This window comes from Rhynchophorus ferrugineus, unplaced genomic scaffold (genome assembly GCF_030347505.1).
Source record: "Rhynchophorus ferrugineus isolate W39M unplaced genomic scaffold, kcgeb_rfMv2 rfM5, whole genome shotgun sequence".
Classification (NCBI taxonomy): Eukaryota; Metazoa; Arthropoda; class Insecta; order Coleoptera; family Curculionidae; genus Rhynchophorus; species Rhynchophorus ferrugineus.
The window spans coordinates 12,005,411-12,138,606 of NW_027472584.1; the positions used below are offsets into that span (position 1 = coordinate 12,005,411).

General features: G+C 30.2%; 1 protein-coding gene and 2 non-coding genes across 5 annotated transcripts; all 3 read left to right on the forward strand.

The window, feature by feature from the left end:
• The first annotated feature begins 803 nt into the window (after positions 1–803).
• Positions 804–97,119, forward strand: LOC143196906 (protein rolling stone). Of its 3 annotated transcripts, none has more exons than XM_076404858.1 (5): positions 804–950; positions 74,455–74,575; positions 90,438–90,768; positions 94,375–94,558; positions 96,659–97,119. In XM_076404858.1, exons 2-5 carry the CDS (start codon positions 74,489–74,491, stop codon positions 96,891–96,893), a joined length of 837 nt encoding a protein of 278 aa, XP_076260973.1. In that variant the 5' UTR covers positions 804–950; positions 74,455–74,488; the 3' UTR covers positions 96,894–97,119. The 3 variants fall into 3 exon arrangements, with proteins under 3 accessions (XP_076260973.1, XP_076260971.1, XP_076260972.1); XM_076404856.1 differs by lacking the exon at positions 804–950 and adding an exon at positions 25,023–25,163; XM_076404857.1 differs by lacking the exon at positions 804–950 and adding an exon at positions 67,647–67,784.
• A 15,318-nt stretch (positions 97,120–112,437) lies between these two features.
• Positions 112,438–112,510, forward strand: TRNAR-UCU (transfer RNA arginine (anticodon UCU)). Its single transcript has one exon. It is a non-coding gene; the product is annotated as a tRNA-Arg (tRNA).
• An 11,095-nt stretch (positions 112,511–123,605) lies between these two features.
• On the forward strand, positions 123,606–123,678 carry TRNAR-UCU (transfer RNA arginine (anticodon UCU)). The gene has a single exon. It is a non-coding gene; the product is annotated as a tRNA-Arg (tRNA).
• The last annotated feature ends 9,518 nt before the right edge of the window (positions 123,679–133,196 follow it).

Consider the following 133,196-nt stretch of genomic DNA (forward strand, 5'->3'; position numbering starts at 1 on the left):
GGCCTGTTCAGATATGGATATATATTTTTAATCTAAATTGTTAATAATTGTGGTTGTTCATAGACAAGAGTGTAAAAACCGACAAGGATAATTGCCTCAGTTACCCATCACACAAGCTGGGCAAGACCGCAAGTTTTCTGGTTTCGAACTTGGTCAATGGGCAGTTTCTTTGATTTAATGGTAAGAAGCGTTGTTCAAAACGCACATTAAGCAGTAAATCCAGTTATTAAAACATCCAAGGTATAGGTGAGACTGAAATCCATGTATGTACATACAAAAGCCTAGTTATTAAGCACCGAGTTATTTTAATATATTGATTTTTAAATAATAATGGTACTGTGGCGACATCTGTGCTTCAGTCTAAGAGATATTATTAGGTATTAAATGAAACCTGTTTTTTTATTTGACTATGTGAATATTAGGCGAACTATAAAAGATGTCGCTGGTGGCTATTTCTAGTTTTAGTTTTTTTTCTACTAGGTATAATAAAATGAGAATAATCTTATATAGAGAATTATGTTGCAAGAAAATTGCATATATATATATATATATATATATATATATATATATATATATATATATATATATATATATATATATATATATATATATATATATATATATATATATATATATATTAACAATCCCTTGAATTAAAAAAAAATAGTAGAAGTTAGTCATAAATTTCTTGGGAATAAAAATTTCACGGCAACAACTTTCTTTTAGTTGTTATGCAATATTACTATTTGTCTTTCGTCCTTCTAACACTAGAATAAATTTTGCTTCATCATATACTGTATTTTACCAGTTTTAAAGAAAGAATGGTTGGCAAAACTCATTATTATTTTGTGATTAATGTGTATAAATGAGAATGTGTATAACGTGTAGAAGCGGTTTTAGGTACTTTAACAGTTGAAAAATCAAATAAAAAGGTTTAAAGGCCATCTGAGGTATGTTTAAAGAAATATTTATTTAGAAAAAATTTGGTTACCACATTATAGGCGCTTCTTTAATGTGGTAAGTAACAACAGTCACTTTAGTGGACAAAATGCTGTTGACAAACTAATAAAATTATTTGTCTAAAGGCGGCTAACTTAGAGTAAATAAATATTAACATAACGGTGGTAAACATTTTTAGTTTAAACCTAACTAGGGTTTCTTGTTATTCTTTTTTTTTTTCTTACAAGATGTGATTTATTTGAATAGATTTTTAACAGAGTGCCGTGGTTTTAGTTATTTCGTGTTTAAAAATATCAATGCGTCTCATGAGTTATGTGGTATAGGGTGTACATATAAGTTTTGATGGTTTTGTCACAGATTTTGCGAAATATGGACAGTTCTCATGTTGGAAAATAGAAAACTTTTGTAATATAAACAAGTATTTGTATGCAATTATTCACTCAAACTTATCAATATCAAGTCATACAGTGATTTCTTCAAATTAAAAAAGTAAAATAAATGTTCCTTGCAAATGACATTTATTTACTGATACAAAATCACTAGTTGAGGTTATGTTTTTGACAGATATCCAATCGTACGGTATAATATTTTGAATCAGACAATATTACAATAACTATCTGGTTGCCTTTTTTCCCGTTGATTATAAAATACTTATAAAAATTTACTTATATTAAATAATATATAAATTAATTTTCAATTTGAATACATTTTGAATAAATGCATGACGTTTTATATTCATAAATTTTCTAAATAACAGATGTTTTTTTTTTCAACAATGCCATATTTGTTTTTTATTATGACATATGTTTTTTTAATAATTTATTTAATATGGCGTAAAATAAAAAATTAAAGCGTAATAGTTACTATGGAAAATAAATTGTTTTTATGTTGTATTTAAAATGTCTTGGCTTAATGAGATTACATAATTTCCGTGTATCAGTAATAAGTATGTCTCTTTTTACTTCGAATTTGCAGCATTTAACACTTTTAATGATTTTAATAATTTTCTTTATACAGCAGCAATAAAGCCAAATTAGTATTTTGAACATCTGGTAATCAGAGAAGCGGATATTCAAATCAAATTATAGTTCCTTTATAAAATTTCCTTGAATCACTTTTATTTGTTATGGTTCAAAGGGTTTTAACAAGTCATTCTTAAACGCGATACGTAATATTTTATAATGAAAGACTGCACTGCAATTTCTGCTATGAGCGATTATGTTTATATCATATTGTTATTCTGTGTTAATAGAAATAGTTTTTAATTATATAAAGTTTTAAATCACTTACATTTTTATGGCACAACAACAGAACTGTGGGTTGATATATTACAGTATCAGCAAGTTACGTGCCCAATTATAATATTTTTATGTCCTTTTAGCTATCTTATCGTCCTGTATTTACTCTCTAATTAATTAAGGATAGCAATTTGTTGTTATACCTGTTTTTATGTTAGAGATTTGTTAATATCGTATGTGTGTCAATCAATTTTTTAGATTACTTATATTTCCTATTTCTATTTCCATTCCCATTTATATTAATGCAATTCAAGTTTATTTTCATTAAATTTACTCATACACACTTTGTGTAATTTCTCTGAAGATTTTTTTTATAAAGCAGAGTTAATTTACTTTTGTAACCCTGATACTGATTATTCTAATTACGCATGCATCCATATAAGCTCTAATATTTGTTTGTCTTGAATTAAACAATCCAACTAACCACTTCTAATAAATATTCTCTGGCCCTTGATGTGGTGCATTAGAAACATAAGTAGTTTGCTTTTATGTAGATTTCCTCTTTAGTGGAGAAAACCACATAAATAAAATAATAATATCCAGAAAATTTTAATGGAGGAAATTTCAGAATATACTGCAGTTAATTTTACATTTTGGCATACATATTTAAATACCTATACTAAAAGTCTTTATAATATTAAATGGAACATATTCAAAAATAAAAGTTAAAAATAAAATGTGGAAAATTGAATAGTCGTATTAGCAAAACTGAAACTTAACCAACTTCTCTAAAAAAATTATTTGTCAGTACTTGCTTAAAGATTGATCTGTGCAGATCAACTTATGAGTACTTTCACAATGTCTATTCATTATGCTTTGACTGTGAAGTATATCCTGCTTTAGAGGATATTTTTACAAAAACTAATCTTGACTGTTTATGTATAATTTTGTTCTTAAATATTAACAACATTATCATTTATGATGGCTTTTGTTTTAAATAATTGTTTAAATTAGTTTTGCTTCCTGTAATATTTAGTAGGTGTTTGCTGGTTTTTGATCAGCGATTTCTATTGGTAAAAAATGCGAATATCAATGTAAACAACTGTTAAATAATATAAACTAACAGTTAAATTTGATGGTTTTGACATTTCTCTACATAAAATAATAAATTGACTATTATTGAGTTATTCAGTATATACGGATGCTATTAATTAAACGCTCAAAATTGAATTTTTGACATTCAATATGTTGGTTGCTTGATTTGAAGAAGTACGAGTATATATGCTGAATCCCTGCCAACACGTTTAGAAACTTGTAGCTTGCTTTATAAACTTTATGCTACTTAATATCCCAATTGTCGGTTTTTGTTTCAACGACTTATTGCAAGGTATATTGGACAAACACTTTATACAGCTTAGCACTTTATTATTACCACTTGAATGAGCTAAAAAAGCCATTCGAAGTATTTAAATACCGCGGGTTTATTGCTTGTCAGGCAAAAACCAAACAGTTTCTGTGCATATTGTAACTGGTGTTGAAAAGTGGGTCAGTTACGACAATTCAAAGAGCTGAAAATCATGTGCTAGTCTAGCAGGACCATCCACATCTTCACCGAAGTGGTATATTTATAACAACAAAACCTTGCCGCCCTTATAATGAGATTAGCATGATGGCATGTGTGCAAGGTGTATTATGATCTGCTAAAACCGAATGAAACTGTTATTGCATGATATTTACCGACGTCAGTCGACTAAAATGAACTTCGTATTGTTGCAAAAAGACCAGCAATAGCGACTAGCAGAAGTAATGTCATTCTCTTGTATGATAACATTCGCTCACACGTTGCTCTGGATACACAGTGTATCCGTCAAGGGTTCTGACGGATACACTGTTGCAGTTCTGTACCTAGCGTACTCACCAGATATAGCACCCCCTTCTTCTACAGAATTGCTCAAGTGTGAAAATGGATGGGCTGCAAAACGAACACCTTTCCTTCGACATAGTATTACCATGTTGACAGAAATAATATTTTTTAATTACGATATACTGTACCAGTTTTGAGAAAAAGTGAGAAAATTATTAGAATACAAACAAGAAGATCAAAATTCTTTTGTAAAATGCATGCAATATCCGAATCTTAATTAACCTCTTATATTAAAATTTTCTTTGTAGTTCTCTTACATTTCTTGAACGATTATAAATATCCAGTTTTTTCCAAAAAAATTGTATATTGAACAGCTGTTCGAAATTAAGAAAAATACTCAGTTTAAACATTTATCATTCATTTGTGTTAAACAAGCAAAACATATTTTTGAATGGTTTTAATATGTGTAAGATAATTATTCGATTAGGAAGCCAATCAAACGGCTTTTTCCTTTCTTTCGTAGCATTTCCTTTAATCTTGTCTGAATTATATTTTACTTTTCTTATTCTTATCTTTCCTCTAACTAATAAATGGACATTTTATGTACATAATTTAGTTTTGTGCACGTAATAATATGCAGAAGATATAATTAAAATGATTTGAATATTCAAATGAATTTAGACAGTTTTAAACATAAGGACTAATAGAAATTGAATAACTAATAGAATCTGTATTTTGTATAATATTTAATTGCATACATGCCATCTAATAATACAAGATACCAAAGGCGTTGATTAAAAAATTGCAATATGCTTGTTTTTCCAGCTTACATAGACACTGGTCATTCTCAGTGGAAAGTGTTTATAACTTAATATTTTTAGCACGTATAAAGATATTTATATTAAAATATAAATTGTCTATATATGTATACTTTACAGTATTTTATTTTGATTTTCTTCGATCCTTTTTCTCTTTTGATTCTCAAGGGAAAATATTTTAACTAAAAACTATATTTTTTATCAGGAATATTATATTATAGAATATATTGATTCATCAGAAACATTTCTCCTTCTTTTTATTACTTGTTTCTATTATATATCTAACTTTACAGTTACGAAGATATACAACATAATTAGTATATAGAATTAGTTTATATCTCTATATAACGTCAAAATTTTTGCAACTATGACAATACTTTTTAAAATCACAATGTTTTACAATTTATAGATACAAAATAAACAAAAGATAGAACACAACATCCTTAAAAATAATTCCTTATAAGATGACCTTTGACAATAAGTCCTTATTTAGTTTATTTAGAATTTAATTAATTAGTATATTTCTAATTAATAGAAATGTTGAATAGTTAATACAGTTAAATACAAAAGTATAAGTGAGATGTAGGTCATGAAGCGAATTACTCTCTCGAAAGATAACAATATGTTAAAATAAAGAAGAAAATGGCAGACACGCCGAAAGGCTGTATATAACAGCAAATATAATAGAAACCGTACCTATCTTGATGGCGGACTCTATTAGAAATTGAGCAAATCAATGGAGGCAATAATAAAGTCTAGTTGGAATTTTTGGGTGCAAATATAAGGTTCAAAGTCATTAAACCAACGTAATATAATCCAACTGCCAATGCCATGCCATTATCACTTCGAAACCAACGAAAAACTGCACGTTGGCCTCTAAATCAAACTAATTCACCAATCAATATTTCGCCGTACAACATGAGAGAGGGTTACTACACCGAGGAAGCCATACTATTACTGTATAATGTGTAGGAAATCAGATGGTTGAAGCCAACCAAATTACACGAACTTGTATTAAGTGCATATAAATGTTACTATTAACTTTAGCTTAAGTTGTTCTAATTTTATTTTATATATATATTTTTTAAAGTCTCCTTTTACCAGCTATGGGTTTATCTGGACTAGGCCTAAAGTTTAACGTGGTCTCCGAACCACGGTCCTGACCATTAAGCCTACGACTACTAAGAAGACATCCGGTCTTACCTAGCCTGGTTACTGGCGTGATTGGGATCATTTTCCTTGTCAGATTTTACATTCTTGCCTAGAACATTCACAAATTTTAAACAATCACAAAATAATTTTATAACCATGCCCCAGCAGGATTCGAACCCGCGGCTATCGCAACAGTAGGAGGACCGTACCATCGCCTTTACCACGGCGCCACCAAGCCGGCAATTTATTATTTTATATGTACATTTTATCTCTGTTCCCGTCCCCTTTATATCAACAGCGTACTATTATATAGTCGCGAAATGACGACCCGCCAAAGCGAGAAACAAAATTAAAAGTTATCTATACACAACTATAGTGATTACAAAATATTAACTCTAATTGGGATCATTTTCCTTGTCGGATTTTACACTCTTGCCTAGAAGATTGACAAATTTTAAACAATCACACAATAATTTTACAACCATGCCCCAACAGGATTCGAACCCGCGGCTATCGCAACAGTAGGAGGACCGTCCCATCGCCTTTACCACTGTGTCACCCGGCTTAATTTAACTTAAATTTAAAAAATAGTATATAATTAAATTCAAACAATATATTGAAAATTAATATTTAATTATCAATATACAAGAATCAGAACAAACTAAAGAGGAAAAGTGGATTCCTATATAAAGATTTTTGTTTTGTTTTGAATAGAATACTTTGGTATATGACAACTTAACAGTGCAAGAAGGAACCAACATATTTGCTTATATGAGTTATTTTTATAATTTTTATATGGATATTTTAGATTTATCTTCCAGGGATTGAAAAAGTCGAGATGATTATTCTTATTTTTAAAAATGTCAGCCATCATAATTTTCATCGATAAAAATCCTATCTAACTCTCACTGCTTCATAAGTGCATTTGCTAATATAATATAATAGACATTTCTATTTCGATGGGTGTATTAGCTGTGTTGACGGATATGATTGAGGCTATATTAATTAATACTAAACTAGGTCCACTTAAAAAGGAACTGCCGAAACCATAATTTAAATCAATATCAGTGATCAAGACTTTAAGCGATAATTGAAATTATCATAACATGTTAGAATTTTAATATCAATCGAAACGCCATTTATATTTATTAAAACAAATAGAATTTCATTTGGAGATAATACCCATGCATTATATCTGTGGGAACATTCAGATGTATTTAAAAAAAACATTCCTTTTAAATCAATTCATATTCGTAAATGGTCTTATCATTTAGTACAATTATTATGCAAAGCTGAGAGAAGAAAACATAGAGCGAACATCAGAGCCGTAAGTAGATAATGCAGCAGATACTAATGATAGTTAATATTTTGTAATCACTATAGTTGGGTATAGTTAATTTTTATTTTTTTTCTCGTTTTGGCGGATCGTCATTTCGCGACTATAGAATAGTACGGTGTTGATATAAAGGGGACGGAGACAGACATAAAGTGTTTATATAAGATAATAAATTGCCGGCTTGGTGGCGCAGTGGTAAAGACGATAGGACGGTACTCCTACTGTTGCGATAGCCGCGGGTTCGTGTCCTGCTGTAGCATGGTCGTAAATGTATGTTTGTGATTGTTTAAAATTTGTGATTGTCTTAGGCAAGAGTATAAAATCCGACAAGGAAAATGATCCCAGTTACGCCAGTAATAATCAGTCTGGGTAAGACCGGATGTCTTCTGGGATGATTTCTAAAGTTGGTTACTCGCCAGTCGGTAGGCTTAATGCTTAAGGACCGTGGTTCGGAGCCCACGTTAAAACTGTAGGTCCAGTTCAGATAAACCCATAGTTGGTAAAAGGAGAAATATAATTAATACTTTTAAAATATATTAAAAAAGAATTAATAAATAAAGAAAATTAATAACACAAGCAGGTAGGCTAAAATTATGAATAAGTGTATACACAATTTAAAAATAAACACATCAGCACACCCATACCGAAGTGGCAATGGTTATTTGGTCAGTAAACTTAACATAGGCTAGGTTCTATGGAGAAAATCGATTTCTCGTAGAAATCCGAGGAGTCTGTCTACATTTCCTCCAGTTAAGCATTTCTAAGATTTTGCAGCCCATACTTAGTTCTAATCTGGCTGAATCGTGGACAGTGGGCTCGAAGTCATCAAGTGACCGTACAAGAAAGGACAGTGGCGCCCAATCTCAGTCGATTCAAAGCTACGGCATGGTGACGAAGGGAAGGAAAACAAAGACAGGAGAAAAAATAAGCTTTAACCTCAAAGAGCCTGTTGTGGTTGGCCTCCTGGGCCCAACGACGTGGCACCTCGTTATTTGTGAAACAAGAAACAATTGGCATAAGGTCAGTATGGACACAAACATTCGTGATGGGGAGGGGAGATGAGGCTGCCGATTTAGCAGCACTATCCGCGCGCTCATTTCTCGATACCAACGTGAGAAGGGATCCACAGTAAACTTGTTCTGATCCCATTCAGATAGAGGGTATTGATAATTGACATGGAGTCGTTGATCAGGGGATGGTTCAACTTCTGCTCCAGGAAACAATCGAAAGCATTTCGGGAGTTGGTCAGGATTAGCCACTCTGTAAAGAATTGTATTATGATGTAGGATAAAGCTTTGAGTTTCGCGAAGAGTTCAGCGGTCAATATTGAACCCTATTCAGGGAGCTTGAAACGGAATGTCCCGTTGTTCACCACAAATGCTCTACCAAGCCTGCTGCGAGATTTGGAGCCATCTTTTCTATTATTTTTTAAAATAAATATTTCGGTATTTTGAATGTAGAAATATAGTTATGAACTTTTTTGACAAATAATCCTCAATTTATAAAGAAGACAATCATCAATCTATATGGATTATGTCAATATTTACCAATCCAACAATGTAATTGTTTGATATTTAGCATCTCTACGGTTAATCGTGGCCTGGTATCATCTTCAAATTTTTACAGTGAAACCGGTCGAGATTTTTGGCTTAATTTACAAGAAAGATTCAGTTTTCAATAATATTTATAAATATTTTGTCGTAATAAATGCTGTCAATCAATTTTTGTTTAGTTTGTTAACACGTGGCGTTATTAATTTATGCCGAATCGCATTCATTATAATCACTTCCTTTAGCTTTATTTTTTAATTTTTTATTAGCTACTCTTATGTACTCTCGGATCATATTTTAATTTAAAAACACATTTATCAAATCAAAATATTTTCCACCATTTTCTACAACCTTTTTCCAACATTTCCCGCAACATGGCGATATCGTGTAGCAACTAAGCCATGCTGCATAGATCTGAACAAGTGGTAATCGGAAGGCGCTATGTGAACACGCAAGATGCGGCAGTATTTTGTAACTCATAAGTTTTTGCGCTTGAAATTGTGGTAGATCTTATTTTTATCGCCAATCGCAACACGCTATGGAAAATTCTTCTTTTTTTGCTTGGTAAGCAATGAAACCAAGGTATTAAAAGAGTTAGAAATAGAATTGTTAGTCAGTTTGTATGATCATTCCGTCATTGTCCTTTCCAGCGCATGTAAACTTCTGAAAACTTATGATTCCTCAAGCGCTAAGCTATCTGAATGTTCATTGAAAGTTTGGGATGGATTGTAACCTAGGGATGCAGAAAAAATATCGACATATCGATATATTGATATTTTCTGAAAAATATATAGATATTTTTGCCCAAGCATAAATTTGTAAGAGCATATTTTTTACATCTTTTTCAACTATTTTTAATTATTCTTCTGCTATTGAATTGCGAGCAAATTATTTTAAACTATTGAAGATTTATTGTATTTCTTATTACATTGGCACGGAGTTAGATCCAAACGATTCCAAATGGTCGATACGATTTTATCAACAAACTGGTAATGCAAAAAAATCTGAACAATTACCATTTTACAACATGACAGTACACGAGAGTAGTAAAAGGATGGTGTATATATTAACGTAAAATTACGCACATCGGATAATGTCTGAATCAACAGGAGAGAGAAAAAATGAAAAAATATACTAAAGAAGATATGAAAATGACCGAGTAGTTACTTCGAGGTAGAAGAAGAAAGAGATGATTCAGTTTTAGGTCCAATAGTGTATGATTATCAAATAGATCTTGCATAATATGCATTCTTGTCATAAAAATATCTATGTCTGTATGTATGAAGAAAGGTTTTCTAATTATTATGACGTAATTATTAATAATTAATAACACTAGAATATTTATTGCATTTGTACATTGTTTAAATATAGTGACTTGAAAGTAATTTAATTCATATAACAAGTCATATAACGTCTAGACACAAGACTTATTCGCTTTTTATTTTACACTATTTTATTTTAAAATATTATAGTATTCAATTTTTTTATTAGTTAATTATCATATAAATTAAATCATGAATAATTAGAAATTATAATAAAAAAGCACCAATCATAAGCATGTATTATTATATAACATAAAATATATTTTTTCAAGTAACAAACTATCAATCCTTCAATAATAAATCTTCATCTATAATTCTTAATGATTTACCATGTTTTGTCTGCGTTTTTATAACCTATATTCTAAAACACTGTATCTTTACACATGATTAGGTTACTATATGTGACTTTTTTTTTAAATATATTTTAGACGTATGTAGAGAAAGTTTATATATTGAACCTAATTTAAAATATATGATATAGATTTAGAAAGGACCATGGTAATTTTCTATCAGCTTCAGGCGATTTGCAAATGTTACCAGGGGTATTCGTGAAGTGTAGAAGTTTTAACAGAAATATGTCGTTGTTTTAACAATTCATTATTTAGTTAATAATATAGCTTTAGTTTCAAACTCATTTCAACGTAATGATTTAAATAGTGGGAACAGTTTGACTGTTTTGGTACCGATAGTGTTGTTATTTGTAAAAAAGTAGAATAAGTTATTTATAAGAAAAGTGTGTTTATAAACAACTATTTATATTATATGGCAATTTAAATAGTTTTAATTAATTGAAATATCGCGCATTTAAAATTTCATTTAAAAATATATTGATTTTTTGCTTAATTGGTCATTCTGAAGCAATTTTTATTTACTGGACTAAGCTTAAAAAGATATTTTGTTACTTTTTATTCCATTATATTTTTTGTTACCTTTGTATAGTTTTTCCTATTAATCTAATAGCAGTAATGATTGATTTAGCAAGCGATGTTGGTACTGAACGTTATTTTCACAAAATGAGAAAGAATCGCAGAAAAGTATTTCAGCTAATAATATAATGTTACGTTGATATAGTTTATTTATAAGTAATCATTTATTCCATATAATTATAAATAGTTTCTATATATATATATATATATATATATATATATATATATATATATATATATATATATATATATATATATATATATATTATAGATAGTTTTAATTAAGCTATTTTAATAATACACATGTCTTTTTAATTAATAAAAAAACTTTTCAAAAATAATCTTACAATCAAAAATATTATTTTCTTTTATAAAACACCTTGTACAAAAAGAGACTTGGCAACTTGCAAAATCCTCCTGGCAACTAACTGCTTATTTTGTATTAAGAATCATATTATTAATCACTGGCCTACACATCATTCAAAATAGGAAAACTGTTTTAAAATGAGTATATGAGATTTACGTTTAAGATTCTTAATGAACTCTTAAGTATATAATATTTTTTATCGTTTTAAATCATTAGGGCTTTAAGAAATGTATACCATTTCAGTTATCACTTTAATATTCTTTAATTAGTATTAATGAAATATTTTCTCTGTGTTAACTACTATCTAAAGTAATCTAAAAAAATGTATAATTTAATATATATTTGCAGATCGCTATAGATTAAATTTTAATTACAATTATGACAATCGATATATATATTCGTTTTTTATATTTTTCATTTAAATATGTTAGAGGTGTTGCAATATGAAATAACCTTTTAGATTTGTGAATTAATTTTGTCACTGTTAGATAGTAACAGGTCAATTGAAAAGTCCCTGGCCTTCCATAGTAAAACACAGGTTTTTGCCAAAATTAGTTTTTATTATTCAACATAATTCCCTTCAAGGGCGATACATTGATTATAGCGAACTTTTCGATATCATTTTAGTAGTACGATTTATCCTTTGATTCAAAATAGGCTTCAGTTTCGAGCGAGCCTCGTTTTCAGAGAGCGTTCTTTTGAGATCTGAGAATAGAAAATAGTCGCTGGGAGCCAGATCTGAAGAATACGGTGGATGAGGAAGCAATTCGAAGCCCAATTCATAGATTTTTGCCATCGTTTTCACTGACTTGTGACACGGTGCATTGTCTTGGTGAAGGAGCAATTCCTTTTTCTTCAAATGCGGCCGTTTTTAAGCGATTTCGTCCTTCAAACGGGCCAATAATGCTATGTAATAGTCGCTGTTGAAGGTTCTTCCCTTTTCAAGGTAGTCAATGAAAATTATTCCATGCGGATCCCAAAATACAGACGCCATAAACTTGCCAGCCTACTGTTGCGTTTTCCCACGCTTTGGAGCGTGTTTATCGTGTGTATTCCACTCGTATGACTGTCGATTGGACTTCGGAGTGAAATGATGGAGCCATGTTTCATCCATGGTCACATATCGATGCAACAACTCGGATTATTACGCTTGATCATCTTCAAACACTGCTCCGCATCATCAACTCGTCGTTGTTTTTCGTCAAAAGTGAGCTCGCGCGGCACCCACTTTGCACAGAGCTTTCTCATACCCAAATATTCGTGAATGATATGATGTACACGTTAAGTTGATATCTTTAGAGTGTCTGCTATTTCATTCGATTTAAATTTACGGTCATTCAAAATCATTTTGTGGATTTTTTAATGTTTCCGTCGGTAACAATCTCTTTTGGGCATCCACTGCGTTCACCGTCTTCGGTGCTCATTTCACCACGTCTAAACTTAGCATACCAATCCTTGATGGTTGATTTTCCTGGGGCAGTGTTCGAAAACTCGACATCAAGCCAAGTTTCTGCTTCAATTGTATTTTTTTCTTTAAAACGCAATATTTTATCAACACGCGAAATTCCTTTTTATATATTTTTTTCACAATAACAAAAGTTGCTTCACTCAAAATGCTATAATTCACAAACTAATGATCCAACAGCTGTCAAATTTATACACGCATCTTTTGAGGGTTAGAGCTAACTAAAAAATATATGGATTCAATTCTAGTGGCGCCATCTATGTGTCAGGCTGGGAACTTTCCAATTGACCTATTAGATATTAGATGCTGTGTGTAGTGTTTCTTTTGATATCAATACTATGGGCAAAGTAGATCGTCATGGTTAATGGAAAACGTTTAAAAATGAAGCAGCTGCTCTGCAGATTCACGATACAGCTACAATATAAGGTTCTAAAGCAAGCAATTTGGATTCTATACCCAAGAAATGATGAAGAATTGTTCCAGTGTCAAAAAGAAAACCACGTCATGACTTGAGTGAAACACGTATGAATTACGATAACAAATATCAATACCTTCAGAGGTGAAAGATAAAAATAAGAGGTTACGCCTGATTATGCATCAACAACGTTGATTACATCTGACTTATCTGGCTAGTCTCAAGCCTTTGAGGCATAAGTGTTTTGATCACTGAGTGTTATTATGAATTATTTCGAAACCCTGAAAAAATGAATTTTCGAAAAAATGAATTTATGGTGAGAGAAATTGAGAATTGCAATTGGAACAAAAACCGTTTTAAGGCGTGTTTTTTTTATAGAAGTGGGACTTTAAGTTGGCAATATTGTTTTTGATGAAAGCCATTTTGACAGCCTTCAGGTGACTTATGATTTTTTAAGTTATATTAGTAAAAAATATGTTGCTGTTCATTCATCAAGGCAATTAATTCAATTGACAATAGAATATAGTCGAACCACATACAATAAATGATTACATGCATCTACAGTGATGATATTGGTACCGTACAGTACATGATAAAGGAAGGGCCAAATGAGTTAATTCGTCATCCTGCAAGAGAATTACATCTGTGTGCTGATCTTGATTTGCAGCTATACAAAGTCCAAATGGTGCGATAATTAAAAGCCTATGGACAAGTAGATTCAGTGAATGTACCCGAAGTGAGATTGCTGTTCATCTCGATTTTCGTAAGAATATGTTGTTTAGTGATGAAGCCAATAACCAAAACTATCTCATTAATGGTATCTATGTCGAAATATCAATATGCAATTAATTGTGTTGTCGATCAATTAATGTCATTAGACATGAGCAGTAAAAGTTTTATTTCGTTTTTTGCAGTTCTTAATACAGTACACCTTGCCAAATGTTGCATTAATTAAAAGCCTTTGGACAAGTAGATTCAGTGTATGTATCCGAACTGAGATTGTTGTTGTTTAGTGCGCTTTAAAGGCTGGTGGAATCATGCCCGCCTGAACGTTATAGCCAATGATGACTACTACAGAGTCACTTCCTCGTTATGGAAAACCGTGCTTTGAATAGATGTCATCACATGTCATATAGCTCGAGTCACAATCTTCTTTATGAAGAAAGAATTTGGCTAACGCATTATTTAATTTTTCTTCCTGAAAAAATAGCATTCGCAGTGTCGTTATCAATTGAAGTGGGATACCAAATTTTGAAAATTGGACCTCTCGGTGGAACTAACTTTGAATCAAACATACCAGAAATCCTATTCAAATGGTAATAGATTACTTTTAAAACAAAGCTAGAAATAGTAAAATATAAGTAACACAGGTAGTATTCTTTTTCTAAGAAAATTAAAATTATTTAATCAAGTTAATTAAGTACAATTTTTTATAGTATTATCTAATTTATCGATTGGTTATTATATATGCCAATGTTTAAAAGCATAGATGTTTGCTTACTTGTTTGGTAGTAAACAAAATGAATGACCTACACATAATTTAAAAAAAAGTCAGTTTTTAAATAACTATAGGTGATTTACATTGAAGTTTTCTTAATCAAATTCTAAACAAATATTTTTCTTTCTTTGTAGCTGTGAGTTATTGTCCGACATAAAATATGCGTAGGTGTGGGATAATATTCGTTTCAAATAATATAAATTAAATTTGAAATATATATTGTCATGTAAAAAATTCCAACCAAATAAATTTATTAAACTTTATTTTATTTAAATTTATGAGGAAATATTGAAGCCTATAGGAATATTCTTTGTGATTTAAGATTTTAGCTCTATGTGACTTGCTTGAAACATTGGAAACAATTACATATTCTATAAATAAGATTATTTTTGTTGGTTAAATTTTGTAAATTTTAGTATTGGTTGGTTAAATTATTGACTTTAAATTGCATTAATTTATAGAATTAACATAAATTGTATAGTAAAATATCATATAGTAAAATTATCAATTAATGTAATTATTCTTGAATAGTCATATACTATATTATTTATATTTGTATTTATATTATTAATAATTTCAAATTATGTAGAGTTATTCTATTAGGTATAAATTACTTTATATAGAGTTATGTTCGTTATAATTGCAACATAATTAAACAGCTAAAGCATTGTGGTATTTGTTGGATTGGAAATTTATTTAAATAATATGGGAAACATATGGCTTTGGTGAGAGATTAGAGCTGTACTTTAAGCACGAGTTTGATCTAGGGACTAAGTTGAGATAAAAATATTAAATTATTTTAGAATATTTAGTGTCCATATAAATGTGATGGATGAAGAATATATGTAATGGTCAGTTGTTTATATTAATATCAGACTTATGAAAAGCCGGCTTGGTGGCGCAGTGGTAAAGGCAATGGGACGGTCCTCCTACTGTTGCGATAGCGAATCCTGCTGGGGCATGGTCGCAAATTTATGTTTGTAATTGTTTAATATATGTGAATGTTCTAGGCAACAGTGTAAAATCCGACAAGGAAAATGATCCCAGTCACGCCAGTAACCAGGCTGGGTAAGACCGGATGTCTTCTGGGATGATTTCTAAAGTTTGTCACTCGCCAGTCGGTACGCTTAATGCTGAGGACCGTGGTTCGGAGCCCACGTTAAAGTTTAGACCCAATCCATATAAACCCATAGTTGGTAAACGGAGACTTTAAAATATATATAAAAAAAGACTTATGAAAATGTTAAAAATAGTTCGAATATTACCAGAATAGGATTATTCAATTCTTGCTCATTGCATTCTTGAATGTGTACTTTAGGCTTTCTAATTTATTACGTACAATTTTACCGAAGATTAAACAACAGAGTGTGTTAGCTTTAAAAGTGTCGAATTCCAAACCAATATAATTTGTGGAAAGTTCCTTGTTTGGTTTTAAAAAGGCTACACGACTTTTTCTATAGGTTCTTCAAATATTGGTAATATTGATAAAAACGTTTGTTGATTATTTATTTACAAAATTATTTAGATTTTATTTAATATATAAATAATAAATTATTTTTATTTATTTATTTAATAAAATTTGTATTAGCCGGCTTGGTTGGCGCAGTGGTAACAGCAACAGGACGGTCTTCATACCGTTGCGGGATCGAATCCTGGTGGGCTATGGTCGTAAATGTAAGCCTGTGATTGTTTAATATTTGTGATTGTCCTAGGCAAGAGTGCAAAATCCGACAAGGAAACTGATCCCAGTCACGCCAGTAACTAAACTGGGTAAGACCGGATGTCTTCTAGGGTGTCACTCGCCAATTGGTAGGCTTAATGGCGAGAATCGTGGTTCAGAGCCCACGTTAAACTGTAGGTCCAGTCCAGATAAACCCTCGCTGGTAAAAAATAGACTTAACATAACTCTTATATATTATATTTCATATAACTGATATATTATCTTTAATTAAGAATATTTAAGAATGATTGAGTATTATATGAGGTGGTGAGTCTTTTGTACTTTTGTCAGTATTATTTTTGTCTTATCATTTGACATCAACAGTAAGAGATCCACTTGGTTTTTTACACTTCTTAGTAGACTACACCTTACTTATCCACCATATGCACGACATGACTTCATGATCATTAATGAACTAACCGACGACTTTTTATGCTTGGGATTGTCATAGTATCTACATTTCATTTCCATAAACAATATTTCATCGAAAAATCTTCTTTTTTATCTGGCAAGCAATGAAATAACGCTGTTGAAACGGTTTAAAATAACATTTTCGGTCAATTTTCGTTGTTGCCTGGAAACAGTTGATTCATCAAAAGTTAAGCTATCTGTAAGTTTTGGGAGTTTTAGATGAGTTTTCGTCCAACAAGTCTTGCAATTTATTGCATCTCAACTCTTGTGGTCCTGGACTGTTCTTTGTTATTTATATCAAAATTACCACTTTCAAATCACAGAATCGAAAATCAATAATTGGGATATGAAAGAGTAGTAGCACCACAAGTTTGTAAAAGTGTGGGAAGAGCTAAAATAACCTGTGTCCTCTTCTAGTCTTAACCAAGAGTTGTATTACTTCAATAACCTGACATGAGAATGGAACCCTGTAGTATCTTGGTGCATCTACAGTACTTCTCAGGGCCTTGTTCTGGAAAACTTATATTGCATTTACATTACTTTTCGCGGAACATCCATATAATTGAATTTCGTATGTCCATATAACTTTGAGTACTTGCTTGTATAATAGTAATTTATTATGTACTGGTAGTTATGATTTTGTTCCAATTAATCAATACATCTTCTTATATTTGAACAGTTGTTTTTTTTTCTTTCTGCATGTTCCTTCCAGCGAAGTTTTGCATCAAGATTCATAAATTTTTCAAGAGATACTTTGCGTTCTTGATGTAAGAAAGGATTGTATTATTTACTGTTATTGGTGTATGTGCGGTCTAACTATAGGTGAACTACACATGCACAGATTTACTTTCGTTAATTTTTGTTTTCTAGGTTTGTTACTTTTGTTACTAGTTGTCACTTGACTGTCGTAATTTTCGCTATTATTTCGGACAGCAAAAATTCCGTTATCATCAGGAAATGTAGCCATCGTGATATTTTTCATTTGTGGTATATCACATGCGTAGAGTAGGTAGAAAATTGTCCACAATACACTTTTTTTGTGGTATACCTGCTTTAGCCTCTTTTATTATAGAGTTGGAAGGTTTTAGTAGTTCAGAGTGTTGCGTTGGTAACATTTTCTGTAGCTTATAAACAAGGCCGTCATATCATACCTTACCGAAGGCTTGTGCTAGAGCTAAGTTTTATATATTTATCCTTTTTTTCTTAATGATCGACCCAATTGCATCAATTGTACATTGTTTGAGTTCATTAAACGCAGAAATTGATAAAGGTCTACTGTTATGGTTTTAACATATTTAATGATTAAATTTCTTACCACTTTTAGAATCACTATTTTTTATATTAAGCAGTATTTTATTTATTGAATGAATGAATATGAGATTTAATATGTAAAAGTCATCAAATCAATAATTGTCAAATCAATAATAATCAAATAATATTGCCATATGTGATTGTTCAAATGTTTTACTTCTTTTTAATGACAATTAATATATCTCTTCGGTCTATACTCTTTTGTGCCAAAAATTACAGGGTATTTGCATAATTTTAAATAATTTTTTCCTAGTTTGTTGGAACTCGTTTTACGGGTCATTGAAACCTAACCATTATAAATCTATAACCTTGAAATCGACATTATTTAGCTTCTTAGTAACTAATAAATAATAAAAACAAATTATTTGAAACGCCTTGTATATTATCCGTGGGTTGAATGGTAATACGGTATCCATGCGGTAATTGACCAGTTCGAAAAGTTCGGAGTTCAACCTTAACCAATGTCAATTAACGAGAGCTCAGTTGTATGAGACAGGATATGTTACCACGGCCACAAAATTCTACTGGTTGCTAAGCCTCTCATAAGAATAGAAGAATTGCTTCTTGTATAGGAAGTTCCGCAAATTTCGTCTGATGTATTCGGAGACCGGTACCATTCTTTATCGAAATTATTCGAAAACGAAATTAATCAAACCGTATCTTACGTCTAATTAAGTTTTTTTCTTAATACATTGTTAAGTGTAATAGATAAGATAAACAATAGTAATTACCAATCGTATATGTTTACAGAACAAGTACAGTCGATTTTTCTTCGTGATTATATTACTAAATATAATTACAATATGTATATGACTATATGGGTTTTTTTTTGTTGATAATATCGTTCAAAAACCATCTATAAGTATTTTACAGTTACTGTTGCTTTTGTTGATACATTTTTCATCATCTATATACCGAAGTAAAATACTCTAATTATTATAGCTGAGATTTATCACTAATATACAGGGGATGGTCAAGATAATATGGACATTTGACATATACACAATATTTATTCATTAATAAAGTATTGAGCCACCATTTGCTTTAAAACAGTTGCAACTCTTCGCGGAATAGACTCATAGAGAGTTGTCCCAATTTTATTTTAAATATCCCAATTGCTTTAATGATGTTGTCTTCACTATATGCTCTAAAACTTCCAATAACGGTGCAATTATGTTGAGATCTGGAGATTGTACTGGCCAGGGAATATATTCTGAGGCTTCTCAAACCAAAACTGGACCATTTTGGCTATGATTATGGACGTTTTATCATCTTGGAATATGGCAGTATTTGGCAACAATATGCTGAGCATAGGAAGAACAATCACTAGATTACAAGGTTTGCTGTGTAAGTCAATACTTAGGCCCATTTGGACCTATGGCATTGAACTGTGGGGTACTACTATCAAATCTAACATAGATATCCTTCAGAGATTCCAAAATAAAGTATTGCGAGTCATCGTCGATGCCCTATATTATGTGTTCAACAAACTGATTCAGCGCGATATCCTCATAGAACCCATAACGAGTGTGATTCGGAGTATCAGTGCGAAGTACTGTGAAAGACTATTAGTTAAATCGCCAAACAGTTAAACGTGCGCGATGACGGTGAAGTCCGTGGGCTCAAACGCAAACTGCCATACGAACTGATTAATAGACACATAGAGCGAGATTTAATAATCTCTAGAATAAGCCAGAATAGTTTGTAGAATAAGTTAGGGTAGACTTTAAAATAAGTTAGAACAGTATCTAGAATAAGATTTAGATTATAAGTTGTATAGTAGATCACTTACTGAAGTGATCTTCTACATGTTAGGATGGTTACATTATATAACTGAAATCATATAATAATACTTATTGCCCACGGGCAGCTTGTTGACGTTCTAGGAGATTAATTAAAAAAAACATTTTCACCCTAAACATTAAAAAACACATGACTCATCCTAATACATTAAATCTTGCCATCGGTGGACAACTCGCCGCCAAATTTTTTATGAAGAAGGAAAATTCAAGTTTCCAAATTGGTGGCAAAAGTGTGTAGAGTACGGAGGTGACTATATTGAAATATGTTTAGTTTGTTAATCTCATTGATTAATAAATTAATTTAACAAAATTACTGTTTATATTTGATTTCTCCTCGTACATTAAACATATCGAACTGATGAAAAACAATATTAATTTATGTTAATCAAAGATACATGTACTCTTTCCTAAATGCTTAAACATTGATTTATGATCGATGTTTAGTTCCGTAGCGATTCTGAGAGATGGAATATGTCATTCTACCTTGATATTGTTAAGAATTTCATTGATTTTTTTCGAAGATTAATCGACTAGAATTATGTTCATCTTTAACATCGAAATTTACGAAATAAAACGAGCAAACCAAGGAACACCTTACAATGTTCGATTAGCTTGCACTGTATTTTTCTCTTTTCGGAACTAAAAGAGTTAAATATAAGAAAAATGACCTTCTGGAATCTTCATTTTTAATCGTAGTAATATTTGTACTGTAAAACTTTGTTGGTAAAATATAAATAAATGATGGCAACCTTATATTTAAATGGTTCTGTGGACTGTTACCTTTTAAACACGCTGTAGTTTCACTTCATTAAAATATGCAAATTTAAAGCCATCTGTTAGGAAAAATCTAATTACCTTTTCCCAAAACTTTTATATAGACTAGAAAAACTATCAGAATTTCATCTTGTGGATTACTATGGATGCGTATGTATAGTAACTTATTTTCATAATGTTAACATTACCATGATATTACCATTGTGTTCATGTCATGGAATAAATTGCTGTTTTTACCCTTACTAGGGCATGTATTAATTGTTTATTTAACATAAAAAAATAATAGTGATGATGAAAGGATTCTCATATTTTAAATCATAAAATATATTGCATCATTTTTAAATGTGCTTGTTGAAAACGAATAATGTCAGTGAAAAACTGGCTGGGAAAGGCCGGATATCTTCTGGGATAATTTCTAAAGTTGGTCACTCGCCACTCGGTAGGCTTAATACTGAAGGACCCACGTTAAACTTTTAGGCCCAGTCAGATAAACCCAGAGTTGGTAAAAGGGGACTTTAAAATATATATATATAAAATATCTTTTAAGAAATTTAGAATCAGCTATAATATCTTAAGTAAGTTTTTTGCCATAACGAGTGATTATTATAAGTAAGTATTTAAACAGGTTTGTTTGTTTTATTTGATATATCACACAGATCGCACGTATCTGTTTATTATATTGTTTTATTATTGATAATATCCAAGCTTGAATCATTCTTTGTTATAAGTGCATATATTTAGTTGCTGAATGGCAAATATTAATATATAACTCTTGTTCTGTACTTGGCGGAAAATTATATGCCATTAACGTCCATAAATTATATATATATACATATATATATATATATATATATATATATATATATATATATATATATATATATATATATTTTTTTTTTTTTTTAATCTCGATTAATTAAATCGACTATTTATTGGGTGCAGAAAATTTTAAAAAGTTTTTCAGAAGATCGAGGATCTTGGATATGTTGTCCATTGTTTTCCATTACTTTTTACGGCACAAATATACTGTGACTATGAAGATTATAAAGAAGATTTTAATGAAAATCGTTAAAATGTAATTAATTGTTCAGGTATATTCAGGTCACACAATCTTCATTGTAAATTAGTGTTTTATATTAACTACCCATTATCCAAAATTGTAAATTATTTTTATATATCTATTTTCAAGTCTGAACATACTTATATAGATTATTTATTAAGTATATAACATCAATTTTACACAATTTTCATTAAATTTACTTTATCTAACACACTTAATCTTGAAAATATTACCCGATTACCTTCTCTCAGTTCCATTGTACTATCTCTCAGATAATATAATAAAGCTGGTACAAGAGGAACTTGCAGGCCTCGAGTCCAAAGTTTAAAACTATTTATCCATTAAGCGTTCCACAGCTACCATCTGGCGAATTTCCAGCAGTTCATCACCAACTCTTTTCTTCTCCTCTTTTGACATCGATGTACTGGGTTCTCCGAGATCTATTTATGACTTTTTACGGTTAGGATTTTTGTAAAAATATACTTATCATTAATTTTCCATTACAGAACCAGAAATGCTGTAGACATAACAATATTTAATTGAATTAGTAATCAGACAAATCAAAATATTAAAGAATATAAACTTCGAGTTGCTTCCAAAAGCGTGTAAGAGAATTAAGACCGGAAGCAGATAAAGATTACTCGCTATGGAAAGCAACTCGGAGATTTAACAAAATAAGCAAATTGCTACCGCGGAATTACTGTGGACTGCTGCAATCATATCGATTCGAAAGAAAATTCAGAGTCTCGCATGAAGAGGCATTCTCAACACTTAAAACTATTTCGGCTGAAGTTTCACAGGATAGTGTCTTGGGACCACTACTATAACTGCTCTATACTACTGATATCCCAACAACAATAGAAACAGTACTTGGAATATTTGCCGAGGACACAGTTATCTTGGCAAACGATTTAATATCTCTATCTAAGACTGTAGAAAAAGTACAAGTATTGGTCAAAAAGATCTACAAATAGACTAGAGGCTGGAGAATGCAGCTTAATAGCTCCAAATATTTTTGCGTTGCGGCGAAATGACAAATGCCTAATTATATCATTTGACGGATGCCCGATTCCTCAAGCAGAATCAGCCAAATGCCTCGGAATATATCTCAATGGTAAGTTAAACTGAAAACATCATGTTAGACAAAAAGCAGAGCAGATTAGACTCAAAGTCAAGGAAATGTACTGATTAGTCGGAAAATAGTCTCAACTTGATCTAAAATCAAAGCAATTGGTTTATCAGTCAAACATAAAGCCAATTTGGATCTATGGGGTGCAAATATGGGGTTGAACTAAAATGCTTATGGCTACGTAACCACGATGAGAGCTGCATGGTGACCTCGATATCAAATGATCCAATCGAAGCACTAAGCATATCTAATGTAAGATGTAATTAATAAAAAAATCATCAAAAGGTACATATTTATGAGGTATAGCCTAATTTATGATCAGTCAACAACAACAAGAACACCAGAGATTGTAATTTCACATCTTTAAAATTATTTGTGCAGCCCAGTAAATACTTAACCATTTAGATAGAAATCGTCACGTTGGAAGCTTTATATCAAGAATTACACATTTTAGAAAACACAATTTTTCAATACTAAAAATTAATTCCAGTGATTTAGAAACATTCTTTCTATTACCATCTGAATTATTTACCATCGTAAATTCTGCTACTGGGATGATGAATAATTTTGAGAAACTATATAATATTTTAAAACATTTACTATTTCTTAAACATATATTGTTTCCTTACTCGTTCATCGCGTCAAAATGTTCTCCGATAGCCTATGACGTCAGTATAGAGTTAGTAAACAATGAATGCTGGGCGAGAATGCATCAAAACCATTTATTTTAAAAGTGAATTATTAATTCTAAGTCTATAAGTGGCATGTAGTCTTATACAAGCGCAGAGAAAGCAATCAAACGATCAAAAACCGAGAGATTGTCAAAGTTCGTATAGAAAAATTGACATCTGCATCTTAGTGAAAAAGTATCGATAGACCTATAAAATCAATAACCAAATATCGATCTTTATCTATAATATTCTTTTCCGAATATCGAAAACATATTTTTTCTCGATATTTTTTCTCAATAGACCAACATATTTTCCATACCAAGGACCCATTTTGGGGAAATTAAATTTACAACATTCAAAAGAAAACAACAATATATTCGATGTTTTTTCACTTTTAACATCTCTACAGAACACTGACGTCAGTCGCTCTGATTGGTGTTCAAATTTTAATGGTGATTGTAATGACAATATATTTTATCAAATTAATTATGAAATATATGAAATTAACCCATTAAGCCTATTTCATTAAATAAATACAATATTTTTTTGATTGTTAGTTACTGTTATTGTATAAATGTTCTGTGACCTTATGTAATTTACACAGATTGTCGTCTCGGTATGTGTTCAAAAACAATATTTCTGTTTTGCCGGCCTGGAGGCGCAGTGGTAAAGGCGATGGGACGGTCCTCCTACTGACGCGATAGCCGCGGGTTAGAATCCTGCTGGGGCATGGTCGTAAATTTATATTTGTGAATGTTCTAAGCAAGAGTGTAAAATCCGACAAGGAAAATGATCCTAGTCACGCCAGTAACCAGGCTGGGTAAGACCGGATGTCTTCTGGGATGATTTCTAAATATAAATATTTCTGTTTTAAATATAATTTAATCTAAAAAAAAATCTGTAAATATTACCTCAGATCGCCTGTAATCTAATATTATATAAAACACTTAAACAGTAGATAGAAAAAACTACACCATCAGTAAGATGGTAATAAATAAATAATGATTTTTCCATTCAAATGATAACAATGACTTACTTATTTAAGAGAAACGGCTACCTATTGTAAGAATATTAACTCTGAAGATACTAGTATTAATGTACATAATTGCCCCTATAGAATTCATTCATCATCAAATCCAGAAATAATTTTGTCAAGTCAAGATTAATTCAATTGAATATCGGGTCACGGTATTACAATTGGCCGTTTGGTTATGTGAAAAGTAGTCGGTTTCCTAGGCAACAGCATAACAAACACCAGTAGCGCGCGCCTCTGCACAATTTGCGTAGATAAATGAAAGCAAACTTTTAGGGGTTTCAATTCATATCATATTAGTGTTAATGTATTGGTGGTGACTATCCAACATTTCTTGAACGGTGAGTAGAAAAATATTAATATTTATTTAATCGTGTAGTGTGTCAGTACTTAGTATGCTTTTAACGTTCATCAGTTTTTAATAGTTTTAATAATTTGAACATTATTTTTATTAACCATAATTCACTTATGATTTGAGATATTAATACAATCTATTGTTGTTAAAAGGTTGGTTGTTAAATGTATATGTATATGTCGGTATGTTAAATATGCAGTTCAAGTGAAACGTGATTTCTCATCTATAAATAATTTGTTAACTTAAATATATAAATGCTTTATATTTTTACTTAATTTGAATGAAATAATTCTTAAAAGAAATAGTAGGTAATTATTTTTCAATGTATTTTCATTACTTTCGTTTTTTTTTTTCTATTTAATAAATCTACTTGTAGAGATTTTTATTTTTTCTGTTAGAATTTATATTATTTTTATTATTTGTGTCTTATAATTCAAAATAATATGTATTGTGATTAATATTTAAACAGAAAAGTTTAAAATCAATGATCAGAGTTTTTGGAATTTACATTATTACATGTAAAATAATTATTTTATATGTGAACACCTAGAAATTAATTAATTAAATAAATTATTTATGTATTTATTTTATACAAATATTTATATAAATTTTGTTTATTTTTGGGTATACTATTTTGGAATTTTTGTAATATTTTTATTGTTGTAATGATATTAATTATATCAATAATTAAATAAATAAAATATTAAAATTGCCGGCTTGGTGGAGCAGTGGTAAAGGCGATGGGACGGTCTTCCTACTGTTACGATAGCTGCGGGTTCGAATCCTGCTTGGGAATGGTCGTAAATTTATGTTTGTGATTGTTTAAAATTTGTTAATAGGCAAGAGTGTAAATTCCGACAAGGAAAATGATCCCAGTCACGCCAGTAACCAGGCTGGGTAAGACCGGATGTCTTCTGGGATGATTTCTAAAGTTGGTCACTCGCCAGTCGATAGGCTTAATGCTGAGGACCGTGGTTCGGAGACCACGTTAAACTTTTTTTTTTGAGTTGAATAAGTTTGCGATACAAACATTTAAAAAACAGGTATATAGTTTTAAAAATGTTTTATATTATTTTTCATTATTATTTTACTCCTTTGTCTTTTTAACTTGTATTTCTTTATATTTTCGGAAAGTCTGCAATTTATTCCTCAATAGCAACTATTACCACATCGTTTAATGAAGAAATGTGAAAAATTAATAGATTAAATTAAAACATTAAGTTATTTAAAAAAGAATCGTGAGAACGGTCAGGAGCGAGACGGAATTAAATCTGACCAATAAGATGGACATCGAAACAGTTCGTATTTTAATTGAGTAATTTTAAGTACAGTTTCTTGACCTATGTGGGTAGGTATATTATTTTAATGAAAAATTAGTTTTTTCCTTCTATAAACCACTTTCTTTATTAATATTTACTTTCAATAGTCCTAAGGATAATAGTAGTCTGAGTTTTTTATTTACCAATATGGAGGTAATTTACGAACAAAATTTATTTTGTTTTACAAAAAACTGACCCTCTTAATAACTACTCGTTGTTCAATTTTTCAACTGATACGTCATCTTTCAATGAAGGATAAAATGTTAGAATCGTGTAGAGTTTTTAATTCTAATTCTGGCGAATATAGTGGTAACCTATTGAACAACCTGATATTGTCCAATTGCTTGTAAATAAATTAGATATGTTTGTACTTAATTTAAAAAGATAATTTAGTAAAAACATCTATTGATTATAATCAGAAAATTTTACTTAACAGTTCAACTACAACATTTCATATATCAAACTTCATATTTTCATATAACCAACTTTTTGCTGGTAATATGTAAATCCCCTCGATACATCTCAATATCGAATTTCTGTTTAGTTGCAGCGTTTAGTTAATTGACGTTGACAAGTAAACAAACATATATTAAAGTAGTTATCAAAAAGCAAATTTGTTAATAGTTACCATAGTCATGTTTTTGATAATTTAATAAAATTCAAATTTTAAAGCTGATTTAGTCTTGGGATTTGTGTAATATTATAAAGAAAAGTTAGTAGAACTGGTAAGTAACATCATTATTAATACATTATCAAGCAAATAAGTCCAGGGGATGATTTCTCAAACATTTTTTATAACTAAAATAAAATAAAATATTATTTAAATAATCAGATTATTAATTTATACTGAAACGTCTGTATTATTACTAAGTTGGTGTTAAAAATAGCTGTAATTCTTCATAATTTGAATAATTTCCTTCTTATTTACGTGGTTGCTGTAGAATTATACAATTATAGTTTGTTGAGACCTCAATTGTCATTGTGAATTATATCATTATGTGAATTAAATAATAAAGAGTGCTGTAATTTTAGTTAAAGATTTACAAACATGGTAATATTAAATGTTAATAATTGCTAATATGAGGTATTAATCAAATCGCCTTACTTTTTTTTATTTTATTTTTTATTTTCTCTTTACTTTTTATTGTTATTTTAGTCAATCTTAAGTTGGCTTGATCAAAAATGTGGATGAAAATTACACAAAGAATGAATGTAGCAATATGAAAGCAATAATTCAATCAATTGAAAAAAAATGTAATTTGCTGTTTGAATTTGAGTTTGCAGAAAACTCTTTGTTATTTGTTATTTTTTTATCATAATTATCCAAGACAATCTTATATGAGCATCTCAGAATATGAGATAAAATGGCCTTGTCAGCAGATGAACTTGTCTTCGACTTTTTTACACAAAAGAGTTAGAGACCGAGATTGTTATGATACATCGCCAAGAACTATTCTATTCAAAGAACACCAAATGTGTTTGTTAGTTAATATACGATGTCCAGCATTTTCTGAAATGTCGTTCAAGTATGCTAACTCTCTAACGATTTTGTTGATCATTGTGGATTCGTGTTTAGCACATTCAGTTTCGTTTAAACATTTCCAGCCAATTTTCTTTGTTTATTAACATTTAGCTTAAGATGATTGATTATTTAGGTCGTAATTATATATAAGTTTTAAAGTATGAATTGTTTAAAACAACAAAAACTGTTGTATTACTTTAATTTTTTTTTAATATATATTTTAAAGTCTTATTTTTACCAACGAGGACAATCACAAATTTTAAACATTCACAAACACAAATTTACGACAATGCCCCAGCAGGATTCGAACCCGTGACTATCGCAACAGTAGGAGGACAATCTTGTCGCCTTTACCGCTGCGCCAACTAAGCCGGCTTACTTCAAATTTATTGTATTTTTCGGGATAAAAGTGATTCAAACTTAAGTAAATATAATAAATAGTAAACAAAAAGTAAATATAAATACTATTTGCTTTTACAAATATATATATTTTCAGGAAAAAAAATATTTATAGATGTTACTTTATTTATCTGAATTAATCTATAATAATATATTTTAAATAATATACGAGGAATATAATTTATGTTTGTAGCTTTGGCAACACTAATTATTGTTCGATCTCATCTGCAGTTTCCAATAGTCAAGAGTATGTTTAGTTGAATATTACATCTCAACTAAATATGAAAGGAATTAATAGTACATCGATCAGCTTACCTCAAGTTTTAACATTCACGTCCAATCTCTTCATCATTTATTGTCAGAAACCGTAAAGGTAGTATAAAATCATTTGCTTAATCGAACAAATAATAGTGACAATTTAAAGGCATTAGTACGACTAACATATATAGAAAATGACCACTAAGCTGTACAAAACGGTTACGAAAAACGTATCATAACATCACATAATTTGAAGCTGTTAATGCATCATATGATTAACATCTAAAGAATAGCAATAATATAATGTATCGTATTATAAATGTGTATAAATATTATAACTGATAAAATAAACAAAAAAATTTATTAAACCAATACTTTGGTAATAAATGAAAGGTTTCTGTATTTTAATACATGTTATTTATATGGTTAATAGTTCTTACATAATGTTATCGTACGATTGTTCGAAGAAATGGCATGAATTTTATCTCTGTTTAAAAAAAATGTTATTTCCTTACATTTTCATTTTTATTTATAATTTTATAAACAAGATTATTAAGGTACGTATGTTTTCGGGTATTATCTTCTTTTCCTTGTTACACGAGAAAGTGTATAAATGACAAAAGGAAAATCATAGACGAAGTTGTACTAGATGCGAGAATGACATAGTTGGCAAAAATATGGAGTATCGAAGGCAACAATCCGTAAAATTACTACGAAACATCCACACTTTTAAAAAGAAAATAATATGTAGAAATCCCTTTATAAGTGGTTTTAAAACTACAGGAAAAGCATATCCAAATAACGATGAAATACTTAAAGAAATACTAAAAGAAAAAAATTTCGTAGCTAGTGATGGCTGGTTAAAATAAGATATGAAATAGAAAAGCAGTGACTGATGCGCAAGCTATACATATTTTTAACCAAACTTTAAATTGGGCTGAAAGAAGAAAAGTATCATAGACAGATATTTTAGTTCTTTTCATCTCGATAATGTGAACTACATTTCGTTTGAATTAATGAGTATCCGTTGTACCGAGAGGAGTACTTAGAGATAAACGGGTAAATAAAGAATATTATTAATAAAAAATATATTTTGGTGGCAACAGAAAATTCTTATTATCTTCAGAAACAGCAGCACTGCGTCAAAAATCTATAAAACAAGTATCTATAAAGAAGTCCTTAGAAGGACTTAATCTTTTTTGATATTCTAATATATGAGACAAGTCAATGATCCCTTTCGATAGAATCAGTATGCATTTTGGCTAAATCTGTAGAAATAATAATAATAATCTAAAAGCCATGGTAACTGAAGTATCATATTTCAATATTATTTTTACTTTAAAAATTAAATTAATAAACAAAAATTATTGGTCAGTAAACAACTAGATCAACTAGTGTTTTAATGTTCGGGAAGATTAATACTGAAATATACTTCAACTGAAAAACCATGATTCAGTGATGATTATATTAAATTAAATGGATATTTCAAATTAAGCAATTAAACAAAGAACAGTAATATAGTTTGATTCCTGATCTGTTCTAATTTCTATAATAATATATAATATTAATACATTTAAGCGCACTATTAATAATTTGAATAATTTAAATAATTTTTTTAATAATAATAATAATGAAAGAAGAACACTGACAAAAAAACAATGTCTATCGGTGAGTATTATGCCTATGTTGTATTAAAAATATCTAAAAAACCATATACCTTAAATGTAAAATAGTTTTTAGAATAATTAAAATAATTAAAATATGTCTTGATATATTTTAAAATTTATTACTCTGTATTGATTTCAAATAAAATAATATTGTTATATTGTTACTGTACAGAACAATTAACAACTAATACCATAACGGTAAAAATGTCCGAAATTACTACAACCAGAAATTAAGATTAGAATTTATAATCTATTTGAACAGGATATAAGATTAAGGTCATTTTTTATGTGGAATATAAAGATGTTACTATACGGATAACTAAGCGTCAAAATATAAATACACGAACTAGTTTTATATTGGATAATAAGTTGGCATATGTGTCACATAGACAAGCCAATGAAAGTGACTTCGATGCCCAAAATAATTTAGCTTACATGCTTTAATATAGAATAATTATAAAATAATGAACAAAAAGTTTAATATCTTTACTTAATAAATAAATGATGTGTGGTTCTGAATTTGATTTCTACAATTATCTTTTTCTTTACTTGCAATTTTCAGATTTTCCATAGTTTTTAACTGACATCGCAAATTTTTCTAATGTTTTTGTTTTTTTTTAAATTAATGTGAGCGATAAGATGATGATATGTAGTGAATTTAAACTATTTTTTATTTGAGAAGAAACTATTAACATTCACAGAATGACTTTATACAAGAAAATACAGTTGATTTCGTGAGGAATTTGGATGTCTATGTCGAGACAAGATTATTAGTATAATTAAGTATCAATCAGAAGAATATATTTAAAAAAATCCCGATTACCGCCTGCTATGTTTGTGACTCTAATTGTAAATGTGGTTAGGCAACAATGTAAAATTCGACAAGGACATGGATAGTTAATCCTAGTCACGCCAGTAAACAGACTGGGTAAAGCCGGATTTCTCATATATTGAGGTTATCTACGAATCACTTTTTGGTATCTTTATATGCTTTGGTATCTTAAAGCATCTCTCATGATTATTTGGTTCGGTTTAAAAATACAATTCCACGTTTTCATGTACATTCAGGCTTCCAACACTATTTTGTTTTCGATTTTGCCGTAAGCCAACAAAATCTTAAAGAACCTCAAGTTAAATGAATGTCTTCTGCAATTGACTCTTAAACGGTTTAAAATTGAAGTAAAAAAATATATAAATATATGACAGTAATGTAAAATCATTAGTACTTGGGATATATTAGTTGACAGATGTCTATTCTTATGATATGACGCTTGTTGAGTCATATGATTTAATTATGGTAGAAAAACATTAAAATAACGGGAAATTCAGAAAAAGAAAGATTATGCTCATATTCTGACGAGTAAACATGAAACGGTTAAAGGTAGGATGACAAACTTAATAAACCTACATTGACAGAACAGAGTACGAAAACCAACAAGGACTTCATCATATTTTATTCATACTTCAAGTTAATAAAAGTTAGATATGATTCAGTATTGATAGTACTAATTCAACTGAAATATTAGATCACTGCTAATAAATTAACGTTTTAAATGGCTGTAAAAAAAATGAAGAAGCCTTTAAAGAAGAAAAGTTGCAAAGAACAAATAATCGGCAAGTCCGTTTCGATCACAAAGTTCCCAAATTGTCGGGAAAAAATAAAGAAACCGTAAGTTTATTTTTACTTGGAAGAATCTTGATTAATGCTACAAACCGCTTCTTGTGAACCTGTACGAAAAAGTCGAAAAAAAGAAATTGTTGGGTTGGCAACAGTAGCGGCACCAGTTACCAAAAAATCATTGTAATATCGAATGAACTATATTTCCAATGAGCCAAGCTTCCTAACCATTTCCGATGATTCAATGAACTTTTAGATTCACTGCGATTATTACTAAAAATTATATAATAGGTTATTGTTTTTATAGGTTGTCATTCGAATTCATAGAAATTACAAATAATTTTAAATATCTAAACAATTGATTTATTTGCATACATAATAGTATCATAAACAAAGGTTTTTATCAGTACTATTTTGACTAATGAATGTGACTAAATTCTAGGAACATGCTCTCTTCATTTCAACTCAATCAATTCAATAGGATATATTTTTTTATATAGTAAAGTCTTTTTTTTACCAACGGGGGTTTATCTGGGCTGGACCTACTGTTTAACGTGGGCTCCGAACCACGGTCCTCGGCATTAAGCGAGTGACCAACTTGGAAATCAACCTAGAAGACATCCGGTCTTACCCAGCCTGGTTACTGGCGTGACTGGGATCATTTTCCTTGTCGGATTTTACACTCTTGCCTAGGTCAATCACAAATATTAAACAATCACAAGCCGACCAATATGATATTGATTTGATTATTTGATTAATGTAATTCTATCGTAATGATTTTTAACCACTTATATAACCCATTTTCCTATTATTTTTTTGTATAAGACTTTAATACTTGGAATGTTCTGGTCTTACTAGACTCATTCCCAAGCTTATTTCTTTTAAAGTTGTTTGAATATATCGATAAGTAACAACTCTAGTCCAAAATATGCGAAAAAGTAGATGGAAAGGAGATTTAATCCGACCAACAGTATTCAACAGATACTGTCCCTTACGGTCGAAGCCAAATAATCTGACTGACTAGTAGTTTTCATATAGAAAGCGCAAAGTATAAAGACAATTCCAAGAAAATAATCATTTTCCTAACCTAGAATTCAAGTAACATCATAGACGATACAAGTTAAGTAAAAGTAGTAGCTAGCAATAAACATATGAAAATTAAATCAAAAACATTAAATTACCATTAAATAATTAAAAGTCTGTAGAACTATCATTATCAGTTTATTTTCCATATTATTATAGTATACTATAGTATAGAGTACATATAGTACTTAGTACTAGATGAAGAATTGTGTGAGTTTCTCGATTAAATGAACTTAAGAAGCATAAACTAATAGAAACAACTGTTTTAAACACAATATTACATTTCTTAAAGTTAACTGACCAATTAATGGTATACGTGTGTTTGACGTTGATTTAATAAAATAAGTTAATTAAGAAATTGTTTTAATCGAAACTGTAGTGTTCAAACCAAAACTTGAAAGAAATCAACATTCTCTCGTTTATTGCCTATAATTGTCATCTTGCGTTCGCAATACACTGGGACAAAAACAAAAGTTAATTTATAGCAGAACAAGTGGGGATATCACCTTGACTGGGTATATTCATCAGTCTTTCATTGTGTATTAACTGAAATAAGATTATATATGTAGGATTAATTAGCCATTTTTACAAAGTAAGTCATTAATTGTAGTATTGTTATTTATTGACTTACAAAAATCTATTTCTTTCTATGCTATTACATTTTCGCAAGTATATATTCATTTGCTAGTTGAAGAACTATTTAGTTAAAAGTTTAGTTAAGTTAAAAAAATTGTATAACTTTATTAAACTTTTATTTATTTAATCATATACTAATTCTAATTATACAGAATCTACCCGCAGAAGTTGTGAACATACGTCATCTCAATTTATGACGTCAAAAGGTCGCAATGTTGCCGTATCATCTCTGAGTTTTAGCTCATTTTGTCTTTCACGTATAACAAAATTCCAGTCTAAATAAAATAATGAAACAAAAATGTTATATAATTAAAAATAAAATATAATTTGTTTTAACATTATAGCACATGTAATGCTTATATTATCGAATAATTTAAACTACAGTTAATTATACAGCCACAATATTTCATTGTTTCGAGTTGTTTTACTATATTTACATTGAACTCTATTCCTCACTACTCATGAGGTAGAGCTCTAGGCGTGTTTATTAAGTAGTGATATCTTCTAGAGGCCTAATCCACCTAATTAACAATTATATATCCAAGTAATGTATGTATTTCATTAGAGAGAATATTTACTTTTTTATATTTAGTTTTTGTTTCCTTCGATGGTGTATTTCCTTTTCAAGTCATTTTGATATCACTATATTTTTCTCTTTCTTGTGTTACTTACTATCTGTGTACACCATTTTTGATCAAATTTATCACAGAATTCTCCCTAATGTATTTACCATATTAACAAAATAATTAGTATTCATCCTCTCCTCATATATTCTAACCTAATGTTTATGTTAATTCTGAAGAATTACATACATATCTATGCATATAAGTCGTTCACACTCTACAATACAAGTGCCTACAGTTATCGTACATTAATTATTTACAATTGTTATTCAATTGTTATTCCAACGTTTACCTTTTTCCATCAACTTTTGTTGCCTTAACACTATTTTTATTATCATCTTGCCATGAGTCACCCATAATCTGAAATTTCCATATGTCATCTAAATACACAAATTAAAATAATAAATCATCCTTGATTTTATTATATGCTTTTAAAACTTGTATTAGTTTAAAATCAATGTCTGAAAGTTCCATTAGACCTCTTCGTGGGTTATATTTACACCATTTAAACCTTATATTACCTAAAAGGGTACGAAGGGATGTTCTACATGCCTCAAAAACTATATCTCATAGCTCTACGCTATCTATATACTTTCCACATAATTTCCTCTGAAATAATTGTGTTAAGTTATGTTAATATTGAATAAACTATTCACTGTTTTTATATATTTCATATATCTGATCTCTGATAGACCTAACAATAACCTGATTTTGATTCGTCACTCACTTAGTATGAGGACCGTTGTTTTTTGTGTGAATTCAAGATGATATTTTTAATTTTTTGAAATATTTTAATGACCGTGTCCATATATATATATATATATATATATATATATATATATATATATATATTATTTTCAATGAAATAATTGTTTAAAGACCCAATCTGTTCCGTCTGGCATTGGAATTTTTAATCAGAGTAATAATAAGCAGTGATTTATGAATTTGTCAAAACAAGTAAAGCGTTAAAACAACATTTGCCGGTGTATAATTTCTTATCACTATTGTTTTGAAGAATTTTGCATACGTTTGACAACGGGATGACTTTGTCAGGCTGGTTCCGTTACATGTTCGAATTTATCAGAAAACATTGTACCTCTTTTTAACGAGAATAAAATGAGAAGGAAAATATTGCCTGATACATAAACGAATTTACAAATTGCGGCAGGCAGTACTTAAAACATCTTGATGACGTATGTTCAAAACTTCTTTGGATGAACTCTATATTGTATCGTAACATTATACTAAAATAAAAATAGACAAAGAGAATTTTTTTTCACATACTTACAATTTACAAGAAATAGTGGCTACAAAACTGATGTTAAAATTACTATGTCTTCTCTATCTTTACTCCACTTCATACTCCAATACAGAAGTTTTCCTCTGTATACTTGCTGATGACTCTGTATGATGAATACTATTTTTCTTACTATATTACTATAATACTATATTACTTCTACACGAGTTTTCTCACGTAGATTTGACTTAAAAGAGCACATGTTACGTGATGCCAGATCAGCTGAATAAGACGGATAATCTAACAACCTTGTATTTAACTAAAATATCTTGATTGATAAAGTGGCGCGAACATCTTTCAATTCGAATATATTTATAACATTCTCACAGAGTTGTATAAGATTATGAAGGCAGTAAAGCTGATGAACAATTCTATATTCAGGAACCCAATTAAAATACATATCTCATAGGTATCTCAAGAAAAGTCCTCATTGTCTTGATTTATGATTGGTTAAAATTGATTTGCGTATTAAAATTAAGTTTGGTTTTTCCTCTATTATTTTTACAGAATATTTCGATTCTTATGGCATTCAAAGTGCTAGTAGAAATATTTTTACGAGGTACTTTTTGTTCCTGTTTTATAAACGTTATTTGGTTTAAATTTAAGTTCAAATAGTGAGTTTTCCAGATTTTAGATGAAGTTTCTCAACAATTCGTTATTCTTTTTTACCATTTTAAACAATTTTCTAGCAAATCTAAAATCCAGACTGACAAATGGCTACTGCGCGATAAGGATCGATTGCGCGATTTTGTCAGTTATCGAAAAATCGTATATTTTTCCCTGTATTGTGATAATTTTAATTAAAATACAGTAAACATTATTAAAAGGTTTAAGCTATCTATACAAATTTTGTAGTAATAAATTAAAAAGGATGCCCTGTATAATTATTCAAATTCAATAATTATCATTAAATGTCCATACATTGATTATTATATGTTTAGATGTTAATCAGATTCAATCACTTCGATAAAATTAAATTAAACATGAACATTAATAAATATTTTATTTTCTCTAATGATTGTTAAAAATATGACAAATATAATGATATTTCCAATTAATATCCATCGAAGTATTCACTGATCCGGCATTATTCATACAAGAACCCAACATTTTTTAGCTATTTTTGTATTTAATATGTTAATTATTTCAGTCATTATTATTTTAATATATTAATAAACCTAATGGATGCCATAATATCAATAAATTAATAATACAATATAAAATATAATGCTAAGGTAATATTAGAGGTAATAATATTCAGGCAGGATAATTTAAGTATTCAATTGAAACTTTTATCAATCTGTTAAGGTTAATTTAAATTAAAGCATTAGAATAATTTAAGAATTTAATTAAGAACATTTTTAACATTTGGCAATCTAGCATAAATATTTTTTATTGAATTCAGATTTTTGTAAATAAATTTAAGGAAGTATTGCTGGGCAACTTACAAACTTACTTATTTTTAGAAATCTATAAATATATAAACTTTTTTTTTATATATATTTTAAAGTCTCCTTTTACCGACTATGGGTCTATCTGCATTAGACCTAAAGTTTAACGTAGGCTCCGAACCACGGTCCTCAGCATCAAGCCTACCGACTAGCGAGTGGCCAACTTTAGAAACCATCCCAGAAGACATCCGGTCTTACCCAGCCTAGTTACTGGAGTGACTGCGATCACTTTCCTTGTCGGATTTTACACTCTGGCCTAGGACAATCAAAAATTTTAAACAAATACAAACTAAAACAAATTACAAACATAAATAAACAACCCTGCCCCAGCAGGATTCGAACCCGCGGCTATTGCAACAGTAGGAGGACCGTCCTATCGCCTTTACCACTGCGCCACCAAGCCGACAATATATAAACTTAATGTTGTTAACTATAAGCAGTATTTGCGTAATATCTCCTTATGTCGATTTCCTAAATATTTATTTGCTATATATTTCTATTTATGTACTCTTATATAATGATAACCGGTATAAAACTTCCTCGCAGTAAATAGTTAATGTCTTATGGCCACTGAAATTAGATCAATGTTATACTCATTAACTCAAATAATTATATTGTTTATATGAGCACATCTTTTGTTGACAATAACTCTAGTAATTTATTTTAATAATCTTTCTTTGAAATACACACTTCTGAATTTTTAATGAATTTTATTATTAATAACAAGAATCGTCATATAAGAAATATGGTTTAATTGTTTTTTAACTAAAATAAAAACATATAAATTATTCCATAAGATTATATATTGTTTATATTGGTTAATATGTGCATCAAGTATTGGAAGTTGACGTAGGTAGAACTAATAGTAAAATGAAAGCGTCCAAATTTGAAAACTAAGGTAGCATCAGTGCAGTGTATTATAAATTAACAAAGAAATAACTATATATCTAAATCTTTATGATACGATTAATTTTTTTTATTATTTAAAGCTATTTTATGTTATTATTATATATGTTTTTTTCTATATTAGGTTCAATTATTTTATAATATATTGTTGAAATATATTTATTCGCAATAGTTTATTATTATTATATACGAGAGTCTTGTGTCTTGTGAAAAAAATATTTAGCTGTAAAATATATTTTTTCATTATATTCAATTTTTAGTTCCATACACATACACCAATGGATTTCTATCCATCATATTTCAGGCTACAACTTCATCGTAAGAGACAGTTTTTTCTACCAAGCTATTTTTCATATTTGCTAATAGGAAAAAATCACTGGATACTAAATTTGGTTAATATGGTGGAGGTGAGACTGTTTGCTACGATCACAATGCATATGCGTGTTGCTCCTGTAAGTAAGAATTTTGTTCTCAAATTATCTTTTAACGAATTCATGACCTTTTAAGGCATTTTGGTATAGTTTGCTCATGAAAAACTTTGAATTGCTCGAACTCTCTCTTATCTGATATGCTTTTACGAATTAATTCTTTCTAACAATTATGAAGCAACATTCTCTTAAAGGCAGACTTGTACGTTTATTATGAGCAATTGTAGACACCAATATTGTGATAAGTTCCCTAATATACATATGCCTATTTAAAATATTGTGCCCCTTTCGTTAGTATGTCTATAGTTTCGCCAATTTAACGTATTTTCAAATGTTGTAAATATACTTTCGGTGAAGTAGTCAATTTTGTGTTTTTTTTACACCTTTGGATTACTTGAATCACAACATTTTATGTGCTTCGTTTTAATACCATTATTTTTTGAAAAACAAGTTTTAATAATTGTTCGATATTGTATTTTTCCTTTATTCAAGAATCAAAAAAGCTCTTGGACTTATAATGAAATTTTAAATATCTCATCAACTTGACAATTCGACAGTGTATGTCGACACACTTACATAATTCTTACTAATAATGTGAATGAGTGTTGTGTCTCTTCTTATTTTGGGAGCTATATATATATATATATATATATATATATATATATATATATGTATATATATTACTCACTTTACTCTCTCACTCACTCTTATCTTAAATCTGATATGTTTTATTTTCTTCTTAAATTATCAATATTTATACTGTTTGACGTATAAGGACAATATTATAAAAAAAACGTGAAGTGAATCCGCAGATATTTAAGCTATTATGGTTATACTAATGGTTATTATTATCAAAATTCTAAATCTGTCCTACCAAAACCAGCAGAGATATTCTTTCTAAGCTAGAAAGATGAATGCTCGAGTAGCTGATAATGCTGAGTATATCTGTTTATCTTTATATCTGTTTGGATTGTATTTTTTTCACTGTTTCTCTTATGCTGGATATATTGTTAAATTTAAGTCACGACAGGAGTGGAAAGTGAATAGAACTAACAGTGCGATCTGATACGATCACCGTGATGAAACCAGGACAAGTGTTTGTATTAAAGCATCCTTGACCTTACCAGGAGGATGGGGCTATTTATGAAGTTTACCACTTCTTCCAATCACTTTCAGAATCAGTTGTGAGATTTTACTAGCATCTTATCTACTACTGATTTTATTTTTACTATTATTTCCACGTATATCGTCATGGATGAGCACGACAGAGAAATTGCCTTTCTTGTCTGAGTATGTCTTTATCTATATATATATATATATATATATATATATATATATATATATATATATATATATATATATATATATATATATATATTCATTATAACCCTTTTTATCTACCTTTTTATGTAATAATGTAACAATATATTCTATTTGTCAATCCTATGGGATTTATTCTTCTTTCTATGCTCTATTGTAAATTTCTAGAAATAATTCTCCTTCTATTTTATCGTGAGCCGGTGCATTTCCAATTTTCAGTTTTCTGAAGCTAAGATGCAAACAATCATAGATTATACATATGTAGAGAGGAAACAGATACTATGGACAGAATAGTGAGATTTGGAGCAAAAATACGAAATGATACCTATTTAGTAGTAAAGAAGAAAATAACAAAGTCAACAAAAAAAGGTACACAATTGGAAACCATAAAAACTTATGTTACAATATGAAATTATAAGCAAGAAATATACAAAAATGTTATTCTAGATATTTAACAGACATGAAACAACACTGGGGACAAACTACTGAACAACTTTGAAATTATTTTGAGAATTAATTATTGTATGTAGCGAAATTGACTTTTGTTTGACTGTGGTATTAGCAAAATAATATCCGTTCAACAACACACAGCATTGTAGTACGAAGAAACAAAAATGGAAATAAAACAAAAGCCGGCTTGCTTGGCGTAGTGGTAAAGGCGACAGGACGGTCTTCTTACTGTTGCGATAGTTGTGGGTACAAATCCTGCTGGGGTATGGTCGTAAACTTATGTCTGTGATTGTTTAATATTTGTGGTTGTCCTAGGCAAGAGTGTAAAATCCGACCAGGAAAATGATCCCAGTCACGCCAGTAACCAGGCTGGGTAAGGCCGGATGTCTTCTAGGATGATTTCTAAGTTGGTAACTCGCCAGTCGGTATGCTTAATGCTGAAGACCGTGGTTCGGAGCCCACGTTAAACTGTAGGTTCAGTCCAGATAAACCCTCCTTGGTAAAAAGACTTTAAGATATAAAAAAAATAAAATAAAAGAATAAAACTTGGGCAAACTATCTGAATGAAAAAGCAACTGAAAATTACTAAATTTGAAAACGAATGATGCCAAAAAAGAAGACATGGATACAATTTTGATAGCGAATTGAGATAAACAATAAAGAAAACCTGAAACTTTTTTTACAACGTTTTAACATTTGGAGAAGAAAAAAATCATGTAACTATAGATACATACTCCATAAAAAAGGAGACAGAATCACTGAAAAAAAAAATAAAGAGATGAAGGATTACATTTAGGAATTGCTTTGTCTGCAGGAATCAACAATACTTATGTTTTATTTGTTTATGTATATTTTGGAATTAGTCAAGACTAATTGCTGATACTGATGATAAATCTGGAGGGTAATAATCCTGAAAAGGAGGTGGCCACACGACATATCCTACTGCTAAAATGAAATTGGGTCAGATATGTTTGAACTTGTCAATAATTACACTGCGCGACGGAAAAGATTCATGTTTTCATTCAATATTACTTATTATTAATATGAATTATCATCTTAACCATATATTTAAACCAGCTGAACTTAGGCCAAACCAAACTAAACCAACCAAACGCTAATCCAGTATCCCTATATATATATATATATATATATATATATATATATATATATCTTATATATATATATATATATAAAGCGAAATAAAACAGAGGTGTTTACATTATGTGACCATTGTTGACCAATGTTGAAAATACAAAATGGTGGTGGCATGTCTAAACCATATGATGGTCGAGTACTGAATAAATGGAAATACCCTTCAATAACATCCCAGATAAACGTCTCGGGGTTGCCAGCTATTGTTTGCCTTTTTTAGCTCAGACATCTCTCAATTTTGAATATGTTCATCCAGGTTACTCAGTTTTCCAAAGTTCATGGAAAATTCTAAAAATCCAATTTATTTTTGTAATTCTTCTGCTTTGATCTTTAAGGAATGTTTTACATGAATTATACTAAATCCTTGTCAAAATACCATGATGCCACGCCACTGTGGGATGTTTCGTTTTCGCAGAAGTTTTTCTTTTTGGAAGCAAGAACTTGGCGGCCCGGTTTTCTTGCAGCGTCCCCACGTCCGGCATTGCGGTTTGCAACTTTTTAATTGCCTCAACTTTTTAGGCCCAAATATTATCTTTTGCCGAAAGGAAGGTTACTCCTTTTTAATTAAATAAGCCGAATAAGTGGCCACTCTACCTCCAATAGAATTTCGATCCGTTTCGATTATTTATAAAAAGTATTTATACTTTGTTACAAATGGATTAAAGTCATGACCATTGTAGTTAAGGACTGTGAATATAAGTAAAAATATAAACCAACAGCACCAAAATATCAATATTAAATATAATTATACAATAGCTTCATATCTCTGTTAGTATGACGAACATATATGTTATAGATTTAATAATAACTTTTAATTATACTGTTAGATGCAGAGAAAGGATGTTGTTATTTTTATCTATCTAAAAATAGTCACGTTAGGGGCAATCTTACAGGTGACGTGGTTACTTGTAATAATTTGCTGTCAAATATCGATTCATTAAGAATACTTTAATTAAGAATTGGCGATTAAATTGCTCTGGTAGAAAGTCGGCTTGTCTTAGACAGGATACCACTATTTTTAGTTTATATAGAGCTTTAGATGAAGTGTAGAATGAACTCTAGTTTATAACCCAGCTGACTGGTAGTAAGCTATATCTATCTGTTGGTGCAGCTGGTGTTTCTGAATGGTACCTATCTAGAATATTTTAACTAGGGTCTTTGCACTATAAATGGATTATAAGAAACAAATACTTTGATTTCATAGAATGTTGTAAGTAAATTTTCTGTTCTTGCGAGTATTTGTATAAATTACCTTTTCATTATTCCATACTTATCTTAATTTTCTTCTTAATTATTGCTATTTAATTAAAAATTATTTTCAAATATGTTTTACTCTTATTAGGAGTACAAATTGTAAATTGCCCTTTATTATATCGCGTTTATTACATATCTATTAGTAGAAATACTATCCACCATTATCCACAAACTTGGCCCATCTTTTGGGTGATATACTGATTCCGCGTTGATAAAATTCATTTCCTTTGGAGGCGATCCAAGAATCGACCCAATTCTTGATATCTACAAAAGAAAGAAACTGATGTTCATCCAGACCGTGTGCCATTAATCGAATTAGATGATAATCTGATGGAGCAATATCTGGAGAATCGGTGGGTGATATACAAGTTCCATTTTAGTGTTTCAAGGTAATGTTGTTATGTAACAATATTACTTTCGCATGCCTTTCTTTATATAGCGTCGGTTTATCTTTTAATGTCCGGCTCAAAGGCATAAATCAGTTCAATATCGTGCTCCTATAACCGTTTTGTCCTGTTTTAGTATTTCCCATTACACTAAGTTGAGCTAGTTTCAGTATATACATAAGAACTTCGCGCCATGAATAGCCTCGGAATGGAAATGTGGTTGAGATATTCTTTCTTTTCTGTTGATGGAGTAGTTGTTCACATGTGAAATGCTCACTTCATTCATATGGTAGCCTATATCCTTGCGTTTGAATCACCACAGTATTTTTGATCGATGAGAGTTGTTGTTGAGTAATCTCAATCCATTGTTGAGTAACCTCTAAAAAGTGGGTAAGTTCTTTCTGACTTTGACAACAATCATCGTTCAGCAGCTACTTCAATTCCGTGACGTCAAATGTCTTTACCGCTCTGGGAGGCTTATTGTTTTCCACGCGGTTATTTTATAGATTTTTATTTTTTTAACTATTACGTTGTTAGTAGTTGTTGCCGACTAACTTACATTTTGTGTTTACAATTACTCATATCTAGGTATATATCTAGGAGAACCCATCGGTCCTATCTTAGCTCTTTTTACCTTAGTGTCTTGCTGTACTACAAAAGATCAAACGATTTGATTCGTTTGAGCCTTTGTCCTATTCTGGTGTTATCCAAGAGTTGTATGACTTCGATATTGACATGGGAATGGAGTGTGCCCTCATGTCCCCTTGCAATTCTCTTGATTTCCTGATTGACAGTCGGTATCTGAAGGTTTTAGTGTAAGTACTTAGTCCTATAGTATCTGAGTGCTCATACAATACTTCTCAGGACTTTGTTCTGGAAAACTTCCTTCCAGCGAGGCTTTGCATCAAGATTCATTTTGAGATACATAGCGTTGTTGCTATATAGAATGATTATTTATATTATTTATTGTTAACGGTGGTCGAGTATCTAATAAAAGATATTACATTTTAAAAACAATTACAATGTGATTGAAGTTTTCAAAACAATAGAAGTATTTAGACATGTTAGATTTTGTAATAGGAGTATGGACCTGGAACAACTGAATATTAGCCAAATCGTAATTTCAAAGGTGTTTACGTTTATATAGTGTTTTTAATTTAGTTAAGACTCATTGCTGGTACTACTAAAAACTTAAAAAACAATTAATCTGAAAAGGATAATGGCTTTTATTCGTTTTATTGTTTTGAGAAGTATATGATTTCATTTGCTACATGTTAGTGAACTACAAATACTACATATGAGTCTTAATTGTGGCAAAGCTGGACCGGAAGCTGGATAACTGGACTGAAATGATTTATTTTTAAAGAATAACTACATGAAAACATTTTTTTATCAATTGAAATAATAATAAAAATGAACCATCAGAATTTTAAATGGTTTTTTATATCCTCTTGATTTCTAATTTCTCTTTTGGTACTAAGTCTACTACATGAACTTTTGTTTTGTTAAAAAGCTTAGAATGTACACAGATATCCTTCAAATTTAGGTACAATTATGATAGTAAATTATAAAATACATAGTGGATAACATATATGGCTTATAACTTTTTTATGATTGATATTAAAATGATTTAGCTTTATCAATAAATTTTCATTACGTAACAAAATTTTCAGTTTGCACGTATACTATTGCTTTTGCGTCAGTAAGTTAATTGAGTTTTATTAAGGTAACCAGAAATTCTCGTAAATTTAACATGTCAATATTTGTTTAGGGTGGAAAGTCAATAACGTATTTTACCTTTTTAAATTCGTCGAATTGCGATGAATGAGAAACATTTTGTGTTTATTTTAGACAGTTCTTAAACTGTTCGAACCTGTTTTACAGGTATGTTTTTGTAATTTTGTCAAAAACGTTTGTAAATTTGAAATTTTATTGGACTTTTGAATGTCTACAACATTATTTTGTATTATGTATCCGGCTTTAAAACTATAACTTTTTTAAATTGCTAAATAATGTCACTAAATAAATATGAACTTATATAAATAATGGTAATTTATAAAAGTCACCTTTCTATTTGTGCTAGTTAAATGACAAAGTTAAGTTTATATAAAAACTGTATACATCCTATTACAAAATGTAGAGATTTGGTTAATAAAGCAAACATGTTTTTGTATATAATTTATCCATATTGTATTGTATTCAATTTTTTTTGTATTCTAGTGACTAGTGCCTCAAAGTTATTTGAGTTTTGGAAAGAGAAAAAGCCCTTTGAGCCATATTAGGTGAATACTTTGGCTGTTCGATGGTGTTTGTTTAGGTTTTAGCCAGACATGTGTGGAACATTTCAGCTTTATGAGATGGTGCTTTACCATACAAAACGGTTTTCTTTCCAGAAATCTGGCTAATTCACTTTAGTAAAGTTACCTTCGGTTGTTTATAGAATCTTAAATGGGTCTTGAATGTACTTATATGTTGATTCACAATAAGTCTTCAGCCATATTTTTTGCGAAAATCCCTTTGCGGAGTAAAAATCGCAATAAACTTTTGATGAACGAACAAAATCGAGAACTGTAAAGAAAATGAATGAGAGGTAACGTTGAATCTTATACTACAGGGAAGTGAACAAGATGACTGGCTAGTTGAGCGCAGGCCCATTTAAAAATAAAATGAATAACATTTCAGTATAGTTTGATTAGTTTGATGACGTTTTTATGAGTTACGCGGCCCCGTATTTTTATGGGAAGGAAATTTAGCTAACGGTATTGTTTCTCTTTAAAAATAATTCACCCTAATGCAATTATTGAATGAAAACTGAATTAAAAGCTGAAAAAATCCAAAATACAATCAAATCAAATTACAATCAACCAATTCAATTCAACCAATTAAAATCTTGTATGAATAGTTATGTTTCTCAAATTTGATAATATACCAATAATGTACAATATTGTCGGCCACAGTGTCTGGACCCATTCCTTACACAGTTGTACCAAACGTACATACTTACACATCATATTTTTTTAATAACTACTTTGAACAATGACATTAATATTGATATACACAAATTTAACATTCCCTACCAGTGTTAGATAACTAGTTAAATGTTACATTCTCTGTCATTATGGGAGGTTTGAATATTACCTTATCCTGGTAATTTTGCTGATGTTCGTATCTAGAATATATTATAATTTTTATTCAAATTTCAAATTTAGTTATGTTTTCGAATGAATTTTGTACCTGTAACATATAGTATACTAACAAATACTTATTAATATATATATATATATATATATATATATATATATATATATATATATATATATATATATATATATATATATATGTATAAACTCAAATTGTCGTCTTAGCTTCGCTATAAATTGTTAATTTCTTATTTTATTTTTTTGAATTTCTACATTTTTAAACTATTTATAACACATTAATAAGTTAGTGAAAACATAAGCATAGGATTAGCAAATAATACACAACACAGCCTGATGTAGATTATCGAAATGATCATGCAACTATTTGACTTCCCTGTAGTCTTTCAAACTTCACGTCAGGATGTCAATCAGTTTTTTAGACAGTTGTAACATTTTTGTCACAAAATATAGGTAAAGATAAAAATATTACGAAATTATATCATTATAATTATCCTAGGTTTATACTTTTGTTATAAATATTAACACGTCTTTATACTTATGTTATTTTTAAGCTTTATTCACATTTTTAATCATAATGAGACATTGTATTTCTCAATAATAAGAATAACGTACACCATGATTAATTCATAATAAAGTAGAGTGGTGGTAGTTAGTGGTATGCATCAATCATATATATGCAAGTCTTAGTAGTATTTTATTCTTAATTAGTATATTATTCCAGTATTATGAGAATGATATATAGGAATATGAATGAGAGATCAAATAGAGTCGTTGGCAATAGTCAACAACAATCAATTTAACATGGAGTTTACTTGAATCCGAAGATAATCTTGCAAATAGTGGACTTCACGAATTAACACCCCATGAGGATTAGTAGCCATGTGATTGTCTATATGCAAGTGACAATCACAACTAAACTAAGTAAAATAGAATATATTCTGCAATAATTACGTAATAAATAGAAATTTAAATTAACGTATATATTTATAATAGTAAATATATTGATAAAATACCGATCTTAACAATCGAATATAGCTAGTACAAACAAACCTATATTAAACTACAATGTAAATTTTGACATTGACTGAAATGATTCCCAACCCATACCCATGCGTATGGTTTTACTACCACATTGCTATTTTTTACAATGCAAACATAAGATTTATTGCCAGGCTGGTTTGTTGAACTCAAGTTATTATTCACATTGTATGGTTTCCTATTCTTTAAGACGTGGTCTAAAATGGCGGTGTGTGACTTTAGTGCAGTTCTGCTGAAATAGCTGTGGCGGTTTCGCTAATTATAATGCTTCAACAAACAAGCTTATGAAATTACTTGCTAACAAGCATCCGTTTTGGGTTCGGTTATTTCGACGTTACGCCTTGCACAGCCTCTACACATTTATAAATTAATGTTCGATGCCAAAAACTGCTCATTTTATTTTCTTTATCGATCGTCAGTTCTAATTTATTTTTTGTTGTTGTTGTTGTCGAATGACTTTTAAAAACATTGCCGTTTTACTTTTGGATTACATAATCTAAATATAGAAAGTTATTTTTAGTAATTTCTCTATATACAATAATTTTAAATACATACATTAAACTGTCTTGCATTCAACAATCTGAAAAATACTGTATATGATATTGATTTAATTCATTGTTCCATTATTACAAAATATAAATGTTTATCATTAAATTAAAATCATTAAAATTTTAGGAAATATATTATTATTAAGATATGTTAATTAAGACCAGTATTACAAACTTCATATATTCGTAATTACTTCTTTTGTATTGAATATGTATGTTGTATGTAGATATCATATTAATTACTATGTGTTATTTTCTTGAATTTTTAACAGCTTTTATTTAAATACCATTTAGGTACCATAATGTTCATATTATTTATTAAGATTTTTTAGTTTTACCCTGTTGACTAATTTATACCTCCATTACATTTAGTTAGTGTTGTTATTACCTAACTTATATTAGTTTTTACGCATATTTTACAGTTTATTGATTACAAATAGATTTGTTCGTGGTTTCAAACGATAGATATAAAATCTATAAATTCCAAAATAGTTAAAAAGCTTGTTTCTCCAGCGGAAATTGCCAGGGAATTTGGCAACAGCTTTAATCCTAAAAAGGCTCCTGGAATTGATGACATTTCGCCTAGCTTGTTGAATGTTGAAAGAACTTCCACGCAGCCGTAATCATGTTGACATACATACTTAATACCTGTTCTTAAAGTGGTATAAATAATCATGCTTAAAAAAACTGACAAACTCGCAGAACAAGTCGGGTCTTACAGATTTATCTTGATGCTACCTGCGATATTTAGATTATAGAAACCGTATCGTATCGTAGAGAAACTGAGCCACAAATTATCAAGATGGTAAGAGATGTGAAATGGAGCTAACAGCTCGAAGTCTGTCTACCTCGATTTTGTTTTGCCGCGAAATGACAAAAACACAAAACAAACAAAATCAACAAAATATACGGTTAACTGGTAATCCAACGCTGCTAAAATAAAATTCTTCGATTAATTTCCAATGCATATAAATACGTACGTAACCAACGAAGAACTGCATGATGACCCAAAAATCAAAAAGATCTAGAAGGTTATCTAAGATGTCGTTTTAAAATATGAAATAATATTACTAATTCCCAGAAAGGTGGAAGCAATACAGCTTCTGGACAACAAGCAGGAAATCAGAAGATTCAAACCATCCAAACACCCACATGAACATGAACTTGTATAAGTGTATATATCTATAAGTGTTACTCTTAACTTTAGCCTAAATAGAAATACTATATACTGATGTATCATTCCGCATTCATCTAGCTTGTGTAAATTAAGATTGTACTAAGCATATCTAATGTAATATGTAATTAAAAAATATTGTTCTTGGTAGAATGTAGAGAATATGAAGTTTTGTCTCTGTGTTGCTGAACGAATATAATCAGTTCCCTTTGAGTCATTGATTTATAAACTAATTAGTCACTTGCTAAGCTGAAGGGAAAATGATACAAAATATATTCTCAAAATTGAACATAAAAAATTTCATTCAGTACCATGAAATGGAAGGAATTACTTTTTATTTAACTATAGGTGGGTGTATGCCATAGACTGTTTTTGGCTAATTTTATAATATCTTTATAGATTTAAAGATCTCGATATGGATGAAATGGAATTTAAAATTATTTTCGAAAGCAGATATATACTATAGGGGTTGTAAGACGTTCATAAGGCGTTTGTGAGACAAGGGTACTAAAATAATTGATATAGATTAAAGAAATTCGTTGTTAATATTAGATATATAGGAACTATAAATTAAATCTAATGTATAAAAAACCAGTTAGTACTGTCTTTGAAAATCCGTTTTGGTAGTTACATATGAATGAAATTATCTACATTAGTTCTAGTCATCTATATCTAGGAATTCTAATTATCTATAGCAAAATCAAACAACATTGGAAACAATGAAACTCGTTAATAAACAATTTAAAATATCAATAACTCATAAGGGATTCGAACCAACGATATTCTTGAAGGAATTCGCCAGTTCTCTATTACAGAGAGGGATTTATTCAAGTCGATGGCATACGATATTTGATGATTGGTCAGTGAAAAATTGGTGAAAAATTTACTGGACCGAATTTTCATTTCTGATTCGATTCTGTATCTGTACGAAACAAAATTGCCAATTTTGAAACGAACGATGAAATAAACGTCAATTATTATTAAGCGTGCGACAAGAATGTAATAAAACGATCAAATTGAAAGAAGAACGTTTGAAGGCGGTAATTAAAATTTAAAAAAAATTTAAGAGACAGGCACAAAATAAGAATTTAAATAATCATTTGTGCAATATCGAATTTACATAACTCTAGTATATATTTAAAGAATAACATTACAGTATAATATTTATTAATTTTTTTTATAACATCTTTATTAGATACGCTTAGTACAATCTTAATTTACAATTAATTTATCCCTACTTTTCCTATGTACTTGGAATAATTAACAAGCAAGAGTGCGAGAAAATACATCAATATATATTCCTCAATTATAAAAGTATAATTATTTATTAATTATTAACTTATAGCTATAGTTTACACTAATAGTACACACTAAATGTTCTAAATGTTTCAAGGCGAAATCTTGCACAATTTCGCAAATTCATTTGATTTCCAAGTCATCGTGCAGTTCTTCATTGGTTACATAGCGATAGGCATTGGTAATCAATCGAAGAACCTTGTTTTGACAGCGCTATATGACTAACTGATTTGAATTTTTAGTGCAAGCCCATATTTCCACCCCATAGGTCCAAATTGGCTTTATAATTGTTTTATAGATCAACCTCTTTGATTTTAGATCAAGTTGAGAGTATCTTCCGACTAACCAGTATAGTTGTTTTATTTTGGTTCTAATGTGTTTTGCTTTTTGTCTAACGTGATGCATATTTATTAATAAATTAATAAATAGTTTTAATATACTTTTATTTTACTTTTTATTTTTTTAAATTAATAATATACAAACGCCTTAAGTTATTAGTAAAATTATCATGGTTGAAAATATCAATTGAAATGAAAATTGAATATTGAAAATAAAATTATCTTTATTGATTATTATTAGGAGTTATAGACGTTTCATTAGTTTTAAGAGTTTTAGAAAGTTCGAAATACATTCAAAATATTTTGGGCCTCATCTGAAGCTGAAGCAGCGCCTAGAAATTGATCAAGAAAGTTTTACCATCAGTTGGTTTATACAATTACTTTCTTCGAACTACTAAAATCATAGACTCATAAAAAAACCTTGGCGAAGAAAGAAGGGAATTCAAAAAGCTCGAAAAAAATATAGCCCTAAGAAGTCTTAAGAAGGAATTTGATCCTAGTAAAGTTTGCCTTAAACCTAATTTAATGAACTTAAAATATATATTTAACTTATCAGCAAAATTTAATTGTGAGAATACAAAGAGAAGTAAAATAATCGTGTTTTAAAATACAATGTTGACTCTAGCAAAATACCTCGTAGAGTTTATTACTACATGACTATTTTTGAAGACGCTCATTCATTTTATATGCTCACATTTATTACTCCTGGAGTTGTTGAACTTACGTTACTTATACATTGTATGTTTTATTTGATTAAGCTACTAAAATATTTAAAACCATGATAATTAGTTTTAATTATCTTGTGAGATGCACACCGAAATGATCATAAAATTACTGAATTATTGAACTGTCATACAAAATTTTACAATGTCTAAAAAATTCGATCTATTTGCTTGAAAAGAATATAACATGATATTAATGAATACCGGTATTTCGGACAACTTCTGATATATAAAATAATAGTTTCATTTTCATGCGATTGTTGTTAAATCTATTACAATCTTCTAAATAAATAATGGAACAGTTCTTAGGACGATACAACACAAACATAATGCGATAATAAATACAGATACCTATTATTTATTTAATATTATAAATAGCTAGGTGGATGACCTCTTTTTATCATCGATTTTTTATATAAAATATGTAATAAAAAATGAAATAAAATAAAAAGGACCACTTGGTTACCAATATCGTAAGTTTAACCACAAAAATACAATTATTAGTCTAGTTGAAATTAAAGAAAACTATTATAGCCATACAGGGGATAGACAAAATGATCATGCTATATAGTGTGATGCGTATGTATTGCTCAATGTACATATCAAGTCTCATTAGTGTATTGCATTTAGTGTATTATTTGCGCCTTGTTTTGTGACGGTTAAAATCGTTGGTGCTTTATTCTCTAGGACATAAACAGTTTTTTTTATTTTTTTTATTACTCTTCGTGAGCCCACAATCTGCCCTATTGGCAATAAGTATTTCTTATGTCTATATAATATATACATGGCATGTAGAAAATCACTTCATTAAGCAATCTTCTGAATAAAATATTATCTTAATTAATTAGTCTTATTCTAAAGCTTATTCTAAAGTCTACTTATGTCCAGTAATCAGATCAGGTGGTGTTAAACGTTTTAGTCTACGCTCTTCAGTATCACGTCGCATAGTTAGCTGATTAGCGAGTACATTGGGATGCACTGACACTCTTTCGAAGTATTTCACACAAACACGTTGAATTACACTCGTTATAGGTTCTAGAGGAATATCGCGTTGTATCACTTTATTTGAAATATAGTACGGAGCATCAACAATGGCACGCAACACCTTATTTTGGAACCGTTGAATGGTGGATATATTAGATTTGCTAGCGGTACCTCATAGTTGGATTCCATATGCCCAAATGGGCTTTTGTATAGACTCATACAGCAATACCTTGATACAATGATACAATGATAACTTGGATTTGCGGCCGATGAGCCAATACATTTGATATAATTGTGCTTCTTCCAGGTTAGGCGTCGATCTAAGTGAATACCAAGATATTTAACATGCTCTGCTTGGAGAAGTTGACAATGATTGATATTTATTGGTGGACATGTTCTTCTACGCAGGGTAAACGTTATGTGCGTGGATTTTGTTTCATTGACTTTAATGCGCCATGTCTTCAACCATAATTGTATTTGCTCCAGGTGGGTTTGTAGGTTTATTGATGCTGTGACTGGATCTTCATGGGATGCTAAGATTGCTGTATCGTCTGCATATGTTGCCACAGTAGTTATTTTTGTGGTGGGCAGATCAGCCGTATACAGAAGATACCGTATTGGAACCAGTACACTACCTTGCGGAACTCCTGAATATCTGGGATTTAATTCGGTATATTCATCGCCTTGATTTACAATAAAATGTCTATCACTGAGATACGATTTTAGTAACTGATAGTCCGGATGGGGAAGAAGTTTCTTTAGTTTAACCTGCAAGCCCGTATGCCATACTTTGTCAAAAGCCTAAGATATGTCTAGAAAAGCAGCCGAACGATATCTTTTGGCATTTAGGTCAGCGTTTATTTTGTTTATAAGTCTATGCACTTGTTCTATAGCCCCATGCTTATTTCGAAAGCCAAGCTGAGGTCCTGGAATAATTTTTCTTTTTTCTATTATATAGTTTAGCTTTTTTATGTATAATTTCTCGAAAACTTTCCGAGATTATCGGTAATAAACATATAGGTCGGTAGGTGGTCACATCTTCTGGTATTTTTCCTGGTTTAAGAATTATTAATATTTTAGCTAGTTTCCAGATACTAGGGAAATAATTAATTCGTAACATAGCATTAAATATAAATGTTAATAGTTTTATACCCTTTTCTGATAGTTCTTTTAAAATTTGCCAGTAATTAAGTCATAACCAGGAGGTTTTTTAGTATTAATCTCATTATTGTTTGGTTACCTTTTTTGACCGTTAATTTCTTGTGTGGTAAATCCATTTGAAATGCTTAAACAATTGAATTTTCTCAAATTTTAAGAGCGACAGTATCCATTGTAATGACAATATATACAAAAGAAATCGAGGGTTAAGACAGACGAACATAAAAAAGATTTTAGCCAGAATAACATAAAACTACAGCGGCAAAAGTGACAGTACATCTCAACACTCCCTTCGTTAATACTGTTTCGGCAAAACAGAACGTCGGAAGCTTCACAAAGCTAACATAATGGAAGGAAATCCTTTATAATCACAAAACCTGGACACTTAATGATTGGAAGAATATATGGTTATATGGTTATAGTCCGATAAATCATCGTTTGTATTGTTTCCTACAAACAGCCCAGTTATGTATGCTGAACCCTAAAAGAATTCTACGATCTCTACTGATTATCATGGCGGTCATTCATCTGGTCCTCTCATTCATATCACTGACCGGATTACTGCGAATTAATATCTCGACATCCTCAATAATAAGTTCTTACTATGCTCATATTCCACGATGATAATTTCACAGCCAAGAAGATGCAAGTTTGGTTTGAAAAGCATCATAATTCTATCAAACAGAGCATCAAACATCTCTGACCCTCACAATCGCCAGATTTCAACATAATTGGGCCGTTATGCGGAATTTTAGAGTAGAGAGTGAGGAGTAGATTTTCATTTGCAACATCATTGAAGCAATTGACGGATGTTTTGGTGCTATAATGGGACAACATTACGCTGTAATTTCCAACCACAAACAATTTAAGTATTCTTTCATAATTTTTGCAACACTGACCGATAAATATTATATCGCAAAATTACTTCTTCATGTTTCTGTTTCTATAATATTGTTTTTCTTATTAATGGTTGGTTCAAACACATCAAAATCCATAGATTTTTATATGTCTGTTAATTTGGGTTAGTATGTATGGTTCGTAACTTTGCCAATGGTTCTGGCGCGTGTTATATTTATTATTATCATAATGTATTCATTTTTCATTTCACTATATGATACAAAATATATTCTGCTGCCAAAATAACTCTTCAAACAGGAAAAGACGCTGTTTATTGCACACGAATTATTGCTTTAAAATTACCATTTTATGATGTTTCAAATCTGGAAGTATTTGACATGAGTCTTTACATCATAAAACACCGTTTATTATTCCTGTAAAACCTTTTTCAGTATACCAGAGCGCTGTTTTTTATATATTTTAAATTATCCATTTTACCAACGAGGGTTTATCTGTACTGGACCTACAGTTTAACGTCGACTCCGAACCACGCTCCTCAACATTAATCCTGCCAACTGGCGAGTGACTTAGAAATCATGCTAGAAGTCATCCAGTCTTACTCAGCCTAGTTACTGTCGTGACTGGGATCACTTTCCTTGGCGGATTTTACACTCTTGCCTAGGACAATCACAAATATTATACAATCACAAACATAAATTTTCGAACCCGCGACTATCGCAACTGTAGGTGGATCGTCCTGTCACCTATACCTCTGCGCCAACCGAGCCAGCCAGAGTGCTCTTTGATATATGTGTGAAATTCGATATCTTTATGCACTTGGCACCAATGAACTTTGATTTCATATCAAAAAATACCTTTTTTACCACATAGTGGTGTAGGGGTGTAATATTTATTTCTAGTAAGTAATTCTCTGATACCCCAGGTTCGCTTAGATTACCCCCTGATTTTTGTCCTCTTCGTTCTTGCTTTCTATATTCTCTTTACCTATGTTGTAACTTCCATACGCTGCAAGTGTCTCCACCAACTGAGTTGTTTCATTTCTATGTACTCTTTCACTGATCAAATATTGGAGTCCTTTTTTATTTCTTTACTTTTTATTCTGTACATCTTTGTTTCACCATTGTTGTTACATGACTCTGAAGTATTTTGTTTCTGCTGTTTGTATCTTATTTCGACAATATCTGAAGTAATAGTAGGTATCGATAGGATATTCCTCGATAGTTTTTACAATATATATTATCTCCTTTTTTCCTTACGGTACTCTCTCCAAAATTGAAATATTGTTAAAACATGTTTCCTCGCTTGATATTCTGCTGTCAGTTGATTGATTCCGGTTTTACCACAATAACAGATGGGGGAAAAGTCCCGCTACCATTTTGATTGCGCGCCATTTTGGTTATGTGACGTTTAACTCAATTTCGCTTTAACCGTTGTGTTGTGTAGACGTCTAAATTTTCTTGTAGATAAATATACGCTGCAGAAACGAGCAGAAATAGTGACAATATTTATTGAAAATAATCGTTCCATTATTGCCACTCAGAGGAAATTGCGTCAACAATATCCTAATTGTCCAGTGCCTCACAAAACCAGGAATTTATCGTTTACATGCGAATTTTCAACAATACGGTTCGACAGCAGACAAGCCTCGTTCTGAAAGTACGAGCAGGTTCTAGTCAGTCTAGTGTAGCAGAGTCACTAGAAGCATCAATTACACATATCTGCATGCAGTTTAAGGCTTCAGGGATTCAGTTTAATTCAATTAGTCCAAAAATTTCTACCGAGAAATCGTGATCAATGAGTTGAGTACAGTAATGCAATCCTTAGGCTGTCTGGTGAAATTGAAGATTTTTCGTCTAAATTGGTCAGTGGCCACGTTAATAAACAGAACAGTCAATTTTGAGGAACACAGAATCCTCAATTATTTCATGAAACATCATTGCATCCACTAAAAACAACTGTATGGTGTGGTGTTCATGCTGGAAACATCATTGGTCCCTATTTTTTTGAAAATGACCAAGGCGTTTCAGTTACTCTTACTGCTGAACGGTACCAAGACATGATTCAAAATTTTCTTGTGCCTGAAATGGAAGAGCAAGAACTAGAGGACATGTGGTGTCAGCAAGATTGGGCCACAAATGACACAGCTCGTTCAACAATTCAATTATTGATAGACGTTTTTTCCACGAAAACTAATTTCGTGAAGTGGCGATTTAGCATGGCCAGCCAGATCTCCGAATTTAACAGCACCAGATTTTATCTTATGGCGTTTTTTAAAATCAAATGTTTATATGAATAAGTCCCAAATGATTCTACATCTTAGAGACAATATTCGTCACGAAACTGATGAAATTCAGCCTCAGGTGTAGCAGGATGTCATAAAAAATGCCTTAAAAGGGCCGAAAGTTGCATAGCGAATCGCGGTCATCGTTTAGTCGATACAATTTTTCAATCATAACGAAAAAAAAAACTTGAAAACCAAATAAACTTTTTATGAAAACTAAACTTACTTATCTTTTCTTTGAGCAAAGTTATAGGCAATCAAAATGGTAGCGGGACTTTTGCCCCCACGTTGTATTATCAACAAACAAGTAATGTTATCTGTACAAGAAGAGAGCGAAAACTTATTCACCAAAACCACTCAGTTATATTTCTCATATTTCTATGGATCGAAATATTATTATTGAGACAGATCTCTTGTATGTGATTGTTGATTTCAAATTGTCACATGTATATTTTATCAAAGGAGGCTTTTATCATGTCATACCAACGACTTTTCAACCAATGTATTTTTTAGATAAAACTAGCTTTAATGAGCTTGATTTATGAACCCATTAATATAATTTATAGTCGATTTTTTAGGAATATAAGCCTATATGTTTTTTTTATTGATTCGAAAAATCTTCTTCGGTCTCCACAACAACAAAATGTTAAAACTGCTAAAAAATAAGTGCACTTAATTCCGATACTGGTTTTGCTTGAGCGGATCTTCAAAAAATTCTTTCGGGCATTCCTTCACTTAAGATGCCGCAGGTTGCTGCTACCCAAACCCGTTCAATGAATTTTTAATAACTCCTTTTTGGTTATTACTTTGGTTATTATTTTATACAAGTTTTTGTAACACTCTGACACCAGATGGGCTTTTGTTCTTTTTTTTGCTTCTCCGTTTTCGCGCTGATCACAATTCACATCTGTTATTTTATTCAATTTTTTACTTATATAATAATAGAAATTTGTTTTCGGATTTATTTTTAAATTTTATATTAATTAGTAAAACATTTTTTATATAATAAAAACATACAAAATAACAATCCATATAACATATACCATATATCATGTTCATATATTATTAATATCTAATTATTGTATTAAATAGCTATTAGAAATATTTTACTTAGCATTATAAATTTAAATACGAGGGTTTTAGAATTGGTACTTATTTTGTTTTGATTTTATAGGGAATAGAATATTAAACTGAAGTAATATAAAGAATTTAGTACATCGTACCAGATAGCATTTGGACTTTTGGCCTAATTTGGCACTGGAGCCAAGATAATATATGCGTAATATATGCACACTGTGTCATTATTCCATAATATTAAATACAAAATTGCATAGTTGCGCCATCTTGTCCAGATTTGGTATCCGTCAATTATTTTTTGTTTCTAAATCAGGGAAATTAGCACAATAAATAATATATTTAACAATGAACGTAACTGGTGTAATGAGTACTAAATTCAAAGAAAACGTGGAAAAACATTGGACAAGGTGTCAAAAGGCGATGAACAAAGTTAAATGATTTTTAAATTAAATTTTATAGTCTCCTTTTTCACATGCTGGCGTAGTCTTCCGGGTTTCTATCCACTTTTGGTTCTGTGTCAGGATGAATATCATGTGTCATCTTTAGGTTTTGCTTTCTCTTCCTCTACTCTTCGTTACCCGAGCTGAACTGAATTAGGGGTAGATAGGTATTCTTAATACCGCGAACCGCAGTTCGGACTCCACGTTAAGTAGTAGGTTCAATCCAGATAAATCCTAATTGGCAACACAAAAAAATTGATAATTTAAATTTTTTTATACTATTTAGGGTTTAATGATGCATAAATTATCGTTAAATATTAAAAAATTAAAGTTAAAAGAATAAAATCATGCATAATGGAGATAGTAAAAAGTTTAATGACAAAAGAAACGATAAATGATAATAATATTAGAAACTTATTTTGATAAGCACGTAAAAAATGACACTGATTATTTTATATTAATTAATATGCAGTAGAAATTGATAAAATTTTAATAACATTGACATCGAACAATTTTCAGTTCATAAATTGTCATTAGCACTCTATAAAAATCCAAACATAAGTCCTGTATTATGTAATGCAAGATATAATAGTTTACCATCAATAAAAATTCACCAAAATTCAAGCTTAAACCTGTATGTATTTTCATCGTTTAATGGAGGAGTTCTTTGGGTGCGGTCCCTAAGTTGTTTGGTTTGACTAATAGAATGCTAACGATGTATTAATGTTAGAAGAGTAGACATACTATGTTAATCTTTCCTGTATTTAAACGATTGTGGTTAATTATTAAAATATTCTAGAAACATCTATAAAAATATAATGATTAATAATGATGATCTTAGCCGTAATTTTTAATTTACCTTAAACAGTTTTGAAATATTTCTAATATATAATAAAATTGCTAAAAAAGTTTTCGTTTAAATCTGGGAAAAAGATTGCGGTTCTTTATTCGTGAATGCATCGGGGTTTCTCGAGAAAAAAAACCAATATCATCTTATCCAATTGAAGGAATCGTTATCGTAACAAATATTCCTGACCACGTACACATATACCACAAAAACCAACAATATTCCTACTAGACGTTTCCACTAATATTTTCTTAATAGATTAAAACTGAAATGAGAATGTAAATTATATCAAGCCTATAAATTAGCTGAAAAGACTTTTTTTTAATTTGAAGCTTTATCATGAAAAATCGGTACAATGTATTTTATTGACAAAGTATTGTCCATCGATAGCCGCTACTTTTTCCCATCTTTCAGGCAATTTACGGATTCCATCTCAAAAGAACGATATACCTTTAAGGACTAGCTATTTTTGGTTCATGACTCATATGTCGGAACAAGTAGTAATCAGAAAAAACAAGGTCTGGAGAATACGTGCTACTCCACGCACTTCCCATTTTAACGCTTCCAAGTATGTTTTCACCGGTTTTGTAACATGTGGTCGACTGTTGTCATGCTAAAGTATAATATTATTGTGTCTTTGATTGTATTCCGGTCGTTTTTTTCGCGCAGTGCTCAGTTCAAACGTATAAATTACAGTCGATAGCGATCCCCATTGATGGTTTTATTTCATTTCCGGTGTCAAAATTATCAATTTAAAAACGTGGAAACTAGTATTCACATATTAAGATCGATGGAGCATGGTTTCTATAAGCTTCACACAATATTCGATGACCTTCAACCGAATTTTTTTTAAATTCAAGTCAAAAGCAAAACTTCCCGCAAATGCGATTTACTCGATACATATTCAGATATCTTCAACGTATTGAAGAACATTTTTGTTCACACTTCAACGGAATGGCACATACTGAAAAGTGAAGCCTTCAAGTAAAGCCTCAACATGAAGTTGGTTAAAAATGTACCCGATGCGATTTAATACACAGTACTAACATCATCTGTTGTAAATCCTTTAGAATTAATTTAAAGGCCTGATATAGAAATACATAAATATTGATATTGTAAATATAAACATTTATACATACTCATTTATACATCCTATGAATATTATTTGTATCAGTTTGAATTATATACGTGTCGGCTTGGTAGTCGCTAGGATAAGGCAACAGGATGGTCTTCCTACCGTTGTGATAGTCGCGAGTTCGAATTCCGTGGGGCATGGGTATGTTATGTTTGTGATTGTAATTCTAAATCTCTCTATACAATAGTGTAAAATCCAACAAGGAATATTCATCCCAGTCAGGCCAGGATAGTCACTGGCCAGTCGACAGACTCAATGCCGAGGACCTTGGTTCGAAGCCCACGTTAAGCAGTAGGTCCAGTCTAGATAAACCCTGGTTGGCAAAAATTTTATAATATTTATATATATATATATATATATATATATATATATATATTGTATATCTAAGACTGTTTAATTATATTAGGGTTCATATATAGTTATATTAAATATATTCATACATTATATTGAAAAATCAATGAAAACCTACAAATGTTTTTTGGATAATTTCTTACAATAAACCTTACTCTGCCATTTCCTCTTTCCCAAAATATGTATTCATTACTCTAAATTTTAATTATACATTATCAAGGATTACCTTATTAGGCCAAATTAAATACTTATAGCATATATTGTTTTATTTTTGTAACATACCTATTTTAATATAAAAAAAACTGTACACTGTATGTACATTAGACACTACTCCTTTCGATTATAATATATTTCGAAATATCCCACATGATTTGACTGAGCAGCACTTTTGCAACAGTGAAAATGTGCTTTTTGGATAAAAAGTTATATGATACATATAACAGTAATTCGCTATTTCTATACGGTAAAATAATTTAATTAGTTATATATCTTAACTAAAAAAATGAAGAATTGTTTAATTATATTTTAAAATATATTTTTTACCAATTAGGTTTTATCTGAACTAGAACTAGTGTTTAACATGTGCTTTGGACTACGCCCCTCAACACTAAACCTATCGAGACCATCCCAGAAGACATCAGACCTTACCCAACCTGGTTACTGGTGCGATTGGGATGACTATTGTGTGTTAGATTTTACGCACTCGTCTAGAAACATTTATACATTTATCATAACGTAGATCCGTGCTCTGTGAGGTTCGAATCCGCGACTATACCAGTGGTAGGAGAAATCTCCTATCGCTCTCCTTGAGCATTGCATTAACCAAACCGGCAAAAATAAAGCATTAACTTTTACTTCTCATTATAAAGAATGCCTTACTACCTATCATATATACCAGATTTGATTTTATTATTATTTGATTGTAGGATCTACATTTTAGTACCTCATGTGAGAATATATTTAAAATTAACAATAAACAACCTTTTTCATAATTAAGCTAAAATTATAAAAATTAATGTACTGTTCTTATATATTATCTAAAGACCTATCTATAGCTGTGAATTCAATTTATCCCATTATTAAGTGATATTAAATAGTTAAAGCAAATATTATTTTTTTCCTTGTACTTACATATTTACCAGACGATCGATTATCTGAGCACTATTTTCCTTTAAGTAAAGGCGTTTTTTGATGGTATTAGGGAGGCGAGGAAAGGTAGGAAAAAATAACTAGTAATGAATAACACTTTGAAAAAATAACCTATAAAAAGAAATATTAAATCATCCAATTACATAAGGCTATTTAATAAAAATTATATTCCAATAAAACTGTATATTACAAAATATGCATCATATTTAAAAAACTGATTTCCCTATTGCTATATACTAAGTTAATTCAAATACAGTATAGATGCGTAACTGATTATTTAACAATTTAGAAAAATAATAAAAAACAAACGGTTTTAGAAAACTACTATTCCAGCATGTATAACAACTTGATGATCATCTAAGATTATGGTTACATATCTTCATATACACCCACGTAACTTTATTATATCTAGTAAGATATCTTCGAAAGTATATTTAAAATTGTTACAAGTATATTATTTACCTACGTAATATAATTATTCTCAATCAATTCGTCAAGTAGCTGGTTGACGCGGTGGTAAAGGCGACAGGACGGTCTACCTACTGTTACAATAGTCGCGGGTTTGAATCCTGCTGGGGCATGGTCGTAAATGTATGTTTGTGATTTTTTAATATTTGTGATTGTCCTAGGCAAGTGTGTAAAATCCGACAAGGAAAATGATCCCAGTCACTTCAGTAACCAGGCCGGGTAAGACCGGATGTCTTCTTGGATGATCATTCACAGGAAGGGTGTTTTTACTTTAGGTTTATGATGGTTTTATAATTAGAGTATTCAGGCTGGGTAATTAATCACTCGTTAGCCTGTAGGTTTAATGCTTAAAAATGTTGTTCGTAACACATGTTAAGCAATAAATTCAGTTCAGGACAACTTCAGTTGAAAAGCGCCGCTGAAATATAACAGACAAAAGGGAAACTCAAATTGATACAATAAATTAATTGATTTTAGTACAATTTAAATGAATTTATTATAAAAAGGATAAAATCCCTCCATATTACATATATTGGTATTTAAAAATTAAATGACATATCTTGTCATGTGTCAATTATTTCTAATTTTACTACAGTGACATACAGTAATACCAGCTAACTAAAATGCATACCTATTTTATCAGAATATATTTAAAACGAACTGGAAATGTAAAATACGTTCTTCCTGGTATGTTTTGCTTTGGAATATTTACTCCTTATATAGTTAATTTGGTCGCAGGATTATAATCGCTGTAAATGGGAAAACCAGAAATGCTATCATTCTGCATCGGTAATATGTAGCACAAAACAGGATGTACGCAAATGTTGCATTTTTCAAACATTTTTAAATACAGATACTTCTCATTTTTATTAACTATATTGGATCTCGTTATATTAAATTAATAAAAAATTAAACTCTAATAACTCTTGTGCGATTACAAAAAAGGGAATTTATTAACAGAATTAAATATTTCGACCCATATTATGTTTGTGATTTAATTTTAAAGGATTTTGGTGAATAAGTTATTGAAGATACTTTTGAGAGTTCATCGCAGTATTCATGCGAAAAGAATACCATTCATATCCATATAGTGGCATTGAAATATTTTAAAAATTTATATATACCATTAAATGTTTCATGAATGGTTCTATTGAAATATTCTTCTAATTTTCTTTTGAAATGTTTTTGAGTATATGGGAAAATCTGCAGTGCTTCTTATCCAACTGCTTTACCAGGACATCCCCATAATTCTAGATAGGTTTCAACAGTTGCTTGTCTTATAGCAATTTATTATTTACTGATAATTGTGATTTTCTTGCAGTTAACCAATACATTTTCCTATATTTTAACTCCAGTTTCTTCCCTTCCATTTTTACATTCCAGCGTAGTTTTGCATCAAGATTCATAGCGTTGTTGCCATTTGGAGTGGTATTATTATTTATTATCAATGGTGCTTGTGCGATTTGATTATACGTGAACTGCACATGCACAAATTTAGTTCCGTTAAGTTTAATTTTCCAGGCTTGTGTCCCGTTATTCATATTGTCACTTACCTGTTGTAATTTTCATGTGGCTTTTTCGCTGTTGTCTCCAACAGCAAGAATCACACTGTTATCAGCAAATGTAGCCATCGTGATATTTTCAATTTGTGGTGCATCACATGTGTAGAGTAGGCTTCTTCTTGTTTGACTCTAAACATTCTGGCTGTAATGCAAGATTTTTATAATTCGGTGTGTTTCTTCGGTAACATTTTCTGTAGCTTATGAAAAAGGCCATCATGCCATTACATCTGTTATTCTACGAACCTGGTCAACTGTTGAATGTTTGTTAATAAATTCGAACTGGCGTGTAGGTATTAGGTGTTTTCTTTTTAATATCAGTTTTATTTTTTTAAATAGGAATTTTTCAGCAGTGAGATAGGTCTATAGGCATCTATTTCATTTGGTGATTTCAAGGCTTTAGGATCGTGATAATTTCAGCCATCTTCCAAACATCTGGGACAGGTTTTAGTCGAAATGCTTAATCAAGCATTTCGATTAATCATGTTGGTGAGTTTTATAATTTGTTTTCTTGGAAGTTTTTGCAGCAATTTTACTGTTATTAACTCATAGCCTGGAGATTTCTTTTAATTAATTTCAGTTTTGGTAACTTTGGTTACTTCTTTCAACTAATTTAATCGTCGAATTTTCAAATGCTATGTCCGCCAAATTATATTCAATATCAGTTTCGTTGGGTTTGAAGGTTTTTTATAAATGGTCAGAAAATGCTTCCGTTTTTTGTTTATCGCTGCATTTGTGATCGTTTTAGGTATTTGGTAGTTTCCCAGAGTGAATAAACTGTTTACTTATCATGTTAGATTTCAGATATTTATGGATTTGTTATTATTTGCAGTATTTCTCTTTTCAACCTTTTTTCTTTTTCTTTCGTAGTGTAGCGACGTTGAGGCATATCGAATTTTACATAGTGGAATAGCGGTCTACAAAATACCCAGAAATATAATCCCAGATGTCGAACACGGGCGGGGTGCCAGCAGCGCCGACTAGAACCCGATAACGAATAGCTGGCGGCAACCCCGTGACGTTTATCTGGAATGTTATTGAAGGGTATTTCGATTAATTCAGTGCTCAACGATCGTTTGGTTTAGACGTGCCACCATCGACTGCCCAAGCCTCGTCTCCAGGTAACACCGCTGCCATCCGTTTTATCTAATTGTATTTTTCATATTTTTTTATATAGCCAATAAATAACGGTCACATAATGTAAACACCACTGTTTCATTTCGTTTTACCTCCATTCACCGAGCCACATCAATTACCCTAAAGTAGCATTAATTTTTCAACTGTCATAAATTAAATTTAATAATGAAATTTTGATCAGGTCGATATTCGACTTTTTCAGGTGAGGGATTTGTATGGAGGATCTTTTGAGCGTAAAATTGAACATGAAAAATGTTTTTGTAAAAACTTAAATAATTGAATTGACATACAAAAATTAAATTTTGACTATTTTCTTAAAAAAGATGCATTATTAAAATGGCTTTGATTTTTAAGTATTACTGCTTTTTTTACTGCAATTTTTATTCTATATATATATATTATATAATATATTTATTATATATATATATATATATATATATATATATATATATATATATATATATATATATATATATATAACTACTGAACAACTAAGATCAATGAATAGGAAAACACACCTAATTTAGTATCTGATTTAAATATATCATGTTTATTTAAAATTACCCGTAATATATAGTTCTTATATTCATCATTAGCGTCAATAAAGGACACTATATATTATCAGACTATACTTAATATATTTTAAACTCCGTCTAAACTTCCTGGCAGTGCTTGATATTTTATTTGTTTATACCTTTTATTGCTGATAGATCGAATAATTTAATCTTTGTGTACAGTAAAACGACATATGTTTATTTTTCAGTATTATAACTTAATATATCGAACATTGATATCAGAATATTACTGCAGTAACCAGAATTTTTCAACGTCGGACTTAACAAGTAAAGTGCCATTGATTTACAAAATTTGGATTACTCACCTTATTACTAATGATGAATTAATTTAGTGTGCGAATTCATTCAGTCCATCGAAACTTATAGTGATAGTTATTCCGCTAAAAACAATAATATCTATTAGATTGTTACATCATTATATCACACTAATATTTAAAAAAATATATACAAAATAGATTATCACTGCATATTAGTATTGGGGTAAGTAAAATTATATAAATATCGTTTTAATTAATCAATTTTCTATTTAATTTATATTTTATCAATGTTTATCACTTGCTATATATATTTTTCTTTTTTTTTGTAAAGTTTACGTTTATATCTTATGTATTTGCTTCTTGGAAATCATTCTTAGCTTCTAGATTTGAAAATATTAATTTTAGTTACCGTCTATCATATATAAGCTATACAATTCGTCATATAGTGCAAATCTACACTTTACTTATTTTTACCAGGTGTCTACTGTTCATCTATTTATATCTCTACAACTATAACCAACAATTTATGATAAGTTCTTGCATTGATTTATTTTATATTATTACACTTCGCCTATTTAAGCTGTTGTCTTTCCTAATGTAATATATTTTATAACATAAATTTAGATAACATTAATAATGAAAAATTCCGGCTTGGTTGGCGCAGTGGTAAAGGTGATGGGACGGTCCTCCTACTCTTGCGATAGTGGCGGATTGAAATCCTGCTAGTGCATGGTCGTACATTTGTGTTTGTGACTGTTTAAGGTTCATTATACAATCACAAATTCATTATTGATTATAGATTGTTAAGTTATTATAATTATCCTTAGGTAAGAGTGTAGAATCTGATAAGGAAAATCATCTCAGTCACACCAGTAACCAGGCTGGGATAGACCGGATGTCTTTTGAGATGTCGGTAGTCGGTAGGCTTAATGCCGATGACCGTGGATCGAAGCCCACGTTAAACAGCATGTACAGTCCAGATAAACCCTAATTGGTAAAAAGGAGACTCATAAATATCAACGAAAGGGTCATCGCCAGAATACTGATTGCGTCGCTGATTAAATTTACAAAAGGCAGATCACTTATATTGAAACTTAAATTACGGTATTTCCTAAACACTCATTTTGTTTGAAATGTGATTCTATTAGTGACCCAATATAATTAAAATACATATTATTAAAATAATAATTAGAAGAATTAGAGGAATTTTTAACTAATCCTTTTCTTTGAATCTATTTTGAAAGTTTGTTGTAAAAACACTTATATACTTACTTATATATATATATATATATATATATATATATATATATATATATAAATAAACAGACATGGCAAAATGGCAAAAGAAAGGACATTCCCAAATGTTGTGGCATAACAGAAATATTTTAGTAATATCGTTTAAATCGGAAAATATATTATAAATTATAACAGTATTATAAAAAAACAAAAACAACAATATAAAAAAGAGCATAGAGAGATGACACACAGGGAGAGAGAAAAGGAGAGAGAGACATGGAGAAAGAGAGAAAGAAAATGTAAGGAAGATACAAGTGCTCCTATTAACAGACAAATCGAAATATTGATATGATGCTAATTATAACTTTCCTAATTATATTTTCAGAAAATTTTAATTTACTAATTATTAACTATTTAATGAATACATTTTGGTTATAATTTTTCTATTTTATTTTTAATTTATTTGTTTTTTTATATGCAATTCTGTACTACGGATTCAAGTAAGGTCGTCCTATTAGATGTAGTAAGTCAGATCATATCCAGATTGTTAGTTTGACATATTTGACGCATGCTTAAATTTTTCTGTAATAGCATCACCATCGTTATTTTATATCTACACCTTGTAATTTTCGCTAATACTTATTATAAAAATTTAAACCGCAAGATATTTGATTAAAAAATGTCTTAACTAGAATTTTTCAGCGTTGGTATTAACGTGCCAATAATAAAAACCCAGTTTACTCATACCCGCTGTATTCGCTACTATTAATGACGAACATAATTTATGATCAGTTCATTGAGACATATTGTGATGGGCTAATTGGGTTCACCAAATTAAAACTATTGTCGAATATTTAATCAGAAATAGACTGATTAGATATTTGATAGGGATAATACGGAATTCGATAAAATATTTTGTTCATTTTAATTTTTTATAGTGACAAGTGAGATATAACGATATTTGTTTTAAGATCAAATTGTATTTTAAGTGGTATTATGTTGCGATATTAACAAATACGCATTATATATATTTGTGCATGATATAGAAGGTGAGTTTTTACTTATATTTATTCAATATTTTTTACCTAGTAGATTTATTAAAATAAATGAAAAATGGGTATAGCTATTTTATTTTTGCTGTTATAAACACAACATTTTAAGCAATTGTTTATGCCTACATAACCCCATATAAATATTATTTTGTTTGTGTATATGTCATACATTTATTTCCAATTAACATTTTGTTTGTTTATGAAATAAATTATCCGTATAAGTAATTTGTGAGAGATTTTATCTATAATTTGGGGCTTAATAACATAGAATACTTGCAAATATTTATGATGTGAGACTATTAATACAAGAATATATTACAAGTGATTAAAATAAGATTAAGAGAGATCAAGGTATACGAAGAAGTGGAATTGCGGTATTTTTCAGATTTTATTTCCTCTGATCACTTGTTTCAAATGTGACAGTGACTTCCGCTGTTATTAGAAATGGAGGGAGGAGGTACTAACCAACAATATACAATACGCTGAAATATAAGTATATAAGCATATATTTACAAAGAAATATTGAATTTAATAAAACAGTTAGAGAAATATTACCTTTAAGATAAGAACAATTGTGTTATTCGAAAACAACTCTGAATATTTTTATTTTTAACTTATTGCAATTAAGATAATAATATTAGTATAAATAAATAATATTAATTTTGTGCGTACAAAGAAAGGAACGAGGCATACAAATTTGTTTATATTGACATATCTTATCAATAATAGGAGGATTATGAATTTTAATTTTTGTGTGTGTAATGTTTCGCCCGGTTCAATCAGTGGGGGTGCTGGGAACGTGACATTGGATTGGTTGGTTTAAATTGGTTAAATAGAAACATATAGAGAAACTTTTTTGTTTGATTGGTCCTTCATTTCACCTGACTACTCATGACGTCACATTTAATGACCAATAGTAGTCAAATGAAAACCAAATTTAATTTATAAAATTAATTTATTAATATAAAATCGCATACAAATATAAATGAAAAATATACATAAATATAAATAATATAAATATATAATGTATATAACAAATATACACAAATCTAACAAAGATAAAGAAACGTAAGTATATAAGTATAAATGAAAACAAGTTTAAGAGCTCAATACTCCAGGCAATATAATCAAAATATTCTTCTATAGCACCTTCTCCCGTGCTCATATTTCTTTAGTGCTATCAATTTTATGGGATCTATTAGAATTCTATCTTCTAGTTTTGTTAGCCGGCTTGGTGGCGCACTGGCTACAGGACGGTCCTCCTACTATTGCGTTAGTCGCGAGTTCGAATCCTGCTGGGGCATGACCGTAAAATTTATGTTTGTGATTGTTCTAGGCAAGAGTGTAAAATACGATAGGAACATGATCCTAGTCACGCCAGTAACCTGGCTGGGAAGATATCTGGGATGTCTGGGATGATTTCTAAAGTTGGTCACTCGCCAGTCGGTAGGCTTAATGCCGCGGACCGTGGTTCGGAGCCCACGTTAAGCTGTAGGTCCAGTCACTAAAAAATCCATGTGAGGGTGACATGACCAAAAACTATAGAACTTTGCTTTACTTCTTGTTTTGTTAATACCTAACAGTAATTTTTAAAATTTTATGTTGAAAGTCATTATATTATTAGAATGCTGAATTTGTATGTGTTTTTTAAAATATCTCTCAAATTAACTGATATTTTATAATGGCAAAATCTAGGAATTAAATAAAATAGATAGCTTAAAGATCTACAAAAAGTATAATAATAGAATCAAGAATTGTATGAAAAAAAAGCATTGGTGATGAGCACTTTAAATGATTTTTGATGAAATATACTAGTTGAAGCATGTTAACTCAGCCAAAATATATTTGTTTAAGAAAATAAATCCCCTTAAAGTAGCAACTACATTTTTAGTTAATTGATGGCACTGTAACAAATATTTTCTAATTATCTAAATTGATCGTAATTAACTATTACCTTTTACACATTAACTATCACATCTTTCGAAGAGCTGGTTAGACTACCCAAATTAATATTTTTGACCACTATCACTTATGTCTCAATAAGAAGTAGGTTGATTTTCTGTCTATAATAGATAGATAATTGTATATGTATTTGGTAATAACTACGTCCGATAGACATTCACTCTAAGACCTATTCGTGAAGAAAGGGTAGTTCTGAATTCCTCACTAAAATGTCTGCGATACACACACGATGACGATGATACATTTGCATTGTGTTTAATCGAGGTAATATAATATTTACTTTAAACGATGTCTCTTCTCAGTAGCAGCTTTAGGTCCACAACATTTTTCATTATCAGGATGCATTCTAATCCAGTTTTATATTGATTAATAATTTAGTAACAATTAATGTAACACAGAAAATATGCACAATCCAAAATGAAGATTTCCGTCTGTTTTAAGGCGTCCAAAATGGTTTGGAGCCATTTTACATAGTTCAAATAGTATAATTTCCAACTACAACCTTAAAAATAGTTGCGTTCGCACGATTTAAGCAAACCAATCAAGTGCTTTTGTTCTAATAGCTTAAAGCCAACAAGCCAATCACATGTTGCAACCGCAGCTCTATCTGCTGATTGAATTGGGCAAAATATTTCTCCAAGGACGTCTATACAGTCGAATTTATATGTTTTCTATGAGCTTTTTTCCCAATTTTAATGTAATTGAAGAAGAAAACGCCCTTCAATATATATCACTCTATATCGCTTCTAGCGAATTAAAACTTTTATAAGGTTTCTCCGACTTTTTTAGAAACTGATTTTATTGGATATTATTTTAGATCTTCAATTCTCTGAATTCTTCGTTTCTATACTGACGTTCTTAATATCTATTTCTATCATTAGAACATTAAAGGTGTCATATATATCAGCTATCTTTTTGTATCGTTGTGAGACATTTTTACACTATTTTACGTAATTTTAAACTATCATGTAAAAATTGTCTTACGTATTGTTTGTCATTTACTATAATTTCAAAATATTAACAATCGATTAGGCTGAATATACTCAGAGTCAAATAAATTTCAACGAAAATATGTTTCCCTTTTAAACTACCTGTCAGTTTTCTGATACAACAAAGAAACAAATCTTATATAAGCGAAGATGCACTAATCCACTATATCTATAGATATGGAATAACATGGAATGGTATAGTATAGGTACTAGTATTGGGAACAATAGAAATATTTTAATAATCTATGTAATCGCGTAAATCGTGTAAATCTAATATTATATCGCGGTAAATATTATTATCTTACAATAATTCTCAATTTGTATGTAAAAGAACTTGAATTTAAATAGTTTAGATTTGTTTTTGTAGAAATATTTTATATCAGATATATCAATAAAACAAGGATTACATATTTTGGATTTTTAGAGAAAATCTAACGCTTTACTATGTACATTTACTTTTTCCCATCTCACCTGTCAGCTTTCGAATTCCACGTTGAACAAACGACATATCTTTTGAACCTATTCGAGAACTAAAGTACTTCTTAGATATTTTCCCCAGCGGAATACGAGATTTATGGTTTACGCATTTCTGGTCAGTTGCGTTTCTGGTGAAATTAAGTTGAGTCGAATCTAAATTGTCAGAAAAATGTTTCAACAATGGGTTGTTTGTTGCAGAATCAACGGCAAGGTACTAATAGGAACAGACATATTTATTGCTAAGTATAGGCCTTATACTTAAAATGTTCACTTACATCAATTAACTATTTTCAATGAGCTTTTGAATGGTACGTTGGAAGAGCGACATGTCTTTTGAAGTTATAGGAGAATAAGGTTTAGCTAGAAGAGCTGCTTAGACAGATTATGTAGCATCCATCAACACAAATAATAAGTGGGATAATATATGGTATATACGAAGTTCTCATTTAATCGATTTCTGTATCTTTTAAAAACACCCTGTCGCGTTTCTGATATTTCGAACTCTAATTTTAATTCTAACATTTCTGTGTAAAAATTATTTTCTGCCAATACTTGAGTCAAATGCATTAATTCATATTCCAATTCTCAATATTTAATTTAACACTCATATGCACGATAGGAAATTCTGCATATTTTCTCGATGCAGCATGCTCAATACAAAGACATAATAGTGTATAACTTTCTTATCGTAGGGATTTACTTTCAATGAAGTTCGCTATGAGATTGCTTGCTCTACCATCTTCCGTAAACCTGACCTCCACTTGGAGTCATCCACCCGTCCTAGACCGTCTTATCCCTAGCTACTCCACTCGTACCTCTCACATAATTGCAGATCTTCTTGTCAGGGCTGGAATTGACTTGTTGCATCCCCTCCTTGTTCACTACCCCAAATTTCCCCCTTGTTCCTTCACTACCCCCTTCATAAACATATGTCATTTTTATAAAAAAGAACATTGTCCATACGTTATTCGGTCCAAGTTCTGTGAACTCCACTCTTACCATAGCCGCAAGCACATATATACCGATGGCTCCTAATCTCGCAGCAGGCTTGGCAGCTCCCTAAACAGGGTTCAGTATTGACCGCTGAAGTCTTCGCGATATTCATAACATTATCGTACATCTCAAGACAAACACTGAATGATTTCTTTTTGGCTTTGTTTTCGATATGACCAAAAAATTCCCAAAATTGCAGTATTACTATCAAGTTAATAATAAATTTAGTGGATAATTGAAAATAATTTTTGATTGTTTCTCTAGCTCAGTTTAATAAATGTTTAGTTGTGAACGATTTCTTCATCCTTCATCATCAGCAATCACTTTCATGTTAAAGTATGATATATTTTATTATTCATTTTAAAAGGCTGTCTGATATAAAAATGTATAATTTCTTGAATGTTTGGAAAAAATATTTCTACTGTAAATTGTAATATTTCAAACATATCCTATTACATTTTTACAGTAACATTATAAAATGATGTGGCTAATTTATTTAAATTAGTTCAATTGTTTATGGGTATACTTAAATTTATTTTATCGCTATTATATCTTAATAATATGACAATATCTTAATAATCCAATATCTTTCAATCACATAGATTATGCATATGTTTGGGCATGGTTCATAAAGGTCAGATAAGAAATGAGTGACCTAGTATTATCCTTTTTTTTTGGTGAAAACCAAGTAGAGTAGGTTAAAAAATTTATTATATATCTTGATTTGCTAATATAGGTCAGCTCAGCCAATCATTTGGGTGCTTAGAGTACATTCTGGGCCTTATAATGGTATATACTATATTTTGACACAATGATGACTTGACTTTATGAAGCAATTTCAGTAGTTTTATCAATATTTTTTTGAACTGGGAACTTTTACTTTTGTTTAAAAACATGTACTTATGTTTTCATATATATGCTTCGAACATACCGAAATTGACCACCATGAGTGTATAATCCATGAATCACTTCTAAGGTTTCTTAATACCCTAGGGCGCGGTAGTAAGTAATACGAGATTATCTAAAAATATGCCTTCATCAAAAGATGGACCAATTAATAGTTTTCATTATGATCCTACAAACTCTTTAACCGTTCTGTTGTTTACTGTTGATATAGAATTATTAATTATAATTAGTTTGTTGATTAATTAGAATTACTAGAATTATTGTCGATAGTTTGCACCGCAGAGCCATATGGCTTGAGAATTAATGAAGAAAATATAAAAGTATTGGCATTTAAAGAGATTGTATTAGGAATGAAGTAATTATTTTAAGATGCGAATCAGTGCACAGTTGAGGAACAAATTCAGAGACGCAGATTACAATGGTTTTAATGTTTCTGTTGAATGAATTGTGAACGAATTCCTTACAGACTTCCGTGGCGAAATCGACCTTTAGGGTTGAAGACGCGGGGAATAGCTCAGAAAAAGATATCATAAAGGTCAACAGCTATAGCCGGTTGCTAACTATGGTGAGGTTATTCCAGGTCTTGCAACACAAAGAAAAATGTATTGGCTACGAAGTAGATATTCTGCCTTAGTGCCGGCTATGGATTAACTGTGATGATGATAAATCAATGGAACATTTAATATTGCTTCAGATCTAACTATCAAAAACAACAGTTAATATAAAGAGACTATACGTCCTAAGAAAACCTGAACCAGGCATATCGAGTAAGATTGTTGGAAATGCTGGGCTGTAAACTATTAAAAATGCCTGTACTTACAATAGGATGCGGATTTAATAGCTATTCGAGTGGTAGTTAGGTTTCAATGGTATATAATTCACTAAAACAGCTATCTTAATAGTTTATTGTAACGATAACCTTATCAACATGTGTTATTCTTATGTTTATCGAAATTTTAGAGCAGTCAGTCGGTATTTATTTTTTAATTAAAATTTTCCCTAATATTAAATCAACATTAATATTATATTACTGTGTGTAATTGGCATTCGTAAGATTCACTTAACAAACTTATTTCAGCCGGTAAACCCCGTGGTATATAATAAAAGAGAAGCTATAATAATGTGCGAGTGGAAAGTAGTAGTTTGGTAATTATTATATAACCAGTCATATATCGTTGAATGCGCTATTCGCGAACTGAAGTACTTCTTAGATATTTTCCCCAGTGGGATACGAGATTTATCGTTTACGCATTTCCAATCGGTTGCGTTTCTAGTTGAATTAAGTTGAATCGAATCAAAATTGTCTGAAAAATGTTACAATAATGTGTTGTTTATTGCAGAATCAATGATAAGGTATTAAGAGGGTCAGGCATTATGGTGGGACCGTCGTGGAAGAAATATTTTAGTTTACGTCAGGTTTCTTTAGCCCACGAAAGGCCAATCACTTTTATCTTATCCCAGGTAAGTACTAGTATTTAATGTTTCATTAGTTTAAATATATTTTATTGTTTCTAAATAGGCAAAATCGTACTAGATAATCAAAAATATATTCTAGGTTGTATTTATGACAACTATTGACTAATATATATTCGATTTAAGCTGGTAAAATATTATTAATGGCACCGGTAGCTAATTTCTGTCCGTTCACCTTCTATTTATACCAAATTTTCGCTCTTAAACCACATGTGTAATTACTGAGAGGATTTGACATCGTTTTATATTTATTTTTTATTGTTAGATAATGATCGCATTGTCAGACGGAGAGTTTTTTTTTCTAGCTAGAGTTACATATATTAATTCTATAAATAAATTAAAATTTGACATGTTGCTTATACAAACTTGCATGAGAAAGTGATAAGATATGTTTATTTCTATTGTTAACACCCAAGTATTAACAAGTAAATACTTGGGTGTTAATGACTTTTATAATATTGTATTTTTAATCATATACAGATAATATAACATTTTAGTTATCATAATTAAATAAACTTTTTATGGAATACGTGTTATATCAAATAATGCATCATGAAAAGATTAGTTTAGTTTAATGTTTTCTTATTATTTTTAATAAATCAGTACTTCTCTAGGTTTACATAAAATAATTTTCATTATAAATGAATTATGACTGAAACGAAATTCTATTTTAGACACAGAAATAGCAATATGTCGCAAAATTGTGCTTAGAAAACACCAAAATTGTTCCCCATATATATTTGAAAATTGTTTCTTAAATTATATTAATTTAGTACAATATTTAAAACATGTTGCTATATATATATATATAACTAAATACATGAAGAGGATAAATATGGATAACTCTACTTAAAATACATTAAAATTATATTTCCTTAATGATTATTAAAAGTAATCAAGATTTAATTAAAATTTGTACTCATCGTGGGTTTTAAAGCTTTTAGATTAATCTTATGCTACCTATTAGTGTCACTCAAGATACTTAGCTGATTGATTATTAGTCTGTAACATATCGCAAATGTTTATACTTCCTGACTGCTTGGTATATGAATTTATGTGTACATAATTTATGTAGCAGAAAATAGTAATAATAAATGTAAATATGTTACTTTGTGCAATTCTAATTTAATGACTAACAGGAAATATCATTAAATATATTAATTAGATATCAAATATTATGTACTGGAATTAATCTGTATCATTTTTCAATATAAGTATTTTATTTAAAATAGTATGTTTTAAAAGTCTTAAAAATATTGATCATTACTAGACATATTTTCTCAAAATTCGTTCAAGTAATGAATCTTGCCCCAGAATAATTACAAATATGTTTATTCAGGTTTAATCCATGAATCCACAATATTTCTGCAACTTTTCATAAAAAATGAACTACTTTTTCAATAGGATATCTTCTGGAGTAATTCAGATGATTTCTCCTTCAATGTAGATTGTTCCGTTCCTTAAGTTATGTCTTCGTTTGCTTTTACGAGTTAATAGTGTCTTGTTGCTGGTTTGCTTCTCATTTAGACACTTGAGATTGTTTTTATTGATCCATTTTACATCACTGGTAATACTCTTTCATCAAAGACAAATAACATTAACAAAGTATAATATGCGTGCAGAATAGCCTTATTTTCCAGATGTTGCTTCCTCTGGCTGTTACTTATCTCAATCAATAGCATACAATCAACACCAATAATTTCCGGAGTTATGAATAAAACAGAAAGCACGAATGAAGCGAAGAAATACCGACAAACAAGAGGCAATACGTTGAACAAAAATATATAACCATTTTATTTACGATGAAGTCATGAATTCAAAGCAAAAAAAACTACGAGTTCAGAAATACCTATTAAAATTACATTTGATAAGAACAATTGTGTTAGCACAAAACCACTTGATTATTTTTATTATGAAGTTATTGCAATTAAGATAAAGATATACCTTATAAATACATAATATATAATTTGTGCATTCAAAGACTCTTTTTTTCTAATAAATTTTTTTGGGTAGTGGTACAACTTGACATATTTATTAACATTCACAAAGAATTATTATTTAACACTGAACAAATTTGTAAAAAAAGTTGTAAACAAATGAGGAATATTACAGTAGTATATAATGTTTTTTTGCAAATATTACATTGTATAAAATGATTTAGGTTTAAGTAATTTATCTTTGATTTTTGAACAAGTATTGTTAATTAATAGTATAATTTTTCAATATAAAAAAGTATTTTATTTAAAATAATATTTCTAAAAACTATTTAACTACTTTTTTTAATTACAATTTTTACCCATCTTTTGATCGAGAAACGAATTTTGATTCAGAAGAATTCTTCGATTTATAATATATTTCTCTTCAGTTTCATTCCATCTGCAGAATTGTTTAAACCTTTTCATAAAAGGTGATAAGTCTCTATAGGATTTGTTTCGGAGTAATCCAGGAGATTTTTCTTTCAATGCAGATATTTCTCCTCGCTAGTTATAATAAAGGATAATATGCACGAAGATGCAGAATAGCCTTATTTTCCAAATGTTGCTTCTTTTGACTGTTACTTGTCTCATTCAACAGCATACAATCAGCACCAATAATTTCCGGGGTTATGAATAAAACAGAAAGCACGAATAAAGCGAAGAAATACTGACAAACAAGAAGCAATACGTTGAACACAAATATATAACGATTTTATTTACAAAGGAGTCATGAATTCAAAAAACTACGAGTTCAAAAATACCTATTAAGATACCATTAAAATTACATCTGATAAGAACAATTGTGTCAACAGAAAACCACTTGATTATTTTTATTATGAAGATATTGCAATTAAGATAAAGATATACCTTATAAATACACAATATTTAATTTGTGCATTCAAAGACTTTTCTTTTCTATTAAATTTTTTTGGGTATTGGTAAAACTTAAGCATATTTATTAACATTCACAAGGAATTATTATTTAACACTAAACAAATTTGTTAAAAAAAGTTGTTAACAGATGAGGAATATTACAGCAGTATATAATGTTTTTTGCAAATATTACATCGTAGTTAATACTATTATCTTACCATAAATCTGCTTAATTTGTGTACAAAATGATTTGGGTTTAAATAATTTACTTTTTTTATTTTTGAACAAATATTATTAAATAATAGTATAATTTTTCAATATAAAGAAGTATTTTATTTAAAATAATATTTCGGAACACTATTTAACTATTACAATTTTTTGCCATCTTTTGATCGAGAATCGAATTTTGATTCAGAAGAATTCTTCGATTTATAATATATTTCGTCAGTTGTCACTTCTTCATCTACAAAATGTTTGAAGCCTTTTCATAAAAGGTGACATGTCTCGATAGGGTCTGATTTGGAGTAATCCAGGCGATTTTTCCTTCATCGCAGATATTTCTATTCCGTAGTTACGTTGTCGTTTGGCTTTAACAATTAATAGTAGCGTTTATTAATAATAACTCTTTTTGTTGCTGGCTGTTGGGCTTAAGCCAACGCCCTCTACTGATACAGAAATATCCTCTTGTTTCATTTTTGAAGCAGCATGTCACAAATTTGGAAAGTCACTTTCCTTCCTTGTTTAATTTTTCATAAGACTTTTAGGAGTTTTATCCTAAATAAGTGTTTACAATGGGATATCGCCAAATATTATCGCTATTTTTTTTATAACATCTTTAATAGATACGCTTAGTACAATCTTAATTTACAATTAATTTATTACTACTTTATTGTTATTAACACTCAAGACGAGAGCGAGAAAATACATCAATATGTATTCCTCAATTATAAAATTATAATTATTTATTAATTATTAATTATAGCTATAGTTTACACTAAATGTATACACTTTATATAAGTTCGTATGGTTTTGTTCGCTTCAATCTCTTGACATCCTGCGCGCTGTTCAGCAGTTGTATTGCTTCCACGTTAGTCTGATTTAGTAATCCTCTTTCTTGTTCCAAGGCGAAATATTGGATAACTTCGCAAATCCATTTGATTTCTACGTCATCGTGCAGTTCTTCGTTGGTTACATAGCGATAGGCATTGATAATCTATCGAAGAACCTTGTTTTGACAGCGTTGTATGACTAGTTGATTTGAATTTTTAGTGCAACCCCATATTTGCACCCCATAGGTCCAAATTGGCTTTATAATTGTATTATAGATCAACCTCTTTGATTTTAGATCAAGTTGAGAGTATCTTCCGACTAACCAGTATAGTTGTTTTATTTTGGTTCTAATGTGTTTTGCTTTTTGTCCAACGTGATGCATTATCACTATTAGGATATTTTTTCTTGACTTGTATATCGAAATTACCACTTGAAATACGTTGACTTTACATTGAGATTACTCCCATATACTTTCATTCAACTACAATAACTTTCAGCAGCTCTTTGTCTCATATAAATTTAGTCAGTATAAAGTTAAACTCAAATCACTTTATTTGATATAAAACCCACATTTGATAAATCATATATTATCGTTATTGACAGTTATTTTACATTTATAAATTACTACGAATTCATTCCAAAACCTAAGAAATTATATCCAGAAGATTGGAGTTTCTTTAGTCTTTTTTCAAAAACTTAATTTAGCTTATCATTAATACTAAAATGCATATTTTGATGATTCCATTTCCGTATTAAGACATATAAAATGTATATACAGGAAATATTTAAAATCATCAATTAAAATCGCAAATGCTGACATAAATAAATTTTATTGTAAATGTACCCACGCCCTGCTATTATCCATAAAACGGTTCATGTATCCGATAAAGATATACTCGATGAAGCACACTCACCATAAATATTGAGCTAAACGATACCTTTCAGCAGCATTGTCTTTAAATGATGACACAGACAAATGATTGTTGTTCACGTTACGCAAATAAATGTTATCTATTACGATTGAAAGCTGAGATTCAGTATTCAAATACATATATTGACCTGCAGTTTAACATGCATATAGCAGGATAACTTATACAAAATGGAAGAAGTGCATTAATGGATTATAATGTGTAAAAAATAATTATATATCTTACACACCAAATAATAGCAATTATTAGACTAAGGCGTTACTTTTATACCGTTATTTTTAATGTGATTAAATGAGTTAATATACTTAACGTTATAAATACGTAATACTTTATACACACTGATCATTTTACGGGTTTTGTTACAATACATCTGGTGTTAGACAGCTTAATATGGCGGAACGTTTCATGTGATAGACGTCAATTTATTTGACCTTTTAGGCCCAAATTTGCTAAATATAAACATTTTCGACACAGCAATTATTCATTACCCAGATATATACCAAGTATTCTTTATTATTATTATTTCTATTATATATAATATAAAAATGCCAAGACTAAATGATTAGTTTCATTTCGTTCGTTATTATGTTACAAATAACATAATTATATAATTTAACAGATTTTTTTAATTAAATATTTTTTGTTTAAAAATTTAAGAGTTCAAGCCGTAATAATTCTAAAAATTTTTTTTTCTAATATAAACCAAGCTCCTATATCATTCTAACATAGACACACCACTTTCCTCGAACAACCAGGACTGTATTAATTGCGCTATATAACATGTATTCATGCCATTCTTCTTCGCTCGTTTCTGATTGGATTATTTGTTCGGCTCTTTTTCATATTTTTCACTGCATCTACCATAACCGTGTTCCTTTCTTCGTTTTCAGTAGCTATAATATGTTAATCATCAATAATAATAATAAATAAAATAATAATATTTAAAAAAGTCTGACTATTGATTAAAACTCTCAACTCAAAGGTTTCCCAATGCTACTGCAATACATAGACAGTATTTTCAGAATCATCCTCTTATTAATCCGCTGTCCTCTCAACAATTTCCTGTCTTTCCTAAAAATCGTAATCGTAACGTAAATATGTTAGAATGTGAGTTTTTAATTGAAGAAGAACAGATGCCGTAGATATTACTTATTTTTAAATAGTTTTCATTAAAAGAATTACTAGTAAGATCAAAAAGCAATTCATCAAATGATCAATATGATTCAAACCTTACACACTACAGAAAGGAAAAAAGTAAATGATAAGAACAATGGAATTATAAACGGAACTACAAAAGATCGAGAAAACACAGCATCAAAGATATCATCAAACCCTAGAGGAATATGCCTGGTGTAGTCCTAAGCCCAAGAGCTAAATGGATTCTGCTAATGTTGACAAGGGTGTATAAAGTCTCATGCAAGTGCGGAAAAGTGGATAGGAGAAACCAAGAGCATGAAAGTACACTGATCAAGGAACACCAATAGTGTGTGAGATATAGACGTACAGCTAGTCTATCTAGACTCAGCAGTAATAAAATTTAGCCATTCCATTAGGCTATTTTTAGAGAAACTGTCGAGAAGGTACTGAGATTAAAAAAAAACAAAATATCTCAGAAAAGACACGAAGTCACGATCAGGAACCCATTAGTTTAGGCATAGGTGTATAAATTTCCTGCTTCAAAATACAAAACTACCTTTTACGATTGAAGCAATGGTTTACAAGTGAAAGAATTCACTTACTCTACTAAACAACTTCAGCATAATGAATCATAATCAAAATGAAAATTTAATGAATGAACTTTGGCATGAAATGTATAGGGTTGTTGACATAATCAATGCAATTAATGAGCATCTATTCTAGACCCCTAAAATTAATTCACATATCTAGTTTGTTACCACTAGTGAAAATTATTAGTATGAAATTATTATATTTATTTTCATCAATAAATAAATTACTCGCGCGTGAATTAATTGGGATAATTAATTAAATAAGTAACATAACAATTTAACTATGTAATTATGTGTATCCAGCGCTTTAAACATCACTTTTAAATTTTCAACATGTCAGTAATTATCAGTAATTATGTAATAAAGGAAAAAAACATGGAGCGCAGAACTACAAGTAACAAATGAAAATAAGCACCAAGCATTCTTTGCGTTCTCTGCAGTACTGACCTAAATTAATAGTACATCCTGTTTCAATAGTTCAATAAACTCCACATACAAAAATTCAGTAATATTACGTAAACTAACAATATTTATTGGTAATCCATCTAATCCATGGACGTTTTTTCACAATCAACAAAATATATTGATAAGTGTATATAATATATAAATAATATTATATAATATATAAATATATAAATATGTAAATAATAATAATAAATAATAATATACAAATAATAATATATGAATAATAATATATAAATAATAATATATAAGTAATAATATATAAATAAAAATATTAATTTTGAGATCATTAATATTAAAAACTGTCGTAATTGTTCATATTTCATAATTCCTCTATACACGAGCTAACGAACTATAATAACTTATACAACACAATGCCTTTGGATCATGAATCTTTGATGTCTCCCTTTTTAGTTAGTTGTGGCTTGATATCTGCAGAAATTCATATTGAATACATGAACTTTCCCGATGGACACCCTGTAGATACAATTGTAGTAGCGTTCATTTAGAGAATTTAATTTACTTGGATGAATGCTTCTTGATCAAATCCTCGGTCTATTTAATTACTTTTTCATTTATTTTCTTAAAATTTGAACAAATATTTAAAAAAGTCTTCCGTAAGGAAATATGCATACAGTTTTTTATTTTTTATTACAAGTCAACAGTTACAATAAATAACTTAAACTAATACATGATCAAATATTAGACGATTTAGAGCATTCAATATCTGTTTCAAAGATTCTGCTAATTATTTATATTAACAATTGTTTATTATAGCACCAAAACTAGACTCAGAGAAAAACTTATTTGTATTAGTCGAGTCTATCCGAATATATAGATATATTCAAAGGATAAACAAGATGAAACAGTACCTCCATTGTTGACACTTAAATTAGTTTTTGTATGATTTCAATTATCAATATTATATAATTATTCTTGGAAAAAACATTTTTATTAGTAGTCAAGATTAATTCAATTAGTCAAAATAAATATTTAAATTAGTATTAAATAATTCAAAAAAAAATTCAGTTATTCTACGGTTATAGTACTTTCTTCTAGACTTTCATGTCAAACTAGAAGAAATAAATAAATATCTAAATAGTTCTACGCATATTCATATATTGATTCAGGCAACTACTTCCTGTAAACTTATGAAAACTTTCACCACTAATCACTGAAAAGGAAAATAACACAAATATGTACAGTTCCTAATTAGTTTTTATAAAATCTTAATTGTATTACGTAAAATGCATCTATTATGTTATAAAAATATCCCGTTATTACTATATTATAGGAGTTTTCTAAAAAAATGCGAATAAAATTATGCACCTAGTTTTTTCAATTACGATGCTTATCACTAAAATTTATTTACTCTTCATAAAATAATTAGCATGACCCTCGTTAATACATTAATATTTTCATATATAAATATGTACCTATATTACTTGAGTATTTGTAAAACTAATGATGTGTATTTAATTATTTAGCTTTTACATTTTAAACATTTTACATTATTATTCCAGCAGCATTCAATTTATGTTCTACGCAGTCCTGCTTTTTAATTTTTTTTAAATCTCTTAGAACTTCAGCAATCTGCCAGTGGGTGATAAGTATTATTATATGATTTCCGTTATATAATATAACTATTCTAACATGTAAAAGATCGCTTCAGCAAGTGATCTGCTGTACAACTTATAATCGAAATCTTATTCTAGATATTATTCTAACTTATTTTAAAGTCTATCCTAACTTATTTTAAAGATTATTCTAACTTATTCTAGAGATTATTAAATCTTACTCTGTTTATCTATTAATCAGTTAGTATAGCAGTTTGCGTTTGAGCCTGTGTACTACACTGTCATCGCGCACATTTAACTGTTTGGCGAGTGCTTTGGGATGCACTAATAGTCTTTCAAAGTACTTCAAACTAACACTTCGAATCACGCTCGTTATGGTTTCTAGGGAGATATCGCGCTGAATCATTTTGTTGAAGGCATAATATGGGGCATCGACGATGACTCGCAACACTTTATTCTGGAACTTCTGGAGGATAATATACCTATCCTAGTTGTACATACATATAGATTTGCTAGTTGTACCCCACAGTTCAATACCATAGGTCCAAGTGAGCCTAAGTATTAACTTATGCAGCAAAACCTTGCTATCTCATGATACTTTAGATTTGTACCCTATCAGCCAATACATCTGGTTTAGTTTAAGCTGCAGCTGTTTGCGTTTTGTTACTATATGTTTTTTTCATGTCAAAACGTCGACCAAAATGAACTTTTTAAAATTTACATGTATTATTTGTTAATGAATTGATAATAGAAATAATAGGGATAGTCTAAACCTATCAAATATGCAAATTGGCAATCAATAACATATTCTAAAATATTCATTACTTTTATAATAATATAATTTGATATAAATATATATTTGAGACTACTAGAATGGTTCGACAATTTAATTTGACTTCAGTGAATATAAGTTACTTCCAGCTTAAATCTAAGATTATCGTGTACATCTTAAATTTAACAATTGCATTAAAGTCAATAATAGAAATTAACAATTTTTCAAATTTAATATTCTAGCTGATATAGTGTATGTTGTTACATGTTGTTCTATAAAATTATCAAAATATCTTATGAAGGTCTTCTGTTACATATCTTGATAGATTAATCTATTATAATGTAGTTTAATTGTGTGTATGTATTAAAGCCAATAATAGAAAATAACAATTTATCAAATTCAATATTCTAACTGATACACTATCATACATATTGTACTCTAAAATTATCAAAATATCTTATGAAGGTCTATTACATATCCTGATAGATTAACCTGTTATAATTTCGTTTAATCCAATCTGATTAAGATATCTGTATGTATTATCAAAAATGGCAATCAAATCTGAATGCAAAACATGTTTTAATTTTAGTATGTTTACCGTAAGTATTACATAAACATGTTTTAGTTTTTTATTATGCGTGATTTTGCTGAAATATAAATAAAATGTGTATCGGTGAACAGTTGTTATTAAGTAAATCAACCTGAATGCAAAATGAACTTACTGAATGACAAAAATAAATATAAAATGATTTAAATTATTTGCTTTAGGTTATATGGTACATACTGGATATAACGTTGGAGGAAAAGTACTATCGATTTGTCTTAATAGACAACTTCAAACTTAATTATATCTAGTTTATATCTTCAGGTCCTTAATGCAGATTATAGTTAATGATATACCATAGCGCATCAACAATACCTCACAGTACCTCGTTTTTGGAATTTTGGATTTTTCTATTACTTTGATCGGTACAACCCCAGAGTTGAACATCATAAATCTACACTAGCTTCAAGATTTGTCGATAAAGCAAAAGCTTATTATATACTCACAAAGTTGAATATCCAACAGACAGTCAATTTTTTATATTTCAGCTTGAGTTATTCACATGTATTTTAACATTTCGCTTCCACCAGTGTTTACCATCAAGGATCATGCTAAACCACTTCGCTGTATTTCTATACGGTAGTACTTGCTGATTTATATATGTTGGCTTGTTTTTCATTCTTTTGTTGTTGTTATTTATTTTGATACGCCATTTTTCTGTCCAGCATTGTATTTCGGCAATAGATGTTTTTAACTTTTCGGTTGTGTACAGCAGACTGGTCATAATACACTTCCCTTTGGCGCCCCTGTCTGTACTTTCCTCAAGTCATAGTAGACATCTTCTTGTTTGGCTCTGAAGTATCGGTCAGTTAAATATAACTAAAATGTATTCTTGTAATAAAGTTATCAAGAATTGCCCAAAAGCATAAACAAAGGCTTCACCAGCACATCAATGTTAAGGTTCTCTAGCTCCTAGGTAATGATGATTTAATTAGAATATTAAAGAGAGTAAAACCATTTGATCTAATTCAGTGAAGTTATAAGTAAAACTCAGACAGTAACTCATTCAGTAAGTTATTAGTACACATTAAAAACAGTGACATAGATGTTAAGCCCAAAATGGCTATCCTAGAATATATATTTTGTAATTTCAAACCGTAACAAATTAGGATAAAATCAAATAGCTTAGCGTTAGTTTACTAGATTGTTATAATAAATAAAAAATATATGTAAATTTCTAGTAATATTTCTTCAATGAAGACAAACTACAGTGCTAAATTTATATATCATAGAAGTAGCGTAATTCGTTTAATCACTCAAAAGAACATAAGTACATTTACGTCATACTTGTTTTTGCCTTTTTTATTTTCAAAAAGGTCCAAGACTGGAAAACTTTCGAAAATGGTTAATCTAAGTATTGGAATTGCAAAGGAATTGCTCACCATGGGCTGTTCGACTAAAATTGACAAAAATTAAGAGAATTTAGTTGCAAAGTTTGGATCCATCTACCATATAGTCTGGACATTGTTCGTCTGACTACCAATTGACGAGATGTCGGCAAAACTCCCTTAGTGATATAAAACTTGCTTCATAAATAGCTTGTGAAGATCACTTGAATAAGCTTGTCGCACAGAAATTTCAGTAACGGAATAGCTTTTTATCATAGGTTTTATCATTGACTAATTATTATTCTTCATCATTAACATTTCATGAAAGTATATACATTAGGAAGGAACATACGGAAAGGAATCAGGAACATACAGAAAAAATGTTATCTTTTATAGACCAATTCATTATGTTTACCCTTTAGGCTGGATTCAAATAGTTTTGATTTCTCCATCGACAAACCAAGCTTGGGATTTTGCATCAAGCAACTAATCTGCTAAACTAACTATTATAATTAAGGGTTTGTTAGTGATTTTCACAAATGAGTTCGAGAAAAGAGCACATTTCTCAGCAAATAAGCTATGTTTGGCAACGCAAGACTCTCCAAGGTTATCAAATCTTGCCACTGCTAACAGAGATTACGGTCTTAATAACTGGCCGTTTTAGGACTGGCCATTGTGTCTTTTATCTATAACATCGATTTATCCACAGAAGAGTGAGGAATTCGTTCACTCCTCAATCGACAATATGTCCAAATTACTGCAATCTTTACGAGTGCGAAAATTATATCAAATATCTGCGCTTGGAATGATCAATATCCTACTAGTTATTTTTGGATCGTTTCTTCATTTTTATAGTTTTCATTCCGACAATTAATATCACATTTATTCCACTTAAAAGTTGGTGCCACACCAATGAAATGGTGAAGCCGAGAGGTTTTGAGCAGCATTTTTTATACAGATTACTTTAAATAAAAGTTATTTTTCATAATATCGTTACTACTGATAACATAGATCTATAAAATGAACATCAAGATTTTTGACATAGCAGAGTATTCATGGTTGGATGCTGATACTTTATATTTAACTGGTCCAGCATATTTTTTTTTAAATAGAACAAACGCTTCAAAAATTTGAGCTGTGCTTCAAAAAAATTGAGAAAAAAAAGCAATATAAAGTAATTTTTCAACATGACAATGATAAAGCACATGTTACAATAGTCATAAAAATTAACTTGGAAGCCATTTAAAGCAAGTTCATGTGGTATCATCGATACCATTTGATTTAGCTAAATAGGACTATTTTTGATGATACTCTAAAATGGGTCAACTTTTCAACGGCCTCAAAACACCTACTAGTTTCTCAATGTACTATTCAAATGCTGATAGAAAAATGAGATCAAGTAATAGCTTAGTAACGACAAAAATTTTATCTTATATATTTAACAATAAAGTCTTATATTGAGAAAAAATGAAATTAAATTCACAGTACATTAATAAACGCGATTTTCAATTGCTTATTGTCAATTTTTTATACAACAAGAATGCAAGAAGGTATATTTAATATATATGAAGACAACCTTGAAATAATAGGCTGTTATCGCGATTTTACGAATGACATGTTTCAAATAGTTAGACTAAATTGAAATAAAAAGTTGATGTAAATAATATACTATTACACTTTCAATTTATTTGAAACACGAATAAAGTAATAGCAAAATGTAAGGAATGGGCAGTAAAAAATAAATTGCTGCCATTGCAAATAACTAGACACTAAGAAAAGTATAGCCTTGCCTTGAAAGGAATTTAAAGAAATCACAGATGAATAAGAGCTAAATGAGACTTTATAGCTGCACTAAAAGACGAGAAAAACGTTCAACTAAGTAAGAAATAAAAGCTTAAGAGTGTATGAAATTTTATATGCAAAAATGCCGATGTAGTAATAACAATAATATGAAATAACTGCATTTTATTTTTATAATTCTATAATGTATTATACATAAACGTATATCACTATGATTTTTCCATAATCGAATAGGATTACAGTTATATAGGTCCCCTAAAAACTAATAAGCCGGCTTGGTTGGCGCAGTGGTAAAGGCCACAGGACGGTCCACCTACTGTTGTGATAGCGCGGGTTCGAATACTGTATCGTAATTTTATGTTTGTGATTGTTTAATATTTGTGAGTGACCTACGCAAGAATACAAAATCCGACAAGGAAAATGATCCCAGTCACGCCAGTAACTAGGCTGTCTAAGACCGGATGTCTTCTGCTCGCCAGTCGATAGGCTCAGTGCCGAGGACCGTGGTCCGGAGCCCACGTTAAACAGTAGGTCCAGTCCAGATAAACCCACGTTGGTAAAAAAGCAGACTTTAATATAAAAAAAACAAACTGATAAAATTCTAATATATGAATAATATATTTGTTAGTTTATTTATTATCAAACCTTTTGTCCTTTTAGTTATCAAATATCTTATCAAGGTCCACTATTCAGACATATATGTTGACACATCCATCTTTCATCATTTACGTTAATCTATTATTAAGAGATACTTTTTAATTGCTTGCGATATATTTTTATTTAATTTAGATGGCCTTGAATTAGCAAGTAATATTAATAGACATATTACCAACAATAATAAAAAAATATGAAGCAGATTTAAATAATTTGTATAGTTTAATAAATTTAATCTCAAGGCTAACTATTATCCATTAAAACTAATTCAGTTATCAAGATTTATAAAGATTATTTTATCATATTTGTGCGATTATTTGAATATTATCAATTGTTCCGCAACAATGCTCCAATTAATATCTCACTTCTAATTCACCTTGAAATAATTGAACAAAAAAAAGAGGAACTAGACCAATGGGATCCTTTGATTACGATACTTTTCCAATTCTTGAAATAATGCCGAAAAAAGAGAGCAAGATCTTACCGTGACAATTATGACTTAACAACCACCTCTTTAAAATTGCTGTAATCTTACGCGCATTTATTTCTGAATTCTTAATTGTATATTTTTTAATGAATAATGTAATTTAATAGACGCCAGAATACTTAGAGGTAGAACTATGATTCTTGATATTAAGGTCTAACATAAAAGTTTCCTTTCCAAAGCCAAAAAATGTGCCTTGTTAGTATACTGCAGATAGTATAACGTTTTGATTAAATTATTATTAATTTCCAATTTACTTTAGCTGTACACTTTAAGAACTGTAATTGCTAGAATTATCTATTATATAAATAGTGTATCTCATGCCTCGTGTACAAATTTGACATATTCTTTCTTGCTTCTACTAAATATTCTTCTTCGGTCAGGATTTTTCCTATTTTTTGCAGCCTCTCCCTGACACCTTCATACCAGGTTCGGTTAGGACATTCTCTCGTCTTTCTTCTTTCTGTTCTTAATTCCCAGACTTATCCGACAGATCGACTTCCCAGACCGATCTTATCTCCTCTATATGCAGTAAGTGGTTACATACATTAAGTTATTTATTTATCTTATTTCACAGAGAGATGAGCCCATCTCTCAATGAAATCTATGGATTAATATTACATATTCTTTGGTTATACGTTCGTCTTGTAACTTGTACGTTCTTATGGCCTCCAATAGTATACCCTTTTTGGTAGATTGTTTATGAACACTGTATTTTCTTGTTGTTACTACTACATAGTGATCACCCCCCAATTTGTGGCCCCACTACTTTTTATGTCTCTCTCTTGTTTTCCCTCTCAACCTTTATATAATCTGTGAAATGTTTGATGCTGCTTTTACTCCTCATGTAAATTGATGGATTTTCTTATAATCGAAGTAATCATTTGTCATCATCATATTAAGCAGTAGATAAAAATCTAGTATTCTCTTTACGTTGACATTTCTCACACCTTCTCTGCATTTCTCCATAATTTTATCATATGTATAGTACCACTTCTATTCCCTTTAATAAATTTATAGATAATACCCCAAGCAAAATTATACAAAATTATTGAACTGTTTTGTTTTGTTTATCCAAATGACATTTATCTTCGAGATTTATAACAATATTACCGTATTATAGTTAGTGATTCTATGTACTTTAAATTCTAGAAGCTACAGATTAATTCGAACAAAAGCAAACCATATATTTTATAGATTATTATTACTATTCGTCAAGACAAAAAAAACTATCAATTTCCTGACGAATTTTGAATTCATTCGATTTGAACTTTTAATTCCTGATAATCATAACTTCTAAAACGACTAAATCAATATAATAATTGGTAGACTATATGGATTATGCATAAAAAGTACACCCAACAAAAACTTCAGAAACAAAACTTAAGTTTTAAGTTTAATCGCAATATTTTAATATTAATATAGTTATAGAAATAGGCGATATGGTATAATTTAAGACATGAAGATTAATTCAAAGTCCTATTATATATGTATAATAATAAATTAAATAATATAACTAAAATAGTTAATCAAATATAATTAAAAATCTAGCAAATATAATTTACTCCTAATATTGTAAATAATTTCTTCTATTTTGGTCTTTCTTTTTTACAGTGGCAAACAGATAGGAATGTGCCGAACATCAAATATTGTATATACAGGGTATGTGTATTCCTAACGTTTTTTGTCTCTTGGGTGTTTAGTATAGCAAATGAGAAAACCCATGACGGTTCCACCAAATGGGCTATATATCTTACCAACTGGGGTTATACAATTTGCATGTTACAAGCTCTCTCTGTTTCTATAATGATTTTAATTTCCTGTATTCTACCTAAGAGACAAGGAACGATACTAACATTATATCCTGTATATTGGTTGCTAAATATTATCGCCACTCCAGTAGCTTTTACCATTACTGTTATATATTGGACATTAATTTACAATGGTAAGTAAATTTAAATTATTTAACATGCCATGTGTGTGTTGTAGAGTATATAAAAATAAATTGTCTCCTATTCATTTTCTTCTACTGGATAAAAATATTGCATATTTTTTCTAAATTATATTAATTTAACCCCAGTATCATTAAGATGTTTAATACTAAATCGTTATTAAAAAGAAATATCATTTTCTTCATATAAGATATGTTATTGTTAAAATTTATTTGGGTTGAAGGAAAGTTAATATTTTGTAACAAAATGTTTTTGGACGAACAACACAATTCTAAATTTAAAATTATTTTTTTAACGACAAAATCATAATTGTATCAATATCAGATGATCGCTTCTCTAAATCTTGCCACTAAATCTTGATTAACTTGTATCATTCTCAAAGCAAGCAACGTGCATTTTTTTAGGCATCATCATATCTTTTACGATATTTAGTTATATTGTTCCTAACTTAAGAATGGGTACAAAAATAAATGCATTAGCAACAATTTTATTTTAATATATTAACAAAAATTTGTCATATTTAATGATCTAAAACGGTGAAACATATTCTGTAGCAACTTTGTGAAGGTATTGCTCTAAATTAATACTCATATCTTGAGCTATTCACTAAATTGGAAAGAGGCGCAAATGATAATAATACCAAAGCCTGGTCTGCAACTGAGTGATATTAAACCTTACCCACTTATTCTATTAACGGTTTTTCTGTTTTTTTTGTTTTGGAAGAAATATTAAAGAAAATGAAGCCAATAATAAAATAGGATACCTTAACCCCGTATTATCGATTTGGGTTCAGACAAAAACACTTTACAATAGATCAGATTTATAGAATAATGGACATAATTGAATGTTCTTTGGAAGAAAAGTAAATATACCCTGTAAATATACAAAATTGTGCAAGAGAGCTTGATATATAAAGTAGACAAAATGTTTTAAAAGCAGTGTACTACTTTTCAAAATTAAAAAAGAATATGAATATTCTCAATTGAAGGAAATACATGTAGGAGTTCCCGAGGGTAGGGTCCTGGGGCTTATATTATATATGCTCTTCGTCAACTATGATAGCTACATATGCGAATGATTCAGCGCTAGCTGGTAAAGGTTAATAAATAAGAAGTTCTATAAAAAAAAATGAGGCAGCTTGCGATAAAATAAAACACTGGACCAAACAATGGACAAATAGACAATAACAATACATAAAACAATAGACAATAAACTAGACAAAATGCTTTAAAAACAATGTACTATACCTTAAAATTAAACAAGAATATGAATATTCTGAATTGAAGGAAATACATGTAGGAGTTCCCGAGGGTATGGTCTTGGGGATTATATTCTATATGCTTTACTTCAGCTGAGGGAACTATGATAGCTACATATGCGAATGATTCAGCGCTATTGGTAGAGATTACTAAATAAGAAGTTCTATAAAAAAAATTGAGGCAGCTAGCAATAAAATAAAACACTGGACCAAACAATGGACAAATAGACAATAACAATAGATAAAACAATAGACAATAAACTAGACAAAATGCTTTAAAAGCAATTCTATAAAAATAAACAAAAATATGAATATTCTGAATTGAAGGAAATACATGTAGGAGTTCCCGAGGGTATGGTCCTGGGGCTTATATTCTATATGCTCTACGTCAGCTGAGGGAACTATGATAGCTACATATGCGAATGATTCAGCGCTATTGGTACTGGTTAATAAATAAGAAGTTCTATAAAAACAATGAGGCAGCTAGCGACAAAATAATGACAATGCCAAGTCAAATCTTCAAAAACTGTTCGCATAATTGCCTCTACCACTATATATGTTGAAAAGCAGTGGAGAGGTGGGATTTTCATTAATAAATCATTTCGCACCTGTATACAGTTAATGGAGATATCATAAGACGCCTGAAGAAGTTTAATAAATTTTAGAGGAACATGTCCAGCTTCCAATGCTGCCCAATGTGAGGGCCAGTGTATACTGTCGAAGGCAGAACAAAAAAGAATAAAAACAACAATCGCACGCTTTTCACATCTAATACGTTCCTCTATTAACTGATATAGTGCGAAAATCTTGTCTACACAACTTCAATTGGGTCAAGTACCCCTGCCCATCTCGCCTCGTCTTCTCGCGAGCTCTTGAAATCTCGAAGTTTGAAGTTTTAAAGTATGTGAACTAATAATTGTTAGGAATAAACTAATAGTTAGTCCAGGGGCCAGCATTAATATAGAATCAAATTTTAAAAAATACAAACAATAACTTTTTCATTACAAATTGGGCATATAGAACCGGTACTACGATAAATAATGTCATTTAAATGAACTAAAACAAAATGACTTTATGAATTGCCAGAATACATACATATGTCGATATAATTGCGTAATTCCGTAATGCCATGAAAACATTTATATAGTTAAGTAAATTGGATAGATAATCCAGATGACGCACTTCAAACCTTTATAATATGCGATATTTTTGTCACAGCTGTAAGATTATTGTAAAAAAAATGTATCCTATATTATCCTATACATATTTGGCTAATCTAATCTAATCTATTACACCTTGTAAAACAAAAAATCGTTTTTATGTAACCCCAGAGGCAGGCAGGTAGTCAACAGAAAAAAAATAGACCATTTAAAATCATGTTTCAATTTGGTGGGCAGTTATTTAAATTCAAAGCATAAATATTTGGTTTTTATACGACACTTTTGACATTTTAATATGGTCTTTAAAGAGACGCTCTCTAACATTTGTCCATATATTTAGGCTTAATCTTGAATTATAATTTAAATACAACCAATTTTTCAGTTTTAACTTATAATTTTATGCCGCTTTAACTTTTCAACACATGTTTTATAAAACTAATTAGTTCGTTATATATCTTAGTTTTTTTCTTTAAATTTCAATGTAAATATATAGCGCTATGTTATGTTTGATATGTTGGTTTTAAAAAGCCTATAAAATTTAATTAAATTGATTCTGCCATTTTGTAAAATGTATCTTATCTGAATCGCTAAGCAATGTTACAATATAATAAGATTCACGTACATTTCTGAAAATGGATATTAAAAATACCTTAATTTTTATATAATTTCCGTCAGCTTCAATATATTCGATGGTTGCTTGTATTTTGATGGTGGAAATGTAAAATATCAATGTAAACACCTATTAAATAATCCATCCTAAATTTTAAATTAAATAGTTAAAACAATTATGCATATCAAATAATGGTTTTTTATTGAGTATTATTGAATTATATATAGATCAAGCTCGAATGTGATTTTGTTCCATTACTGATGAATGCATTTGCAGATATTGCAGACTCTACTTTTAAAATGTTATGTTCTTATGAAATGTGATCTATTGAACTAATCATGAATAAATGCACTTTGAACTAATCCAAAAACCTAATATTTAAAAATGTTTTAATAAAAATTTTAAAATTTATTGATTTATAACAATTTAGATATTAATATTAGGTATTTAATTCTAATTAACAACAAATATTTATATGTAGTGGTTTTAATATTTTAATGCATGTTGAATGTGTTATACTATTGTACTGAACAAATATATTAAATTAATTAATGATAACTATATTTTTCAGCTGAACAGGCCAAATTAGATGCGATGAATTTTTTGGTCCATGGTTGTAATTCCATTTTAATGTATTTGGACTTATGGGTAGTTTCTCATCCCGTAAAAATCTTTCACTTTTTATACCCATTGGCTCTCTCGTTTATCTATGCCATCTTTACGTACATCTATTATGCTTGTGGAGGTGTGTCAAAGTATGTACTTAGATCTAGAGCTAGTAGCTATTTTATGCAATAAGTATACTATTATGAAGCCTGTATGATAACTAACGTTAATTTTTAAATCGTATTCATTCAAGTTCAATAAGTACTGTAATTCACCAAGAATATAGCTATCTATCAATAGAAATATTGAATATCCAGCTTATAATATAAAATGGAATGTTTTTATTTTGATTCTCACTCTCATTATTAACCATAAAAAATAATTGCAATACACAAAAGTCAACAACAGGAGGAAGTCTGGAGATGGAGGAGATGCTAAAATATTACGCAATTGGTATCGATTCATATTTATTGATAACATATAGATTCATCAGGTTAGCCAAGAGAGTTAGCCAAGCAATTGGTTTTTCAAGGGAAAATTGTGCCCAAAAAAATTACACATGATACAAAAAATGTCCGCAAATATAAAAAATATATCTATTTTTATTAAGACACTGTACTGCATCAACACTATGACAAAATAGAGCTTAAAGCAATCACGAACAATCAATAAACCCAATTTAAAAGAAGTCTTAAAAAGAAGTTTATTGTTGTTTAGCTGACTGCGTGGACGCAATGAATCCAAATGACTCAGAACGTATATGTCAACTGGTAGTCTGTGTCTACTAGATTTTTACAACTGTGACAATAGTAATAATGTGATTGGTACGACAATGAAAAACCAAAATACAGTCGAGATTATGAAAAATGGTATAACATATGGAAAGTGTTAACAAGTCTCTTGGTGAACGATCTGAACCTTCCCATTAGGAAGCGGTCAAATGCTCTAAATGTGCACAGATCATTGCTGCATTTTACTCAAAACCCTAAAGCTGCACTCCTACAAAATACAACTGATGAGAGAATAAAACCCTAGGAAGTCAATCAGAAGTTTTATTTCGTTTGTTATTCGCTGTTAGATTAAATGAGTGCCGAAAGAAAAAAATACATTCTCAAATTGCTACAAATTGCTTTTTTTTATCAAAAGTTGGTTACTTATCATACACTTTCAGTATATTATTCTTTTAAATATAATTACATAAATTAACTTAAAATTACTTAATAATATGTAATATTTTAATTGTTATAATAATATACATTTTATTAATTCAAGTTTTGTGTAAAATATTGCTATAATCAAAAATAGTAAGACTTTAAAAGTTAACAGTTAATTTAAAAGTGAAGAAAATTGTTAACAAGTTTAACTTGTATTTCTTCAACAATGAAATAGTTTTTTTAACTTGACTGAAAATTTTCAACAAGGAAGTTGCTTCAATCATATTTTACTTTTTAAATAGGTTTTTGGTTTACCGAAGATTCGACTTCATAAAGAGAATAATTTGATGATTGTGATTAAATTACATAAAAGTGGTTATGCCGCAGCTTCAAAGGAACAGGTGCCAGGTATTACGTCGAGCAACTGTAGAAATACCGAGTGCAGTACTTGATTTGTATTGGTGTTGCTGCTTGTAATTTTTTTCGAATAATATATATTAAATTGCACAGCTTAATTTCTCTGTAATATCTATTATTACCGCTCGTTAAACATAACCTTATTTATATCAGTTATTATCATGTGTTATCTTCCTAATATTCATTAACCAGAGCAAGCCTTTTTGATCTACATACATTATTTAAAGAATGTAGAAAACGTGTGGAGGACGATGAAGTTTTTGGTCACCCTTCAATACCTGCCAATGAGATGGAGCTCAAAAATCATCAAACAACAATTATAGATCTTGTTGACATCAACAAATTATCAACTTGGGTCAGTTCAACAAATTTTAAAATATAACCTGAACATCAGAAACATCTTCCATTTAGTAACAAAAATGGTAAATTTTCCATAAAGAACCATAATTTCAACCAATCAAGAGAATGTCGTACTAAAAGTAAATTCAAATAGAAGAAACCACCTCAAAGAAAGTAAAAAATATATATGTTAATAGTTTTCTTAGATTATAGTTCTCAGTTTTCTTAAGTCTTACAAATTTTTGATTACAATATTATATTTGATTTTGTTAATACTAAGATACATATAATAAAAAGATAATTTACAAATATAATTGTATTAAATGTGATTCTTTTTAGGGATGGAACACCGTATATATATCCAATTATAAAATGGGACCAGCCTAGTAAAACTACGTTGGTGTGCTTTAGTGTGATGGTGTTTATGATTTTAATACATATTTGCACATTTGGAATGTACAAAGGGAGATTGTATATATACGAGTTAATTTTGTCGAGAAAAACATTACCACCAAAATCACCTCAAGACCCTAAAGGATATGACAATACTGGAATGACAACTGAAACCGTATAGTTATATCATTCACTCCGTCCTGATATTTGTTTTATTTTATTATTATTTATTTGTTGGGATAATTTTTTCATCGGATCAGATCATTTTTATTATAATTAATGATTATTATTTATGTATTCATAGTATTATTAGTTTGGAAGTTAAATATGTTAAGAGACATTTGATTTCTATTCCTATCTAGAAACTTCTAAGAAGATTTAATAAACTGTATGTTTATTTTTTATAATTTTGACTTTCATTTATCACCTTTTCTTTGAAATCTGTATATTAGCTAAAATTTTTTTTTAAATGCTTAGAATCTGATATGAAATAATCATCTTAGTTACGTTAGTAACTTCTTATTGTCAACGTTAGTCATTACCAAGTTGATGGGCTTCAAGAACTACCCAAAATGTCAATATTCCAAAGGATGTAATCGACAGTCAACGTTCCTAGATTGGAACTCACATTACATCGTAAAAAAAGAGAATAACGCGACGTGACTTGATTAAAATCCATATACAAAGTATTCTGTAGTCGAAAAGCTTTCAAAGTTACAAAAGAAATTGTAGAAACATTTATATTTCAAAATAATCGTAATTTACAAAGGGTTTATTTTTGCATAAAACAGCTTCAAGAAGTTTTCCATACTTTCTTGCACTCTTGGTCTAACCAAAAATATGAAAATTATTTGTTTGCATAACCTACTAGATGAAAATGAACTTGGTCATTGAAGATTACGCTATTTGATATAAGCTATTTATGAAAAACTATCAATATTCGTTAAACTTAAGTCATAAAATATAATTTTCATTAAACACATAAATCTTGCAGAAATTGAATTTAGGATAAAATTGAATATAAACACGGTAATTCAAATTTTTCTCTGTTAATTAAGTAAAGCATGTACTTAGGAATATAGAAACTAGTCGAATTCACTGACAATAACTGGCACTCGATACACTTTTCCTACCATTGTAACGGCTTTTTTTGTCCACTTTTTTAGCAAATCAACACTAGGGCCATATCATAAATATATGTATATTGAGTTGGTGATGTTGAATTTCACATTGGTATTTTGAGTGATTAATGCATTTACTGAATTACTAAAATATCTAGACTTTATACTAGTCTATTAACAATTGAATTTCGAAAATCCTGCGAAATATAATTCATATAATCCATTACCGTTTACATCAGAAAACTCCGATGCACTTGCAATATTATTATACAAATAAAATAACAATCAAGGTTACTCAAGGTTGTTAATTTAGGAATCATGGACAGAGAGAATGGAAAGAGAACGTAAGATTTTGATAAACAAGAATACTAACATATAACAGAGAAGAATTGAACTAAAATTTTCATAACATGCTTGACCTTGACCATGAAGCTAAGATGGATATGAATTTCATATTTGTCACCTTGGACCAAGTAGTATATATAAAGGCGATAATGACTAACGTTTAAAGCATCAGTGACTATAGTAAAGTCTATGGTATTGAATTTTAAATCGTTTAAGGTTAATTTTATTACACATATCTATTATTTATAATCCTAAAATAAATTTATAGTCAACTGTTGTCTGTGACTTTCAGCTATTTTTCTAATAACCGATAATTGCATATTTACCTAATTGTTTGATTTAATGAGATTAACTGTTGCTTATAGTGTTCGTTTACACCAGGCTTTGATAACTCATATTACAATATAATGTTCTACTTCCGCCATATAATTCGGATATATGGTCGATGGTAACCATTTACCTCATTTTCCACATATAATTGCGAAAAGATTGCCATAGTAAATATTTCAATATTTTTGTAATTTTTCTAATTTTTTCTTCATTCTGATAAAACATTCATAACTCCCGATATTTAGGAAAAGCTTCTCAACTGATACTTGATGATAAGACCTATGAACTGCACTTGACAGCAGAAAAACCCAAGGCCAATAGGGAAATATTTCAACGGCTTCAGGATCTACTTACGCAAATTTAGCGATCAGAATGTTCAGGAACCGTCAGCATCGAAAAAGCCAATAATTGTTCCTATTTCAATATAGGACCAAAATTGTAGAAATTAGAGAAACTATCGAGGATTAAGTTTCCTATAAACTGCCGAAAAAGTTTTTAAGAATAATATATAATATATAATTTTTAATAATAATTTTATTATATGAATAATACTTCAAAAAGCTCGCGAAGAAATAATTTATAAAAATCAGGCCAGGCAAAGATGATTGTGTTATATTTGAAAAACCTGCTAATGTAATTTTTATTCGTTTTAGTTTTGAAAGTCTGTTTTTGAAAGTATACATTAGCTATCATGTTTTAGGGGAACATGTTAGCGATCACCAATGTCGACTCTTCACTGTTATGTAATATAATAGTGGAGTTAAATACGCGAAAAGCTTTAAAAATAGGCATGCCGTTCAATTTGATGCGACAAACTCCTTGACCGATCTGATACTTGTCGATGAGAGCTAAAACCCTCCATCATATACCTCGCACTGCACAACTAAGTAAGAAAAGACCAAAGTATAGACAAGTGACGGATCGCTTGCTATTGTAAATCTCAACAGGCTCCAGAAGAGCAAGTGCAGGGATTCAAGTAATATTTTAAATTCAAGATTTTGGGATCAGTAAAACAGGAGAAGAAAGTAGCAACTGCCGCCGCAGTAATAAGCTGAATAGGCCAAACTGCAGAAGCAATCTTTTGCATTTCTGAGATGTGCAAAAGAGAAAGTATTAGAACCAAGACTAAAATCAGCCTCTTTCCAACTATTATCTTGCCAATCTTTCTGTATGGCTCCAAGACTTTACTGTTACAGTTTGGCATCTGTAAGCTGGAGGTTGTTCAAATGCAGTGCTTAAGGTAAATTTTTACATGTTTATCTTCGATGTTGTATTAGAAATGGAGTCATAATTTTTGATCTGACAATCACTGCATTGGTAAGACTAACCAAATTGAAAATAAAAGGTAAGCAAATGACTTCTGTGGTGAAATTAACCTTCTGGGTAGCAGACGCAGCGAAAAAACCCAAAAATGCGTAAATCAAGGTCATAGACAACGATATGAAAAATAGAAGACTAACATTGGCCAAGACGAATAAGCCGATGAATCTTCGAAGTCCTACGGTACCAACAGCAGCGTATTCGTTGAGAAGTATGATGATAATGATGATCCAATTTGAGCAAGTGCAAATATTTTTTTGGATATATTAATTGGAAGCAAGTTCTTACATAAATTTAATTCATTATTATTGTTCTTTTCATAAACCATATATATTTAAAAAAATATACATGCCTAAAATTGTAGAAAGAAAACTAATTAAAAAAATGTCGTTTATATGTTATTCCAAAAAAAACTAGTAAGGATGTCTTTAGACCGAACATATACACGATAACAACAATTAAGAATTAACGGTGTTTTTCATACAAATACAATATATAACAGGTCAATTGAAAAGTCCCTGACCTAACACATAGACGGCGCTACTAGAATTAAATCCATAAGTTTCTTAGATAGGCCTAACCCTCAAAAGATGCGTGTATAAATTTGACAGCTGTCGGATCATTTCTTCGTGAATTATAGCATTTTGAGTGAAGCAACTTTTGTTATTGTGAAAAAATGGATAAAAAGGAATTTTGCGTGTTGATAAAATATTGCTTTTTGAATAGAAAAAATACAGTTGAAGCAAAAACTTGGCTTGATGCCGAGTTTCCGGACACACACAGACACACTGCCCCAGGAAAATCAACCATTGGTATGCTAAGTTTAGACGTGGTAAAATGAGCACCGAAGACGATGAATGCAGTGGACGCCCAAAAGAGGTTGTTACCGACGAAAACATTAAAAAAATCCACAAAATGATTTTGAATAACCATAAATTGAAATTGAATGAAATAGCAGACACTTTAAAGATATCAATTGAACGTGTACATTATATCGTTTACGAATATTTGGGTACGAGAAAGCTCTGTGCAAAGTGGGTGTCGCGCTAGCTTACTTTTGACCAAAACAACGACTAATTGATGATTCGGAGCAGTGTTTGAAGATGATCAAGCATAATAAACATCGATCGTAATTTTTGCGTCGATATGTGATAATGGATGAAACATGGCTCCATCATTTCACTTCGAAGTCCAATCGACAGTCATCTGAGTGGACTGCATATGATGAACCCGCTCCAAAGCGTGGGAAAATGCATCAGTCGGCTGGCAAAGTTATGGCGTCTGTATTTTGGGATGCGCATGGAATAACTTTCATTGACTACGTTAAAAAAGGAAGGACCATCAACAGCCACTATTACATAGCCTTATTGGGCCATTTGAAGGACAAACTCGCCAATAAACGGCCGCATTTGAAGAAAAAGAAAGTGCTGCTTCACCAAGACAATGTACCGCGTCATAAGTCAGTGAAAACGATGGCAGAAATCCATGAATTGGGCTTCGACCTGCTTTCTCATCCACCGTATTCCCCAAATCTGGCCCCCAGCGACTATTTCCTGTTCTCAGATCTCTAAAGAATGCTCGCTAGGAAGAAATTTTCGTCGAATGAAGAGGTGATCGCCGAAACTGGCCTATTTTGAAGCAAAGAACAAATCGTACAACAAAAATGGTATCGAAAAGTTGGAGGGTCGCCATAATCAGTGTATCACGCTAGAAGGGAATTATGTTGAATAAAAAAATGTATTTTACTATGGTAGGCCAGGGACTTTTCAATTGACTTGTTATATTGACAAACAAATGAAAATGATTTCAATTGTTAACGATAAAAGTAAAGAGAGATTAAGATTTAACAGAAACATAACAAAATACGAGCACATTAAATCAGCAGAGATACCATTGTGTGAGAACAAATAGCGTAGAAATTTTAATTTCAAATCACTTTGGGTTACACTATTTATTATAACAAATATAAACATTTTCATGTTTTATGATTTGAATGTATGCATTTTACATGTACAAAAGATTGTACTAGAATTATAGGTGGGAAGTTACACAGATTACAAGACTCTCCGAGAAGAAATTATGTGTCGTATAACATCATAAATAACTTCAGGCCGTTGAATTCAATTTAATGTAGCAATTAAAATTTGATCTTGATTCAAATTGGTATTTGTATGTGCCGTATAAGAACCTGGAATTAAACCACAAGCAAACTAACAAAAGACTTTTATGACATCGTATTTTATCCTAGTTCACGCTTGCATGTAGACCAGTCTTCTTTTTGTATACATATTTTTTATATTTCTTCTTTTTTGCATCTCGACTTTAACCTTTAATGAGTTCCTGTATACATAATTAGTAGATAATTTTATATATTGGTAATGTGAATGAAGCTTCTTCATAAAGTAGTTTTATATGAAAGATCTTTTTTTCACCCTAGTATTGTTATACGTACTCTTACAGTGTTTTTTAACATATATGTTTCGGATAGCATTTCCTTATATATCATTAATATTAATTGGAATATAAGATTTATCAAAAGCTAAGCCCTTAAAGTTTATTAAAAGACAACTGGGAGATCATCAAACACATTTTGCACATTTAGCCAATTTCATTAACTGTTTCAAAAACATAGATTGTACTTGATAATTAATAAGACCATAAAGTATTTTACAAGCTCATTCGAGATCTCGCGAGGCTAGACATTTCAATTCCCAAAAATTTTGAAACAACACTGTTTTAAACTTGAGATCTCTGATATTGCCGGTCCGATGTCCAACCTATGATCTTGCTAAATACTTAAATTAACCTCTTGAAAGATCCAATTAAAAACTCTGCAGATTTTATAAGTAAGATATGGACTATATGGACCAATCCAGGTAAAATTCTTATTAGTTTCGACGTAGTCTCCCTTTTTACTACTAAAGTCCCCGTCAATGAGAAATAATTGTGAAATTTGCAGAAATATCAAGAAATATCTTTACACTCTTAAAACATAGTTTTTTATCCACATATTTCCAGTTCCAAGAAAAGTTCTACGAACAAACATTATGAGCTCCCTCAAATCTCCCATTATACCTGAAAAATATATTAGCCAGTGAACTGCATAGAAATGTTTTACTTGGTTTAGATATGTGGCCTACATCTTTTTCTTGTGAAACCATAAAATGGAAACATTTAATCAGTTCTTGCCTCAACTAAATTCTCAACGTCTAAACATCTAATTTACCATGAGAATTTTATCAAAGTATAATGGTCAACTAGGTTTACAGGTAAACCTCACATACATATACAGACAAACCTTCCATCTAGGTCTGTAGTGAAAGGTACTGAAGAAACACACTATCAAAAATTCAAAGACTATTCAAACCACACAGGAAGCTATCTGACATAAACTTCCTAAGGTAACACATATGTATAGGGTTCCTTGTAAGTGTAGGAAAGTGTACATAAGTGAAATTATGAGGACGATAAGTACACGGATAAAAGAACAGCAACGATATGTAAGATATGGACACAGAGTCTAGTCAGATTTAGCTGAACACTAGATGGACAGTGGCTACAATATTAAGATCAATAAAGTCGAGTTTTTCCATAAGGTTTCTTTGAGAAGAAACATCCAGAAGTTTTTGAGATTTAGAAACTCTCTTCCGGTTTTTGATTTTTAACGAACCATAAAAATGCTGGATCCGTATCAGTTGATCACTCAGTGGTGAAAGGTACTTGCTTAAATAAGATAACCTGATTAGGAAAGCTTCAATATCAGATTTCCAGCCCTGAAGATATAATCTGTAACGTTTGCGAAACGTCGAATATCCAAGGCAATCCGTAAAATAATAATTAACGAGTGAATTATTTAGTTTTTATTCAATAAATTAAGGTCGACGAAAATAGCTTAACATATTATGTGATTAAGTAGAACACAACTAAGGAACAATTTATTTGATATTCAATACCTAAAAATATATTTGGATGGTTAAAGTGTTACATATTTTCTATTTTATTGCTTTTTCTTCAGAATTCAACAAAAAATATCCAGTTCAATATCATATCACCATTTCTTACATATTCTCTGAATGAATCTTGATGCAAAACTTGGAAGGAACATGTAAAAAAGAAAAGGAAAGAACTAAAGTATTTTTTTAGGAATTGTAAAGTCTCCTTCCTACCAACGAGGATTTATGTGGACTGAACCTAGAGTTTAAGGTGGGCTCCGAATCACGGTCCTCAGTTTGAGGTCTATCAACTGGCTAGTGACCAACTAGTGACTATCCCAGAAGACATCCGGTCTCACCCAGCCTGGTTAGTGGCGTGACTGGGTTGGTAATTCCTTGTCGGATTTTCCACTGTTGAGTAAGTATATTCATAATTGTAATCACAAACATAAAATAGGACGACCGTCCTGTCGCCTTGACCACTGCGCCAATGAAGCCGGCAATAACTAAACTTAAAATATATGAAAATGTATTGGTTAATTGGAAGAAAATCACAATTATAAGTACATTATAAATTTCTATTACACAAGCAAGTATTGAAACTTATGTAAGAAGAAAATATGTAAGTTCTATAAAGGGTGTTCGCAAGGAAATTTGAAGAAATGAAGTGCTGTTGCGGCAGAAGGAAACGTGAGTCAGCTACTGTAGATTCACGATGTTTTAAGAAGAGGCTTCTATCTTTAAACTATTTAATGATTGCATAAGAAAAACATTGTGTTGAAAGGTTTTCCAACGCAGCGTAGACTAATAACGGAATTTTCAATGACGAAGCCCATTTTCATTTAGAAGGCTCTGTAAATAAGCAAAACTCCAAATATTGAGTCGCAACTAATCCAAAATAGGGAGATCGAAGATTGTTACACAGTTCAAAAGCTACTGTTTGATGTATTTTATGTTTCTCGGCTTTTGGTTGGAATAATGTCTCTTTTTTTTAATTTATTAATATATTAATACTAGTCGTTGCCGACTAACTTATAATTTTTCTTCATTGTCTAGTGTCTAAGTAACTTAAAACTATGATGTTTGATGTATTTTATGTTTCTCGGCTTTTGGTTGGAATAGTGTCTCTTTTTTTAAATTTATTAATATATTAATACTAGTCGTTGCCGACTAACTTATAATTTTTCTTCATTGTCTAGTGTCTAAGTAACTTAAACTAGGTACTAGGTACTATTGGCCCTTAATAGTCTCTAATAAAATAAAAGTTAATAGCACTTTTCAATGTTTTAGTTTCCATATAACGCACTTTATTACAGAACAATACAAGATCCCCTCTACATGGGAATGTAGTCTTTCCTCGTGTATTTTTACGAATCTCTTAATTTCATCTACAACAACTGGAATCCGAAAGTCTCGGTGTAATTATAATATATTGTTCTTATAGTATTTGGACGCATCCTTCTCATACTTCTCAGGACTTTATTCTGAAATATTTATATTATTTTGATATTAATTGTCACAGAAAATCCCCATTTCTGAATTCCATAGGCCCATATATATTTTAGAGTCAGCTTATGCACCAGTAGTTCCAAACATTCGGGATATGTTTTAATCGAAATGCTACATTAATCATGTTGGTTTTTAATTGCCTTTCTTGGTAGATTTTTCAGCACTGTCTAGTTCTTAAATCATAGTCTGGAGCTTTCTTTGGAAATGTATCAATGATGAAGAGATGGAAAATAATATTGAAAGGATACTTTTGACAATAAACAAGATATATTTGTCCTAATTTTAATCTAGGTAAGTTTCTACATATTTATCATAAGTCTTTAGAGTGTACAAGAATTCTCCATTCAAATGCTATACTCTCTCCAAGACTCACTCTGAATCGATAAAAATTAAAATAAAAAATGGAAATCGAATATCGACCAAATTATACTTGTTTATTAAGTTTTAGCGCAATAATCAATTAAAATAAATTAAAGTAATATATAATCACTCTGATTGCACGCAAAAATAATTACAATCAAGTAATGTAACCCATTATTTACGCTTATAATAAAGTGCTACTCTAAAAATTCTTCTTAAATAATAGGTTACCTTTTAATAAGAGACTGAAACGAACGAACAGTAATTAAAGAGATAAAACGATGAGGTAATTATTATTTAATTGAAATAATCTTGAAGCAAAATCGTGGAAAAAAGTTTGGAATTTCAAATAACAATAATATTTCAATCGAGAATGCATAGCATAAAATAAAATACGTCTATTAAATAAGGAAAAAATATATTTATTTATACTTCAATATATTTATATAATGCATTTTATATACTTATATATGACTGGATTTATCTCTTACATAAATTAAATCGTACATATACTTATAAGTTATCTTAAGCAGCCATAAAGTCATAGAACAATCATTGTGTTTATATAACTGCTATAACTACTTTCCCTAACATTTTATTACTTTTATATCGCAATTCACCTTGATAAATGCATTGTGATAATAAATTATTTCACATAAATTAAAACAACTTTTAACGGATTCATTAATGGACAACAAACTATTAAAAACGGTATCTGACAAATATATAAAAAATGTTTTAAAATATTGCAAATAATATATCTAAAAGATATTTATCTATGTTATAAAATAAATATAAAGGGTCATTAAAAATATTTTAAATAAATGTCGAATATAAAATAGCAGATGTGCCTGAGATAAGGCACAGCTACATTTAATGTGTAATGTTACAAATATCTATACGAAAGTAGCATAAACCTAAGTGAGTGGAATACGAACTACAAAATAAAAATTAAGTAACTGCACATGATCATTTTATTAAAAGCTTTATAATCAATAGAAAAACTTATGTGTATGGGAACCGAGACTGAAATCAAATTATTATTGGCTAAACGTACTTTTTCCTTGTTATAACTGTTTTTTTATTTATACCGATATGTCTACTGGACGTCAAACGCAAATTACATGAACAACTTCTATAAAGTCTTAACAGTGAATGACACAGGAAATGTATTTCTCAGCCAATATGGGTTTCAAAAAGGAGTCAACAGAATACAGGGAAGGCAACAAGGTTTAGTATATGAGGGGCTAGTTGAGCGCAGATACATTTAAATAAAGTGAATAACATTTCAATTTAGTTCAATATTTTAAGACGTTTAATGAAATTGAAAATTGAAAAACTTAACTCAAAATAAAATCAAACTTGTATTAATTATTATGTTGCTCAAATTTACTTATTAACACCTTTGTTACCTTTGTCTTTCTTCTTTGTCTTCACCAAATAACTGAATATATAAATAAAAACTTTAACTGAGGTATTGAAGACATTAACGAAAACGTAAGAAACAAAATAAAGTGTATGTGAAATATAGTTAATAATATTGGTAACATTCACTTCACATATTATTGATATATTTCCTTTGTACATACTTTTTCACTGTTCCCTAAATGATCATTGTATGTCTGGAATCTTCTCTCGTAATTTTATATTTTTCATCTGGTAGCATTTATGTACTTGTATATATTCGCATATTCCAAACATGTACAATAGTGTCTGCAACAGATTTAACAAATTTAACATACTCAAAGAACGAGTGCTACATAACTAGTTATTTTTTACTTTCTCCGTCATTATGTGATTTTGGAAAATTACTCTATTCTGGTAATTTTGATGTTGTCACATCTAAAATATGTTATAATAATATATATTTTTATATTCTTAATTTTAATTACGTTTTTGAACAAGTTTTGTATCAGTAATATTATATTAATATATTAACATATACTTAATGGGATTAATATATATATATATATATATATATATATATATATATATATATATATATATTCATACACTCAATTTGTCATCTCAGCTTCGCTATATATTTTTAATTTCCTCTATTACCAATAGAAAAACTAGTCATTTGTTATTTTTTATGAATTTAATAAAAATTTTGCAAACATATATAGGGTGGGGTAAAAGTCCCGCTACCATTTTGATTGCCCGCCATCTCGGTTATGTGATGTTTAGCTCAGTTTTGCTTTAACCATTATGTTATGTAGACGTCCACATTTTATTATGTATAAATTTACGCTACAAGAACGAATAGTAATCGTGACAATATTTATTGAATATAACCGTCCCATTATTGCCCCTCAGCGGAAATTTCCGTCACAGCTAGCAGGATTTTTGCTCCACACCATATAAGAAATTAATTCAGTAAATATATATAGCCATAGAATTAGCAACTTGATGTAGATGTAGATTGTAATCATATAGTCCATCTTGTGCATTTCCCTGTAGTCTGGAATCAACGCGTCGACGATCTAGTCAACGAAGTTATAAAAACTGCGGAACTAGCAAAAACTCACCCGCACGTCAGCATGTTGATTTTTCTAATTAGTAGTGTAGTATGTAACTCTAGTCTGACACGAGGGAACGAACTATACCAATAAGAAAAAGCAGTGCCTATAGATCAATATCCACATTTGAAGTTGTCAAGGCGCAGAAAAAGAAGAGGTTCAAGCAATCTACAGGGGACAAAGGAAACGAGAGGAATAAATGCATACGATGGACACACGGACTTATTCCAATCATATAAAGGTGGATAAATAGACGATTTGCGGATTCAGATACCTAATAATCAATTAAAAAATGGGAAAAATATTATACAAAAAATTAACTTTTAAATATATTAGGTTTGGAATAACGCATGCCCATAGCTTATTTGTAATAATTGATGTCCACATAAATCAGTGACACACTACACCCAACAGAAGATAAATTCAACGTAAAATAGTGAGAAGATGGCAAATTGAAAGATTAATACATAGAAAGTACTTCAATCAGGTTGCATTTTAATGGCCTTTCAGTCAACATCTTGGCGACTGTACTGACCATACATTTCTATCATTAATCCATTCAAGAAGAAAAAGTAATACGAATTTTAATACGAAACAAAGCCGCCAATTATCCAACTGAATATTTAAAATATCTGGATCTACCTGTCTTATCACCGCGTAATATACAACTGAAGATTGTTTTGGTAGTCATTATATTTCGAAATCTAAACTAACAAAAACTACGCGGTGGAAGGCATTTGATAATTAGAAAACTAATGATCAGTTCAATTAATGATTCACGCGACAATATACAAAGGTGAGGTAGTTCTCATTCCGAGGATTCCGATGATCCCAATCGTTATGCCCTGAGTATAAACGAAACAAAAGGCCTATGAGCGTTTATGGTCGGAATATAGAAAATGTATGTTTCTTTCACGATCATTTGTACATGACATATTCATGTGTTGACAAACCATCCGCTTTACTTGTTCTTGCGCCTGATAACAAAACGAAAAATGTCGTATATCACAAGGTTTTCACCGAAAAGAATCAGCATGCCGAACATGCAACCCATGCGGCAAAATATATAATTTCAATAAAAATAAAGTCTTGCTGACACGTCATTGAAATATATTTGTACTCTTATTGACATTTAATTTCTTTATATATATTATCTCAATAAGTTATAAAATATTATTCATTTTATTACGTTTGTAAAATCCTAAAATAAAAATGACTGCTAGTATCTTAATAAACACAATAAAATAAAATTGCATATATTATAAGAAGGAGGACAATTTGAACCATATACTGTTCAAATACCCTCGTTAAAATAGTGTCAAAGAATTTGATATTAATGAAAATTACATAATATACAGCTGAACAAATTGACGTTGGTTTCGATATAATCTGAGAAAAATTGGAATTACGCTTATGCAACCTTGCGCACCATTATTGAGACAAAGGAAAGGACCTTCGCTCAGTTCGCAGACTGCGAGAATGTTTAAAGAAATATAATCTAGTATAAGAAAATATAATGTATCGTACCGAAGTAATGCTAGAGCGGTTTCTGATATGATACCACACAACGGACAAGAAAAAACAGAGTTGTTTTTAGCCGGTGAAAATACACACACGGCATTGATATTACCGGGGGTCTTTTTAATGGATATCTTTTCCTTAAAAAATATAAAATATTGGACTACAAATTAATTTTAAAATGGATTTACAAAATATTTGGTGTTATTGTGTATTAAATCGCATCGGGTATGTTTGGTTAAAACTTCATGCTGAAGACTCACTGACAGGTTTCACTTTTCAGTATGTATCTCTCGTCGAAGTGCGTTGAAAATCACTGAAGTTGTACAGAGTAAATCGCCTTTGCAGAAAGTTTTATGGTGGAAGGTCATCGAAAATTCTGTGAAGTCCATGGTAACCATGCTCCATCGATTTCAACATGTGAATACTGTTTTCAACCTTTTAAAAGTGGTGATACCAAAGAATAAAGAGAAAAGAGGGAGGCCAAAAAAAAGAGTATTCAGGACAGCCAATGCGTGTAAAATGCAAGAAGAATATGCAGAATTGTTGGGAGTAATACCGGCTCCCTGTTACTTTCTAATCGCTTGAAGAACCTGGGAATGATCTAATAGCGGCGGCAACATCGGAAAGGCTTTTTGCATCGTATTGTTACAGACTATGAAATGTGGATCCATTACGAAATTAATTCAAAGCGAGAAAATGCATGGGGACCACCTGGTCATGCATCAACATCAACGGCAATCAATGCGTCCAAGCTAATACTCTGTATTTGGCGCGATCAGCTTGATATTGTATAGTATGAGCTTCTAAAATGAGCTTGAGCTGAGCACTGAGCGAAAAAGGACAGAAATGTGAGGAAAGAAACAATAATGTTATTTTTCACTATGAGAACGCTCGACCACATGTTGCAAAACCGATGAAAACATACTAGGAAACATTAAAATGGGAAGTGAAACCCCACCCGCCATATTCTCTAGACCTTGTTCCATCTAATTACTACTTGTTAGCTGAGCAGTGCTTCATTTCTTATGAATAAATTAAGAAAATTGTTCCATTCATGTATAACCTCAAAGGATACATCCTTCTCTCGAATTGGTATCCGTAAATTGACTGAAAAATGGGAAAAGTAGCGACTATACTGTAACTAAAATAAATTGTACTGATTTTTTACAATAAAGCTTCAAATTTAAAAAAAAATTAATAATTAATAATTAAACTTAATACGTTAAAAGTAATATATAAGGCCATATTTATATTTTAGGTGTATTTTATACATATAATAAGGCTGTAACAATGAGCAGGAGCTTTCATAAAGAAGTTTGTTGCGATGTATAGTATAAGATTTGGCACCTACTATAAAATTTCCAAAATTAATTCATAATGCTGGCATTTGAAAAGCTTTTAACTGTACAGTCTATTAATGGAGTATTTTTATTTGCTTGAATTTGTTAAAAAAAAAATGTTGTACTCTTTGTGATTCCACAATCTGCCCTATAGGCATAATAAATATTTCTTATATCTATATTATATTTACATGGCATGCAGAAAATCACTTCATTAGGCGATCTTCTATATAAAATATTATCTTAATTAATTAGTCTTATTCTAAAGTCCACATATGTCCAGTAATCAGATCAGGTGGTGTTAAACGTTTTAGTCTACGCACTTCACTATCACGTCGCATATTTAGCTGATTAGCGGGTACATTGGGATGCACTGACACTCTTTCGAAGTACTTCACACAAACACGTTGAATTACACTCGTTATAGATTCTAGAGGAATATCGTGTTGTATCACTTTATTTGAAATATAGTACTTTATTTTGGAACCATTGAATGATGGATATATTAGATTTGCTAGCGGTACCCCATAGTTGGATTCCATATGACTAAATAGGCTTGAATATAGACTCATAAAGCAACACCTTGTTGTCTAATGATAATTTGGATTTGCGCCCGATGAGCCAATATATTTGATATAATTTCGATTGTTTAGATAGGTTCGATTTGTTTAGAGAGTATGTGATTCTTCCAGGTTAGGCGTCGATGTAAGTACGTACCAAGATATTTAACTTGCTCTGCTTGGGGGAGTTGACGATGATTGATATTCACTGGTGGATATGTTATTCTACGCAGGGTAAACGTTACATGGGTGGATTTTGTTTCATTAACTTTAATGCGCCATGTCTTCAACCATAATTGTATTTGATCCAGGTGGGATTGTAGTTATTGATGCTGTGACTGGATCTTCATGGGATGCCAAGATTGTTGTGTCATCTGTATATGTTGCCACAGTAGTTATTTTTGTGGTGGGCAGATCGGCCGTATACAGAAGATACAGTACTGGACCCAGTCGACTACCTTGCGGAACTCCTGAATATCTGGGATTTAATTCCGTATGTTTATCGCCTTGATTTACAATAAAATATCTATCAGTAAGATACGATTTTAGTAACTGATAGTCCGGATGGGGAAGAAGTTTCTTTAGTTTAACCTGTAAGCCCGTATGCCATACTTTGTCAAAAGATATATATATATATATATATATATATATATATATATATATATATATATATATATATATATAAAAGCATATTAGAAATGAAATAAAATACAACCATTTTTAATCTATAGAAAAATAGTTTAACACAGCTGAATTTAGTATAATAAAATATAATCTAAATTATGTTTACACATAAGTACGTTAACTGTAAGTTAATAAGTGCTTAATGATGTGTTTCAACTACTTTTAATCACTTGGACATACAGTCCCTGTAGCGCAGAGGATAGCGCGTTGGACTTCTAATCCAAAGGTCGTGGGTTCGATCCCCACCAGGGATGATGGTGTAGTGACCGAACTTTTTAAAATTCGATTCCATATATGGGAAGAAGTTAAGTATATTGAAGCGAAACACTTAAATATCATTTACTATGTTATTAAACTGGCAGGCTATCATTTAAATGGATATATATTTAATTTGTACTTCTACAGCAAAATTAGGATCATCATCATAAGCGATGCTTTGATGAACCTAATCTTTAAGGAGATATTCTAGTCTAGAAATTCGACAAAAATTAATTTTCGAATAAGTTTAGACGTCTAAAGAAATATTCTCAAGGGGATTTTTTTTTAATTCGAAATATTTTTGAAGTTACGGTCACTTTTGTTGACGCGTCATCCAAAAGAATCAAATAACAATTTGAAATCAATGTATATGAATGACTAAAAGACGAAATGTTGAGAGTAATTAAATCGATATACAAAAGTTTGTCGAAAACAGAAACACAAAATAAGATGAATCATTATATTCATTCATTTCGATGTTTACTCCAATGCATATACAGGTTAGGATACTTGCAATTGAATTTTTTAGCTGTTATCCATTCCAATTAAATCTTTTTAATATTTTGGAAAATTATAAACATCATGGCCATCATTTGGTGTCAGACGCAATGAATCTCCGATCGAGTACTCTAAACTGTGAACTTTTACTGTTTCTAAAGAAGTTAGAAAACAGAAAAATGACCATACAAGGCATGGATCAGGTACATATTTAGCACAAATAAAAAAAATAAATAAAATTTTCGTTAATGACCACCAAAGTCGAGTTTCACTATTCACTTGGTAAGTATTCCCACAACTCTACTGAGCTCGATCGGCATCGATTATTCACTTATCTGTCAAACTTAAGACATACTAATTCGATAAGAGAAAGCCATTACGATAGTAATTTCATTATTTGTCAAACAAAACGGCCAAATAGATTCACTAGAGGAGGAATCGAAATTTCGTAAACTATTGTTAGTCTTCTTTATTAAATTTTCCATTAATTTTCATCTCATTTCAAAGTATCTCCAGACCATCACCATTATATGTAACAGTTTTCGCAGTGCGTGTATCTGAAGCACGTTCGTCTTTTGGTGAGCGCACAAAAACACGTCTCTTAGACTTCTTCTATATTCGTCAAACAAGTCTGTTTTGACTTTTAACCCCCTATTTTGGTTCGAAGATATATTAAATAATATATTTAATACATTATGAACTTTATTAAACAATTTAACGAATATACATATTATGCTAGACAACGTACATATTACTTCAATATTCCTGCGTTTCTTAACGTTATCTTAACCTAACTTATTCATACTATCATCTCAAAATTGACTTCAAAACATACCAAAGATATCAGATCTTCTTTATAAACCAACGACAGGCTAAATTTTCATGTCAATATCGAAGTAATACAACTCTTGAACAAAACCAGAAAAACAGACTCAAAAGAATCAAATAATTTAATCTTGCATAGTGCACTGTAGTGAGGTGCATTTAATAGAAAATAGCAGTGTTAATACATAGATATTTCTACACCAGATAAGATAGGGCCGATGGGTCCTTCTAGATATATAACTAGATTTCAGTTATTGTAAAGACAAATTAGGTTAGTCGGCAGCGACCAGTAACAATGTATTAAACAAATTTAAATATATATATATATATATATATATATATATATATATATATATAAAGTGAGTTCCATATGCACAAACATATAATATTGAACGCTTAAAAGATAACGAACAAAGAACTATTTCGACGAAATCAAAACTATAATCTATTAAATACCAATGTTATATATAACTATGATTAAACAATCAGAGTATGTCATTACAGCGAAATACAATTATTTCATCACAACTCGGCAATCAATCCACAACACAAAATAAAGGTAAAACAAAATTAAGCGTCTGTTTCATTAAAAGTTTCTCATTATACAATTTACTTTCAATTTAACGTTATCGGTTATGTTATCTCTACTTATAGAAATCAGCTAATAACCTGATCTAGTTCGCCCACATGGTTTCGAAGCTGTGGAAAAATGACCATATTTCTGCAACGAATAGATTTAATTATCATAAAAAAGTTGTATTTTCAACAAAAAAAAGAACGATATTACCATCGGAATATCCACCATTCGATTTGGTATTTTGCAATTAATTTTTATTTGAATTGCTAATTTATATTAACGCTGTATTTATGAGTGGGATAACGAGTCTTAATACTGTGTATGAGATTTTTGTATCAATGAATTTACGTAAGTAAAATTTGTTTCAGTCAGAATGTCTATGCTGGATGCAAATAAATGTACAAATTCATACAACGGTAGGTATACTTTGTTTCCTAGTTAGTATCGAACATATATTTGACTTCTATAGCGCATACAATACTTCCTGTTATAGACGAAACTGAAGATTAAGAGAGGCCACAGTAAGGTGCGTTAATGTCAATTTTCGTCTATCATCTAGATAAAGGGTTATACAACCAGTTAGATAAAATAAAAACACGACATGATACTCTTCAGAATACATTAATTTTGTTCCATCGTGATTAGTATTGTAATAACTTTCAAAATAAGTTATTAAATAAATAATGAAAATTTCGAAAGTTAATAATAATCTAATAATGTTATCTTTTGAAAATATTTAAGGGTTATAATATTTAGAGAAATCAAAGTAATATTTAATATTATAAAGAATGAAGAATAGGATTAATAAAACTAAAATTAATGATACCTATAAATACAATAAATTAATAAAACTAATTTAAATGTGACACACTACTTATAATTTAAACGTTAGAAGGTGACCGTATATCGTTTTCTTTACAAAACAAAATAAAAACTTTCTTGTTTGTAAAGAATTTGGTGAAGAAGCTTTAGGTTTCAAAATTATTTTAATACATATTTGATTTTTGTACTTGAATTTGATATTGCATTTCACTCTTGTAGAAAAGACAACAGTAAATGTAAGTACAACAACCAAGTAGTAGTTTCCTTTATTGCCTTTTTGGGAAAGATTCCAGATGATCTACATAAAGAGGGTTCAGTAGTCCTACAGACTTTATGATTAGAATTAAAAACCTTTCCTTTTTCCCACTTTTTCGCTTGTGACGAAGACAGTTTACTAAGTCAGTGAACTTTTGAATGAAATAATCTCCATTTACTCAATACATTTAGTCTACCGTGTTTCTAAGATTTTTTATTTCTTAAGCCTTTAGACAATCAATATATGCCTTTGTTTCAGTGATGACATCTTTATTCGACCGAAATTTCTTACCACCCAGACATTTCTTCAGATTTGAAAACAAGAATTAAGTTCAATTAAGGTCAGAGTGATATTCATTCGTTTCCTCGTTTACTTCAGACACCGTGTGCATTCTAAAAAATGTGGCCGACCTTAGACAGACCTTAGACTTGGCCTTCTTTCGTGCACTTTTCTCTAAAGGTCTCTAGTGTTTCCTGATGTATGTATGTTTTAAAACGGCACAACCTGTTCGGACAACTGTCTATATCAAAGTTACCTAGAGCGTCATCAGCAATGCTGACAACTTTGGAAACGACATTGGGTTCCTTTAACAATTATTAGATTATTAAATAAATCCTTAATTCTGGTGTTTTCAAAAGTATTTGATGATCATCATTTAGCTTGTCACCCCTAAATTATTTCCTGGATATAAAAAGAATCTCTAAAAAGAATTCCTGGATGTGTACATTGGTAAGAGCTTCTGTTCAAAGCGACTACGTCCAAGACCAGTTTTAAGTATTAAATGTAAACTCTTGAAGTTCGACACACCACTGAGAAATTCGCGGAATCATTTTCTTTTCATTTATTTCCCTTTTTTATTTAAGAAAACGTCTGTTTCTATCCAAGATTTCATTCATTTTCGAGTATCCTTATTATAATGAAAGTGGTGCGAAGCCAGATAATCGATCATGTAGAGTAGGATTTTATTCACAGATTTCTACAAATTTATCAAAATTTAACGAATTTTTGTCACTTTTCATCATTTTACTTTGAACACTCGACTGAAAATCAACGCACCAACTGTAATCATGACCTGTTCGCGCAGCCTAAACTCACAATTCTCCAACCTTCAAACTTTTGTTGATTTTTTCGGTTAACCAGAGTTTTAAGATATTAATACCAGCATTCACAGATTTTTATATATGGAGCATGTTAATCATAAGTTTCAAAAACACTTCATCATTCTTAAGAGCAGTTTCCTCTGCGTTTAACAGGATATATAAATATTTAAATAACAATAATATTTTTATTTTTTTATATATTAGTATTTTATGACATAATAACGATTTGATATACTTGAGGCTTTGAAGCCAAAAATATATTATTTACACTTTAACGATATGATAGAAAACAGCATGTAATGCTTAATAACTGAGCTTTGGCATGAATATAGTTAATAATAAGTATTATAATTTAATACAGTTTATCTGAAAAAGGAAATGAATTACATTAAATATCTTATTATGCGGAAAAATATATTTTAAAAAAAAATATGATTATGCTTCCATCATTTAATCATAATAATAAACTATTGTTCGGTAAATTAACATTGTCAGTTCTTAAATTTAATTCGCTAATAATAAAATGTTGAAAATAACAATGAGGGGCTAGACATGAAGTTATAGCAGAAAATATACTTTCTACCGTAATTGCATTTTTTAATAACCAGAGAAAGTACAACAACAACAAAAGGACAAACTGATTATAGGAAAAAGTAATATTTAACCATCCAGAGATACTAGAATACCTAGAACATTGTTAATATGCCTTGGAATATTAGAATCCAGAGATTTTATGGGGCTGTGTAAATGTAACCGAAATATAGGATAACTTATAGGAAACTGTAACCTAATGGAATGTAATAATTCCAATTAATTTTGAATAGGGATTTAGTCCAAATCAGACCATTTTTTGATATTTTCGGCTTCGCCATCTCTTTCACCAACTAGGGCTTATCTGGACTGTACCTACTGCTTAACGTAGGCGCCGAACCACGATCCGCGGAATTTAGTCTACCGACTGACGAGTGACCAGCTTATGGTTCGTACTAGAAGACATCCGGTCTTACCCGTCTTACCTGGTTATTGGTATGACTGTATTCATATTCCTTGTCGTGTTTTGCACTCTTGCTTTATGGATAAAATTACAATAACTTATATATTAATTACAATTATAAAGAATAGCAAATATAAATTTATAACCATTCGAATCTGAGGCTATCGCAACAGTAGGACTATCCTGTCGCCACAGTAGGACAGATCCTTTACTCGGCAGCCAAAATACCAATTTTTAAAATCATCATAATTCCTTCAAAATGAATCATAATGCATAACTGAATACCCGAATGTGTTGAAATAATCATTACTGGGAGGGTTTTCTCACAATAACAGTCCCTTTCAGGTAGTTGAAGTGACCTGTTGTACGAGGCGTCCTTCTAGTGTCACATCATTAACATGTCGTGTCCGATTCAAAGGGTTTTTATAAACTTTGTGTTCTTGTGATTGATAAAGTGCGATATGGAGGACAATACTCAGAGTAAGAACTTCATTTTGACATATGAATGTAAGGGATTTGAACATTTAAATGTGTAGAAACTACCCACTATAATTAACGTGTTGAATCAATTCAAATAAAGTAAAACTTAAATTTAAACTTGAGGTAAAATAACAATTTCAACGTTTTTCAGTTTAAATTTATTTTATTGAAAATTTTATTCTATGATCATATCACCACAGATTTTACTCGAACTAGGATTTATTTTGTAATAAATAAATGTTTCTGTATATTTAGTAATTTATATCTAACCCCTGTAACCTACTATTTAGTTAAAATGAACACGTCCAGGGGCATATGGGTCCACAGGGATACCAAACAATTTACTATTGCGCCTGTGGTTTATACCACTTGCAACTCTCCAATGTTGCTTAACTTTTTTAAAAGATTTTCTCCATTAGTGAATGAGGCAATTATTGTTAACTATATGACTTGTCTCGAAACAAGAGCCAGTATAGAAAAGAGGAAGAAAAGTTAGTAGAGGGCGCTGTGACTTGTATCGAGTGGGTATAAATTACCAGGGATCAAAATAAAGTTACTCTTTTGTTCCAAGACCATAAGTAGTGTATTAATTCCGTCCCGTCCCGAATCATAAGTGATTCGTAAAAGGTTATGGGCCCAGTATTCTCAATCTGGGAAAGGTATAGTAAAGCACGAAGAAAGAATTATCACAAGCTAATCATAACTAGCGTGGTATCGTATATATAATTATATACTATCAAATACAAGATTAAGAAAATGGCGGCAGGTTATGTTACAGTGCCTATTTTAGAAGCCAATAACTTCAACAACTGGGAATTTAGAATACAAACAATATTAAGAAGGCAAAACTGCATTGATGCCATACTAAAAAGCAAACCGAATGCAACAGCTACCACATTGGAGATGAAGTGGATCAAAGAGGATTGTAAGGCAAAATCCATAATAGTGCAAGGAGTTTCGGACAAACATTTAAATATGATAAAAGATTGCACAAATGCAAAGGACCAAATGGAAGCGCTGAGAGGAGTATTCGTTCGAACAAGTTCTCTAACTAAACTTTCTCTATGGAGAAAACTTATTAAACTAAAGACAAATATAAATGAGAAACTAGAGGACCACTATGTAACATTTGATACAATAATTAGAGACCTGAAAGATAGTGGATCTGAGTTAAATGAAAGCGGCAAAGTGTGCCACTTACTGCTGTCTCTACCAAGTATGTACGATACTGTAGTTACAGCATTAGAAACTGTGGAGAATGTAAAACTAGACTTTGTGAAGGCACGCTTATTAGATGAAGAGCTCAAATTAAAAGCAAACGAGAGAAACACTGAAGAAACAGGACTAAAAGCAGGTACCAGGAAGTGCTATTTATGTGGTAGTGAAGATCACATACGAACGAATTGTCCGAAAAGATATCAAAAGGAATATAACTTTCGTGGAAGAGGATACTCAAAAAGAGGCAGAGGCCAACACTATCAAAAGCCTACAACAGGCAGAGCAAATACTGCAGAAGAAGTACAGCTGTACGCAGCACATCTGAGCAACGAGGTGACTAACAAAATATCATTTGTATTGGATTCAGGAGCGAGTAATCATTTTGTGGAAGGTTCATTAGAAAAACACATGATTAAGGTAACGCCATTGCCAAACGACGTGCTAATACACTTGGCCAATGGGCAAATCCTAAGAAACAAGATATACAAACAAGAAATGGAGTGCTGAAGGTGAAATGCCAAGGCAAAACGGTATCAATAGAAGCCTTAATAGTGCCCAATTTAAAATACAACTTACTATCAGCATCTAAAATGACGTCAAAAGGATGTAAAATTATAACTGAAAAGGAGAAAACAACCATAATTGAAAGAAAGTTGTCTCTTAAATGTGAAAAGGAAAATGGATTATATACACTGAAAACAGATCTTGTGGAAAATGAAAAGGAAGGATGCAACATCATAGAAGATTTGTGGCACAGACGATTAGGACATGCAGGCAACAACTCACTTTATCAACTTGGACTTAAGAAGATGGATAAACCTTGTTCTATATGCATAGAAGCTAAAGCAACCAGGAGTCCTTTCTACAGCAAGGAGAGGAGAACAAATTCAATCGGAGAGTTAATTCATTCGAATATTTGTGGGCCAATAAACCCAGTATCTGAAGATGGAGGAAGATATTTTCAGACAATACTAGATGATCTCTCTCATTTTACCAGAGTAAAAATCCTGAAGACAAAACATGAAGATGAAGAGAATTAGAAACAATACATTAATGAATTAGAAAGACAGCATGGAGTAAAGGTAAAAGCATTCAGATTATATAATGGCGGTGAATTTAGCTCAAAATTACTTCAGCAATTTTGTGAGAAAAAGTGGATTCCCTTAGAATTTTCAATAGTCCATTCACTGCAAAGTAATGGAAAGGCGGAAAGCTTAAATAGGACCTTATTAAATATGATTAGAACAAAAATACTTGAGTCAGGGATTCCAAAATATCTCTGGGGAGAAGCACATAAATGTTCTGCATATGAACTAAATAGGAGACAAACCGCAGCATTACCAAGAGAAAAAACACCATCAGGAATATGGAACCGGCGAAATGATCTAAATAAACTTAGAATCTTTGGATGCCGAGCATGGTACATTATCTTACCAAAAGGCAACAAGCTAGGCCCAAAAGCAGGAAAAGCCGTGATGATGGGCTATACAGGAGGAGGATACAGATTATGGCTACCTGATAAACAAATTATCATAATGTCGCGAGACGCAAGGTTTGATGAAAATACATTATATAAGACGTGCATAGAAAATTCCAAAGAGGAATCTGTGAGTAAACCGACGCAGGCAGTTTTGCAAGAGGAAGAAAATTATTGAGTGATGATTAAGAAAGCATTAAAGAGCAGACAACAGACAGTGATGACGAACCTGATGAAAATGAACCTATCTTGCCTAAATTGGAGGAAACTAGTTCAGGAAGAAAAACTTCGAGACCAAGGAAACTAGACGACTATGAGCTATATGTCGCCTATTGTCTGCTCACTTCAACGGAAGAAACACCAACCACATTTAATGAGGCTTATGAAAAAGGAGCATGGAGAGAAGCAATAAATAATGAAATAAAATCACATGAAAGATTAAGAACATGGAGCTCGACAGAGTTGCCAGAAGAAGTAAAGCCATTGAAACAAAGTGGCTATTCAGGCTAAAAGACGATGATACAAAGAAGGCAAGGTTAGTAGCTAAACGATTCCAAGTACCATTTAGTGGTGAAGAATTCAGTTATGCTTCAGTGTGCAGGCTACAAACAATAAGAATTTTAATATCAGTGCCTATTCAAAAGGACTGGAAGATACAGCAAATAGACGTTCCAACAGCATTTTTAAATGGTACAATAAATAAGGACACATATATATATATATATATATATATATATATATATATATATATATATATATATATATAAAGAAACCAGAGGGCCTAGATACAGAAACAAAGTATTTCAAGTTAAAAAGATTTGAGTATGACTATTGTCTCTAAAGATAATGTTCATGTTGTTGTATTTGTTGATGATGCCCTAATAACAGGGCCTGAAGATCAAACAGCAAACTTGATGCAACATCTGTATGAAATATTTAAAATTAGAAAGATAACCGAAGTTAAACGATTTCTCGGAATTGAAATGGACAAGACAACCGATGGACTGAAGATACACCAAAAAGGCATCATTCAACGATTGTTAAATCATGCAAGACGGTAAATTCAACTTTCAAGTCAACTTTCATGTTGATGAAAGTAAAGAAGTTATCAAAAATGTACCGTTTAGAAGATTATTATGCAGCCTCATGTATATATCTTTGGTTACAAGACCGGATATTGCATACAGTGTTTCGTATTTAAGCAGATTTTTAGATAGACCAACAAAAGGAGCATGGAAAGCTGCAAAAAGGGTACTACGATACCTCAGTGGTACAAAAGACCATGGATTATTATATAGTAAGGGCAAGAGTGGATTACAAGGTATGAGCGACGCAGATTGTGTAGCGTTGAGTTCAATGGAAGCGGAATCTGCAGGCTTAGCAGCACAAGAATTATTGATTCTCAAAGGACTTTTAAGAGACTTAAATGAAAGTAGAGAAGTGATGTTATTTTTTGATAACCAGAGTGTTATGTCCATGATCAAAAACTTTGAAAACTCCAAAAGAAGCAAACACATTAATATTAAATGTCATTTTATAAAGGAACTTTGTTTAAAGAAAGAACTAGTAATTAAATATGTTTGTTCATCTGAGAATTATGCTGATTTATTCACTAAGTCATTAAGTAAAATTAAATTCACACAATTCAAAGATAAAATTGTTCAAAGAGAAAATTGTTTTTAAGTAGAAATCTGACTGTTACCTTTGTTTATCACATAATTGTGTAGATTCATTTGATTAAATTATTAATTAAAGTTAAAATTCTCGCGATGTAGAAATAAAATAGTTCAAAGTTTGAACAAATTTGTATGTACAATTGCAATTTAATTTTACAATTAAATTTTAATTATTTATTTTTATTTTATTAATTAAAATTAAATTGGCACATTGCAAAAACAATTTGGCAATTTCTATTTGTTCTGGCAATTTAAATGTACTTTTGTAATCTTTGTTTACAATCTTAGTTAGGTTAAGTTATATAGTACATTTAAATTGAAGGGAAGTGTTAAATATATGACTTGTCTCGATACAAGAGCCAGTATAGAAAGGAGGAAGAAAAGTAGTAGAGGGCGCTGGGACTGTATTGAGTGGGTATAAATTACCAGGGATCAAAATAAAGTTACTCTTTTGTTCCAAGGCCATAAGTGGTGTATTAATTCCGTGGTGTTCGCCCGTCCCGAATCATAAGTGATTCGTAAAAATTATTTCATAAAAATACTGAATAATATAATAAAAATAACTCTGTTGTTACTTATTGTAGTTTTACATTTTCAAGTAGATAAATAACAAGTAAAAATCAGTACCTATAATAATCCAATATCATAATCTCATAAGACTATTTATTTTTTCATCATTGTCGAACCAACAATTTGTATGTTCCGTTTACTTAAATGTTTAATATCCACAACCGTATTTGAAACCGATATAATATAATTTTATGCATATCTGAAACCAACATTTCGTATCCATAACATCCCTGTTAGAAACTATAACTTCCTTTGAGATCAAACCGAAGTTAGAAATAACCAATGATTTCATCAATATATAAATGAAAAAAATCGGCTTCTCGATAATCTCAACATTAATCCAACAAAAAAAACTCGAAAGTTTTTGGGTCAGTAACTATTAAAACAAGCTAACATCTTACCCCAATTTAATTTAAAAGTGTAAATATTTTAGTATTTGATAAAATCAAATACATAATAACGATACCAAAATAATCAATAAAATATCTGTGAGGAACTATTATTATATTTTTCCATCTTATTAGAATATTATTTTTTAGGTTAATTTTTGATATTTAATTTGCCAAAAATTATTTTTGAAAATTTTAATGATTATATAGTCCCTGTAGCGCAGCGGATAGAGCGTTGGACTTCTAATCCAAAGGTCGTGGGTTCGATCCCCACCAGGGACGGTATAGTCAAAAACTTTTTTAAATTCTCACCCTTACTTTGTAGGAAGAATTATTCAATCAAAAAAGTAAAAAATTAGAGTTATATTAAAGCAAATATCTCGTATGTAATAGTATATCGTGACGTTGGTCATATATATATATATATATATATATATATAACGCGACTAATTGGCTGTTAAAATTAGAAATTAAAAAAATAATGTTGTGTTCAGTTCAGCTGTTATATATGAAGAGTGAAGTCTTTATTATTAAGGAATTCGTTTATATTAAAATAGGATTAGATTAGTAGTATCGTTTGTAGAATTGTTCCATCAAGTCACCACTTATTTACATGAAACTAAAATAGTTTTAAAACATATTAAAAGCTTTTAAACTCGTTAATTAATATAATACTGACTGAAAATAAAGTTATAGTTAAGAAATTTAATTAAAAGAATTATATAGATGTATAAAAAAAATCAATGAAGCTGCAAAGGAAATTATAGCTTGCACCTTAAGCTAACTATACTTGTCTTTACTTAATGTGTTAATTAACACGTGATAAATTAATATTATTAGATATAATTAATTCGCATAACATACAGTAATTAGAGAAACAATAATCATAAAACTAAATAGTTATATCTAAAAATAGTCAACTAAAATACCACTTGAAAAATGACTTTACATTATGGCCAAAGCAACTGACATTTTGCGAGGATTTAACGGTAATCTAAAGGATTATCTCTTTTACATAAAAAAGGAAAGTATCTTATATGCAAAGTAAACGTCAGTGACCATTAGTATTAAATATACGTTGACAGAAGCGCGATTTTTGTCCGATTAATCGTCAATTAGAGAATCAACAGGTTCTTGAACTAATGGCATAAGCAACTAAGGAGACGATATCTAATTGTTAAAGACCTTGTATAGATCTGAAGTTGCGAAATAAATTGTAATGTTATTTATTAGGTGTATCACTTAATTTATACGGAATTTTTTATTTTAGCTTAAGGTTTTAAATAAAATACAAATATTATTTTGCAGTATTTTATTGTTTTGAAGCATTCAGGACATAATTAGTAGTCCAAACCTAAAACTAGAGTTTAATAGATGCAGCTCCACTGACGCACTTCGCATAAGTTTAAAACATGGCACTGCTTTCACACATAGCCTAACTATACTAATTCAAAGAGTTTTCGCCTCTTCAACCTCCAGGTAATTCACTGTTATCGAGCAGTTATAGTACTTCGAGGTTTGTATGTTCACGCAACGTCACTTTATTGTTTTTTCACAAACTGTTTAATTTCTTGGCTGACCGTTGGTCTTTATAGGCGTGAAATGATATTGGATTTTTTTGTTCAACCCAACAGGTACATTGAAGAGCCCCCAACCTGACACATAGATGGCGCTATTAGAATTAAATACATATATTTTTTAGTTAGATGAACCCTCAAAAAGATCCGTGTATAAATTTGACAGCTATCGGATCACTAGTTTGTGAATTATAGCATTTTGAGTGAAGCAACTTTTGTTATTGTGAAAAAAAATTGATAAAAAGGAATTTCGAGTGTTGATACAATATTGCTTTTTGAAGGGAAAAATTGGCTTGATATCGAGTTTCCGGACACTGCCCCAGGAAAATCAACCATCAAGGACTTGTATGCTAAGTTTAGAGGTGTTGAAATGAGCACCGAAAACGGTGAACGCAGTGCACGCCCAAAAGAGTTTGTTACCGACGAAAACATAAAAAATCCACAAAATGATTTTGAATGACCGTAAATTGAAATTGACTGAAATAGAAGGCACTCTAAATATATCAACTGAACGTGTACATCATAGCATTCACGAATATTTGGGTATGAAAAAGCTCTGTGAAACGTGGATGCCGCGCGAGCTCACTTTTGACCAAAAACAACGACGAGTTAATGATTCGGAGCAGTTTTTGAAGATGATCAAGCGTAATAACCCAGAATTTTTGCATCGATATGTGACAATGGATGAAACATGGTTCCATCATTTCACTCTTCAGTCCAATCGACAGTCATCCAAGTGCACTGCACATCATGAACCCGCTCCAAAGCGCGGGAAAACGCAACACTGCTGGTAAAGTTATGGCGTCTGTATTTTGGGATGCGCATGGAATCATTTTCATTGACTACCTTGAAAAAGGAAGAACCATCAACAGCGACTATTACATAGCATTATTTGAGCGTTTGAAGGACGAAATTGCCGAAAAACAGCCTCATAGAAAAAGAAAGTACTGCTTCACCAAAACAATGGACCGCGTCACAAGTCAGTGAAAATGATAACAAAAATCAATCAATTGGGCTTCGAATTGCTTCCTCAGCCACCGTATTCTCCAGATCTGGCCCCCAGTGACTATTTCCTGTTCTCAGATCTCAAAAGAATGCTCGCTAGGAAGAAAGTTTCGTCGAATGAAAAGGTGATCGCCGAAACTGAGGCCTATTTTCAAGCAAAGCAAAGGACAAATCATACCATAAAAATGGTATCGAAAAGTTGGAGGGTCGCTAAAATCAGTTTATCGCCCTTGAAGGGGTTTATTGAATAAAAAAAATTGCCATATAAATGTGTTTTACAATGGTAGGTATAATTTAATTGACTTTTCAATTGACATGTTATAGTTGCACACACTAGATTCAAAAAAATTTGAAAATCTATATAAAATCAGTTTGTTGTGGGGTGATAATTCGGATTGTCGCCCAAGCAATCACCCCATTTTTCAAGTCCTTCTCGTTTCTTTCTAACTCGCTCCTTCCACATGAACTTGGAATCCAGCGTCATGCCCAAGAATTTTGCTGTGTTTGAATACAAAATTACTCTAGAACCAATTATCAGTGGCAGATAATCTAATTTTTATATGTGAAATCCACTTGTATAGACTTCGTAGCATTTATTTTCTTTCGCTATTTATTAGTCCACTCAGTAATGTTATACTTATTGTTGTTTGTAATATATTTACAGTTGTCTTAAAGCTGTTTCTTGTAGCGACTAATACAGTATCATCAGCAAATAAAGTCATTGTTATGAAATAAATACAATATTGTTCTAAGGATACTACAATATGGTATACCGGCATAGAAGAGTTTCAAATTAGAATCTGAAGCCTGCCAATCTGGCTCATCTGGGTAGGTAATTGATTTGCTAACTTATATCTGAGACGTGTGTGTCATACCTTATGGAAGGCTTGGACCGTCTAGAAATTTAGCAGAACAAATTTCCTTTCTCTCGCAAGTTTTCTCAATTACATCCATCATAAGATATACCAAATCAATTGTCAAGTATTTATTTCTAATTCGAAATTGGCCGGCCTTGATTAGTTGAGTTTCTTCAATAATTAGTTTGATCTCTGCAATCTTCCACACGATGGCAAATAGCAGAGTAAGTAAATTAGCACGGACATTTTATTATAGCACAGGATTCAATTTTAGAAGTGATGATTTATATTTTAGTCGCATATTTAGGGCAGCTACAAGAGCTTAAATTTGAAGAAACTCAAATTATGCTGAATGAGCACTCAACCCAAATTCTACAAGACCTTAACTGGAAAAATAGACTTTCCAAGCGTTTAACATAAAATTCAAAAGCCTGAAAGGAGAATATTGATTCAATGATGATAATTTTTTCCATATAAACAAATTTTCATACAAATCTGTAAGAACTAAGGTTATTGCAAAATTATAAAACCCTTAACGGTTTTTTATTTATCCATAATAAACCAAAGAATGTATTAAATTAAATATTAAAACGAAAAAAATATCATATATAAGCAATATTACTATTATAATATAAAAACGGAATAGAATGTTTATGTTTTTAAACATTTTATTGTAAATTAAATTTAACTGTTAAAGTTACATATATTTCTCATTAGTTACATATAATTTTATTATATGTAACTAAGAAATCGTTTTTAAGAATGAAATTTTCTAATACCAGAAATTCTTTTCCTTATTGGTAAACCCATCGATGTAAGAAACCGGAAGCTGGATTGTAAGTTTACGGCGAAACTAAAGATAGTTAATTAATATCAAATTAAAACCATAAAACATATTTCATTTTAAAGAAACGTACATATAACGAAATAGTATAATAATATTGACTTATTTAATGTATTTAATTAATGTTATTTAACAATTTAAGGATTAAATATGACACCATAATCTATTTGCTAATATTAGTTTGATAGTTTTGTTTGTGTAATATTTAGTAAATAATATTAGACAATCTTACAATTACTGTATTTGGACATTTTTTATTAACACTATATCATAATGCCAACTTAATTAAAAAAGCCCATCAACTGGATTTCATAGGTTCATATGGATTTTAGCATAATAGCAGGTTATTATGTATAGATGATTAGGATTTACTTCCCATTAACCAATACATTTTTTATATTATAGTTCAACTTATTTTCTTTTCCTTTTCTTTAGATAATCTCTACAGTGTTTTTAATCCGGAGATATCAGTTTGCTTATATGATTATTACCTTCCACGTCTCAGTCGACGTATTTTAAACGTTACATCCATGTTACACTTCTCTGATTGCCCTATTGCCATTGCTTCCAATAACAAATATCATATCATGTGGCCATGTCACATAGAGTGAATAATGATTTCAATGTTCTACTTCTTCTTGTTCAACTCTAAATATCTCACCAACGATATAAGACTTTACAAGTTTTTAAACTTTTTTGTTGAAAAGTTCCCGATAATATTGTTGAAGGCATATATCCGCATAAAAAGGTTAGAGGAAGCACTGCTATTGTAAGAAAAGGAATAATTAACCGTTATGCAGAATTGCCTTTGGAGGAAGAGTATATTCAGTTAAAAATAGTTGGAACAAAGTCAACGAAACTAAAAATTAGATTTAGTGTTTACCAATTACTGTTCAACAAAATATAACCTTAGTATATATAATCACTAATGAGAAGATTCTGGAGTTTTTTATTACAAGAAAAGTGTTCCTCAACTTTATCGGAAAAGATGAGAACTTTGACCTGAATTGCGATCACTCATCCATTGTACTACTAAATTGTAATTGTGAAATGTAATAAAAGGAGCAACTAGGGCCACCTCTACTACTGCTAGTCTACAAAACTACAGACCGGGAAAGCTTTCAAATTGACATCCACTTTTTAATGGATTTGATGTTTTCATCAACCTAAAATCAATCTCAAAACGACAGAGCAATTACAAGATGCTGCAAAATTTCACAAGGCTCATCTAAAAAAAGTGATTTCATACATGACTAAGGGTGAGATACGACAACTAGTCAAAGAAAAAGTGCTAATATACCAGGAAATCTACAGACAAGAATATATTTAACAATAAAATACAAACACTTAAACAAGAAATCGAAAAATTAAAAGAAAAATTCACAAAATTTGAAAAAATAGGACTATCAAAAAGTAAAGAGTCAAAATACAATTATTATTGGATCACTTATTCTGGAGAGAAGTCAAGTGGATTAAGAAACCTATAATATCTATCTCCCTGTAAAAAGCTGACTCTCTTAAGACGAGCTCAAATCTAGAGCTCTCTTATGGGGGACGTGAAAGTGATAAAGACCTTCAGAGGTTCCTAAGCCGTAGCGTCTCAAGTCAACCCCAATCTCCTTGCGGTGAGGGTCGGATAAGTCTACCTTGTAGATTCTCAACGTGGAGGGAGCGCATGGTTAGTTCTAAACAAACTCTCCCTAGTAAGTCCTAGTAATGTCCGAACGGCAGAAGGATCGAGTTTATAAAGAACACCCTATGCTCCTCTTCAACACGGAGGGTTGGTACAACATAGTTGGTTCAAACAAACTCTCTTTTTGTCCTAGTAGCACTGCGAACGGCTTAAGTAAATGTAATTTACAAGGGATTGAGTTTAAAAGAACATTATCAACTGGTGTTCCTCCTCTCTAATACGTTGACGAATCTGGGTAGACGAGCTAATGGGGCAATGGCGAAATGTGGGCTCTTGGGGCTACCAACTCTTTGACCTGGAGAAACTTACCCGGTAAAAATGACATAAATAGCCTCGAAACGAACCCAGAGTCCGCTGACTCTGACACACCGGTTCCGGACGAAGGCAATTTAGTCGGAGCTGCTACTAGCTCTGGGTATGAATATAAAATAGGCTATGAGGGCAGATACAATAAACAGCAGAGCTCTTTTTTGAACAGCTATTGTATATGATTCCAACCAAGAACAGACGAATTATGCCATAATTAATAGTCATATCTTCAAATCTAAAACCATCACAACAATTACCTCAAAAGGACTAAGCAAAGGGATAAAAATAATTCCGAATCAAACCAACCTATTTAAGAATATGTACATACGTACTAGAAAGTGACAGAAGTGGTTATGACGATATTAAAGCCTGGTAAGCAGCTGACATTACGATGGTATTAAATCTTATAGACATACTTCTCTATAACAACTATATTCAAGACGATTAGAATAATCTGATATTGGAATATGGTACTATTAGTTTGAATCTGAATAAAAACACTCGACAATCGGCTAAATCTACAGAACAACGTACATCATTGGACATTCTTTCGAAGATAACCATATATGCTTTGCAATTTTCTTTAACATAGCACAAGCCTCTGACAAGGTTTGAAGCTAAATATAATGCTTCCAAAGCAATGAGATATTAACACCCTTCAAAAGACTGTTCAGAATCAAACACATGACACGTCAAGCACAATTAAAATGCTTACGAGAGTGCCACGTTCAACACTATTAGCAATGGATAGAACCAAGTAACATCTATAAAACTTGAGGCAGCTAGCGATATTATGATGTGCCGGTCTAAACAATGGCGAATAAAACTAAACGAGCTCAAATATGTTCAAGTTTACCAACAGAGCTAAAATTTAGACAGCAGTATTATCTTCTTGAAAACAAAAAATCAAAATGTCAGTATAATAAGATTATGATTTTCAGTCAAATACTAAAACCAACATGGTTAAAAAGTATATAATTGTGAGGTAGCACCTAAGACAATAAAGCACTATAAGGAAAACTTAAATGTCAGGATAAAGTGTTGTAAAACAAATATCATCAATTTTGTTTCATTATGATTATTATAGTAAATATAGTTATAATGTTTTATTGACCCGACTAAATGTAGTCGTTGGTGTTAAACTTTACACTTGTAACAGATATCCATGTATTAGGGGCAATAAAAAAATAACAGACGGAGAGGCTAACCACATTCAAACCAACGATTCCTCTTATAAGTTATTCCATTGAAATATTGAACAATATTAACATACATTTCAAATAATTAATATTTAATATTATTGTATTATATGTTAATTTTAATTTAAATATTTAGTAATATCATGAAACTTAAGATAAGTTTAGCTATCTACTTTCAGAAAACACATTAGTATAATAGTAAACTAATATTAATTTTCTTCGACAAAGAGATCCTCAGCAAATAACTATCATTTACTTAGTCGATGTACACTCAGTGCAAAATTTTAAATTAGTAATCAATAGTGACAAGAAGATGTTTTTTTCTAGCAGATATTTAATATTACTGTTACTGACTGCGAGCCAAACATAGGTTTGAATATCCAACATTAAATATTTCTCCCGGCGAAATTAAGGGAGACTTAAAAGGCATTTTTAGTATTTTGACTCAATTAATTTATGATTATTTTTAGACAAATAGATAATTACAGAAATATATTTTAACTATTAACAAGATTTTTTAAAATAGTTTCTTTAATAGTAGATAACTATAATCATCATTGTTAATATGTGTCAAAGATATTAAAAAACATAAATAAAGGAAAAACTTAAATATTTGTGTTTCAATTACTAAATATTATATAAAACAATTCAGTATTAAAATATTCTAAAAAAGGAGATAATTAATAATAAAATAGTTTTATTATATAGAGTTTTATAAAGCCCAAAAACTGACTAACTTATTTAAATATGTTAAAATTCTTCAGAAAAGCAAAATAGCCAGCTTGGTGGCGCAGTGGTAAAGGCAATGGGACGGTCCTCCTACTGTTGCGATAGCCGCGGGTTGGAATCCTCCTGGGGCATGGTCGTAAATTTATGTTTGTAATTGTTTAATATTTATGAATGTTTTAGGCAATAGTGTAAAATCCGACAAGGAAAATGATCCCAGTCACGCCAGTAACCAGGCGGGGTAAGACCGGATATCTTCTGGAATGATTTCTAAAGTTGGTCACTCGCCAGTCGGTAGACTAAATGCTGAGGACCGTGGTTCGGAGCCCACGTTAAACTTTAGGCCCAGTTCAGATAAACCCATAGTTGGTAAAAGGAGACTTTAAAATATCTAAAAAAAGCAAAATAATTCTAGATTAAAAATATTCCAAAGTAATAAAATATGAATGATAATATGATATCATGGTATATATAATTAAATAAAAACAAAATGATTCAGCATCAAAAATATCCCAAAATGTAAAAAAAATATTTAAACTATGTTATATTCTAAAATAATATGTTCTAAAATATTCTGAAATATTAAATAATATATTATAAAAATATAATATATAATTAAATAAAAAAAACCATTTATATAAACAAAATAATTCAATATTAAAAATATTCTGAAATCAAAAATAAGCAATTAAATTATTGCAAAGTATACCTATTGGTTTATGCAATATTAAGTACAGAAAATTACTTATCAAATAAAATTAAAATTAAATTAGTGTCAACAGTCTTGAAATAACAAATGTAGTAATAAATGTATTAATATTGATATGTAATAAATGATAAAAAAATTAATATATATAATGCAGTTTAAAAATATGTTAAGTTTTATTATATTTTTAAAGAAAAAATACTTAAATTAATATTACTTTAACGCATATAATTATATAAAAACGAAAAATAAACTCCATATTTTAATTAATTTGATAAACCAAGATCTTAATTTATCAAAAGAAAATAATACAACACTAACAAAATATAACCAATATTTTATATACGAATAAAAAATATTTATTAAAATAAAGTAATGGTATTTAACTTAAAATTATTCCTTAAAATAAAATGTTAAATAGAATCAAAAACAATAAACAATTTATATAACTGCAAAGACAAAAATAAACCTTATAGTTTAATTAATGTATTGAAAATATTAATTAAGACAAATTCATTCAGCATAAAAATTATTTAAATATATCTCGATATATACAAATAAAAAGTATTTCATTTAAAACTCTTCGAAACATAACAAATTTTCTTATATATTTTAAAGTCTCCTTTTACCAACTATGGGTTTATCTGGACTGGACCCACAGTTTAACGTGGGCTCCAAACCACGGTCCTCAGCTTTAAAGCCTACCAAATGGCAAGTGACCAACTTTAGAAATGATCCCAGAAGACATCCGGTCTTACCCAGCCTGGTTACTGGCGTGACTGGGATCATTTTCCTTATCGGATTTTACACTCTTGCCTAGAACATTCACAAATGTTAAACAATCACAAACATAAATTTACGACCATGCCCCAGCAGGATTCGAA

Excerpts from the sequence above, each read along its gene's own strand:
- LOC143196906 (XM_076404858.1), top strand. The coding sequence starts at position 74,489 with ATGGTGGGACCGTCGTGGAAGAAATATTTTAGTTTACGTCAGGTTTCT. Across the intron at positions 74,576-90,437 it reads TCACTTTTATCTTATCCCAG|TGGCAAACAGATAGGAATGT; the intron begins GTAAGTACTAGT and ends TCTTTTTTACAG. Across the intron at positions 94,559-96,658 it reads GCTTGTGGAGGTGTGTCAAA|GGATGGAACACCGTATATAT; the intron begins GTATGTACTTAG and ends GATTCTTTTTAG.